We start from the raw sequence: 144,179 nt of genomic DNA, 5'->3' as shown, positions 1-144,179 counted from the left end.
ATGTGACCTTATTTAAAAGGTATAACTGGTTCACAGGAATGGTTGGACTAATGATAATAACTTTTAATTATTACATAACTGGCTTTAATTCCCACAGTCTAGTCTATAAATAAAGTGAATTTTAAAGCTTTATAAATAAATTATTGCAATAATTTGGTGTTGTATATTAATAACTATGTAATAATTTTATGTAAAATTATTGTTAACTTTATATTGTGATAAAAATGATTACAGAATGTCTAGAATGAAAGAAATTTGTTGGTTAATTTTATTTCAAAGCTAGTGGGAAATCATAGTCAAACCTAATTTTATGAGTTAATTATGAATATATAATAATTATATAATATAAACTGTTTATCACTTATTAATCTATTGGCATCATTTTTCTGAACAGGTATGTTTCAGATTATTACTCCTATACTGGTATTATTTGTCTTTCAATCATCTTAATGGCAAAACAATTATTTATTAATATCAAAATAATTACGAAATAATTGCATATTACTGAACAGATAAAACTTGACACTTTGAATTTATTCATATTATGTCTCAAGTAATGTAAGAGAGAACACTTGCATTTATAATAGAACTTCTCTTAGATTGTACCTGTAACCAACCAATTAATCAAATTATTACATTAATTGTTCCAGTCATTAATTGTTTTCTTTGACCTGAATGACCTAGTGTTTTCATTAATTATTTTCTTTCACCCAAGTTAAGCTAGTATTTTCACTAATTGTTTTCTATGACCGAGATCGGACTGTTGGGTACTTTTGTTGTTCGTACTGACACGGGTAGAAACATTGATTTGCCCGATGCTACCTGATTGTCTGACTGGAGACGATAATGAAGCAGCAATTAATTTGCCTCCAAATATAGATAAGAAATCTCATCAGTTTACAGAAACAAATTATGACAATAAATGACAATTCTGTCGAAGGTAGAAATGTGATTTTAATGATAATTGTAAATTACCTTCATATGAAGAATTCATATTATAGCACTGTGTAGGTTCCATTATCTATTCAGAGACTTAAGAGACTTTCATTTGAGAAACTTTTTAGCACTTTCGCATAACCTTATTTAGATCTGGTGGATTTACTTACAGTTGAGTTCACACTAAAGGTTACACAAAGTGCACTAGGAGTGCACTAGATGTGCACTACTAGTGCACTTCAAAGTGCACTAGTAGTGCACTACTAGTGCACTTCATAAGTGCACTTTTGTAGTGCACTAGACCTATAATATGTATTAAGCAGTTACCTTTTATTTCAATGAATAGCAATTTGACTTTTACAAAAAGATAGATAAATATAGATATCTGTATAATAGTTTTTCATAATAAATTTGAAGTTGTGAATATTGGATTTGTAAAATATGGCGTAAAATATTAGAACAATTATTTTTCAAAGTCATTAATTTTACTGATTTTGTACTTGTTAGAATAAGTGAATATAAATAATTATAACTTTAATGTTGATAAGTGTATATTAATAAACAAAATTAATTGATATTTAATATGATTCTATTTTATTATAATCTGGTAATGAAATATGAAACATTGAAATGCTAATTAAACAAAATTCAGTCAGTATAATTTTTGTTTGTTTGTTTTTTCTTTTTTTTGGGGGGGGGGGGGGGGCAAATTATACCAATTTGTTTTTTTTCATCTTAACTTATGGTTGTTTTAGTTAAAGATAATGATTTAAAGCATTAATAGCCTTTAGTACATTAAAGAATTAATATGTTTATAACTGGCCTAAATTTTGTCTTTTTTATCTCATTTATAATCTCTCTTACCTTCTCAAACTGAGAATTAACGAAAATTAATATAAATGATATATATTATTCTGAAAATAAATATTTATATATAATGGTGGTATGTATGAATTGTGGAGTAAGTTTTGATATGTGTGGATTAAATATTGATATGTACCTGGGGGACACTAGTATACTTTAACTGACATGGATCTTAACAAAAAGATTAGAAAATCTTTCAATTCCATTTTTGAGATGACACCATTTTTTTTCTCTTTTTTTTCATGCATTGTAACATAATTATGCAATATGATTATTTTTATAAGTTTATTAATATAAAATGCAAAAATTTTTAAGTTTTCTTTTTTTTTCTTTTTGTACTTGCGTGTATAAAAATTTATTTGCACCAACATCCATAGAATACAGAATTTACATTGCCTGCTTATATTTATCATCTGCCTTTTGTTATTTACCCTGAGGGGTTCTCTTATCAGCAGGGTACTATATTAAAACACCAATACACAGCATGCCTTTTTACACTTTAATTGTCTGTATATAATTGTTTTCTGCATCATGTATGTATTTAAATTTAAAAAAAGAAAGAAAAAAGATCTGCATTACAAGTGAATGGAAAGTTTCATCTAAGTATTTTATAATTTGTATTATAAACATTTTCTTTCAATATACTTATCTTCTAACTGTGCTAACTGACACGGCAAATTTGTCAATCTATAAAGAAAACATTAACATTTCCAGTTCAGCAACCTAAAAGATTTTCTGCATAATTTTAATGCAGAATTGCAAGAAATCCGTGGATTCAATTGACTAGTGGATCTTTTACGAATAGTGACACTGATATTCAGATCCTTTAAACCAATATTTTTATGAATAAGATTAGAAAATTCCACTTCAAAGACAATAATATCTATCATGCGTTTATGCCATAATGATTATTTTTTACATTTGATTATACAAAAATCATACTCATTTATCTATGTCTTACATGTGTTTTCTGGGGGAAAAAATCACGAAATTTTAAATAAATATTGCATAAATCTGCATTTTTGTTATTTACCCTGAGGCCCTCTTATCAGCAGGAGGCCAGTAGAATGAAAACAGTCGCTCTCAGAAAAATACCAATACACAGCATGACTTGAGACTTACCTCTGGTATAAAAGCATTCCCTTTATACATTAAATATTTAATATAGAAATCTTGAATAAAGTTATAAATTTTATTTATTTCATTGAAAAAAATTAATTATTTTTATTATATCTTTAAAAAGTATGCAAGCATTTCATGGCTGAAAAACATAATATCACAGTGTATAGATTGTTTTAAAATCAATGAATTAATATTCTCTTTCAATCTTGAACATGAGGAATTGCCTCTTAAGTTATATATTATTATGCAGAATGGCAAGAAATGTGGACAAATGGAATATAGAAAATTCCGCTTTAGAGACAATAATATCTAATATGCATTTATGATGTTATGATTTTTTTTGTATTTTTTGTATATTTATGTGTAGATGCACATTGATGAGTTCTACCTGCCTTGCCCAATTTTACAGGAAAGGTCAAATGTCAAGGTCACTGGGAGTTGTTACAACAAAACATAAAACTGGCCATTAAATCAAAGTGCACTGACCCTATAGGGATTTAATTTTGTATGTTTTTGCACATTGACATGCTGCTATACCCATTTTAATGTCACAAGGTTAAAGGTGAAGGTCACTGGAGGACCTAAAGAACAAAACATAAAACTCGCCATTAAATTAAAGTGGAATGACCATAAAATAAGAGCTTCAAATTGTGTATGTTACAAGATACACAATTATGAGTTCTACCTGAATAATAAATCAGATTAGACTCGAAAATAATTCATTATAGAATATCTAATAATTGATGTGTAAGCAGTATATCAGCTCAGATCAATTAGATCCTTATATTATTTGGTACTTTTCTTATATTCTCGACCAATGAGAATGACTTAATTTTAATGTAAAAATGTCTGTGACTGATATACAAATAAAAATGAATTGGGTCAACGATTTGGCTCTTTAAATCATTTTTTTTTTCTTGTTAGCTTAATAACAATTATATGAACAGTCTGTTGTATGATAGATGTATAGATAGAGTGTTTTTAGTTTTATTTAATGTTCTGGGAGTAATTAAGGCACCTTACCTAATCCTAATTTACCTCCAGGATTTATATCACTATAAAGTAATAATATAGGCAATTAGTCAAGTTTTATGAGGGTTTTGTTATTAAAGCATTTATAATCAAACTTCTCAAAGTATAACTTCTGGTGTATATCTAATACACATTCAAAATACATCAAACATGGGGGGTAGGTAAAAGTTTTCTGGTGAGATTTGACATTCCATATCTGCTAAGTTAGAGATTTTCCATGTAAAGTTTGTAGAGACAGTATTATTTATGTTATCATTAGGGAATTGTAAATCATAGAGTAATCTGGTAATACAAAATTACAAATTTATCTGGGTTATTGTTCAGGAACAGACATAATGTATATAGTGCCTTCCTATCTGATAAATCTCTGGCTTCCATAACATTGGCAGAATTAATTAAACTTTGTTATGTAACAGAGAAAAATGAGGTAACACTTTAACCTGAAAAAAGAGCCCTATTGTAAAGTAATATTTACATGGGTGCAAGTTTTCCGGCATGTGCCGGAAGTTCCGGTTTTTCACGTGCCGGAGGGATCATTTTTGCAAATCACGTAAATCCGTTCAGATATTTGGAGGGGTATCATGGTGCGGGTCTACTCTTTCAAACTGAGAAGTACCACCGATTAGAAGTTCATAATCGAGAACGCTATATAACATGCGGATGCTCACGGTTGTTCTCGAAGCGTCAATAGTAAACTTTCGCGGAAACTGCCGATAGTTTCCGAAGATATACGAGATGTTTACGAAAACATGTATTATTAACCCCGGCATGCAATTTTATCCGTGAATTTATTACAACGATTTAGATTGGCACGCTAATTATAATCATCCAATGAAAAAGCGGCTTCGTTACCGATTCGGCTACAGAGTAATATGTAAACAGAAAGTAATTGTACAATTTGTTAGTCAAAATGGAGTTTCTACACGAAGGATTTAATACAAAAGATATCGAGAAGACCTTAAAAAATAAATGGAGATTGGAATGGTTGTTTGTATGTGATCGAAACGGGGATAACTACGGAAAATGGCTGGAAAAGCCAGACGTTCCCAGCGCAGCTTTCTGCACTGTATGTAGAAAATACATCAAGTATGGATCCAGCCTGAAAAAAAGAATTAAATGCACGCAGACGATCCAAACCATATGAAAAACAAACTTACTGTGAAACATAACCAGGCTTGTTTTAATTATCTTTTTTGAAAACAATTTATTGTTTGTATGGAATCAGGGTCAGCTCAGCCCTAATTAAAACGTAAACTCGGTACAAATCAACTCAATTTTCAATTTATTTATATATTGGTTTGTTTTATCACTCTTTACTGTTGGAACCACAATATTAAATAGTGGAACCAATATATGAATGCACATTTCTTTTTGTGTTGAAATGTTTTTGTTATATATATATAATTAAGAAAAAGAGAGAGAAAAGAAGAAAATAATTATGTGAGCAATATTTTAGTGAAAATACTATACTACAGTATGTATGTTATCTGGCATGTAATCATTCAAGGGAATTGCATTTTAGGCCTTCAAATGTGCTATAATGCAGGAGCTTCCGGGGGCCTCCGGCCCCCTGGACCCCTGGCCAGGCGTTGCCCTGGACCCACCGGGGGCCCTTGCGGCCCCCTGGCCCCCAAACAAAAAGTTCAGGTTTTTCAAAATTTTTAACTTGCACCCATGTATTTAGTATTTTTTACAAAGAAAAAGTGTTTTAAAATTGGTAGGTAAAAATTAAGTTCCAATACTGAAATAATTTTGATTTCTAAAGAACACATCAGTTCTGTGGATGTTTTTAAGTCTATTCAAGTAAGTTTGAAGGGTTTCAATATCAAAATATAAAACTTGATCTGCCATTGATAGTCAATGTAAAATCATAAAAGAGCCTGACGTGCCAGATTGTGCAGATGTGCAGGCTGACATGTAAGGTGGCAAGGCAGTTGAATCACTTTGGTTCCAGAAGGTTCTAATACTGTAAAGGTCATACTGTATAACAACATTCATGCTTCAGTACTAAGGAGAAAGATTTTGAGTGCCCCTCCATGTAATATTTCATGAACAGGAATCCTAGTAGAACCCAGCAACATTCTTAAAGCGAGCTGGATAGCTTCCTCACATGAAAAAATCCAAAGTCCCTGAAAGAAATCGAACCCTAAGAATTCTAAACTTAAGTTTAGGGCCTCTGCTGCTTTTATATAGCACTTTATTAGGCAAGAACAGAATGATCCCTTGTCAAAGAATCTAAAAACTACATCATATATCCATAGACTTCAGACAAACTTTATCTCATAAAAACAAATTTCAATTAATGTTTGAAGTTTTTATAATGTAGTCGACAGTGAATGTTTATGTCATGAAAAACTTCTGACTCTTAATAATAAAGCCAGACACTGTGTGAAGCAGAGAGAATTTATTGTTAAATAATTTCTTTCTTTCAAAATTACAATTTCCTAGATGAAGTTTACTAATGACTGTTTATTGAGGGTTTCACATTTTGCAGCCAATTAAAGTTCTAAAAGCAGAAGACTTAGTGTGTAATAAATTTGAACATATTTATTAAATTTGAAAAAAACATAAGGAGCCTGATTATGCAATGGGGGTATGCAATGGGATGTCTATGACTAGTTATCTTATGCATAATATATAATTTATAATGTATAATAAATAATTTTTCAAACATGGCAGTCACTGTGACAGCTTTACCTACAGATTTTGCGCTAAATTTGATAATATTAAAACTTCAGTGCCTATAATGTAGAAATTTTGGTGATAAAATTTTGTAAAAAAATGTCTGTTATATTTTCATATATTATAAGAGCTTCACTGAGGTCAAAAGCCTAAAAACACAAAATGTGAATTTTTTTTACAAAGATCAAGTGAAGAACTTAAAGGGAGACACAGGCAAAATTTTCATTTCTTAGTTTTGAATTTTTCATTCATTATTCTGTAAATGCCATCAAAATAAATAGATTAGACAGTCAAAGGAACAAAAGTTTTCTCCATATAAAGAATAAAATGGTGGTTTCCTAACTTGACCCGCGTGGGTCAGGTTAGAGCGCTTGGGTTTTACAATAGTTGTCACAGTGAACTCTGGAAATGTTAAAGAACATTTCAAATGAATGATTTAGGCTTGTTTCAGTCATATAATATCCACAGTATCTGTTATTGTACATTCAAGGGTTGGTTCAAGTCACCTGACTTGTTTTAAAACTATTTGGTGATTCTATTGGCGTCTAAATTTTGTTCAACATATATAGATATATTCACGCTTCAAACCCAAAATATATAGAATTTAAACAGAAATTCATGCTGAAACTTCAAGAAAAGTCATATTAGCGTGATTTGAGTACATAAGATCATTTTAATATTTTTGTCATTATTTTGCCTGAATATCCCTTTAAGTTAGGAAAATAAAGAATTATACTTACAATTAAATTGAAAATCAATTGTAAGTGCCATTCCTAGCCCAATTTGAGCAAAAAAGAGTCATACTCTATACTTAAATTGGTTTAAATTTATTATCCCCCGCCGAAAAATTTCGGCGGAGGATATAGTAATAGTCTCCGTCCGTCCGACCTTCCGTCCTTCCGTCCGTCCGTCCGTCCTTCCGTCCGACATTTTTGTCCGGAGCATATCTCTAAAAGTATTTGAGTTATCAACTTGAAACTTCATAGGTGGATAGACCTCATTGAGGAGGAGTGCAGTGCACAAGAATGATAACTCTACCTTGCATGATTTTTGAGTTATTGCCCTTTGTTATTTTTCAAAATTGATTTTTGTCCAGAGCATAACTCCAAAAGCCTATGAGATATTAACATGAAACTTCATAGGTGCATAGATCTCACTCAGGAGGTGTGCAGTGCACAAGAATGATAACTCTACCTTTCATAATTTTTGAGTTATTGCCCTTTGTTATTTTTCATACCTAATTTTTCACCTGAGTGGAGCATAACTCAAAAAGTGTTTGAGATATCAACATGAAATGTCATAGGTGGATAGATCTTATTGAGGAGGTATGTTGTGCGCAAGAATGATAACTCTTCCCTATACAATTTTTGAGTTATTGCCCTTTGTTTTTTTTTTCATGCTATTTTGTCCAGAGCTTATCTCAAAAAGTATTTGAGGTATCAACTTGAAACTTCATATGTGGATGGATCTCATTAAGGAGGAGTGCAGTGCTTAAGAATGATAACTCTACCCTGCATTATTTTTGAGTTATTGCCCTTTGTTATTTTTCAAAATTAATTTTTGTCCAGAGCATAACTCAAAAAGCCTTTGAGATATCAAAATGAAACTTCATAGGTGCATAGATCTCACTCAGGAGGTGTGCACTGCAGCAGAATGATAACTCTACCTTTTATAATTTTTGAGTTATTGCCCTTTGTTCTTTTCATACTTAATTTTTTTTCAATTCAATTTTTTTCTCAAAAAGTATTTGAGGTATAAACTTGAAACTTCATAGGTGGATAGATTTTACTGAGGAGGGATGCAGCACACAAGAATGATAACCTACCCTGCATTATTTTTCGGTAATTGCCCTTTGTTATTTTCAGCCATCAGTATTCACATAGGTTTCAAATCTGTAATCACTATAGCCATCCGTTTTCATTACCAAAAGACCTCTTAAAATGGAATTATTCCGCTCTACTACATATACATTCTTCCAATGAGCAAACACATTCGGCGGGGGATGGCCATGTTGACATGGCTCTTGTTTTAGTTTGATTGTGTTGGAAGCTTTCAGCTGAGTCTCAAATTCATTCCTCTGTGGAACCAACCAGTACTAGGCAATGAATGTAAAGTTTCTTGCCGAAGAAATCAAAGGCTTGCCCCTAACAGTGTTTGAACCCACGCTGTCAGCAATCCTTAGATTTCTTAAATCTGGGGCGACTTAACCCCAATTTAATTGATTCATTTGCAATAATTCATTTCATAATTTTGCCATTTAGGAAATAAATTTATTGTTACATTAATTGATTTATATATGAGCAAGACAAGTTACTCTGTATTGGATTTCAGACTACAGGGATAATTAATCTAGATTTGAAATGGTATGAGACAGGGAACAATTTTCCCGAGCCTTCCTGTGGTCAGATATTAAGTGTGTCTCGGACATGTTTGGAGATTTTCTAGGAAATTTATTAGTAAACACTGCATGTTAATCATCTGTTTTAAGGAAAGTTTCCTGTCTGACTTCCTTTTTCTCAGTAATAATATTATTTATAGACATTATATATCATGGCTCATAGGCTGGATGATGATTTATCTTTCCTACCTATAATTTTATATTGATAAAGGTTTGTGATATGTATTACAATGGGTAAATTTAACCCTTAACATTCTGTACAAAATCAAAATCCATGCTGACTTTTAATGGTCTGCACTGTTCGCTATTCAGTCAGACTGAGTACATATTTTGAAAAAACCTTAAAATTGTTAAATGGTCAGGTCAACGATTGAAAAATAATTATTTGACCAGTTCATATAGGATACTTAGGGTGGTAAGTGTTAAGGCCTTACCCTCAACCTGCGTGAACCGGAAGTAATTTTGTGTGTGCCGGTCCAGTATATACATGTATATAGAGCCAGGTTGAACGTCAATTCTGTGCCGTCTAACCATCATCTTATCATCGCAATGAGCAAATCTACATTTAACCCTTACTATGCTAAATGTTTTGAATAGCCATGTCTTTCAATGTGGACAAAAGCTTTTATCATTTTAAGAGATAATTTTACAAATATGAACCGACTGAACACCGAACAGAGCAGACCATGACCTGACTGCATGGACATGCTGTGCTGGCTTATCTTAGTCTGCCATGGTCACATGGGTGAAAATCTGTTGCCTGAACTGGAAGATGTTTAAGTCCATTATACATGTATAGATTTTGCTTGGTTAAAGTTAATAACTTACACAACAGCAAGATGCTCTTCATGTTTTAGAATAATGTATGGAAAATTGACAAAATTACAATTTACGAAGCCTTTTATTTCATTTAATATCAAATATCTACATAAATAGTTTTGAACTTACTCAGACACTATGTTTTGAATAATTTGTATCAAATATTTGCTGGTATTGTTTTAATAATTTATTTAGCTATGATAGCAGTTCATCATGAAAACTCATTGTTGTAAATTATGTTAATTTACATGTAGTATTTATTATACATGGAATATTTGATTACATCAGAGATGGAGATAATTCAGCTGAACAGATGTTGTGAATAGATATTAGTAACAAACTAATTTGTACCAAACAAAGAGTAACATAACTTTAGGACTGCCGAGTGCATGGCGGCCATTTAAAACATAAATATATTGTTGAACAGTCTGCATGGGTGGCCATTTAATGCATTTATCCTGTTGATTGAACATTTATTCAGGACACTGCCATTAATTAATGAAGTCTATAATATGCCACCAGTGTAGTCTCATAGACCTTAAATCAGCCTTCAGCTTTTCTAAAGGTCAAATATGTTATTATTAGATAGATCGTTTTATATAGTGAATTATTGTCCAATCAAAAGAATTCAGGCGAAGAATGAAATTTTTCATCAATAATGTACATAAACAATAATTTTACTTCTAATCAGCCGCTTGGCTCTCTATATGTAAATTATTAAAGCGGACACGATCTTCTATTTAAAGTAACAAACATCAATTCCATGTATGTTATAAATAGCTCTCGGGACACTGTTTTGAAGAAGACTTAATAGTGATATGATGCAAGATTAATTATTATGCCCCCCTTCGAAGAAGAGGGGGTATATTGTTTTGCTAATGTCGGTCTGTCTGTCTGTCTGTCTGTCGGTCCGTCCGTCGGTCTGTCGGTCTGTCCGTCTGTCCGTCGGTAGACCACATGGTTTCCGCTGATTATCTTGAAAAGTATTTATCACAAAGTCTTCATATTTCACATAGTGATTGGTCATCACTAGTAGATGACCCCTATTGATTTTGGGGTCACTAGGTCAAAGGTCAAGGTCACAGGGGCCTTAAATGTCAAAATGGTTTCCGCTGATTATCTTGAAAAGTATGTATCACAAGTCTTCATATTTCACACAGTGATTGGTCATAACTATTAGATGACCCCTATTGATTTTGGGGTCACTAGGTCAAAGGTCAAGGTCACAGGGGCTTTAAATGTCAAAATGGTTTCCGCTGATTATCTTGAAAAGTATGTATCACAAAGTCTTCATATTTCACATAGTGATTGGTCATCACTAGTAGATGACCTCTATTGATTTTGGGGTCACTAGGTCAAAGGTTAAGGTCACAAGGGCCTTAAATGTCAAAATGGTTTCCGCTGATTATCTTGAAAAGTATGTATCATAAAGTCTTCATATTTCACACAGTGATTGGTAATCACTAGTAGATGACCCCTTTTGATTTTGGGGTCACTAGGTCAAATGTCAAGGTCACAGGGACCTTAAAATGTCAAAATGGTATCCGCTGATTATCTTGAAAAGTATTCATCACAAAGTCTTCATATTTCACATAGTGATTGGTCATAACTAGTAGATGACCCCTATTTATTTTGGAGTCACTAGGTCAAAGGTCAAGGTCACAGGGGCCTTAAATCTCAAAAGGGTTTCCGCTGACTATCTTGAAAAGTATTCATCACAAAGTCTTCATATTTCACCTAGTTATTGGTCATAAGAAGTGGATGATCTCCATTGATTTAGGGGTCATTAGGTCAAAGGTCAATGTCACATGGGCCTTAAATGTCAAAATGGTTTCCGTTGATTTTTCCATAATTGAACACTTCCATGTACCCATTTTTGGCAAGTTTATGTAATAAAATTATCAATTATGTCAGTCAATGGCTAGAAAGGGGGGTATATGTGTCGTTCGACATTCTTGTTAAAATACTTAGTTTGAAACAACACAGAATTGTTTTTTCCAACCAAAAAAAAAAGCTGAAGGCCGCTTTAAGGTCATGCAGTAAGCACGTCAGTGCATCCTTTAAGATCTTGAAAATTTAAATACCTTCTCAAGTGACTGACAGAGGCCTTACTCTGATGTTAAAGTTTAATCAGTTTTAGTTATAGCAAGGTAATTTGTGGTTAAGGCATGTTTTATAGGAAGATTCTCAATTAATTAAAGCTGCATGCTTCCAGATAAGCCATACTATTTCAAGAAACTCAAAAGTGTTTTCAGATTTTAAGAAAAGTGAAAATATGCACAATTAAAGAAATAACATGTTTTATGCCATAAACAACGAATTTTATAGTATCACCAAGGACAATTTTTCATATTCTGACCTATGTCTGGCCATATTTGTAGATTTTGCAATGTGTAAATTAATTACTTTCTTTGTTTAGTTTACAATATTTTACATTTAATACATTCAAAAAATCTTCATGAAAATTAGCATGAATCTAAAGGCATACTGCTTTAATTGAGTTCTCAATTTGATTAACAAACTTGTTGTAATGCATGCTTTAATTCTTGTGATCGTATTTCTTTTTAATGTAAACATGTATTAAAAAGTAATTAAATATTGATTAGTGATAATTGATATATTAAATTGATATTTTTTATATGTTAAATGACCGTTATGGCATGGTGATAAATAGTTTGCAGGCGTACGTTTATAAAGGAATCAACTAAGCCGCTTAGAGCATGGAAAACAATCAGCGACAGGTCCTTAAAATACGCCTGTCATAATTCAATGAAATATTGATTAAAGATTATTTAATTGGCCTAAAGTTAAAATGTCAGTGGCATTGATTTTTTTAATGAATGAAATATTTAAAATTTACTAACAACAACAACATTCAAATATTTGGACTTAAAAAAAAAAAGAAAAGAAATTCTGAATTTATTTTGGCTTAGATTTTAATTAAAGGTAATGCATGCTTCTTTTGTTTTTAGATTGTTTATCAAGTTAGAATGTTCATTTCAAATGTTAAGAATTTTAAGTATATTAAATTCATTGTCTCATTTTTCTAGAGGAGGGTAAAACATTAATTTGCTTGTTTGTTTATTGGAATGTACATAACTTGTATATTTTATAAGAAAAAAAATCACATAGAGAAACTATAAAGTTGAAACTTATAATACAACTTTGAAAATTTAAGCTTAATTCGAGCAGTTATGATTACGCATAGTCATTGTTGTCATCGCGTGAAAACTTTAATGTAGCCCAATATTCAAACATTTTATAATTTAGTTAACATGAAGCTTGGAATACTTGCTTATCATGACAAGGTGCAGCTGCTAGACAAGGGGAATAATTCTGAAAACTATTATTGTTAGAGTTATGCCTCTTTTTAATTTATTTTTTTTGTCAAAAACGGTTATTGAAAGTTAGTTGCCCTATTAACAGACGAGCGTAAACACCGCATGCATGACTCTTTTTCAAATTTAACTTCAATTGACCTAGCTCCTTGAACTCTCTTAAAGACAATATAACTGAGCTAAAGTTTAAATACTCCATTGCTCAATTAAAGTTGAAAACTTTAAGGCAGAATGTTTCTATGTTTTTAGTACAGGATATTGAATTTTAATTATTTTCATCTGAACCAATATAAATCATCGTTTACCAGTTGCATATCTAGCAGTAGTAAGTCCTCCCGGAGGGGTGATCACATTCTTAGAAAATTAAAATCTCCTTGTTTTCTTTCATCTGACAGTTCACATTATTCAGTAATATGATGTCTTTTATTCAAATTTCAACCTAGAATATTGAAGTTTGACTTTTGAAGAAATAAATGTTGAAAGATTTTAGAAAATGATTGATTATTTGTAACTTGATGAAATTTTTGATATGACCTTAACAGTTGCTTAGAGGACAACCTCAGCCTCCTTCCCCCCCCCCCATTCCATCCCACTCCCACCACATATGTGCACTAAAAGAAACAAATAAAATAAATAAATTTTAGAAACTATTAGTAAACTGTTCTTTGTAAAATACATATTTAAATCTGTATTTTGAACTGTTCATTGGTGACAGATTCAGAAAAGTCTGGCTGGCTGTACATGCAGGATGGCTGGAGAATCATCGTAGATGTGCAGGCTGGCCTGGTTCTAAAATCAGCTGTTATAGGCTGATACCATGGATGTAAGGCTGTAGCCTGGCTTTAAAATACGTATGACTGTAAGGCTGTGCCTGGCTGGGATGTTAGGCTGTGGCCTGGCTTTAAAATCCACATGGATGTAAGGCTGTGCCTTGCTTTAAAATCTGTAAGGCTTAACAGGTTGGCCTTACTACATTTTTAAAAAAAATTTGTATGCCAATGGCAAACTTTTTATGCCAGTACCTAAGCTAACATACTTGCTTCTTGTAATAGAATTCTTTAAAAAAATGAAAACAGTTTTAACAATAAATTTGTATGTTTCTCATAATTATTATATTATATAATATCTTTTTGAGATATACATGTATTTGATTTTTGATGACAATTCTAATAACTTTAATTTATATAATATAATAACTTTAATTTTAAAAGAAAGTTGAATATCAAAGAAATGACAGATCATTGTAAATTGCTCCTGATGGTATTATATAATGATTATTCTGAATCGAGAAACTTTAATGTTTTTGCACAATATAATAAGCATTAGAATGAAAGGAGAACAGTTCTGTGATTGTGTGGAATGGATTTTAATATAAAGAGTGGAATGCCAAAATGATTGATAGATTGTCATGTAAGTGCAGTCACTCGTTAACTCCGTATATGATTTTATAGGAGTTAACACATTATTGCATTAAGGTGACGACTGATATTGTATAACTGAAATAGCTAATGCACAATCTTTTTTTAGCAAAATATTTAAGATCGAAGAAAAGATTACAGAGGTTTGTGGGAATTGTTTTTATGCTTGATCTGGTTGACAGTGACCCATTCTTAGGGATTTAACTCACTTGTAACGGTGTTGGAGAAGTACTTCTATGTAAAGGTCAGGAATTTGCATAAATATATATACAAACAGAGGGAATGACGTCCCGGAAAAATGTGCCGCAATTCATAGTTTTATTTCGCAATATGTAGTTCTATTTTCGTACCCTGCGGTCTTTTTTCGTTCTTCTCTTTGACTCCAGAAAAGTGGGTATAAAAACATCTGTTGAAAACTTTGAAAGATTGTAAAAACTGTTGGTTGTGAAATTTCACACTCTTATCTTAAATACACTGTTGTTATAACTGGTGTTATTATAACACGTCAATCAATACTCTGTGGTGTGGTGATTTCATTTTCTTTGTAATAAATGACCGTCAGAATGAAATATTTTGCGATTTTATCTCCAACTGCTGAGAGCAAAGTATTGTTTTACATTTTTGTGACTCATTGTCAACGGGGAAAATTGCTTTTTAGAAACTACGTTTACTATGGAAACACTCGTAAAAAAGCTAATGTAAAATCCATATTTCTGCAGATAGCATCGGTTACTTTTAACAATTAGCTAATTTATTGCCATTCTAATTGTCGCTGTTTAATTGTCCATTTCTATAAAATATTCAGTAACTTAGATATGCAAGATAAAAAGAATATCTAAGTTAACTTGTGTGGGGAAATGAAAAAAATGATTGAACAAACTTTCGAGCATCTGACAGACAAGAATTGTTATTCCCATATCAGAAGCTGAAACAGAATGATCGACAATGCGCGTAATTTCTAAATTGGTGATAATTACCGCTGCGATGGTGCAATCAGAGTGCATGCTGCTTTTTTTTGATGTTCAGTTTTAGTCTTGAACTTTTCATTTAAAAGAACAGTTAATATGCGTTATTTTAGCAATATAGAAAGGGACTATAAACTGTATCTTATGAAATATTTTTATAAAATTAATCAAAAGTAAAATCATATTGTCTCCATAATCTTTAATATTATGATCAAATTCTGAGAAAGTGTTGTAACAATATAATAGAATGTCTCGAAAGAGTTTTAACATAGAAATTGTCTCTATTATTTAAGACACATGAATATTGTACAAAAACAGAATAAAATGTTCCACAACAAAAAATAATATCCTGGTTTAAACCCGTTTTATCCATTTAGCAATGATTTCGTGCAAGCACCATTAAATTTTGCTTTTAATTTAAGGCAATTTACAACGGTAACCATATTTATTTCATACAAGCATTTTGGAAGTTTTTTTTTTCCAAAATTCAAACAACAATTATTGCAGCTGAGACATGTAGCTTTATTATACACTTTAAGCAGGTTTTATAATAATAGCCTTTGAGCCAGTTGTGTAATGGGCTGTTTGCCGATAAAATCGCAGACATTTGCCGTCATTCTGAGAAAATATTAAAATTGAACCTCTCAACTATTCTCATATGCGTTTCTGATTTTTTTGTTCTGTTCAGTTCTATTATATTTAATGCTAACTGAATTTTAAGTTAATTATAGAGCCTGTCAGTTATTGAATTCCTTGTTAATGACAGCATCTATGACAGCATCTATAACCTAATTATTCAATACTGACAGGGCTGTGAGGTTGGATTAATATGATCACTTTATTTTATAATATTAAGTCTCTAATCAATTTTATCACATTTTGAGAATAAAAACATCGCTTTTTTTGGTGATAACTGAGTGTCAATAAAAAATTTTGATCATAAATTTTATATGCGCTATTATTCTTTTTATTTGCCTATTAAATTCAATTTTGATCATAAATTAGAAATTTTATATGTGCTTTTGTTCTTTTTATTTGCATCTTAAATTCAGCTTTGTTTATAATGCATTAATGAATAGAATAATTGCCAGGCTTTTGACCAGTGGCTTTAAATTAAGGGTGTCCATCTAAGCATAAAATGAATTTTATCAGCATAAATGAATGACTTTTTAAGAGATTTTGACAATCAAAATTTAGCTTCATGCTAAAATTCATTTGAAACAGCTGGTGTATTTTTATAGGGCCCTTTATATCCGGAGGCAAGTTGGCTGATGACTGGAGTTACTTTCTGTTCCAGCAGTGTAAATATATATTATATTTTCACTATTGATTTCTTTGTATATTGTTGAGACAACTGTTCTTGCAATGGTAATTGATAAAAACAAATACAGAAGTGTGAAATTGATGCTTAAGAAAGTTTTATCAAAAGCAAATACTTGCGCAGAATGTCTGTAAATTGTGCAGCATTTGCAGAATTTCTTTGAAGCTGTATTTGATTAATGCTTATTTAATCTTTGCTGATGCTAGGGATATTATGGTTGAAGAAATATACATATTTCTTCCAGAAGAGTGGACAATTAATGTCTTGTTAACTGATAATTTTTTAGGAGAAAATTATAAAATCTTTCACAGTGAGTGAAGGGTATCTATTGCCTAGTGGTTAAGGTCATTTATTTCAAACCATTTGCCCCTCACTGCTGTGGGTTCGAATCCCTTCAGAGTCCGATTTTGGATTCTTTTAATGTGATTAAGTGATCCAGCTAGCTTACAGAACATTTTTGGTTTGAAGTCAACGACCTAAACCAATCGGCCACTGACGCTCTCTCTCTTGGTTGCTTTATGCCACCCCCCCCCCCATTTAAAAAGTACAGGTTTGGTTCTGTCCAATTGAGTTTTTGAACTAAAGAGTCTTACCTGGATCTCTCGCACTCCCAGAAGAAAGATGAAACAGAAAGCGGCCTAGAAATAATGGCACGTTGCTTGATAAATATATACACAGCAGAATTGATATATTGTAAATTTAATATTGAAATATAATTTGCAAAAAGGTTTAAATTTAGCAATTTAAAGACTAAAGTCTTGGGCATTCTTAGAATAATGTAAATCAAATACAAATGTAGTCAGTCAAATGAATGCCTTGGTCGCAGAACGGAATTTTCTAATAGTGACCTTGATGTCAACTCTGGTTAAAGGGGCAGTAAAAAAGACTTTACTGTTTTTGAAAAAGATTATGTGTCAACGACTTTGGTAAACTAGTGAATAATAGAATAACTTGTCACCTTAAATAGACATCTGGACAAATTTTACGAGCTAATTGTTTGGTTTAAGATCACGAAATAGATCTAAATATCATTGTAAAACAAAGATTTTGAAAACGTAATTTTGTTTTGTGAAGGATGATTGATGTTAAATGATTGTCGTAGGCGGTTTTCTGAAATATTCTGCGGAAAGTTAAATCCGCTGGGTATCGTAGACTATATCATTAGATCTGTCATCAATACTGCGTGCTGGATGTTTCTACTTGCTACTCGAGTTTAAAATGTCGAAATAAAGTAATCGTATTTACTTCCTCTGAATAATATATATAATATTATGCAGTTTTCAATGGTTTTAGTAAAAGCCGTATATTTGACTGTTAAGAATGGTGCACAACATTACGTCGAAAGACATTTGACAGAATACACCAATTAAAAGAATTGACAAAATTTAATTGTCATGAAAATACAACTATTTATAGAATGTACATTTGATAGAAAAGTATATTTTGTCGAAAAGATGTCAAAATGTTTCGAAAACACTTCAAAAATACAAAATTATAAATTCTGCCGTTCTTTGGAAATGAACTTCGGAAAACAAAAGTAGGCGGAAGTAAATTAGATGCGTTATTTATTCTAATTAATTCCAATATATGATGAAATTGTTCAATGTCCGTTTTCAGTGTTTGATATTCAGTATTGAAAGAAACCCAAACTTTCTATCATTTCCAATGAAAACAGGAAAATTTGGACCATAATCAATTTAGGATGGTACACAGGGGAGAAATTATTGTAGATTAGAACTTCCTTCACCCATCTTAAGTACCATGGAGCATGGCTTTCTCGATTAATTGGGCATGTTTAACTATATATAGTAATGTTTTCCACCTCACATTTCCACGACAATAAAAAAAGATTGTATTCGTCTTCTGTGTCTTGGTATATAGAGTTACGTATCCTAATTGAATAACCCTTTCCTCTAACACCGGCAGATTGAGAATAAACTTCATAATTTATTGTAGAGATTGAGTTTGTCTACCATACTGAAGTTAAACAAGTTCTTTGACATTTTTGTCTTAGAGAAATGATGGAAGAACTTGACACATTGAGATAGTGTATAGCGATGAGAATTGTTTCAGAATAATAATTAATTCACTTTTGACTAATATAGGTCATTAAATAAAACTTTTTGGCACATTTTTCCACATCAATTTTTTATGCCCCCACAATGTGGGTGCATATAGCGTTGCACTTGTCCGTCCGTCCGTCAGTCCGTCCGTCCGTCCGTACGTCCCGAAATCTTGTGAACGCAACTCCTCTTAAACCGGATGGCAGATTTTGCTTAAACTTACAGGGATGAACAACCTTAATATGTAGATGGTAGTAAAGGAAGGAATTTTTTATGCGACCAAATTTAACAGAATTATGGCCCTTTGTTGATTTTTTTACTAGATACTATATAGAAATTTTGTGAACGCAACTCCTCTTAAACCGGATGACAGATTTTGCTTAAACTTACAGGGATGAACAACCTTAATGTGTAGATGGTAGTAAAGGAAGGAATTTTTGCTGCGACCAAATTTAACAGAATTATGGCCCTTTGTTGATTTTTTCACTATATACTATGTAGAAATTTTCTGACCGCAACTCCTCTTAAACCGGATGGCAGATTTTGCTTAAACTTACAGGGATGAACAACCTTAAGGTGTAGATGGTAGTAAAGGAAGGAATTTTTGATGCAACCAAATTTTACAGAATTATGGCCCTTTGTTGATTTTTTCACTATATACTATGTAGAAATTTTGTGAACGCAACTCCTCTTAAACCGGGTGGCAGATTTTGCTTAAACTTACAGGGATAAACAATCTTAAGGTGTAGATGGTATTAAAGGAAGGAATTTTCGCTGCGACCAAATTTTACAGAATTATGGCCCTTTGTTGATTTTTTCACTATATAGAAATTTTGTGAATGCAACTCCTCTTAAACCAAATGGCAGATTTTGCTTAAACTTCCAGGGATGAACAACCTTAATGTGTAGATGGTTTTAAAGTAAGGAATTATTGCTGCGACCAAATTTAACAGAATTATGGCCCTTTGTTGATTTTTAGTTTTCAACTTGTGGCACATGTAGTCCAAAAAATATTTGACCTAGAGTCATAAGATTGACAGAACAGTGGCGTGTGGGGGCATCCGTGTCCTATGGACACATTTCTAGTTTAGCAATCATTTAATTCTGCTGGTGGCAATAGGTTTTACCCACTTGACACGAGTGTCAGTGTTTTTTGTTTTTTTTTTAATGCGTTTATGTAAACTCGCCGACGGAAAGCCCATATGGGCGACTGTACACTCAAGTCGGGCCATCCTAAACGTTCCGCCAAGATTTTTTCGACAATTTTTTTTTCAGCTTTATTGGTGGAGGAAGACCCCAGGTGCCCCTTCGGGCATTATTTCAGGCACAAGCGGGCACCTGGGTAGAACCACCGACCTTCCGTAAGCCAGCTGGATGGCAGTGTCAGTGTAGACCAAGCTAAGTCAGTACATCTGTATTGTCTGATGATGGTCTGCACTGTTCTCTTTATTCAGTCAATAATAATTATATGTTTTGAAATGTTCAATAAAATGAAAAATTCAGGTTTTGGCCAGATTGAAAAATGGACAAGTACAGTTAAAAGATTTAGGTTGGTACCAAGATCTAAAGGGCTGCGTATTGTATGATATACGTTAATGGAGTGTAACATTTTAAAAGTTGTTTCTTTTTTAATATAAATTTTTTTTTATCAGTTAAATGCGCTTATGATTATCTAAAAGTAAAATTTATAGTATATCACAAACATTAAGCGCATCTTAATGCTTAGATGTTTATATAACGAAAATGACGTCATGTCAAAATATATGCACAGCCGTGCCATTATAACATTTTTACAGAGTCGTTAAAGCAGCATAGGTATTTGATCAATTTTAAAGTGTATGTCACACACAAAAGTACTTTCTATTTCATATGGCATCTGATTTAGTTTATAAATAATATAATTGTTCAAATATATTCAGCTTCTGTCCTGGATTATATTATATATTCATAATATTTTTCATTTATAGACCTCTAACAATCATATTCCCTGTTGATTCTAATTCAATTTCTTACCATTGGTATAGACAACAATAAGATTCTCAGTATGCCTGTTCGGATCATATAAAGATTGCTCTGAGGAGAAATCTTGCCTTTGTCTTGAACTCTTTTAATCTTATTTCTTGTTTATCATTCCACTTGTTTACCAAGATCATCTCTAACAACTCAATTAGCACATATAATGAGGTTTCTAAAAGCTTGCAAATAGCCATAGCAGTATCTCTTTAGATATAACTTCATTAAGACATGTCCTTTTTCTACGAGTTCAATGAAAAACATCCTCTTATTTCCTAGAAGTTTAGAGCAAATGAGCAGTTATTGGATGTAAGGAGCAGCTATTTTCTCCAATATAATGGCCATAAAATAAATACCTCAATGGTCAGTTCTATGTCCAGTGTTAATTTGGTGTTTATGGATTCCACTATGGCCTGAGCATTTTGTCAGTGGAATGGCCATTTATAAATGCCTCTAGACCCATTCCAATTCATCCAGCACATTCAACAAGATATCTGTGTTAAATAGCCCTTTGTTAACATTTTTGTCAATGTCAGCACTTTTATTTACAGACATTTTATGTTATTTTGGCCTGGGATGACTAATTTGTGTTGTTTAAAGTTTTTGGCACCTCGATTAATGATAAGTCTAGGATTATAATGTAAAATGAAGACAAGAAGTCCAGTTTTTGGTGAAGTTATTCAAGTGTGCCAGCCTGTGACCAATCCTCTTCTGGCTGGCATCTGTATTTCCTCTAGCCTTTAAATGTCTGCCAAACAGGATATTAGCACAATAGATTCATCACAAAATTGTACAATGAATGTATTAATGCAGAATTTGTCAATGGTTCATATAAATAGAACCATAAACAGACCTATTTCATTGGTGAAAGGTCACACACCCATCTATAAGACATATCCATCTATAAGACACACACATTTATAAGACACACAAAGTCACACACACACACACACCCACATCTATAAGACACACCCATCTAAAAGACACATATAGAGGATATTGAATGAGAGTATGTTCAATACTGAATTTATTGCACGAGTTGAATAAAATTATAGTATGCGAGCCTCTGGCGAGCAAAATATTATTTTATTCAACAAGTGCAATAAATTCAGTAATGAACTTACACAAATTTAATATTCTATTTATCACATACCCAAAATAAAGACCGTTTAAAGTGAAATAAGAGTCAATTTTCATTTGTTAGTATAACGCTAACATTTAGCCCGTCTTTACACTATGTTTGTATAAGGCTAACGTTGTCACATCAAAATATATGCCAGCCGTGCAATACCTTATTTACGGAGTCTCAGAATCAGCACGGGTGTGTGATAAATATTTATAAGACACACAAACCTATAACACACACACATCTATAAGACACATGCGTCTTTATAAGACACACCCATTTACAAGTCGCACCCATCTATAGGACACACCCATCTATAAGACACGCACATTTATAAGACTCATCCATCTATAAGACGCACCCATTTATTAGTCACACCCATCTATAGGACACACCCATCTATAAGACACGCACATTTATAAGACTCATCCATCTATAAGACTTTGACATGGTCTTCACAGAGTCTATTTTCTGGTGAATATCTTTGATTTCGGCTTAATGTGAAATAAATAGTGTATTGTATGGTATAAAATTATCACAGCATTTCATGCAGTAACAAAATTGGAAATTCCTGTAGCAAAAATTTAACTGTAAGCTAAGTTAATTTGCGTTGGAGTCTGTTCGGTACATAATCTTTCATCAGTTTGATGTAAAATAACAATTCATTCTAAATGCAGTTAATTGGATTTTTATCTTCCTAATTGAATTTTTACTATGCCATTTTAATTTTCCCAATCATTGAATTTCTCTTTGATTTCATATTCATTTTAACACTTTTTTGGAGGAAATTGTTTTTATTCATTGATTAATTTATTTGTTTAGTTTCCTATACAACCGAGCTGCCAGAGCAACTGTTCCCAGGCAATTTGATAATATTTTTTTTATTTCTTAAATTGACACAAATTTCATATGGAGAGTTGCCCAACAAAAAATCACTATTCATTGAAAACAATCATTAAAATGATATAATGAAATCTGTGTTTTTTTTATGTTTTTTTATTTTTCTTCGAAAATTCAGGTTAACATTTGTTTTATTTTCATCGTATTGGTTGTAAAGATGAATGATAGTTTTTTTTCATCATCTTTAATTATGAACGACTTAAGCAGTTAATTGAGGTAGGACCTGGAGTAAGCGGAATTCAAGCCGGAATTCAAGCCGGATACAAATCTGTTTTACATGCACTAAGAGCACTTTCGGGAGTTCTGTAATTAAGTTTAATCTCAATTTTCCTCAAATGAATGGACTTCATTAATTGATAATTCATTTTACACAACTAGCAATCTGTTTTTTCCTGAGAAATTATTAGCACAGAAAGTGCTTGTTATGTAGGTGAGATAGTTTTACTTCAGTTTTCTGAATAAATCGACTATTTTAGATAGTTTTACTTCAGTTTTACCAATCATTCTGCCATTTTATACTATTTTGATGGTTTTTCAATTTTCTATCATCTCTGCGGCAGAATTGAAAGATTGTGTTTGATTACTGATATAGAGTTATATAGAAAGATATGTTTGTTTGTATTTCTGTTTTATGATTGTATTTATTGTATTTTCTGCTGTTTTATGTTTTGTTTACCATGTGAGATAAGAATTAAAAAGGAAATTAAATATTTTTTACATATTTGTATGAATAAAATATTTATAACTGATGAAAATAAAATTTCAGACAAGAACAAATTTATTATTGAGAGATTTATCAGCATAGTGTGTGAAAATGTTGATACTTTGAACCTTTGCATGCCAGTACAATTTTTTTTCTACCAAAATGTTTTGTCTGCAACAACTTCTTCACAACACCACTTGATCCTCACTGCAGCTGAGGTTCAGGGTAAGGAAGTATAATGCAGCTAGCTTAAGGAATGTTGGTGGTTACTTCTCAGGTGTCCATTTGTGCTTGAAATAAAGCATGGAATGGCACCTGAGGTCTTTCCCCACCAGTAAAGCTGGACAGTTGCCATATGACCTATATAATTAAACTGTGTTGGTGTGATGTAAAACCAGTAACCGAGATTTTTTTTTTTAAACAGCAGAATAAACCTTTGTCTCCCAAAGGGTGTTCCATGCAGATTTCCGATTAAACTGTATAATTATGCAAATTGATAATGTGTACGTATATTTATATTTTCAGACTGTTCAGACGAAATCAAGACCAAAGAAAGAATATCAAGTGCCAAAGAACCAGTAAGTGTCTATGTTTATATATGAAATCAAGTATATGTAATTATTTTGAGTATTTTGGCATACCCTATTGGAATTAAGAAATTAAGTGGTTACTGAGTCCTTTTAAAGACTGGTGATTTATGTTCAAAATTGAGAAATTATGGGTTTGATGGTTGCCTTTATTTGTTCCGAATATGAAAAAAATTGTTGTTTTTTTTGTTTAAAAAAAATAATAATAAAAAATAATAAAACAAAATAGTCTCATAAATAAATCATCTAATAATATACTTCAAACTATTGCTACATAAAATAGAAACTATTGTTTTATACAATAGATTGGACTATGGGGTACATTATTATGTGATTTATACACTTGGCTAAGGAAAGAAATGCTTGTGATCCATATGATGTCAGTAACCCAAACAATGTCATGAAAATAACTTCTCCGCCCCTAGAAAGTTTAAATTTCCTTTGCATCAGCATATTAGACTGGAATTAGATATCAGTTTCTCTTGCTTTTAATTGTATTACTATTACAATAATGCTTAATCTATCAGTTGTAATGCTTTTGAAGTTAACATTACTCGGGCCTATCTGGCTTCATGATTATATTGCTGTACATCTAAACATGCAGTACTTGTGTGTTTTTTACGAATATTGTATTACCGCATTTTAACATTTAAATGAATAATGTGAACATCTATAAATAATCAACAACTCAAGACCAATGTAAAGTGAAATTTGTGATAAAATTGACAATTTTTGCATATTCACTAGATAACAGTCTCTAAAAACAACAACTTACATTTGTTACATGCCTGTGAACAATCGGATGAAGAATTCTGTCTATTGTCAGTGTATTGCCAGACTGTAAGACAGGAAGTGAATTGAGTGATAAATATGCTGTAGATTATCTCCTTACCTCTGGTTGCTTCCTTAATTATTTGGATTCTATTGATTCTGATTATTGAGGTTCTTATAAAAATATATGCAATTTGACAGTTACTTCCCTTTGATAGATTGTCCCCATTTGTAAACTCAGATAAAAAATGCAGTTCCTCCCCTTTGATAGATTGCCCCCATTTGTAAACACAAATTTAAAAAATCCCATAAGAGTTATTCCTCTTTATATTTGTGTTTATACTTTTAACAATAATTTGGAAAATCAATCATAGAGATGTTTAAATTTGTAGGGATCATTAAATTTAAAGTTCAGTTTAAAATTTCCTTTTATTTTCATAAGACAATATCTGTTATTGTTCGGAGCAGACGATTGTTGTCATCTCTATCAACCAATATGTCTACCAATAATGAAAACTGATGTAATATATTCTACAGAAATTGGACATGATATGGCAATAACTGTTATATTATATCCTATCTATATAATAGAATACTGCTAGTGTCATGTCTTATCTTAGACAGACAGCAAAATAAATCTCAATTTTTTTATTTACATCAAGTTTTGAAAATTGATGAAATATGTGTGTTCAAGGAGATTAAAGGAATATTATCACTTTGAAATCCAGTGTTTACAATGTGGATTTACCCTATCCTGAATTTGAAAAATTGAGATTTTGAATTTCAAATAAAAAGTTTACCCTTAACCTATGTTTAATGGACCTGTCCACAACTATCCATTATCAATTTTAGAAGAAATGAATCATTGGAACTTCTACAGTACATGTTTTGTGTATATTACATTTAACTGATTCCCAGAAATAGCCTGGGTTACTAAAGGTAATGGGGAAATAGCCTGGGTTACTAAAGGTAATGGGAAAGTAGCCTGGGTTACTAAAGGTAATGGGAAAGTAGCCTGGGTTACTAAGAATAATGGGGAAATACCCTGAGTTACTAAGAATAATGGGGAAATTATAGAATAAGCTTGGGTTACTAAGAATAATGGAGAAATACCCTGAGTTACTAAGAATAATGGGGAAAAAGCATGGGTTACTAAGGTAAATGGGGGAAATAGCCTGGGTTCCTAAGGTAAATGAGGAAAAAACCTGTTTAACTAAGGATGAAAAGAAACAGCCTCCAGGTTTCTAAGGATAATGGGGAAATAGCCTAGGTTACTATTAAGGATAATCAATGTCCAGATAAAAATTTGAAGTCGGTCAGCAAATTATCTCAAGTCTTGTTCGATTAAATTTATTGATATGCATTCTGGTCTTGAATTCTGCTTATAGCAGAAATATGGAAGATGTTGAACCTTTCATTGTCTCTCCTGAACAAAATTACTCATTCAAATGATAAAAAATTAATGTGTAATTTTCTCCACATGAATTTTGTTTCAAGTGAGCTTTTATTTCCGTTTTTTTTTTTCACTTATAATATATATATGGATATTGTTCAGTAATGCAATGTTCAGCTAAATATACAAATATTTATTTTATCTTATCCGTATTATTTGACTTATACCATCCAAATTGAAATTATTAACAAAAGCAACATTAAACAAATGCTGCTTTATTTCTTGTTAGAAACATTTAGTAAGAATCTAAAAAAAATTGGTCTCTTGAAAAAGGCAAGAAAATTGTAAGAATCTCAGTTACATTTGAGTTATTTTCCTAGAATTTTGATCATGCAACCTGTTGTACTAGAATTGTCTTTAAAATACTCATCACATCGGAGATCAGATCTTAAAATCTTGACATTTCATTAACAGGGGTATATAATCTTCTCTTCAAGTCAGTGAGCTTTTATGTCTCTAAATAAAATGGTGAAACTTATTGGAATATTCCAAGCAACTTTAATATCAATGTTAGCTTATTTATAGAGTATGTGTATAATATATTATATGCTGGATTTTCTTGTTTTTCTAATTACTTGGTTCAAGAATCTTCTGTCTATTCAATTAATGACATAGATAATATTTTGCATAATTTCACACTTTGGGTTCCTTTCTACTTTGAGTTTAATAGCTTATAATTTAGACTTCCAGTATGAATACTGGGTTTTCTTGTTTTCCTAATTACTGGGTTCAAGAATTACCTGTCTATACAATTAATGACATAGATAATATTTTGCATAATTTCATACTTTGGGTTCCTTGTTACTTTGAGTTAAATAGCAGTCTTGTGGCTCTACAGGGAAGCAAATTGATGGATATTTCACTAGCATTTTCATCAGAAAACAGTTACCATGAATCCTGATAATAAATTATCATGTGAATAGTGATGATATGTAAGTCTGGCGGCATTTATTAATATTTTTTAAGGCTTATCAAAAAGTCCATGTACAGATTTTTTGAGTGTGGAAAGGGGGTGGGGATGTGTTAAGGGGAGGGGGATGATTTGGATTTTTATGACATAATAAATATAATTTAAAATTAAGATGCAAAAATCAAGCAAAAGTCATAATTTTACTCATGATCACAGCCAATTTCCCTCCTTTTCCCTGTTTAACCGTTTCTGGGCTATGCATTATAACCACTTGTCAAAATTTTGTGACACCGTCTGGTAAAAAAAATCCTAGATTTGTACCTGAAGCCTCTTGATAATATGCACTTGGTGCAATATTAAATACTAATGTATATTTAACAATGCTAGGTATTCCAGTATTCCAGTCTGGTTCTAGAAAATCAGATATTTCCGTAGACTGGTGTCGGATACATTCTCAAAGTGTGTTAATATCTACATCATTAAATCATACTTGAAATATTGACTGGTACTTAGGGAATTATCTTGCAAAACAGTTATTATTACGGAACTCTGTCTTAGCCTAAGTTTTTATTGAGAAATTATGAACCATAAATATTATTATTATAATCAGAAAATAAATTGTGAAGATAACTTATTGTTTATTAATTTAAAGACTAGCCATTTTTTTATTATTGAAAAAAAAAGTTAAAGCTGAAATTGGTTTTTCAATTTACCTTTTCATTTTACAAATTTGAAATTATAATGTTTTTAACAGTGTTAAATTTTTAAAACCTCAGTAGTAACAGTCGTAATTTTCATACAGCTTTTTCAGCGCCAACTGCCCAAAAAGGAAATATTTTCCCCTATTTCTATATATTAAATCTCTAACTTACTCAGGATATAAGCAAAAATGCTAATTTAAAATTGCCGGGTAGCTTTCAGCCTTGCAGCATTTATCATACATACAGATACATGTATGTCAAAACAAAATAATGCCATGTAAATACTGATGTTCTTTCAGTTTCATTGCATGGTTTACCTATTCACAAAAGTTGTAAAATTTATCATATCATATAGTTTGGTAGTTAGCATTATATTAGTACGGTTATCAGGTATTAGACAAGTTAAAATAATTATCTATATTTATATATTATCATACATAATACTGGAGACCTCCTGGTGTTTGTAGAACAGTTTTATCTATTTAGCCTGGTGGTCCAGCAGTGCTAACTAGGTAAACACCAAGGCGAGGTTAAAGTGGCACTGAGGTGGGATGCATGTTACAGATGGGGTTCACCCTCCTCATCTTTCATGAAAATTAGTGCGTAACAGAAATTATTACATGTGTGGCAAACAATTCAGCTTTTATTAAATATTTCCCTTTTTTCCAGGCAGGGTTTTAATTAAGAAACACTGACATTTATTAATAATTACAAGGTCATATAGCAATGTTGTAATGATATATTCCAAGACTCAGCAAAATGTGGGGTTGTTCTTATTCTGAGGTACAAATCAAACCTAAATTTCAGCTTAGTACAACTTGGTAAATATGCTAGTAATATCGCAATGCATTGGTCACTCTATTGTGAACATTATGTTACAATAAAAATTTAAGTTTGTGTGTACCCAAGTATTAGATCAGAAATTTGCCGAGTTTGAGTTCAGGATAATATCATTCTATTTCAAGCTTTTACTGATGGATCTGAGGACAACCCAAGGTGCCCCTATGTGTATTAGTTCAGTGACAATTAAGCAGGAACCCTTACCATTACTAATTGGACCAAAGACCATACATCAGTTTTAGGGAAAAGGCCAAAATTTATATTAGTACCGACTCTCTTAAATTGTTAACACTCTCAGTAGACCATCATTATCACGATGATAAAAGAAAATGAACGAAACTGATATAAAACTTAATTGAATTCTATTTTAAGCTTCAATATACATTTACATATATAGTTACATACTTAATATTGTATTGTTAATATAAAATTATTGAGCAATGCAATTAAACATGATTCCTTTAAATAAATATTATTGAATGAACAGAACAGTAACATGAAGGAAGTAATAACAGGCAGGTTTACCCAAGTTTCAATAAGAGTTAACCCATTACTACACTTAAAGGTGACGAAGTTATTCATTATTATTATATAGCACTAACTCACAAATGAAATACAGTATTTAATAAGATTTCAGACTAAGCCTTTGAAGCATCAAAATATGAATTATTTCTTCATGTAGATAATTAAATAGAAAAATAACTGAATGGAATAATAAGACTTATTCTTTTAAAGGAACTCTACAGAGGTACTAGATAGGCTAGTAAAAACATAAAATTTGAACTTTTTTTACGTAGATCAGCTGGGGCACATAATGCAGAAAGATATCATATGCAATGTTTAAGAAATAATATTATACTTGGAATGTAATTGAAAATCGTATTTTTGTGCTATTTTCGTTAGTAAAGGATCATCTTTCCATTTAGAATAATCATTCTGGAAAAGCAGAGATTGGAGTTCGCAAATGGTCTGATATTTATAAGCACACAGGTAATATTGGCAAATTGAACATTATAAAATCTCAAAATATTATTTCCAGCCCCATCAAAAACCCTTAGTGGAGTCCCTTTAAGATAGGGTCACTATAGTAGATTTCAGAATAATCTAGTAAATACCTTTAGAACACAAAAAAAGCCCTCCAAAAACACCCACACAAAACAACCACAACAGGTTGTTTTTGCCAGTGTTTGTGTGCAATATCCTAGCAGAGGCCAGGAAGATCTCATCTTTTACACTAGCAATAATTTTTCACATGGTAGGAGCTGCCAAATTGTTTTGACATTTCTTCCAACAAAGTTTCCCTGTTGTTTGGCAACCATTTCAAACATGTAATGAATGTTAAGATTGTTCAACTCGGAAAAAAAAACAGGGGAAAAAAAAACAACAACACTGCTAGAGACAATTGGAGGATGTTACAAAAAAGTTAACAAGTTGTTAATTGGCAAACAGTGCTCTGTGAAATTACAGTAATTACTCAGGGCAGCTAGAGGGGTGCATGTCAAAAAACAACAACAAAAAAACATGAATATTCCATTTTGTAATTAGATCATTAAAAAGTGTTAACAAAAATACCACATCCCTCCACCCCCCCCCACCAAAAAAAAAAAAAAAGAAGAAAAGCAACAACACAAATTTACTAATTCAGAATTGTTTGTATGTCAGTGACCAAGATGTCTGAAAGTGTCTAAAGTTGCAAAAAAATTGTTATTTTGAATTTTAAAATAGCCCCTGTGAAATGAATGCTTACAGTTCATGAATAATTCATGAAGTATTCATTCTAGTTCATGACTTAGATTCATGAATAGTTCATGGGATGTACATGAAGACAAAATGGCACAAATTCTTGAAAAGTTCAGAGGACACCTAGTTCTTGAACTGTCCCATGTTCTTGATCAGTTCATGACTCAATAAAACATGAACATTTCATGAATTGTTCTTGAACAAAATGCAATGAAATGCTCATGAACTGTTCACTTACAGTAAATTATGAACTGTTCATGAATTTTACCTCTACATGAACTTTTCTAGCACTTTTTCCAGTGCAAATTCATTGTGCCATTTTATCTTCACGAAAAGTACAAGAACAGTTCAAGAACTTCAGTTCATGAACAGTTCCTAAACTACATTTATATTATTTCACATTCATGAAAAATGCAAGAACAGAGCAGACAGATGATACCAATCAATTTGCAGACTAACAAGTCTAAACAATATGTACTCAACATAAGCTCTAAGTTATATTGTTCAAAAAGTAAACCACAAACATGTAAAACTGCTTGTAAAATTTAAAAACTACACATCTTTGTTTAACAAGAACTAAGAAATAGTTTCTTCAATACAGCTTGCTGATTTTCAAAAGTGCAAAAATCAAGAACTTGAAATTAGAACAGTTTCCAATGTTTCACTTATTTTTGTGATTTATTTCCTTCTGATGACCTTTTTGCAAAGTCTCTAGTTTTTTATTAAATACTTCTTTTGATACACCAGTTTTCCTCCTCACTAGTCTTTCAAGATTGCTGAGTTTCTAGGGTTCAAGTGGTGGTCTCGGGAATCCTTACACTTATTGGTCATCTTTCCAGTCCTAGAGTGGGTTCTAAGTTCCTCCACAGTGAAGATAGTCTTTGCTATTGTAACCAAGACTTCTTGAGTATCACTAAGATGTTCCACAGCTTATAATTCGGTGTCCTCCACTTTTGTATTCTGACTCTCTAAAGCAGTAATTGGCTCCTCCATGCGTTGAATCTTTCTACGCAGGCTTCTGCACTCATCCTCCCATCTAGTTTGGAATAAAACAACAAAAAAACAACAATATAACGTCTTGTGTTTGAAATGACAGTTTTTAAACATCACACAAATGTAACAAAAATGCGTTTCCATAGTACCCTTCAAACCTATTTTTTATACCCCGATATCAGGGTATATAAGTTTTTCATTAATATTTAAGAAGAAAATGCTAATTATGCGAATTTTAATACTAGTGAAATTAGACTGAATTAAAATTCTAGGAATTTTGCCATGCAAAAATATCTGGTTCTACTGTAGACAATTGTAAAATTGGGTCCTTGTAACCTCAACCGTGAGTATATTGCTTACCCGTCAGATCTAGCCTCAACCACACAACCCCAGCAGTTCCTGCATTTTCGATGCACTTTCACATTTGACACTGTCAGCAGGACCTATAATATTATATATAGAGAGAGAGATTAAATCCAACACACCCCAAAAAAAAAACAACAACAACAGAAAACGTAATTTCTGTTCCAATTAAAATTTTGGATGTATCTTATTTGCTTTAAAAAACAGTCAGTCATGTGTTATTTTCCTTGTTGATCATATTCCATTATAAAACTACATAAATAATGGTGATATAAAAATATTGTCTCTTTATGAAATTTTTTTTCTGATATAAAGGAAAATTGGCTAAGGTAGTGAACTGTCAGTATACCAGGGTGGTGAACTGTCTGGGGATAAAAAAGAATTGCTGCCATGCATTTTTCAAAAAACTATTTTAAACTAGATTATATCTTTTAGAAGGCATTAGCAAATAAGTTCCTGCAGGGAAGCAGAACCATGTTCAATCTTCAACGATGCTTTGTTTTTTATTCATTTTATATTGATCCTGTTCAACAATAAAGAAATAAATAAAAACGGGTCGCGAAAATATGTGACAAATGTCCGTTTACGCAATTTTTCCAGTAAGGTTGAAGTATCTAAACTGTAACTAAGAATGAGCTGGAAATACAATTTTTATTTCTATTGTTACAGTCGGCAAATTGTTACAAAATAATGCTTTTAGAAGTGAAGAAAGTTCATTAAAATAATTATAGACTGTTCATTTTTTTCTTGGAGGAGTCATAAACACGCCGGCTCTGTTTGAAAAAAATCAACGGGTGCATTTATGATAATACTCACAGTGAATTTCACCGATTGCAGCTTTGAAGGTCTTCTTCTGATAATTTGCGCTTGAGCAATTTCACTTTCCTCGTTGTATGTCTTTATTGGGGAGATGATATCAGATATGAGACAAAGTTTTTGCTGTCTTTGAATATTGAATATTGCGCGCTTAATAGACCTGTGTACTACGTAATAAACCTGTGTACTACGCGATAAACCTGTGTACTACGTCAGCAACATGTGCTTGATTCTCATAATTTCGTGTAATTCCGTTGTTTTTGCCGTCAATACAATGACCATACATGCCATAATCTTTAGACTCATTTCGAGACACTTTCATTTGAAGGTGGGGCATTGATCAGCAAATGTATTTTTTTTAAATTTACATAGTGGCATACAACCTATAGGCCCTATTACGGGTAATTACAACTTGCAAATTTAATGACACCATAAACAAAGTCAGAATGTCAATAATTATTAACAGTTTTTTTCTATCTTTAAAGTATTTAGGCATCGTAAATTCAATCAACCACAGAATAGAATAAAGATATGATAAGTAATGACAATTAGCCATGTCGTTTACCTGAAACATTCACTGAATCTTGTAGATTTTATCACCTCATATTTAGCGCGTATTTTTCACGGTGTTTGACCACTAATAAAATTTAATTTATAATGGCCAGTTGGCCAGTGTATGACACCTTCACTGGGGAAATTAATCTTTTATTTGATCAAAATTATTGCCGATAATTGTTATTTGGAAGGGGCACGTTGATATACCAATCAAAGGATAAGTGTCACCATTTCAAAGCTGTTCGGCCACTTAGGGGATAATCGTTCCTTATTAGCGTTCTAGATAAGTTTACAAAAACTTGACAATAAAATTATATAAAAAAGTAAAATTTCTTGCTTCAATGTAGATTATTTTAGATTTTTTAGCGGGACATAAATCATCTCCAAGACAGACACCTTATTTCCGGGATTGTCCCGGACACGGGACGTTATGGCATGTATGACAATGACTGAATAATTTCAATTAAAACATTGAGGCCTACAAATTTTATTTCACAAACCTATTATTTTTAGCCCAACAGGCACTTGAATTTCAAACAAAGCTACCATAGTTTCCAAAAAATTTGTGTTGCTACGTCAGTATAAGTATCCAATATATAGATAGATGAGTTGGTTGAGTAAAAAATGGGGAATTTTATTAAAGAAGTGACTGATTGAATTTCCATGGTCAAGCAATAAAAAAAAATACTGATGTCTTTATTTTATGCAAAAAAATGTTTTGGGCCTGTGCTAATCTACCATGCAGGTCTATATCTTTTCTTGACCAGTTATCATTCTATTTCTGTAGTTATTTAATAACAATTAAATCATGAACACAATCATGGTCTTCATCAAAAGTTCTTCAGAAATTCATTAACCAATGTATTTAGGTCATCAAGTGTTCTTGAGCAGTAATCATTTCTATTTCAGCAATTATTAAAGAACAAATCATGAACTCATGGTTTTCATCAAAAGTTCTTCAATAGTTTGTGACATTATTAAAGGACAAATCATGAACCCATGGTTTTCATCAAAAGTTCTTCAATAATTCATGATCCTAGGTTCATGAACCTTTAAAGAATTCGGTTTTGTTCTTTTTATGTCAATGAACAGTTCATGAACAAGCTTGAAGAACTGTTCATGAACATAAGTTCTTGAACAATCATTATAAACTGTGTAGGACCAGTTCATGAACTGTTCTTAAATGTATTGAAAAGTTCATGATTTCAAGAACACTATTTCACAGGGGAGACCACTTCCAAAATGCCTGTATGAAATAAATATGTTTATATAATTTTCTGAGGGGCAAAATGTTGCATGCAAAAAAAAACATTGCTATACTGTGAGTTTAAACCATTCTTAAAAAAGCAGCTGACTGCTTTGGATTCCAAATTTTTCTTTTAAAGGGTATGTATGAATATTTACATGCCCAGGGTCTTGCTCACGCCATGATACTATCATCATAATTATAGTCACTGTTCTCTAAAAGAAATGAAGCATAATTTAGATGAATATTGTGTTAAATGTACTGATTAAAGTCAGAGAACTTGTTACTGCCATGAATCAAGCAGCTTATTAACTTCAACTATTAACCAATCAAACGATCCGTATCAATTTAGTCAATAAGATCAAACTAAGCATGCACATGCTGTCAATATCCACAGAGAATAAATGAATGAACTTTGCATTGTTTAGTGAATCATTTTGATTGTTTTTATCAAGTTATTGGAATTATGTTCCAAATTGTTCCCCATATCATTCTTCAGATCAGTAATGTTGTATTGGAACAGTTCTATCATAATCAAATATTATATGAAAATGACCATGATTCATGAGTTTTTGTGAATCATGATTGTTAGATACTAAAATGTGGCATAAAGCTGTTAAAGGGACTCCACTGAGGTTTTATGACATGACAGAACTGGAAATATTTTCCTGACACTTATGTACCATGAAAGTCTTAAGCAATATCTTCTGCACCAATTTTCAAATCATTCCCTCATTTTGTTTTTCTAGAATAATCCTTTTTATTGTGCAATATGACCCATGCAACAATCAAATTGTGCTGAGAATTACACTAAGTATTGATTTTCAATTTAATTTTGAGTATACTTTTTATACTCCTTTGTAGACTTTTCCATTGTAAGGGCAGGCTTCATATAATCAATGTTAAAAAATTCAAATTTTATGTGTTTAAGCTTTCTGATCTCAGTGGAGCTCCTTTAAAGGGACTCGACTGAGGTTAAAAAACCTAAAATCATAACATTTGAATTTCTTACATAAATGAGTTGGGGCACTAAATTAAACAGAAATATATGCAAAGATAGTTAAGAAATACACTTTGAAATAAATTGAAAATCGTATTTTTATGCTTTTCTCAGCCCGATTTGAGTGAAAAGCGTTTAAATGCTTTTCATTTTGGGTCATTTTTTTACAATTTGAATAATTATTCTGGAAAAACGAAGTGAGCGAATTATCTGAAATTGTGCAAAAAGATTAGTGTTCTAAACCTACATCAAATGGAACATTTATCTGGAAAAAATATTTTCAGTCCCATCATGTCAAAAAACATCAGTGGATTTCCTTTAAGAAAAATGATTGCCTTTTAAGCCTGCTCGGGAACCGAAAGTGACTAAACTTTGCCAGGTCATCCTGCTCTTCTCTTTAAAGTCTCATCAGATTCTGTGTTGATGGCAGCTTAACTTTTGTATTTTAATATTGAATTCCCTTAAACTTTGAATGGAATGTTCTATTATTAAAGCAGGGCAAATCCAATATAAAAATTTACATGTTAATTTGTGTCACTATGATTAACCTGATGGATTTGCCCCGCTTTGAATTTGCCCTGCTTTGAATTTGCACATTCAAAGTTAAAGAATTTTAACATCAAAATATAAATATTGAACTAACTGTTTCATAAGATCATGGTCAAACATAATTGTAATACTATGCAATTCATTTTTCTGATAAAAATAATGAAGAACAAAGGAATTTTTTTATAAATATAGGGAAGCCGTGCATATAAATAGTACAACATCTCAATTTTTCAATTAAAATGGACCTTACAAACTCAATTTTCCAATTAAAATGGACGTTACAAACATGACCTTAACATGAAATGATTTTTTAAATTTTGACCTATCAATTTGTTATTTACATAATCACCAGACAAAGATCTGAAGTTACTTAAATAACACTGCTTACCTAATCTCTTTAAATCAGTGACTTACTGGTCTGAAAAAAGTGGCCAGCAATTGTATGGATAAGGTCAGTTTGTGGACACAAAATAAAGCAGATTTCAAACTAAGATAACTTGAGCAAAATGTTTTGTAAGATTTAGTAATGTGTTTGGTCATTAAGGATTTAGGCATAAGGAAAAGTGGATTATCACCTGAACCTTTGTACATGATCAGGTAAGTTTAATTGGAAGATATTCATCAAAAGTCTGCATTAAAAAATCTGCATTATTGACTTTGTAATTTAACTTTGTTTAATTTAAAAAATGATATAGTTTCATCAATTAATGTTTGTTAATTTGAAATAGATATGTAATTAAATTGAAACAAATTCATCAATAAATACATAATTATTTAATTGAAACAGATAATTAATGCATTGCAAAAATTTAAACAAATTCATTACTAGAAAATGAAATAGCTTTATCAATTTATATATGTTTATTTGAAACAGATACATTAAATTGAAACAAATTCATCGATACATGTTTTGAATTGAATTAGATTGAATTTCTTCAATACATTTCTTTTAAATTGAAACAGCTTTCATCAATATAATTGTATTTTAATATTGTAGAAATAATATTGTAGAAGTAATAGAAACATAAAATGTATTTAATTGGCATAACGTAATTCAAACAAATTTAAATACAGATAATTATCAACAATGAATTTACATTTTAGGAAAAGTCAAGGGCACTAAGGTCACCTTTAAATTAAAACAATCTTAAAAATTTATTGAAAAAGGATTTTATGTCAATTTTAAACCGTGCATGCCAATTTTCAGGAAAGTTTCAAGAATTTCCTTTTTGTGTCGCCTCTACAGAGTACTGGCGACATATAGGGATCACTTCTCTGACGTCTGTCCATCCATCTGTCTGTCTATCCATTAAAAATGTTATTATTTTATAAAACATACTTTTCAATGGTAAATGTATTCCTTTTTCTTATTGCATATTGAAACTGTTTCTGGACACGAGTCAAATATTACTATAATATAAAATAATTTATTGCTGTTTCTGATAATTATCTCTCATGTATACATCAATCACATGATTCCTTCATTTGTTGATTTATTACAAGGTCAGAGTTCAAGGTCAATTTATATTTAGTTGATCAGTATTCATTATGTTTACCTCAGTGTGAATATAGAGTGATTTATATGATAGGCTAAATTTTCTGAGATTATAAGAAAACTGATTTTTATTACAATGATTTTCTTTCCAGCAGACTGGGACAGAATTAGTTTTTGGAGGCAAATTAAATTAATATTTTAGAGAAACAAATAAAAACAAAACTGAGTAAATCACAGTTTATTAAAAAATCAAGAACATTACCAGTATAACAAAAATTCAGTTTGAGTTTATTTCATTTGAATATTTTTTTCTTATCTTTGAATGTTTTTTTTTTATAAGGATATTAAGGAGAAATTTTTTTTTTTTATTAGAGGGAAAAAGGGACAACCTTTGGCCCCAAAAAGTGGTTGAGAAAACTAATCTCTCGACCAAAAACCTAAAATATGAAAAAAGGGATAATAACTCAAAATCAAACCAAAATATAGGGCAATACCATTTTGGCAGAGTAAAAAAACCTAGGATAACAACCTTACATAAAAACAACAGATTATTATTTTCCAATAATTTTCTCAGAATTAATATATATTTTCAGAGAAAAACATTATTTAAGTTAAATGATTGTTAATAAGCTCAGGAAAGAAACCAATTCATTCTTTGGGGTTAATTATTTTAATGAGATCGGAAAATTTAGTTAAATGTGAAATAAAAGACATTGAATCATTGTCAATTTGCTGAAATAACAGAAAAAACTGTTTATGATTTAAATAGAACAAGTCCTTTAACTTCTGTTTTAATCATTATTAATTCATTTTTATGCTTCAATAAATATGAATTTCAGCATAATCCTCTATTTTATTATTACTGGTAAATTTATTTGAATTAAGTATATTCGAATTTTTAACAGCAACAAACTTTAATGTGAAAAAGAAAATGACATAAGTATAAGTTTTATTATCTTATTTAATTCTGCTTGTTTATAAGTTTTTTTTGTTTTTGTTTTTTTGATTTTGATTTTGTAATATAGTAAAAACAAAACAAAAAAAATCTTTTTTATTCAACAACAACAACAACAACAACAGAAAAATTATATGTGAAAAAGAAATGAACAAAAATGACATAAGTTAGTTTTTATCTTATTTTCTGCATGCTTATTACTTTTGTATTTTTTTGGAGGGTGAGAGGGGGTTTGTGTTGAGAAGAAGAATACCAGATGATGTTACTATGTTGTACTCTGGAATCAATCATAACTGCTAAAACTGCTGCTCAAATTTCTACCCATTCCATGCCAATGTCATATTATGTCTGCAAATTACCCACAAGACACAACAATAACTCAACTGAAATTGGAACCACAATTGACAAATTGGAACCCAACTGTCATATGGAACCCAAAGGGAGCAATGTGCAATTGCTCTTCCTTTTTTTTTTTCTTTTTTTTTTTTGGTTAGTGGAGCTATAACTTTCCATATTTGGAACAGACAGTTTATTGTCCGACCTTTACATCTCATTCTGATCAATTTCTTTCCTTTAGTTTCATGGTTATTTTTGAAATATAAGTGGAAATAACTTCTTTATGACAATGTTATGAGACCGCCATGTCACTTTTCATCAATACAACACAATATGCATGCTGATGCTATTAGTACACAAAATTGTTTTAAAAGTTTTGCAAAGTTTTATTTATTGTTTATATAATATAAGTTTATGTATAACTTCAAGCTGTTATTAAATCATTTTTCACAATTATTATACTAGTATGACACAGATGCTAGGACTATGGCAAGTTTACGATACTTTTGAACTTTAAAAAAAAATTTAATATTCTGTAACCAACCTGCCTTTAAATGTGATATATGGTTTATATTATAAAACCATATACAGAAGGTTTTATATAAACTAAACATTCAACCATAATTCAAATTTTAGATTATAAGATTTTAAATACACTAAAGTGTAATTATCCTGTCAATTCTGTTTTTTTAGTGAGTATATCAATTATGTAATGTTAAATTTTCATGCAAATTGTTTTAATTTTATACAAAGTAAGGTATTGTACATATTGATAAATATTATGTAATGTTAAATTTTCATACAAATTGTTTTAATGTCATACAAAGTTAAAAAGGTATTGTACATTTTGATAAATATTATTTTTTTAAGTCACTAATTCTTTAAAATCATTTTAGTTAATGATATTTTATAGGGCGAACAAAAATTTGACAAAAGAAACAGTGGGATAACAGATTGTCTTGTCTAAAGAATTTGACATATAATTCCATAAAAATGGCAGCCTTTTATATAGAATTGCAGCTGACAAATTACAGAGGTCTTATGCTCTATTTACTTGGTATTGGCAGTCAAAGACAATTATTGAAAACATTTCTACTTATACTTAGTAATCACTAAGGCTGCCTGATTGATACCTATAGGCAAACTTTTACTAGACATTCTGGTGCAGTACCAGACACTGCTGGGAATTATAGGTTCATTTGGGTAAATAATTTCTCTTTTCTGCAGATAAGACAGTTTCTGGGAATTAAGTGTTCTTTTGGGTAAATGACTTGAGATGGGGGAAGAAGTAATTTTTTGTTAGGAATGTCATTAATTTTGATGTATTTAATATCTAATATTGTCCCTGATCAGTGTACAAAGTTATGTGAGTTGCTTGAACTTCTCAATTTGTCTATAATCTGACCTGATCACTGCAATGAAAAATCTTGCAGATGGTTGACTCAGGACTATATCCACACTGTAAAATTAAGGAAGTGGCTAGCCGTACGGGCCCGTACGGCTAGCCAAAAGTTCTAGCCGTACGTGAGTCACGTACGACTAGCCTGGACACACTGTATTGGCTAGCCGTACGGCACTTTTCAAAATTATATGGAAGTCGAAAATGCATATGTTATTTTGTGTCTTTAAACGACGATTTTAATCAAATCTCCGCATTTTGTCCTAGTGTGTTCACTTTAATAAAGATGCTCCGCAATTTTGCAAAAAAAAATGAATACGAGTAAGCGTTGTATAATCTATCTTAATAAAATTAAGTGTCAAAGTTGCATGTTATAACGTCCTTAATTTTCATGCTTATGATTTGTATGAAAGATGAATTGTTAAATCTGTTAATTAAGCACATGGATCGAATAAATAATGATCGGAGGGGAATAAATAAATAAATAAATAAAAAGAATATTAAAAAAAAACGGTGAAAAGGAAAAATAATTTAATAATGCAAACTTTCCTTAATGATGGACGATGAACAAACTTCTATACCGTCGGTATTTGACGCAATTATCAGAGCCCGACAACAATTATTTTCGGTGGGTTTTTGGGTTTTTTTTTGTTTGTTTTTTATGCTCCCCGAAAAATTTCGGGGGAGCATATAGTCGGCGCCTTGTCCGTCTGTCCGTCCGTCCGTCAGTCCGTCCCTCCGTCTGTCCGTCCGTTGTGTTGTCCGGAGCATAACTTGAAAACCCTTGGAGATAATTTGTTGAAACTTCATACAGTGGTAGAGGGCATTGAGGGGGAGTGCAGTGTCAAAGAACCATAACTCTATTTTGCCCGGTTTTTGAATTATCTCCCCTTATAGAAAAGTCTTGTCCGGGGCATAACTCTAAAACTATAAGAGATATCAACATGAAACTTTGTAGGTGAATAGATCTAAATGGGTAGATGTGCAGTGCATAAGAACAATAACTCTTTTTGTCCTAATTTTGGAGTTATTGCCCTTTGTTAATTTTAACACTTTGAACTTTGTCCGGAACATATCTCTAAAACTATAAGAGATGTCAAGATGAAACATTGTAGGTAGATAGATCTCATTGAGTAGAGGTGCAGTGCAAAAGAACCATAACTCTGTTAAGCCTCATTTTTGAATTATCTCCCCTTTTAGAAAAATCTTGTCCAGGACATAGCTGTAAAACTATAAGAGATATCAACATGAAACTTTGTAGGTAGATATATCTCAATGGGTAGATGTGCAGTGCACAAGAATCATAACTCTTCCTTGTCTAATTCTGGAGTTATTGCCCTTTGTTTATTTTTTTTTGTCCGGGACATAACTCGGAAATCATAAGAGATATCATCAAGAAATTTTGTAGGTTGATAGATCACATTGATTAGAAGTGCAGTGCAAAGAACAGTAACTCTGCCTTGCCTAATTTTGGAATTATTGCACTTTGAACTTTTTCCAGGGACATAACTCTGAAACTACAAGAGGTGTACTTTCCTGTGTCCAAAACCTATTCGGGGAGCATCACCCGGCTCAAACCGGGCTCTTGTTTTTTCAATTTAAAAATTAAACTTAATGAAACAAAAAATGATTATTATCAAAAATTTTGTAAACTATTTCAATTGATGTTATTTAACTGCAACCAAACGCTATTTTTTCTCGACGTCTTGTGATGACAAAGTACGTACATTCTTTACTGTAGCCAACACGTCGATTAATCTCTAAAAAGTAAACATTCTTGACTAAAATCCTCGCTTAAAGTCATAATTAACATAAGCACTTTCGCCTTCCATATATTTTTGAAAAGTGCCGTACGGCTAGCCAATACAGTGTGTCCTGGCTAGTCGTACGTGACTCACGTACGGCTAGAACTTTTGGCTAGCCGTACGGGCCCGTACGGCTAGCCACTTCCTAAAATTAAAGGTGTGGGTTTTGTCCACTCTTTAAAATTCATGTGTGGGGTTTTGTCCACCCTATAAAATTTGAAGGTGTGAGGTTTTGACATGTGGGGTTTGTCTGTCTTCCTATGCAATTCATAATTGATTTAACAGTATTTTATCTGTGTGACTTAAATCCCAGTATTAGGACTATTTTCGCATATTTTGACCTCTCTTTGATAATTTATATCGATTATAAGTGCTGCTTGCAATATGTAAAATAATTTCTTTCTTCACTTCACAATAATTTACTTTTCAATACATTTTCAAAATTTCATGACAATAAGCATCGAATCTGGAGGTATGCTGTGTTTAGACAGTCATGTTCTTTAAATGTTAAACATGTTTCTCTCCTCCATGAATATAATATTTGAATAGAAAATCAAATTTTTGTCTAAGAAAAACAAGTTCCTTCCAATCAAAGAACTAATTGCATGTTGAAAGGCTTTTTGAAATGTCCATTGTTAAATATTCAGCGTATAACTGACAGATATTGTGTAAAATTGCAATAATTTTATGAATTAAAGCCAACGAAATCTCTAGAAATATTTTAACAGTCTGTATAACATTTGGATTTTATGAAATTAGACACCAAATGAATTTGTATGTTTACTGTCTGCTAACCATGCAAATAAAAGTGGCTAAATTGTATTGTATTATATTCCATTTCTAGACAGAAGATTAATAACTCACATAATAGACTCAGATTTCCAGAGGATGTGGTACCATTTGACAAAATGGTCTAGGACATTATTTGATGATTTATTTTGTTGATTCAATGAAAAATCTATTAGCTGCATTTGCAGCTCCCCCATCACAGAGTGTGACTCTCTATTTGCTTGTTTTTTTGTGGGATTTTCACAGTCAATGACCTCAACCAGTTGAGTTTTAAGTGCACCTCCTGGCAAATCCAAAATATGTTTTGAATCATGAATACTTGTGTTTTCCAGAAAAGCATGAGCTTGACAAAGGTCCTTTGAGCTACAGTTTGTTGTATTTTCGGAGAGCCTTATCCTATTATGTCAATTTCTTTCTTGTCTTCTCAAAGGCAACTCTATTGTCTTCTCAAAGATTAATGTTTTTGTTGTCTCCTGAAAAGACTTTCTTTGTGTTTTTTCTGAAATGATACCCTCTTTATTGTCTTCTCCAAGGCCACACTCTTTCTTGTCTTCTCCAAGGCCACTCTCTTTATTGTCTTCTCCAAGACCACTCTCTTTATTGTCTCCTCAAAGGCTACACTCTTTTATTGTCTTCTCAAGGCCACGTTCTTTATTGTCTTCTCCAAGGCCACTCTCTTTATTGTCTTCTCAAAGGCCACACTCTTTATTGTCTTTCTCCAAGGCCACTCTCTTTATTGTCTACTCTAAGGACACTCTCTTTATTGTCTTCTCCAAGGCCACTCTCTTTATTGTCTTCTCCAAGGCCACTCTCTTATTGTATTCTCCAAGGCCACACTCTTTATTGTCTTCTCCAAGCCCACTCTCTTGATTGTCTTCTCCAAGGCCACTCTCTTTATTGTCTTCTCAAAGGCCACACTCTTTATTGTCTTCTCCAAGGCCACTCTCATATTGTCTACTCCAAGGACACTCTCTTTATTGTCTTCTCCAAGGCCACTCTCTTATTGTATTCTCCAAGGCCACACTCTTTATTGTCTTCTCCAAGGCCACTCTCTTTATTGTCTTCTCCAAGGCCACACACTTTATTGTCTTCTCCAAGGCCACTCTCTTTATTGTCTTCTCAAAGGCCACACTCTTTATTGTCTTCTCCAAGGCCACTCTCATATTGTCTACTCCAAGGCCACTCTCTTTATTGTCTTCTCCAAGGCCACTCTCTTTATTGTCTTCTCCAAGGCCACTCTCTTTATTGTCTTCTCCAAGGCCACTCTCTTATTGTATTCTCCAAGGCCACACTCTTTATTTTCTTCTCCAAGGCCACTCTCTTTATTGTCTTCTCCAAGGCCACTCTCTTTATTGTCTTCTCAAGGCCAAACTCTTTATTGTCTTCTCCAAGGCCACTCTCTTATTGTATTCTCCAAGGCCACACTCTTTATTTTCTTCTCCAAGGCCACTCTCTTTATTGTCTTGTCCAAGGCCAAACTCTTTATTGTCTTCTCCAAGGCCAAACTCTTTATTGTCTTCTCCAAGGCCAAACTCTTTATTGTCTTCTCCAAGGCCACTCTCTTTATTGTCTTGTCCAAGGCCACACTCTTCATTGTCTTCTCAAAGGCCACACTCTTTATTGTCTTCTCCAAGGCCACTCTCTTTGTTGTCTACTCAAAGGGCACTTTGATATAATTCTTGAAGAAATTCTGATATTTGGAGTGTTATTCTGTTTTAAACAGTCATACAGCAACCAGGGATGCTAAGTGATACTATCTTACAACATAAACTGAGCTTCAAGCAGATTGTTTATACATACTAAATATAGAAATATCTGATTGTAATTGAAACTGCATTTAGATCCGCAGATTGACTACTGCATTATTGAAATATAATATTTCATGATATAACAGTAGATTAAGGATTGTGCAGCATTAATAATTCAACATTTATAGATGACACCCAAGCATATTTGTGAAATGTTGCATATTACGAATTCCCTAAAGTTGGTAAATCTCTTGGTATCATTGTTCGTTCATGTCATTGTTAAAAGCTGAACTGGATTATATTGTATGAACTATCACTTTATTGTATGAATTATTTGTCATGGTAACACACTGTTATTGAATTTCAAAGAAATTTGTTTGTTTGATTCATAGCTATAATAATGCGTAGAATGAAATATGGCATGATTTTGAAAGCTAAATTTTACATGATGTTTACTATTATAAAGTTGTTATACCCTCGAAACGAAGTTATGGGGGGGGGGGTATTAGGAGTCACTCAGTGGTCGGTCCAGCCGTCGGTTGCATTTTCCTTATCCGGAGCATAACCTGAAGACTAATGGTTGGAATTCAATACAACTTCATACAATGGTCAAGCACATTGAGAGGAAGTGCAGTGCACAAGAACCATAACTCCGTCTTCACTAATTAAGTTATTGTTCTTTGTTACTTTTCCTTGTCCGGAGCATAACTTGAAAACTACTGGTTGGAATTCAATATAACTTCATAAAATGGTCAAGCACATTAAGAAGAAGTGCAGTGCTTAAGAACCATAACTCCATCTTGACTAATTACAGAGTTGCCCGAGATCAATTGACACTGATGCTTTAACTTGCGATAAGTACATGTAATTGTTATAATAAGAAATTTGAAATGTCGAAACACCACTGCCAAAATATTCTGAGAGGTAAAGTGATCAAACGCTGTAACATATTTCAAAGTAAACTACCAAAGAATGTAAAACAAATTTTCACTAATGACAACTACTTATGAGAAGTCAGTCAATTTTGAAGAGATTTTAAGTTTTATGAAAGTGAAAAAAAAGACGAATTAAGCCTAGAGAAATGAGCTGGAAGCACCTGTTGTAAATATTTAAACCAATCACCTGTAATGATTTATTTTCATGTCTGAAAGTGTTTTTTGTAGACAATGATAAACAGTAGGAAATCTGCATTACGAACTGTAAACAAATGTTGGGAACATAAAAAAACACAGTCACATAGTTTTACACATGTGCAAGAAATTGTTCGATGCAAGTTAATAAGTGACAGAATAGTTTATTTTGTTAAGTGAAACAACTGTTTTGTGAAAATGTGTTAAATAATTTAGTGAATTAAGTGTTTTGGTAAAATAGGTTGTTAGTTATATGAATTCTGTTAATTGATGTGATATAGTTACTATACTTGATCTCACATTTTGGTTTATACTGAATTTATTTTATTTCAACAGTAAGCTTAAAGCTGTATGATTGACACACTCTGGAATCCATTCCTAGAACCAACCAGTACTGAGCAACAAGTGTAAAGTTTCTAGCTTAAGGAAAGAATGGCTTGTCCCTGAAAGGTTTTAAACCCATGCAGATAAGCAAGTTTGACATGTTAACCACTCAGCCATGCTGCCACTTTCTCAAATCTGAAAGTAAACCATCTAAAACAAGCATTTCAGTTCGGTTTTTATCCAGAAAAGAAAGTCAACTTCTATGGAATTTTAATCAGTCATCTTTACATTAATGCCCTGAGGCAACTCTGGTACTGCCGGCATGGCATATGAAAACATTTATCATGATTTGTGTTGGTCTGTAAGAGACACAAGACATTAATTTACTAGGAAATACAAGTTGTTAAACTGACAACCATCACATTAATGTTGAGTGAGCATTTGACAAATCATGAACAGTCCCAAGTTTTTCACACCTGATACAGGAGCAACAGATGAATGAGAACATTAAAACAATATTTAAAATACTAAGGGAATTATAGCTTTAATTTAAAATGATTAAAACACTCATATGGCATTTTGTATGAGAGTTCTTAAAACATTGACCAGACAAAATATCTTCATTAGACTTGTCTGTATTTCAGTTTGGACTAAATCATTTTCATCATTTTTAGGGAAAATTTCAAAATATGTATGCTAACTGAGTAGTCAACAGCAGAGACCATGGCATGCATTATACCAGACAGCATATATGTGCCAGCTGATCTTGGTCTGCACTGGTAGCAATATGGGTAGAATACCAACAGGCTTACATTAGTGTATATTAGTGTATGATAAACTATCAAATAGATAGGGGAATAAATATACAAAATAGAATAACCATAAGGCAATATATCAATAATGTCGAAACGAAATGAAAGGGAATTCAAATACACAGGTACATATCATTAAAGTGTTGATTAGAGGTATACAAATAAATAAATGTTTGACTTGTTTTCTTGCGTTTTTTTTAAACAAATAAACACTTCCTTTGTATAATAATTCCCTGATGTTGTTTTTCAGTTTCAGTAAGAAATCTGTCGACAGTTTTTGAGTTGATAAAACTTTGGAAAAACTGTCGAAAGATTTCGAGTTGATAAACCCTGGTTTATGAAGGATTTGTTTTGAGTTGATAAAACTTGGTTATGAGGGATATTGGAAAGCTGGTATATATAGATTAAAGCTAATCAAATCTTGGCAGTGATTTTCATAGGTGAAAAAAATCAAAGAACTTGTTTATTTGTGTAGGATAGGTTTTTTGTCAAATATTTCAAGGTGTTAAATGAATTATGTTGCCATAATTACTTATGATGGCATTCAGATGTGAGATGAATGTTTGTGGCTGATATTTTGGGTGTTACCTCACAATTTAAACATGAATCGATTATTGGATTCTAAAAATACAAGTGGCGAAAATAGTGAAAACTTTATGCCAGCAGTAACTTATAATAATAGAGCCCGGCAAGCATGCTTTAAATAAAAGTTGAAACTTTTAATTTGGGTGTCCGTCCAAAAGATTGAGCCAAAAATATTGCTGCAAGAAAGACAGTCACTAAAACACACATCTATGAAAAAATAATGAAATGCCTTTAAGATAGTAAATGCCTAACCTGTTGACGACTCAACTGATTCAGATACCCATGTGACCTGAGTGCGAACCAAGATCAGGCGTACCCCTGATAATGGACTGCACAGTCTTCACTGTTTGCTTTTCAGTTGTTACTTTGAATTTTTCCCTAAAATTGGTAAAATTTATTCTATCCCAATTGAATGACTGACAAGTTCATTTAACTCATTCAGAGTGTGGTAAGGGTGAAATTAGGTTGAATGGACAATGTAGAAAGAAATTTGACAAGTAACTTTTTAGCAAAAAAAATATTAAAATTTCAAATTTTACAATCTCTAAAACTTAAAAGAAAAAGAGAATCAGTGTAAAGTTATATGACATTTTACTAAGTTATGATTCAATAAAATTTAGACCAGATTGTGTCTGAGTTTTTTGGTGTTTTTTACATAGATTATAAACTCTGATCATCAGTCAGTAATATCACCTAAATAAATAAATATCTATGAGGTAAAAACCATATTGCAAAAATTATAACTTTTATTTTTTTACGATAAAAAATTTACCACCTGCTAATACTTCTTTGGTGTTTTTATATTTAGTTATACCTGTTAAAAGCATTATTGAGTTTCCATCATGTTGGCTTTGTAAATATTTTTATAACTGATTTCTTACTGCTTTCGGTTGAGGGGGGGGGGGGGGTTGGAGATATGTATATATTATTTTGATATCAATGGTTCTATATGAGAGATGATGATTTTTTCAGATGTAAAATAATGATTTGAACATCTCCTCTGTTTGTTCAACATTTTATTTTTGTGGTACTAATGACATTAGAAGTGTTTGTACTCGATAATTACACTCTCGTTGAAGTAGAGGGTTACTCCTCCAGGCATGCCATTTTTATCTTATTTCCTTCAATGAACTCCGATAGTTTATTCCATTTGTAAATTTTTCACAATAAATATTTCAACGAAATCAAAATCAAAAAGGAATGGCTTTTATAAATCAGGTGCAGTTATTAATAAGGCATTAGTTTCATATTAATGATTCATCGTTTTATCATGATATAATTCATTGTCTGATTTATATTGATGTATAAACCCTTAAACCTGCTAAATTTGTGTTAATGAATTTCCCATGCTTTGAATTTGAAACAGTCCATTGGAAATTTAAGGTACCGATCATTTCCACTTATAAGACGTATTTTTGAGACTTAAATGTCAAATATAGAGTGGGTAGTGTGTCTTATACAGGTATAAATCAAGTACTACAGAAATATTTCAATTTCAATATAATAAAAAAGAGAAACTCAGTTCTTATAATAGAGCCTTGTCAAGTCAGCACAGATGTGTATATATATATTACTGGTGGAGGAATACCTCAGGTGCCCCTCTATGCACTATTTAAGGCTGGCTGGAACAGGTTATTATTCAAACCCAACCTTAGTAAAAGGGCTATTATGGTTATATGTTTATTAATCAATCTTGTGTCTATTTATCATTTCAGGTCGTAAATTCCAAAGAAATCCTACATAGTCAGAATGTCTCCGGACAAACAGATGAAAGCCTTATCAAGTCAAGTACCTCAGTGACAATGACTAGACTGCAAGCTTCTGGGCATACTCCATGGATCGTGTACAGTTTGGTAGTGATTGCTGTGTGCTGCACACTGGGTATGGTTGTGATATATGGGGCAGCAGGATTCAAACATAGCAGAAATGATTTACCAGTCCTCAAGTTGACCTTTCCTGGCGATAAACATATAAGTAAGTATGATGTAATGATAAAATTCAAAAAATGCAGTGCATGTATTATGCCAGCATGAAAAACACAATTTGAATGTGTAAGAAATAATTATCATGACTGGTGTTTTTTAGAAACAATTATTTGTGATTGCAAGAAAACACTGACTCTAATTTGAGCTTGTACAAAAACAACAGCATATCTTGTGCTTTCAAGAAAACATGATTTGTGCTTGCATTGTGAAAAGGAAATTTTAGCTTTGCAAGAAAACATAATATTTGTTCTTGACGGAAAATATGATTTATATGTCTTAGGAAAGATAATTTATACTTGTTAGAAAACATAATTATTTTGTTCTTGTAGGACATGTAAGAAATTTTTTTTTTGGTAAGAAAACATAATATTTATGCATGTATATTATAATTCTTCTCAATATATTTGTGAAATATGTAAAACACTTAAAAACGGGTCTCAAAATATTTGTTTGTTTTGTGAGGTCATTGCACATCGTCTCTGAATCTTAATCTTACATTTTGTAATGTATTCAATTACATCTCATCAAACAAACATTTATCTATGAACTTATATCCAACTTGGCCAGTAAATTCCTGGACTTTCTTGAATCAGGGAAGATCTAGCATATATAAAATATAATTTTCTTCAGCGATATGACACCTGGTGTCAGTAAGTGTCAAAGAACATTTTCTTGACATCTGTTTCTTGATGCTTTAATTTGTTAATAATTTGCGACCAAATTGGATAGTTGTATGTTACGTCTGCTATTGTCAGATGCCGTCTGCTTTGGAGAAATGAGGCAAGGGATTATGGGATAGTGACTGAATGATGTTGAATGTCTACTAAACTATATTAAAGATGTCGCATGGATCGTATTTACTCTATTTATTGATGATTTGGTTTCCGCTCATCCTGTTACAGGACATAAAGTATGACATTAAGATGTCTGTTAGGTGTAAATCTCCCTTCCATGAAGTGTAATGTCTCTCAAATAACATCCTGTTCTCGAAATTTAAAAGCCGAGGGTCGCATTTGTCATGTTCCTTAAAGAAAAAAAAAATTAATGAATGTAATGTTGAGACTATTTTTCGAGTAATTTCTTCACTTCTTCTCCCCAGACACCAGGTCTGTCATGGTATTGTCTGATTGAATACTTCAGAGATATTTGAGAGATTTTAATGCTTTAAGTTAACAGCACAGTTTTGTAAATATTTCATTCCTTCAGCATTGAAATAAATCCTAGTTTTATTCCAGGCAGTTTGTCACTATTATTAATGGGGTACTTTCATTTAATAGCTGGCAAAGTTCATTGTTTTGTGAAGTAAATAATTCTTGAATGATTTGAAAATTGCATTTGATTCTGTTACTTGATCCTAATGCTAGTTGTAGATTTTGTTCAATATATAATTTTCTTAAATTACCTGTCAGGAATTGTTGAGCCCATTTACTGAGAAAATTTTCCCTCTGTATAAAAAATAAAAATAATTCGATAATATTGAAATTAAATGATGTTGAATTCGTATCCCTTGGCTTGTGTTCCAAACCAAACAGGACATGATGATGAATGAAGTGGAAAACATACTTTACTGTTTAAAAAACACAATAAGACTGATTAAGAACAAATTTGTTCCCTACGTAATATTAATAAGCAATCTGAAGGGGGCGTATTATTTTGTTAATAAATCATTATTGTTCTGTAATTTGTGAAATACTTGAAGAAACTCGAATATATTCTTACATATGTAAGATATTTATATCTACTTCAAGATGGTTGCAGTAAATCAAAGATAAACATTTTATGATGTCATTAGAATCTGATGATATAACCCACGTGGGTAAAGATGTAAGATGGGTGGTAATTGTTATAATAAAGAATTCTGCTGAGAAAATAGTATCAAATACCAATGCGAATTATTTTGATCAGATATTTACACTTAACTTTTAAATGATGATATGTAAGTGCATTCATTTTATATTGCATTTTAGTTTATTAATTTGACAATTTATTTGGGTATATTTTCTTCTAAGAGGTTTTCAAGTTTAAATCTTTATAAAGGCAGGCAGTACAGGATCTTATTCTTTGTGAAATCTCCTTATCCCGGTAACTGCAGTTTTAAGGAACTCAAATCATAAGTAATTAAGAGCCGCAATTTTCATAGAACAAATACAGGTTAACTAACTAAAAAAATGACAAGAATAAATGTGTATAATAATACTGGTTTACCAGCGATTGATTTGATAGAACAAATTTTTGTTAATTTTCTGGGGAAAAAAAAACAATTTAATTTTCATACTAATTCTAAGAATAATACTCTTGGTCAGCCTGCAGTTACATTCATAGATCTAATTCTGGTTAATGTTTTTAAAAAGAGCAATTTCTTTAATAAAATCGATAATTCTTAGCTAAAATATAATTGATGTAGATACTCTGGTACTCTCTTGCCCACCTCAATAAATAGTAAAATAGTTTGGTCTTTGAATGAACACATTTTAGTCAATTGTATGCAACAATGTAACATAAAACAGAATCTGTTCTTTTCTTGAACTCAGTGGCATAAATTGAAGTATGTGCACCACCCTTGGAGTATGTTTGTATAATTTATCTAATGGTTTCCAAGCCATTGTTTATTCTAGACTTTATTAGCACTTGCCTCACCATTTCCTTGTATTGTTTATTCAATTCGTTATAGCTCTAAGTCTGTACTTTCATAATTGGCACATTAAATGAGAATGATTTTATCTTTTGGATGGAAAGAAAGGGAAATAAAACTGTATAATTGACTCAATAATTACACATTGTATTGTGAATAAAGCAAGCATTGTTAAAGAAGGGGGAATGTACTTATAAATACCTGCAGTCACTGCTAGAATTGTAGGTAAGCTTTTCATGAATAACTTGTTTTGTCCTGTTGTGCTGTTCAAGCGGTTCATCGCTTTAAGGTCTTTGCATGCAGTTGAAGAAATTTTAAGTCTTCATTGGTGAACAAGTTAGCTGGATTTCTATGGTGATGTTAATGAAGCAGATTGCATTGGATTTTTATGCCACCGCAGCATATAGCGATTCACCTGTGTGTGTGTGTGTGTTTGTTTGTTTGTTTGTGTGTGTGTGTGTTATATAGATTATATAGTGAACTTAAAAAATCTTCTTGTGAAAAACCACTAGTCCAATTTCAACCAAACTTGGCAGGATTGATCCTTGGGTGAAGGGCTTCCAAAGTTGTTCAAAGAATTTAATTCCATGCAGAAATCTGGTTGCCATGGCAACCAAAAGGAATTATAAGAATAAATTTAAAAAATCTTCTTGTAAAGACCCAAAAGGCCTAGAGCTTAGATATTTTGCATAAGGCATTGTCTGGTAGACTTCTACCAAGATTGTTCAAATTATAGCCCTGGGGTCAAAATCAGCCCCGCCCCGGGGGTCATTGATTTTCACTATATGTACATATAGTAAAAACTTAAAATACCTTTTTAGCTCACCTGAGCTTGCTCAGGGTGAGCTTTTAGGATCGGTGAATGTCCGTCGTCCGTCCGGCCGTCCACAATTGCTTGTGAACACTCTAGCGGTCGCATTTTTGCCTCAATCATCATCAAACTTGGTCAGGATGCTTATCTAGTTGAAAGCTCGGATGAGTTCGAACATGGGTCATCTCGGATGAAAAACTAGGTCACAAGAGCTAAAAATAGAAAAACCTTGTGAACACTCTAGAGGTCACATTTTTGACCCAATCATCATCAAACTTGGTCAGGATGTTTGTCTAGGTGATAGCTCGGATGAGTTCGAACATGGGTCATCTCGGATGAAAAAGTAGGTCACAGGAGCTATAAATAGAAAAACCTTGTGAACACTCTAGTGGTCACATTTTTGAACCAATCATCATCAAACTTGGTCAGAATGCTTGTCTAGTCAATTGCTTGGATGAGTTCGAACATGGGTCATCTCTGATGAAAAACTAGGTCACAGGAGCTAAAAATAGAAAAACCTTGTGAACACTCTAGTGGTCACATTTTTGACCCAATCATCATCAAACTTTGTCAGGATGCTTGTTTAGATAATAGCTCAGATGAGTTCGAATATGGGTCATCTCGGATGAAAAACTAGGTCACCGGAGCTATAAATAGAAAAACCTTGTTAACACTTTAGCGGTCACATTTTTGCATCAATCATCATCAAACTTGATCAAGATGCTTGTCTAGGTGATAGCTCGGATGAGTTCGAACATGGGTCATCTCGGATGAAAAACTAGGTCACAGGAGCTAAAAATAGAAAAACCTTGTTAACACTCTAGTGGTCACAATTTTGACTCAATTGTCATCAAACTTGGTCAGGAAACTTGAATAGGTCATTGCTTGGAATAAATCTAACATGGGACATCTCGGATGAAAAACTAGGTCACATGAGCTAAAAATAGAAAAATCTTGTTAACACTCTAGTGGCTACTGTTGTGATCCAAATATTCTGTTAATTGGTCTGAAAGTTTTTTTTGATGATTTCTAAGTCAAGATCAAACATGGGTCATCTTGGATGAAAAACTAGGTCACACCGCCCAAATATGGAAAAACCTTGTTAACATTCTAGTGGTCACATTTTCGACTCGATTATCATCAAACTTGGTCAGGATGCTTGTCTAGGTAATTTCTTGGATTAGTTCGAAATCGCATGTGAAACTAGGTCACCGGAGCTAAAAATAGAAAAATCTTGTTAACACTCTAGTTGCTACTGTTTTGATCCAAGTATCCTGGAAATTGGTCTGAAAGTTTGTTTTGATGATTTCTAGGTCAAGTTTGAATATGTGTCACCTGGGTAAAAAACTAGGTCGCACTGCTCAAATATGGATAATCCTTGTTAACACTGTAGTGGTCACATTTTTGACTCACCTGTCATGAGACTTGGTCAGAATGCTTGTCTAGGTAATTGTTTGGATGAGTTTGATAATTCAGGTGAGCGATCTATGGCCATCATGGCCCTCTTGTTGTAAAGACCCAAAGGCCTAGAGCTTAGATATTTTGCATAAGGCATTGTCTGGTAGACCTCTACCAATAGTGTTCAAATTATAGCCATGGGGTCAAAATCAGCCCTGCCCCGGGGGTCATGGATTTTCACTATATGTACATATAGTAAAAATTTAAAATACCTTCTTGTAAAGACCCAAAAGGCCTAGAGCTTAGATATTTTGCATAAGGCATTGTCTGATAGACCTCTACCCAGATTGTTCAAATTATAGCCCTGGGGTCAAAATCGGCCCGGCCCCGGGGGTCATTGATTTTCCTCATATTTACATAGTAAAAACTTATAGTAAAAACTTTAAAAAAAATTCTTCTAGCAATTGACAAATGCTAGAGGTTAGATACTTTGCATGAAACATTGTGAAGTGAACCTCTAGCAAGAATGTTCAAATAATAGCCCTGGGGTCAAAATTGCCCCCGCCCGGGGGTCATTGATTTTCAATATATACATATAGTAAAAAATCAAAAAAATCTTATGTCTGAAGGTACAAGGCTTAGAGCTTTAATATTTGTTAAATGATATCATCTATAGGTACTCTACCAAAGTTGTTCAACTTTTGCCTCTAGTGTCAAAATTAAAAGTGAACTTTGATATCAGCTGACCTAGATTTTGACAAAGTGTATTACATGTTGTCATGAAATTTTAGGCTGTGTGAAATATGACCTTCACCACCAAATTCACTAGACTCAAGTGCATTGATATATTCCTACTCTGATCTTTTATTGAGTTAACAATAGATTTAACCACTAATCTGATAATAAGAATTAGATATGCATTATGACAATCTTCCTGAAAATCTGTTCCTACACTACTATTTAGTGTTGTATTATTGCGGTGGCATAGCATTTTTCTCAAATGCAATCTTGTTTAAATTGAAAAGCAGATTGCATAGACTTAAACTTAAATTGGAGCGTGTTGGCTGATCGAAAAATATTTTCAGTCACTCGTCCTGCTTGTAAATCCATTATGTGCAGGCAACATTTTTCTAGTCACGTCCTGCATCAAGGTCTCTTAAATTCCACTCACAATTACAAGCGGATGGATGGAATTTCCAATCTCGTCTTAGGGCCTCATATTGAGCCCATGGGCACAATTTTTCTCTTAAGTTTTGTCTGAAATTTCAGGATTTTCATCGGTCATTGTACATTTTGCATGCCCTGACCAATCAAATACAACTTACCCGAGTTCTGTGTTTGAGCTGAGAAAATTGCTTTACATAATTTTGACCCTGGCTGCATAATCGTAAGGCTTTGTCAGTAAGACATGTATTGTGCCAAGTTTCATTTCATTTCTTACAGAGTTTTTAAGAAAATTCAGCTTCAAAGGGCCTCTATTATCAGTACCAATCAAACAAATTTCATAATGCAGTGTTTGTTAAAAGTTACTTAAAATTGCTGTACAACCTCTGCTTAGCAACACCCTTTGGAAGCCAGCCGTGATTTTGGTTGTTGCTGAAAGGTTTTGCTGTAGTGAGAAGTTGAGTTTATTGTTTAACTTTAAGCACAATGGATACCTGAATAGTTGTTTTAAAGAGGTTATTGCTTTATAAAAGGCTAATCTGCAGACATTTCTCTGTACTTTGACCTCGGCATGCGCAAATTATATTTTTCTCACCACTTCCAGATAGGATCAAATGTTTGAAAGACAGACCATGTTTTTTTCTGTTTCTAATAATCTGAATATTAAATGCTAAGAAAAGCTATTATCATTTATTCAGTTGTCAAATATTCATATTAGATTTACTTTAACTCCAGTATTTGAGACATTGGGCTGAATAAGGTGGAAATTAATGTCAACTTGTTCTCTTACCAAAGAATTGTTCACACATATTGTAAAAGAATGATTACATTGATGAAAGCAGTTTTTTTTATATTTTTTTCTTAGAAAATCAATTGAATATGAGAAAATTCTTTGATCGAATAGAAATTGCATGGTGGTGCTGATGGTGGTTAATGATGATGATTTTGAAGGAGATGATTGTTAAGAAAAAGATGATGATGATGATGATTGTTAAAAAACTATGATGATGATTTTAAGAAGATAAGGGTAGTTTGATGAATCATGATCATGATAACTTTCAAGTAATAAAAATTGTGATGCTGATGATGATGATGATAGTGATGAAGATGATATCATGATGATGATGATACTGGGGAAATTCATGGTATTGATGATGATTGTGCATAATAGATTGTGATGCTATGACAATGATGTTGTTGTTAATGATGTCAATTTATTATGCATGTTATTCAGATAACGACAAAAAACTCCAACAACATCAAAAATATACATGTATAATTAATTTTGGATAAAGCAAAGATATTTAAATGTTTTATGCATGGAGCAGGTCAATATTGCAACAGTACAATGTTAACATGCAAACATATAGACTTAATGTTCATTAAAATTGTAGTGAACAAGAAAATTTATTTGCACAATAGCCATTATACTGTCTGGCGAAAAGATATATATTAGTCTGCAATAATGAAAACAAATCTAGAAGTTTGTAAACAAAATATTATGAAATGAAGATAATTTTTTTTTAATGAAGTCAAAAGACATTGAATTTCACTGGGTTAGGAGAAGATGAAGCTTGGACAAGACTTGATTTGGGACCTTCTTCTGTACTGTCCTAGGGGTTTTATAAACTGGGCTACTAGTCTGACTTCTTTACACATTTCTTCTCCAATAGACTTACTTGGAAATTAAGAATATCTGGGTTTTTCCCAGTTAGTCCGTAAGTACAAACAAACTTTTACAGTTTCAGCTTTAAAAATAAGCTTAACAGGTTGATGGGTAGTGCACTGTGATGCTGTAACGGTAAAAGTTTGTTTGTATTTGGAAAAACCCACATTTCCCGATTTCGGGATAACGCCTATGAGTTAACAGTTCTATAATTACTATGAATGAAACATTTATTGTATTAATTGAAGTGTTGAAAATGATTATTATATTTTTCATTTGATTTTATTTAAGACATGACTTCTGAAATTCTCAGTCTATGAAATCATGTTTCCATCAATAGATTTACGTAGAAAAAAGATCTATTGCCATTGCTAAGGTTGTCTGGGAGTGCAAAAAAAAGAAAGAAAATAAAGAATGATTAATTGAAAGTAAATGTCCCATTTGTCTCAAAACATCACTCAAAACATGGTATCTAAATGTATCTGGGTGGAACTGATGAGGGGAAATGAACATTTTTAACTTGTTTTTGCTTTTCTTTTCTTTTTTTTGTCTGTAAAAATAAGGAGAGAAATTGAATCAAATGTTTGTGTAGAATGATCTTTACATTTATTTGAGTTATTTATTGGATCACTATTGGATACTTAAATCTTGGGTTGCTGATAGCAACTAAATTTACTAGTATTATCTGAGTGCAGATCAAGCTGAGCTGGCACATCTGTGCTGTCTGATCTTGGCTTTATGTACATATGCATGTACTTAGTTATTGCCCCAATATTATTGTCACGTTAGCGTGACGCGCCTTTTTATATGTTATTGCATTGACGTCATTATATGAGTTGACTTCTGGTAATAAGAAAATAAACAAACGTTACATCTCTTGATTATTTAGTGTTTACACAACACTTGGTCTGCACTGCTCTCTTATTGTCCCCCGCCTTTTCGAAGAAAAAAGGGGGATATAGAAATAGGCTCCGTCCGTCCGTCCATCCGTCCGTCCGTCACACTTTCGTGTCCGGTCCATAACTTTGTCATTTATGAAAGGAATTTGAAATAACTTGGCACAAATGTTTATTATAATAAGACGATGTGTCATGCGCAACAACCAGACCCCTACCTCCAGGGTCAAGGTCACACTTGCTCATTCAAGGTCAACATTGCCTATTTGAGGGAATATGTCGTGTCCGGTCCATAACTTTCTTATCTATGAAGGGATTTTGTAAATACTTGCCATAATTGTTCACAATAATCAGACGATGTGTCATGCGCAACAACCAGACCCGTACCTTCAGGGTCAAGGTCGTACTTGCTCATTCAAGGTTAACATTGTCTATTTGAGGGTATATGTCGTGTCCGGTCCATAACTTTCTTATCTATGAAGGGATTTTGTAAATACTTGCCATAATTGTTCACAATAATCAGACGATGTGTCATGTGCAAAAACCAGTCACCGACCTTCAAGGTCAAGGTCACACTTGGAGGTCAAATATTAACATAGTTTGCTACAGGGTATATTTCGTGTCCGGTCCATAACTTTGTCATTTATCAAAGGAATTTGAGATAACTTGGCACAAATGTTTGTTATAATAAGACGATGTGTCATGCGCAACAACCAGACCCATCCCTTCGAGTCAAGGTCGTACTTGCTCATTCAAGGTCAACATTTCCTATTTGAGGGTATATGTCGTGTCCGGTCCATAACTTTCTTATCTATGAAGGACTTTTGTAAATACTTGCCATAATTGTTCACAATAATCAGATGATGTGTCATGCGCAAAAACCGGTCACCTACCTCCAAGGTCAAGGTCACACTTGGAGGTCAAATATTAACATAGTCTGTTACAGGGTATATTTTGTGTCAGGTCTATAACTTTTTCATAGATCAAAGGATTTTGAAAATACTTCGCACAAATAGTCACTATAATAAGAGGATGTGTCATGCGCAACACCTGCATCCCTACCTCCAAGGTCAAGGTCACACTTAGAGGTCAAAAATTAACATAGTCTGTTATAGGGTATATTTTGTGTTGAATCTAGAACTTCTTCATAGTTCAAGGGATTTTGGAATAACTTGGCACAAATAGTCACAATAATAAGCCGTTATGTCAGGTACAACACCTGCACCCCTACCTCTTAAGGTCAAGGTCACACTTAGAGGTCAAAGGTTAACAGAGTCTGTTATTTGGTATATTTTTTGTCCTGTCCATAACTTCTTCATAGATTAAGGGATTTTGAAAATACTTGGCACAAATAGTCACAATGATTAGATGATATGTCATGCGTAACATCTGTGTCCCTACCTCCAAGGTCAAGGTCACACTTAGAGGTCAAAGATTTACATAGTCTGTTATAAGGTATATTTTGTGTCCAATCTATAACTTCTTCATAGTTCAAGGGATTTTGAAAATACTTGGCACAAATAGTCTCAATAATAAGACGTTGTGTCATGCACAACACCTGCTCCCCTACCTCCAAGGTCAAGGTCACACTTAGAGGTCAAAGCTTAACATGATAGATTTTTAAATTCCGTGTTCCATTTTATTTTTTTAACAAATTTATTGTTACATTTGCAGATCTAGTATTGATCATAATTTTGGACTGAATGTCCTGAGATCCATACCTCAATCTTTTGAAATAGCACAATTTTATGCTTCATATAAAACTCCCGGGGCGGGGGGCGTTGGTAACTCTGTTACAAATTCTTGTTAAATAATTAAGGCAGTAATTATTTCTGAAATATTTCCCTTCAAAGGATAAATGGTTTCATCCAAATTTGAAGATGATTGACAAGTCTATTTAAGACATTTAGCAGGATAAGGTTGAAGCTAATTGGGGAAAAAAAACAACAAAAAAAACAATCCTTATGGATAAGTTTCATTTTTATGTATCTGTAATCTTTATCTTCAGGACACATACGATCATACTCAGAAGAGCCCAGTATTAGAGACGTCAGCATGAACAAAGAGAACAAAGGTTCAGGTCTTCTCACAAGGCTACAACTCTTAGGTAAGTTTGATAGCATAAAAATTATCCTCCAATCACCAAAGCAAAAGAAGGAGCATTCTTTGGAACTGTTGCAAGGATTTATTTCCAGCAAGTACCCATGGCATAAATATTTGCCTCAAACATTAAGACGACTTTTATTCTTTCAGAAACTTAGAATAAGAGCTTAAGTACAATTTACTGATACCTGAGTCTATCTAATTCATACTTGGAGAGTTTAAGCACTTAAAGTCAATCCTTCGCACAGTGGTCTACTTAAAATTATATAGATATTTAAATCATACTTCATTTATGAAAGTCATGCTAAATGACTGTTTCCACTTATTAAAAAAGGGGAAGAAAAGGGAAACAATGATGACATGTGCATAAATGATGATTATTTGATATTGATGTGATGATGATGATTATATGTCTGAGAACAATGAAGATGAAGATTGTTGTTGTAGTTGATGATGATGATAACAATAATAAAGATGATGATGACAATGTCATTATTATGGTGTTTATGATGGTCTGGTAATGATGATGATGATACTTATGATACTGATGATGATGATAATGATGATGATGGTGGTGGTCTGGTATTATGATGATGATACTGATGGTGATAATAAGAATGTGGTGATGTAAAGACGATGATGATGATAGGGACCATCGATCATGATGATGACAAAAATTGTGCATAGAGACTGCACTAGAATCCTTTTTTTTTTTGCCTAATTGACTTATACCAAAGTCCTTTTCACGAGTACATCTATATAAATATTGACTTATTGATATATACTGGCAATATTTTGTTCAGTATTGCTAGTGTGGGGGTTGTTAGATTTTTTATGCGGAAACTAATGATGTTCATTACTGTTTTAAGATGCTTTTGGGATACATTTAACAGCCATCATATTATGAACCATTTTCCTTATTAGGAGTTTTATTCAGGTTTTTAACCAGGTTTTCCGAAGGAAAAAACTGGTTATTAGATTGAGGTATGTCGGCGGGCGGACGGGCGTAAACAATTTCTTCTGTGCGCAACTCCTCCTACATTTCTCAACGGATTTTGACCAAACTTTCACAGAAGCTTTGTCATCAAGTGCCCTGGCGCATATTGTCGGGGTTTTGCGATTAGATAATATTTGACCTAATTATGGCCCTTTGTTTTTTTTCCTTATATAGAATATATAGTGAACAATTTCTTCTGTGCGCAACTCCTACATTTCTCAACGGATTTTGACCAAACTTTCACAGAAGCTTTGTCATCAAGTGCCCTGGCGCATATTGTCGGGGTTTTTGCGATTAGATAATATTTGACCTAATTATGGCCCTTTGTTTTTTTTTCCTTATATAGAATATATAGTGAACAATTTCTTCTGTGCGCAACTCCTCCTACATTTCTCAACGGATTTTGACCAAACTTTCTCAGAAGCTTTGTCATCAAGTGCCCTGACACATATTGTCAGGGTTTTTTGCAATTGGTATATATTTGGACCTAATTATGGCCCTTTGTTTTTTTTCATTATAGAGAAATATAGTGAACAATTTCTTTCTGTGCGCAACTCCTCCTACATTTCTCAACGGATTTTGACCAAACTTTTCTTAGAAGCTTTGTTATTCAAGTGCCTGGCACATATTGTCGGGGTTTTGTGATTGGATAATATTTTACCGAATTATGGCCCTTTGTGTATTTTTTCCTTATACAGAATATAATAGTGAACAATTTCTACAGTGAAGCACTTCTCCTACATTTCTCAACGGATTTTGACCAAACTTTCACAGAAGCTTTGTCATCAAGTGCCATACAGCACATATTGTCGGGTTTTGTGATTAGATAATTTTTTACCTAATTATGGCCCTTTGTTTTTTTTTCCTTATACAGAATATATATAGTGAACACTTCTTCTCTGCGCAATTCTGTGCGCAAACTCCCTACAATTCTCTAGGGATTTTGACAAAACTCTCGCAGAAGCTTTGTCATCAACTCTTTGCTGCATCGTTGTCAGGGTTATGAGATTTGATAATGTTTGACCTAATTATGGCCATTTATTTTTTCCCTTATATAGAAATATATTGTTTTTGTTCCATATATAGAATATAAAGTGAACAAATTCTTATTTTGCACACCTCTTCCTACAAACTATTTTGACAAACTTTCACAGAAGCTTTCTCATCAAGAGTCCTTGTGCATATCATCGGGGTTTTGTGATTTTGGGTGTGCGGGCGGGCGTTCACTTTAAAACAAATGCCCCTGCATGACGAAGCTTCTGTGAAATATTTTGCTGAAAACCTGGTTGCATCGCATTGCGATGTTCCTTGTTTACTTATTATGGTTCTAATTAGGAAAATTCCTATCTTTTTAGGCTTCGTTGGCAATCATGCATGTGTTTAAATATTATTTAAAAGATAGATTGAAGACTTTGGTTAAAAGAGGTCTTTTTGGCAGCGTGGTGTAAGGTTGCTGACTTGAAATCACTGTACATTGCCCTACTTTTGGTTTCATTACACTAAAGACTTTGTATTCTTGCATGTGTGAGTCAGCCCCAAATAAACCCTAAATAAAAAAATAAATGAAACAGACTGAATTTAAATAAACAAGCCCGGGGGTTAAATCTTTGGAAAGTTTTAGTAAAAATTTCCTAAGAAATTGATTCTTTGATATCCCCCTAAAGGAAAAAGGGCAAAATCCTTTTGTATCTCTTATAAACATTTGCCCGAAAAAACCAGCTCACATTTTCCATATTTTCTTCCCTAAATTTTTTAAAATCTTGACCCCCGGGGTCCAACTGATTGCCTTTTATATATTTTTGTTCAGCAGAGCAGTAGAGTAAAAATCTAGCATTTTCGGAGAATAACTAGCATTTCTGGAGTATATTGCATTTTACGGAGAAAATATAGCATTTAAGGGAGAAATATTGCATTTAAGGTAGAAATACAGCATTTTTGGAGAAATATAGAAATAAAGCAATTTTTTGGTGGAAAAATAGCATGGGGTATATAGCATTTTTTGGGAAAATAAACCATTTTTAGGAGGGAAATAAAGCATATTTATAGGAAAATATATGATATGTTTGGGAGAATATGACATTTTTGGGGGGGAATATAGCATTATAATTTTGTGGGGATCATATTGAAATTTAGGGAAAATATTGGTTTTTTTTTGGGCCAGGGGAAATATTTTTAAGCGCCTACCTTCAGTTGTAAAATAAATGGATTACCACATCATATTGTTTCTCAAGTAAGTAGCTGACAGAATAAAAGAAAATTGATAAAAGGCTGCCATACAATAAAAGTTGTGTTACTTGAACTTCTGATGATTATTAGTTATGGAATAAAATGGAAAACAAACTTTGCAATCTCAAGAAGAAAAATGCTGGTAAAATATTTATTCTTATCTCTTTAATTAAAAACCAATTAAGCAGGCATTAAGCTTGATTATTCCTATAATTGAAAGCGATAATAAATCAATCACAGCTTATGATGGAGTAGTGCTCCCTTTCCCCAGTTACATAATAAACCGTAATTCTAGATGATATTGTAAAAAACATAAAAAAGAAATTTCTCTGATTATCCAAGCAGGCTATTGAGACAATTTCCCTCGCAGAAAAATTACGAATGAAAAAGCTTTTATGTCCATCGGTTCTTGATATTTTTTATGAATGGGTCGGAAACGGTTGTGACAGTTTTATAATAGATTGAATTCGACCTGTTATTATTTGCCAATCATGGTAGGTCAATTTCCTGTTATAATGGGGAAAAATTCCAGAGACTTAAAAAAAAAACACGGAAAATAAACTAACTCCAAGTTCATTTTAGATTGTTAGGGAGAAAAATGCCTGAACCGATCTTTATTTTATGCAAATAATAATCTACAGTAAAAAAGAAGAGACGGTTTTCTATGCGAACAATTATAATGTTACAGCTAGTGCACAATTGGCACCTAAAATGTTATTGCAGAACAATACACACTGCACTTAAATTTTTAAAACCCCAAATTATTAAAATGCTGCTTTAAAATTTTTAAACACTAAGTCCCTTGCCCGCAGAATTGGGATCTTAATGGGAAAATCAGAAAAATTTTTTTTCACTACAAATTCCCCCAATCATAAAAAACCCCCCTTTTTTTTTATAAGGTTTTTCGGGAATTCAAACTATTAATTTTAAGAAATGCAATGGAGTCACAGAGTGAAAACATTAATGTTATAATTGAATTTTTGATGAATTCTGGTTTCAAGGAATGAGATTAGAGTGAGACTAAAAATAATGAGCACCAACAACATATGATAATTAGGTTATTAACCCGAAAGATGCTTTTAAAGATTAAAAAAAAAAAACCCGAATTTAAATCATTTACTTTTGTAACTGTTTTTTAAGCATTTAAACAAAAAATTTTCTTGGGTTTAGGGAAGTGACTGTTTTGACTGAAGGTTTTAAAGGGAAAATTGGGCTAATAGAGAAGTGATGTATCTTAAACTTAACATTGCTGTATTTTTTAAACCCCCTTTAAAAATGATGTAATTCATGCTTGGAAAAAAAAACAAAAACAAAAAAACATCACAAGAAACAAAAAATAACCAAAATATATTGGAAGAGAACATCACATTGTCGAAATAGAATGTCAGTAACTGTTGTATGTTAAGTGATATTTGAAGTTAAAATTACCATTTTTAGTAAATCCCCTTTAATGGAAAACTCGACTTTGACTAGTTCTATGTTTTTATCATCTGTAATTATTTCATTAGCGGTAGTCCAGTCTGATTGATCTGAAAACTTCTCTTTAAATAGCGAAATGTTCAATTCTCTGAGAAAATAGCAGTTGGTTGTATAATGAAGACCGATCTGGTATCGGAGAGACGCTACTCTTTCATTAAGATGAAAATTTTCTCTGAGATTTCATCATATAAGTATCAATATGTCAGAAATAATAATAGGTGATTAAAACGTTTATATTTTGTATTGTGACATTCATAATGATAGAGCTGTAGAGTACAGACTAACCCTCAGTAGGTAATTACGAACAATATTCCGTAATGATGCCCGACTTAATTATAATGGTTTAGTAAAGAATTAATTGGGAGAGTTTATTGACAGATTTCCCCTAGTTAGGTCAGGGTGGTTTATACTCTAACATTGGCTTTCAATGATTTCTATGGAAGTTTTCAGTCAATATGTTAGTTAACTTAATTTAAGGTATATCTCATTAACAAGAGCTGTCACAGGAGACAGCGAAGCTCGACTAATGAAATACTGGACGCAGTAAGGAGGACAAAACTATGAAAGGAAAATCAATTATGTATAATTATGTATTAAGTTATAGTAAAAAAATAATATTTGTTAACATAAATTCCAAGATCAAGGGGAATAATGCTAGAAATAGTCATGCTAGAGTTATGGACCTTGTCACACAACATTTGTGTAATGATAAGAAACATATATTTGAAGTTTGAAGCAGATACCTTAAAAAGAAAAGAAGCTATTATATTTCTTAAAGAAAATCCTAAGTTCAAAGAGAGATAAATCTGTAAATATTGCATCAAGAATTATGAACAATGTCACAATAAATGTAATTGTTGATAAGGAATAAGTATTTGAAATTTGAGGTAGATACCTTTAAAAAATAAAAAAGTTTATAATAAAAAATAACATTTTTCTAGTAAAAAAAATCTAAGTTTATGGGGAGATAATTCTTGTAATATTGGTGCTAGAGTTATGAACCTTGTCACATAAGATGTGGATGATGATAACGTAAACATATTTGAAGTATGAAGTTGATCCCTTTAGAAATATAATATAAATAACAGTAAAAAAAATATTTTTTATGGAAAATTCTAAGTTCAAAGGGAGATAAATCTGAAAATATTGGTGCTAGAGTTATGAACCTTGTCACATAAGATGGGGATGATGATAACGTAAATACATTTGAAGTATGAGGTTGATCCCTTAAGAAATAAAGAAGAAACAGTAAGAAATAGTACTTTTTGAGGAAAATTCTAAGTTCAAGGGGAGATAAATCTGAAACTATTGGTGCTAGAGTTATGAAACCTTGTCACATAAGATGGGGATGATGATAAGGTACATATATTTGAAGTATGAGGTTGATCCCTTAAGAAATAAGGAAGTAACAGTAAAAAATAGTATTTTTTAAGGAAAATTCTAAGTTCAAGGGGAGATAAATCTGAAAATATTGGTGCTAGAGTTATGAACCTTGTCACATATGATGTGGTTGATGATAAGGAAGATATATTTGTAGTTTGAAGTTGATACCTTAAGAAATGACAAAGTTATAGTGAAAAATATTTTACTGCACCAAAACTTTAATCTAAAATCTGGACGCGGACGCGGACGCCGACGCCGGGGCGAGTAGGACAGCTCTCCATATACTTCGTATAGTCGAGCTAAAAATGATGCTAAGCCAACATTATAATTAGAGACACTGAAAAATAAAACAAGTCTATATAGGTAATACTGGGGAATAATGCACGATTTTACTTGCATTAACATGTGCAGAAGCACGAGGGCATATTAAGAGTTTGAGTGTGCAGGACGAGGGTCGTAATAAGTCTACGGGCTTCAGCAGATGTTAATACATTAAAAAACCAAAGTTTTATAAAAGATGATACTTTTACATGTCAATGACATTTTGCATTTAACATATCTCATTGTCATTGATTTTTCCTTCACTTCATATCCTATTCCATTAGCCAAGTTTTTGAAAATGGAGTTTTTAATTGAATTAGTCAACCTATTCTGATATTCATTTATTGTCAATGATGTTTTTTTATTTGCATTAAGAAATATTTTTTTCCCTAAATTTCTCCAATCCTCGATATTTTCTGATTAAGAAAAAAAACTTTTGCCAATTTTTCATGAAAAAAAAAGACAAACAAAAAATCAGATAGGGGATAAAAGTGTTTAATAATGGTGTGTTAATAATTTATTTTCAGATTTGTCTCCAGATTGCCGCAGTAACCTGACTGCATGTCAGGCCCATGCTCTGTGTGACACAGACAGCCCAGGGGGCGACTTCAGATGTAGGTGTAGGCGGGGCTACTTCCTGAAGGACCTGTCCTGTATACGTAAGTAATAAGTAAAATAAATAATAATAACTATTATACAATACATTTCCTATTACCTTCTCAAGTATTTAATCATCTTTTCAGTGCTCAGCATTATCTCAAGTCCTTAACTTTTTATATATTTATTGCACAATATGTCAGTGTTTTGAACTATGGTTATTTGAAGGATCTTGCGAAGTTATTGTAAATTAAGTAAAATCAGGAATTATTATTTTTTGATATTTTCACGTATTGAATATTTATGTAAAATTAAATCTTCGCTAAGTATCTAAGCATGATATAAACATATAAACATAAACTGAAACAAGAAATTTTCTATTATTAATTTTAATCTCGCAGATTAGTCTGAAAATGTTGATTTTGTGAAATTTAGGCCTCTCTAAAATTCTTGATTTTACGGTACGTTGGTAACGTATGACTAAAGCATTAAAGAGAAGTATGATATATTTGAGATTTTATACAGTAAGCACTTGAGACAATGAATGATAAATGCTCAGTGCACTTAACTTTTTTGTCAGGTTATCATTACAACACTCTTTACTTCTTTAAAGTTTGCACCGTATTGTTAGTGTTATTATAGGAAAGACAATGCAAAATTAGCTACACAGGAAAAGTGAAAGGCATATAATTATATCTTCTTTAAGTAATCTGGATTTGTAAGGGGAGCAGGGGAAGTACTACAGAGTTGTAGGGGAGGGACATCTGTGGTGAAGTGGTTCAGGTCCAAAGTCCTGAATTGGCTATGGATTTGAATCCTGTCAGGGTCTTTGGATTCTTCCATGTGAGGAAGCTATCCAGCTAGCTAACCAGTTGTCTGTGGTTCTGCTTAGGTGCCTGTTTGTGCCACAGATAATGCACTTATATAGGGGCACCTGAGCTCTTTCTCTAGCAGTAAAGCTTGAAAGTCACCATATGACCTTAACCATGTTTGTGCACAAAAAATAAAATAATGAAATAACCATAAATAAAAAACATCAGTCTGTATGGAGAGCAATCTGGAGTTGTCAGGGAGCATGTGAGAGCAAATTTGAGCCGTGTGCACATTCACAAGACTTAAATAAGTTATCTTTGAAAAATTATGTTTAAACTTAATTCAACTAAGCACTATATAAAATTCAGTAGGGTAACAGATTAACAAGTCTGATTGATTCAATCATGGAATGAGAGTGGATAAATTGGGAACTGAAACATTTACAATCATAATACATTACTTTGTCTGGTCCATTTAGTTCGTGACATGAGTTATACAAAGTTGAGATAATACCAGAAAGAGTGGAACATTATGCTAAACAAGTAGCAACAAGAAAAAGATAATGACAGGGGGGAAAATCGTCTGTTGAATTGATACGTTTTTATCTCAGTTTGTGTATAAAAAACAAGAGATTTTCTGATAATTGAAAAAATGTTTTTCTATGGAAAAAAAATTATAAGGTGTTAGAGTACGAAAGCAGTTGAGCGCTGATTAAATTCACAATAATGTGCCATTCTCTATGTTCAAGTGTGAAAACAACATTTTTTTATTAAAAGAAATACTCAGATGTAGCCTATTTTAGGATGAATAATTTGAAAATTGTTAGAGTCTGAAAAGTTCATTTTAATATTTTCACAATTCAGAAATAATTACAATACGAAAGACATAATCCTTAAACTGCAAATATTGAGACACATTTTTTTTTTAATTTACAAAAACAGTAAATATTGTATGAATTTTTTCCCATATCTGTTTAGATTTACCATTCTCATTTGGAAGAATAGGGAAGGCAATTGTACTCAGCCAGGCATCAACGTTTGTGTCACACTTTGGTCAAGTTTTTGCATGCAAGTTGATATCTCTAAAACTTGGGTGAAACTTCACACACATATTTGAGAAATTAAGAGCATAAAAGGAGGCCAATATCCAAGGCTTATAACTCTTAACATGGATTTTGACAGAATGATAGCCCTTTTTGAACTTATTATCTTGGCCTATTGTTTTATTATCTGAGAATAGTGGGGCATATTGTCTTAAAAAACAGCTCTTGTATATTTCAAAACTACAAGTCCATGACTGTACAAAGTATAATTTATTTTCTTTTAATTTTATTTAGGGAAACGAAGAAGAGCAGTAACTATTGTAATGGTAAAATATAATATGTTAGGGTTTGTTTTTAGCTCACCTGTCACAAAGTGACAGGGTGAGCTTTTGTGATCGCTTTTCGTCCGGCGTCCGTCCGTCGTTCCTCTGTCGTCCGTCCGTAAACTTTTGCTTTAAATGACATCTCCTCATAAACCACTGAGCCAATTTCATCCAAACTTCACAGGAATGTTCCTTTGGTGGTCACCTTTAAAAATTGTTCAAAGAATTTAATTCCATGCAGAACTCTGGTTGCCATGGCAACCAAAAGAAAAAACTTTAAATATCTTCTTTTAAAAAACCATAAGAGCTAGAGCTTAGATATTTGGCATGAAACATCTTCTAGTGAGTGTCTACCAAGTTTGTTCAAATAAAAGCCCTGGGGTCAAAATTGGCCCCGCCGAGGGGGGGGGGGTCATTGATTTTCCCTATATGCATATAGTAAAAACATAAAAAATCTTCTTTTAAAGAACCCAAAGAGCTAGAGCTAAGATATTTAGCATGAAACATGTTCTAATGGGTGTCTACCAAGTTTGTTCAAATAAAAGCCCTGGGGTCAAAATTGGCCCCGCCCCTGGGGGTCATTGATTTTCCCTATATGCATATAGTAAAAACTTAAAAAATCTTCTTTTAAAGAACCATAAGAGCTAGAGCTAAGATATTTGGCATGAAACATCTTCTAGTGAATGTCTACCAAGTTTGTTCAAATAAAAGCCCTGGGGTCAAAATTGGCCCCGCCTTAGGGGGTCATTGATTTTCCCTATATGCATATAGTAAAAACTTAAAAATCTTCTTTTAAAGAACCCAAAGAGCTAGAGCTAAGATATTAAGCATGAAACATCTTCTAGTGAGTGTCTACCAAGTTTGTTCAAATTAAAGCCCTGGGGTCAAAATTGGCCCAGCCCCGGGGGTCATTGATTTTCCCTATATGCGTATAGTAAAAACTTAAAAAATCTTCTTTTAAAGAACCATAAGAGCTAGAGCTTAGATATTTGGCATGAAACATCTTCTAGTGAATGTCTACCAAGTTTGTTCAAATAAAAGCCCTGGGGTCAAAATTGACCCCGCCCCAGGGGGTCATAGATTTTCCCTATATGCATATAGTAAAAACTTAAAAAATCTTCTTTTAAAGAACCCAAAGAGCTAGAGGTAAGATATTTAGCATGAGATATCTTCTAATGAGTGTCTACCAAGTTTGTTCAAATAAAAGCCCTGGGGTCAAAATTGGCACCGCCCCAGGGGGTCATTGATTTTCCCTATATGCGTATAGTAAAAACTTAAAAAATCTTCTTTTAAAGAACCATAAGAGCTAGAGCTTAGATATTTGGCATGAAACATCTTCTAGTGAATGTCTACCAAGTTTGTTCAAATAAAAGCCCTGGGGTCAAAATTGACCCCGCCCCAGGGGGGGGAGGGGGGGGGTCATTGATTTTCCTTATATGTGTATAGCAAAAACTTAAAAATCTTCTTTGGAAAAACCCAAATAGCTAGAGTTTAGATATTAAGCATGAAACATCTTTAAGTAAATATCTACAAAGTTTGTTAAAATAAACGCCCGGGGGTCAAAACTGGCCCTGCCCCAGGGGTGTCATTGTTTTTAACTATATGTGTATAGTAAAAACTTTAAAAATCTTCTTTTAAAAAAGCCAATGAGCTAGAACTTAGATGTTTAGCATGAAACATCTTCTTATGGGTGTCTACCAAGCCTGTTCAAATAAACAAATAAAAGCCCTTGGGTAAAAATTGGCCCGGGGGTGGGGGGGGCCTATATACAGGTGAGCGACCTCAGGGCCATCATGGCCCTCTTGTTTGTTGTTGTTTTTTTTTCCATGTTTTTTTTTAATTTTTTTTTAAAAATTTTCACATTGCAGCTTGTCAGACATCTTGTAAAGAAGGACATTTTATGGAGAAACAGTGTAGTGCCAATGGTGATGTTATTTGTAGAGGTAAGTAACATTTTAATTTGATTATGATACTTTGGCCTAATAATGCAAAATTGAATTGTATACCACTCTGAAACTTCTGTGTTTGATTGGGCCAGTCTTTGCTCTGAATTTGAATAGACCAATGGTAGAGCTTTAAATTTAGACTGGTCACCAATTTTATTTTAACACTTTAAACTCACATTATTTTCATTTTTGTTTAATACCCTAGTGGTGTTTGTTTTCTTTCTCAAAAATAACAATTTTGCCTGATCTATAATTATCAGTTCAGCCCAACTTGTACAGTATTTCTTTAAATTTACACGTATTCGTAATTATGTAAAATAAACTAAGAAAAAAACCAAATACAATTTAAAACAATAGAATAAACAAATTAAAATTTTCTTCGTGATTTTAAAAAAGTCTTTTATCCCTTTTTAATGCCGACTAAACATAAAACTTATAAAATGCATACTGGTACAATGTACCTGGTATTTCATTGCCTATTTATATATGCCACAAGTCTATTACACATAATAGTACATAATATAATTATATTTTCGAAAGAAAATGAAATTAATCTCAGACCTATAGACAACCACGACCTTTCAAAGGGTTTAGTAATTTATTCAGTGCCAGCGCTTGATTGATTTGTGATAACAATGTAAAGATGTAATCTCAGGGAGCTATAAGTAAAATCTTATAATTAAACTTACACCCTGGTCAATAAGATTATTTGTTTCACGTCTGCTAGTGTAATATACTGCAAAGGTTAACTATAGATTGCAAACACAAAATAAAGAAACAATGCTTGTCTAGGATGTGTATCATGTCTCCTTTTGTTTCCAATCCCCTTATTTTTATTAGGCAAAAAAAAGAAAAAAGTTTCCAATCTCCCCTGTCTCATTTGGCCAAAAGAATAACTTTGTTTCCAATCCCTATGTCTCATTAGGCAAAAAATATATTTGTTTCCAATCCCCCTGTCTGATTAGGCCGCGTCCACCAATAAAGAAAGTATTGGGAGGTGGAAATTTCATGTATTACGGAAAATGATATATTTTAACTTTGTTTTATATTCTGTAAAGATTGAGGGCAAAAAAAAAAGTAATAGTTATTAAAAAAAGCTGAAGTGTCAGCAGATTAAAATGGGATATGTGTAGGGGGGACATGAGAATCTGAGACCTGAAGAAAAAGTTTTTTTGGCCTTAAAAACAATTCTGAAATTGACAAATGATCTGACAATTGTTCAGAGATAGATCCATCAATATTTTTACTGTAACTAGGATCTATATGAACAGATATACTGTCAAATTATCTAGAAATATTGTAGAGATTCTAGAGCAAGCCCTGACCGTTGTATCAAGATTTGGGGTGAAACTTTTTGATGTGATTTGTAAAATTTCACCATTTTAATATTTGATCTGAATAGTCCTTTTGATACATGTGAAGATAATTGGTGCAAAACTTTAGCTGGGTTTTCTTGTGTTTTCACCAGTGCTAGAAAATGTCATGTTTTAGCTAGAGATGAGACACATGCTTAAAAATGATGTCATTCCAAGGTCATTTATACATAAGTTTCCATGTTTATGATGATGTCTTTCCCCCATTTTTAATTACAATTTGAATTATTATGCTTCTTAAAGTGCAAAATAAGAATTTTTCATAATTTTATTGATTTATTAATTTATAATTATGTTATATGCAATAAAATCAGAGGCTATCGTCACAGATGTTAATATACTGTTTTTGGCTAGTTGAAACTCCACCAAGCCTTGTTGCTGATGAAGTAAACAGTTACTTGCCAGCTTACTGATCCAGTCAATACTGGCAGCCAGTTAGACTGTTTTACTTGCTAATTTCTGATACCTGTCTAATAAACAATACTGGTAATTTTTTTTGGATATTTTATCATTTTATTTCTTTTTTCTTTTTCCAGAATGTACACAGTGTGTTGGGAGCTCATATGAGGTTGCTGTCTGTACCTCAACACAAGATACCATCTGTATAGGTATATAATAATATGTTATACAAAATTAAGCTATGTAATGTCCCCACTTAAAGGGAGGGTATCAAAAATTTATAGTTTTGCCTTTGCTAGCCCATCATGCAGCCCATCTGTATATTAACAAAGTGGAATGTAGGGGCATATAACTGTTTCCTATGGGTGCATTGCTACTTTTTAGCAGTTTGGGAAAATGACCATACCCCACCCACTGGATTGAGATTTTTAGAGGCATTTTGCTAAAAAAAAAGGGAAATAGATTGTGAACTTGGTTGACCAGTTATCATAACATTGTCCTGATTTGTAGATGAATAAAAAAAAGTTCACACAATCTTCAACAAGAACCAACTGTTTTGATGTTGAATTTCTTATAAAAAATGGGAAAAAAAGATACTTCTTGCATTTGGGAATAGAACCCAATATCTGTTATAAAATCAGCAAAAACCAGTGATACAAAAAAAGGCCTTTCTTTGAAATATTTCATAGAATTTTAATGATTTTATGCAGGTGTTTGTAATTTTCCAGCAGTAATACAAGGATGGTCAAATTTTGGTCTTTTCCACCAGTCTTTAAGTCTTAAGTTTTCAATTTTCCAGTACGGAATTGACAAAAAGTTTAAGAGTATGTGCATTATATAAAGTTAATAAACGAAGTTGTTTCTCACTTACATCTAATAAATGTAATCCGCACCTGAACATTACAACAAATTATTCTTAAAAAAATTCAAATGTGATCAAATTTTATTTTTTCGTTGCAGACACTAGCACAGTATTCTCTATTTCCAGTACAGAATTGACAAAAAAATTAAAAAGATAATGTGTGCTGAAGTAACCAAAGTTGTTTTTCACTTGCATCTAACACGCACCTGATCATCACAAATTATTCTTAAGAAAAAAAATTAAATTGATCAAATTTTATTTTTTCATTGCAGACGTCACATTTCCTTTGAAGCAGTTTCAGTCAAATGCTCTTCCTGTTGAAGGTAAGTTAAGCACATGTACATGTATATGTTCATATTTGACAGTTTTGTTGCTGCACCTGTAATTTATTGGGTCTCCTAAACCAGATGGTAAAGTTAAATGACAGGACAATAGTTCTGTAATGTTCCAGAAGCGAACTTTGACAGTAGTTCAAAATGTGTAATAAACTTCTTTGTCAAAAGCAGTGGGAAACAATAAAAAATGTTCTTCCCAGAAAATGTTTCAAGATTTAAAGAATAATTTCTAATCCTAAAGTCTGATAAAATGTTAATGACAAATATTTGTTATATACTTGTATATATAGCATTTAATGCTTCAGTCAATGAGTATGAGAAAAAAAAAATGGATACATGTTTGCAAGTACTACATAGAAAGTTTTGCAGATATTTACCTGTCCGTCTGGTTTATAACAGACAGTTTTACATCACTAAATAGTCACACCCACAAATACTCGCTGCCGCGGCAGCGAATGTTGCCCCTTTAATAGGGAAAGCATCATATTTGTAATCCAGCTGTGATTGGTTCGATCCTTGGGCGGGCGCAAATTTTCCCCTAACAATTTATTAGGCAATTAAGTTAATGGTCTTGTTTTTACCACTGATTTAGAATCATGTGGGATTATATAGGTAGTTGGGAGATAGTAAGTAATTACGGTTGTTATGCAAAGAATCTGGTTAGATGGACTTTCACCAAGATAAATGTATATAAGAAATTTTTTTAAAATCATATAAAAACCAGATCAACAAAATCAAATAATTGTTGTTTTTCCAATTGGGGTTTTTAAATCAGAGATTTCAACAATTTTACACCATTGTTCCCGCTCAATTTGGTGAAAGTTTTTGTGAGAATTGAAATGACTTTCTGCAAATACAAAATGTAAAGTAAATTAAGACCAGTGACAATTTACACACAAAGTTGTAAACTGTCTGCTTCAAAGTTCCAAAATTTTTTTTTGTTTGTGCCTGTGTGTAAAAATGGTGTTTTATGACCGTCTGCTGTTTTATTGTACATATATATACATAATTGATAGTTTGGGAACACAGAAAAGTACAAGATTTATGTCACTTCAGGGTGCATTTTTTATGACAAGTAGATAAAACAGTATATTCTAACAGGCTCCGAGTGAGAATTAGGACACCATAATACACAATAAACTTGTTTTGGACCTGTTATTTTGTGTCATGTTTTTGTTACTTTTTTAGCTCACCTGTCACTTTGTGACAGGGTGAGCTTTTGTGATCGCTTTTCGTCCGGCGTCCGTCCGTCCGTCGTCCGTCCGTCGTCCGTCCGTCCGTAAACTTTTGCTTTAAATGACATCTCCTCATAAACCACTGAGCCAATTTCATCCAAACTTCACAGGAATGTTCCTTTGGTGGTCACCTTTAAAAATTGTTCAAAGAATTTAATTCCATGCAGAACTCTGGTTGCCATGGCAACCAAAAGAAAAATCTTTAAATATCTTCTTTTAAACAACCCTAAGAGCTAGAGCTTAGATATTTAGCATGAAACATCTTCTAGTGAGTGTCTACAAAGTTTGTTCAAATAAAAGCCCTGGGGTCAAAATTGGCCCCGCCCCAGGGGGTCATTGATTTTCCCTATATGCATATAGTAAAAACTTAAAAAATCTTCTTTTAAAGAACCCAAAGAGCTAGAGCTAAGATATTTGGCATGAAACATCTTTAGTGAGTGTCTACCAAGTTTGTTCAAATAAAAGCCCTGGGGTCAAAATTGGCCCCGCCCGGGGGGTCATTGATTTTCCCTATATGCATATAGTAAAAACTTAAAAAATCTTCTTTTAAAAGAACCGTAAGAGCTAGAGCTTAGATATTAAGCATGAAACATCTTCTAGTGAATGTCTACCAAGTTTGTTCAAATAAAAGCCTGGGGTCAAAATTGGCCCCGCCCCAGGGGGTCATTGATTTCCCTATATGCATATAGTAAAAACTTAAAAAATCTTCTTTTAAAGAACCCAAAGAGCTAGAGCTAAGATATTAAGCATGAAACATCTTCTAGTGAGTGTCTACCAAGTTTGTTCAAATTAAAGCCCTGTGGTCAAAATTGGCCCCACCCCGGGGGGTCATTGATTTTCCCTACATGCATATAGTAAAAACTTAAAAAATCTTCTTTTAAAGAACCATAAGAGCTAGAGCTAAGATATTTAGCATGAAAACATCTTCTAATGAGTGTCTACCAAGTTTGTTCAAATAAAAGCCCTGTGGTCAAAATTGGCCCCGCCCCAGGGGGTCATTGATTTTCCCTATATGCATATAGTAAAAACTTAAAAAATCTTCTTTTAAAGAACTCAAAGAGCTAGAGCTAAGATATTTAGCATGAAACATGTTCTAATGGGTGTCTACCAAGTATGTTCAAATAAAAGCCCTGGGGTCAAAACTGGCCCCGCCCGGGGGGGGGCTCATTGATTTTCCTTATATGTGTATAGCAAAAACTTAAAAATCTTCTTTGAAAAAACCCAAATAGCTAGAGTTTAGATATTAAGCATGAAACATCTTTAAGTAAATATCTACAAAGTTTGTTCAAATAAAAGCGCGTGGGTCAAAACTGGCCCTGCCCCAGGGGTGTCATTGTTTTTAACTATATGTGTATAGTAAAAACTTTAAAAATCTTCTTTTAAAAAACCCAATGAGCTAGAACTTAGATGTTTAGCATGAAACATCTTCTTATGGGTGTCTACCAAGTCTGTTCAAATAAACAAATAAAAAGCCCTTGGGTAAAAATTGGCCCGGGGGTTGGGGGGGCCTATATACAGGTGAGCGACCTCAGGGCCATCATGGCCCTCTTGTTTTATTGCCCATGGTAAATGTTAATGTTGTCTTTGATTGTTTATGGCTGTGCATATTTCTGGCTTTAATGATAGGTACTTAAATTTACTACAGCACCTCTAAACTATGTTACATTAAAGTTTATTACATTGAAAAAGAGTCACAAAATGTCGGTCATATGTACAATTCACTCCTGTTTGTCGTAATAAGTTTTTCCAGGGTAAACACGCAGGGCTTGTATATATTATCTGTTATAAAGATTTGTGACAGGTTATATAATGACCATAAATAGTTGTAAGCTTATATTGTCCAAGCAACTAAACAAGGCTTATATAGCAAAAGTCTATGGCGTTTTTTGACTCTTCTTTTGCGAGCCTGTTCTTTGTTTGATGGTGAAAGCAGTCAAAAATTCTGCCAATGGCATGGATTTGTTCTTATATACAAAACGGCTCTTGTTATAAGCGCCACCTCTTGAGTAAGTCACAATAGGTCAAACAATCCTCCATGGACTTTGGATGTTTTGACCTTGACCTACTATAGTGTCTTCTTTATGATGAGTACACCTGGGGAAGGATCTGGGGATTTATAGCAAACAAAGGTTTTAGTTACATGGTCATATAACCTGTCTTGGTTATCCATGAAAATGCTTCAACATTATACGATTATATTGATATCAGTAATATAGATGTGAAAATTGTCGGGTGAAAATGGATCTAAGACAAATAATAAATTAATGCAGTAGTATGGCAACACTTTGAGATTTAAATTGAGATTTGTGAATGTTTAAGGGGTATAAAGCTCTATCTTGTGAAAATTTTATAGAGGATATTTGTTAAGTTCAGTGTATATAAGATCGGAATATATTTCACCGAGTGAGCACCAAAAGGTATATTTCACGAGTGGCGCAGCCACGAGTGAAATGTGAACTTTTGGTGTTTACGAGGTGAAATATATTTCGATCTTACACTAAACTAAACAAATTTTCTTTTAATTACATGCAATCAAATGTTAAAAAGGACATTTTTACCTAATAATCAATGAATAGCGCGCCAAATAATTATACAACATGACGTCATTTACGACATCACGTTATAAAGTTGGTTTCCAGTTCTGTGTACACTGGTATTTCACTGAAACATATATTTCTATTAACCATCGAAAAGCATGTAATAAAATAAGATTTATTAACGGTTAAATCGTATTGTGTCCATGATTTTAAGATTGATTCTCAAAAGAGTTGTAACATAGAATGACTCAGTTTTTACACTCATGAAAATTGTATGTAAACAAAATAAAATATTTTTGATGTTTCAGATCTGGTGAGTTGGAATGTGACACTGTCAAAAAATGTGTTTCTTGAAAGACTACAGTCAATTAAGAAACTGGAGACCACTTTGTACTTGTCCAGCAATAAACAAGCTCTACAGTTTGTGTGGAGGAGACCAAATTCAGGTAATATTCATAGAGTACCTAATACTTTCATTAGACTTGTCATTTTTGGAACCTTGATGAACGAAATTTTTATACAAAAACTGGTAGTTTAAATAAAATTGAAGTAAGGCAATCAGTGCATGGACGTGATGTTGTCGCGATATTTAATAATATTTACATTATTTCTAAACCAGTCTGACATATCATTTTACAATATCCTATAATTGACCAACATATCGTTTAACAATATTCCTAAATCAGTCTGACATAGCATTTAACAGTACTACTTAACCAGTCTGACATTTCATTTAACAATATTTCTAATCCAGTCTGCCATATCATTTTACAATATTCCCTTACCAGTCTAACATAATATTTTACAATTATTCCTAAACCAGTCCGACACATCATTTTACAATACTCCAAAACCAGTCTAAGTTCTTTTCATTTAACATTATTCCTGAACCAGTCTGGCATATCATTTAACATTACTCCTAAACCAGTCTGACATATAATTTTACAATATTCCCTTACCAGTCTAACATATTATTTAACAATATTCCTAAACCAGTCTGACATATCATTTTACAATACTCCAAAACCAGTCTGACATATTTAATAATATTCCTGAACCAGTCTGACATATCATTTTACAATATTCCAAAACCAGTCTGACATATCATTTAATAATATTCTGAACCAATCTGTCTTATCATTATACCCCCAAAAACGAAGTTTGGGGGGGTATATAGGAGTCACCCTGTGGTCGGTCGGTCGGTTGGTCGGTCGGGCGGTCGGTCGGTCCAGACGTCCGTTGCATTTTCCTTGTCCGGAGCATAACTTGAAAACTAATGGTTGGAATTCAATATAACTACATACAATGGTCAAGCACATTGGGAGGAAGTGCAGTGCACAAGAATCATAACTCTATCTTGACTAATTACAGAGTTATTGCCCTTTGTTACTTTTCCTTGTCCGGGGCATAACTTGAAAACTACTGGTTGGAATTCAAAACAACTTCATACAATTGTCAAACACAATAAGGGGAAGTGCAGTGCACAAGAACCATAACTCTATCTAAAGTAATTACAGAGTTATTGCCCTTTGTTGCTTTTCCATTGCTTTTTTTTTTGACTGTTGCATTTTCCTTGTCCGGAGCATATCTTGAAAACTAATGGTTGGAATTCAATATAACTACATACAATGGTCAAGCACATTGAGAGGAAGTGCAGTGCGTAAGAAACATAACTCTATCTTGACTAATTACAGAGTTATTGCCCTTTGTTACTTTTCCTTGTCCGTGGCATAACTTGAAAACTACTGCTTGGAATTCAAAACAACTTCATACAATTGTCAAACACAATAAGGGAAAGTGCAGGGCACAAGAACCATAACTCTATCTAAAGTAATTACAGAGTTATTGCCCTTTGTTGCTTTTCAAATGCCTTCTTTTTTTTGTCCGAAGCATAACTTGAAGACTAATGGTTGGAATTCAATATAACTACATACAATGGTTAAGCACATTGAGAGGAAGTGCAGTGCATAAGAACCATAACTCTATCTAAAGTAATTACAGAGTGATTGCCCTTTATTACTTTTCCATTGCTTTCTTTTGTCCGGACCATAACTTGAAGACAAATTGTTGGAATTCATTATAACTTCATACAATGGTCCAGCATATTGAGAGGAAGTGCAGTGCACAAGAACCATAACTCCATTTTGACTTATTACAGAGTTACTGCCCTTTGTTTCTTTTCCTTGTCCAGAGCATGACTTTAAGCACTGGTTGGAATTCAAAACAACTTCATACAATGGTCAAGCACAATAAGGGGAAGTGCAGTGCACAAGAACCATAACTCCATCTTGACTAAGTACAGAGTTATTGCCCTTTGTTACTTTTCCTTTGCTTTCTTTTGTCTGGACCATAACTTGAAGACTTATTGTTGGAATTCATTATAACTTCATACAATGGTCAAGCACATTGAGAGGAAGTGCAGTGCATAAGAACCATAACTCCATCTTGACTAATTACAGAGTTACTGCCCTTTGTTACTTTTCCTTGTCCAGAGCATGACTTGAAAACTACTGGTTGGAATTCAAAACAACTTCATACAATGGTCAAGCACAATAAGGGAAAGTGCAGTGCACAAGAACCATAACTCCATCTTGACTAGTTATAGAGTTATTGCCCTTTGTTACTTTTCCTTGTCCAGAGCATAATTTGAAAACTACTGTTTGGAATTCAGTACAACTTCATACAGTTGTCAAGGACATTCAAAGGAAGTGCAGTGCACAAGAGCCATAAATCCATTTTGACAAAATACAGAGTTACTGCCCTTTGATACTTTTCCTTGTCCGGAGCATAACTTAAAACGTACAGGTTGGAATTCAAAACAACTTCATACAATGGTCAAGCACAATAAGAGGAAGTGCAGTGCACAAGAACTATGACTCTATCTTAAGTATTTATAGAGTTATTGCCCTTTGTTCTTTTTCTTTGTCTTTCTGGACTTATTACAGAGTAATTCAATTAAACTTCATCAATGGCCAACCACATTGAAAGGAAATGCAACATACATGAACCACAATTATCTTTAATTGCCCACAACCATAACTCTATGTTTCAATTCTTTTACAAGGTATTCTGTTACTAGTAACATCCTCATTTCCGAAGCAGACTTGTGGGGGTATTAATCACATTTAGTGATAGTTCTAGTTTAACAATATTCTGAAACCAGTCTGACATCATTTAACAATATTCCCTTACCAGTCGAACATCATTGGTAATAATCCTAAGCCAGTTTGAATTAACATTTTCAATGTTCCTAAACCAGTCTGACCTCATTTGATTCACCATATTCCTAAACAGTTTAGTAAACCAGTCTTACAAACTCTTCCAAAATATTATATGGTATTTATAAATCAGGCTGATGATTGATATACAAGTAAAACAATGTGTTTATATGGTACAGGTTTGGAGATTCATGTGAAGGCATCTGATGTGTACCTTATACCAGAATATGTTGATGTAGACCATAAGGATCATGATGATGAGGAATTTGTCATGAAAGCCAATACTTTTCCAGAGGACATCAAAAACTTACTAAGATCAATTAGAAGAAGCCATTGCAGGTACTTCAGCCAGTTTGATTATTGATGTGTTTGGGTTTGAATGCCCCCGTTTCACGAGGGTGTGGGGGACAAAGATTTGCCCATGTCTGTCCATCCCACTGCCACTTTAACAGTGAAATGTAAGGGCATGTCATGTAAAGGGGATATACTCCATGCTGTTGTCTGGTTGTCAGTTTGTCAGAGACATAACTTAAAAACTATTGGAGGTATCATCTTGAAACTTTTGGGTGCCCTGCTGGTGTGGCTAGACTGTGTGTATGGGGGTGGGGGAGGCTCCCTGCTGGTGTGGCTAGACTGTGTGTATGGGGGTGGGGGAGGCTGCCTTTTATAATGTTGCCTTGCCATGTTGGTCTTTGTTCTCATTTGAGCCGTGCCATGACAAAACCAACATAATGGGTTTGCGACCAGCGTGGATCCTGACCAGCCTGCGCATCCGCGCAGTCTGATCAGGATCCATGCTGTTCGCTATCAGTTTCTCTACTTGAAATAGGGTTGGTAAGCGAACAGCATGGATCCTGATCAGACTTTGCTGGTCGCAAACGCATTATGTTGGTTTTGTCATGGCACGGCTCATTTCTTTTGCAAATATCTAGACAAAGTGCAGTGATTTGGTACTTACTGTTCCTCGAAATTGTTCATACTTTATTTTTGTCTGGTGCAAAAACTGTCCTTGTGTATTAAGTACATTTAAACTGTACATTGAAGAGATCTCATGTAGGCAAAGTGACCATAACCTTTTTTTTTTCTTCATAATTTTTTATTTATTGTTCTTTGTAAGTTTTTCATAATTAATTTTTTTCTAGAGCATTTTACATGTAACTCACAAAGTGTTGGAAGATTTCAGCACAGCTGCCTCGTACATTATAATGATTGAAATTAGGCAACATGTTGCATTGGAAAAATGATACCTCTGTTCTACATAATATTACAAGCTTGCACATCTGTTTATCTTCTGCCGTCTTTGTAAAGCAACAATTTTAATGGCTATTTTATTATTCATATTCTCAGTACGAAATCATGTCAGAGCTTACAATACATAATAGCTTGTCACTAAGTTATTTCCAAGTAAAACTTGATTTTTATGCATTTAATAATAATTTTGTTCATCATGTTTTCACAATATGCTTTAGTCCCCTCACTCAGCTTGAAAGTGAGTGCATGATCCAGGGATGGCAGGTTCAATCCTCAGGCAGGGCAAAATTTATTCTGTGACAATTGTTATAGGGTTTGTAAGTGAACAGAATGGATCCTGATCACACTGGTAAGTTATCCAGGAAAGTCGATAAGGTGGATCGACTGCCCACATTATGACCAAATAATTTGTTAAAATTGGTATAAAACCAGATAAACAAACAAACAAATATAACATGTTTTACCAACTTTATTTCAGGCACCCTTTAACAGAGGAGTATGAACTTAAATTAGACATTGCTAAGAATATTGCCACCCCTGCCAGGGAGTTTCCGTGTGATTCTAGAAAAAAAAGCCCAAAATGCCCTGACGGTTATAAAGATGGTGACATCTATGTTTTTCAGAGACTTGATAGACTGTGTCCTAAGGTTAGTACAGATTTAGAAATATTGTGGCCAAAACTTTGAGGTTTTTTTTGTGACAATAATTTTAAAAACCGCAATCCTATTCAGGTAGATTTTTGTCCTAAATGATATTTTCTTGAAATTTTTTTAGCTCACCTGAGCATGCTCAGGGTGAGCTTTTAGGATCGATGATTGTCCGTCGACCGTCGTCCGTTCACATTTAGTTGTTAACACTCTAGCGGTCACATTTTTGCCTCAATCATCATCAAACTTGGTCAGGATGCTTATCTAGTTGATAGCTCAGATGAGTTCGAACATGGGTCATCTCGAATGAGAAACTAGGTCACAAGGGCTAAAAATAGAAAAACCTTGTTAACACTCTAGAGGTCACATTTTTGCCTCAATCATCATCAAACTTGGTCAGGATATTTGTCTAGGTGATAGCTCGGATGAGTTCGAACATGGGTCATCTCGGATAAAAAAGTAGGTCACCGGAGCTAAAAATAGAAAAACCTTGTTAACACTCTAGCGGTCACATTTTTGAATCAATCATCATCAAACTTGGTCAGGATGCTTATCTACTTGATAGCTCGGATGAGTTCGAACATGGGTCATCTCGGATGAAAAAGTAGGTCACCTGAGCTAAAAATAGAAAAACCTTGTTAACACTCTAGCGGTCACATTTTTGCATCAATCATCATCAAACTTGGTCAAGATGCTTGTCTAGGTGATAGCTCGGATGAGTTCGAACATGGGTCATCTCGGATGAAAAAGTAGGTCACCGGAGCTAAAAATAGAAAAACCTTGTTAACACTCTAGCGGTCACATTTTTGCATCAATCATCATCAAACTTGGTCAGGATGCTTATCTAGTTGATAGCTCGGATGAGTTCGAACATGGGTCATCTCGGATGAAAAAGTAGGTCACCGGAGCTAAAAATAGAAAAACCTTGTTAACACTCTAGCGGTCACATTTTTGCATCAATCATCATCAAACTTGGTCAAGATGCTTGTCTAGGTGATAGCTCGGATGAGTTCGAACATGGGTCATCTCGGATGAAAAGTAGGTCACCGGAGCTAAAAATAGAAAAACCTTGTTAACACTCTAGCGGTCACATTTTTGCATCAGTCATCATCAAACTTGGTCAAGATGCTTGTCTAGGTGAAAGCTCGGATGAGTTCGAACATGGGTCATCTCGGATGAAAAACTAGGTCACCGGAGCTAAAAATAGAAAAACCATGTTAACACTCTAGAGGTCACAATTTTGCCTCAATCATCATCAACCTTGGTCAGGATATTTGTCTACAGTACTGGACACGCGAAACCCGCACAATTCGCGTATTCGCGGCGAACTCTCATGCTTTATAACGCGAGCGAATTCGCGGCAACTTGAGACAATCGCCGCGAATTCAACTCGCGGCGATTTTGCCGTGAACATTTGCCGCGATTCGCGGGGAATAATACATGTTCATTTGTATAATAAATGTAGATCTATTTATAAGTGTAGTTTGTGAACTTGAAACCAGATATACATGTACAAGTACGAAAATTAATTAGTAGATCTACATGAAGTTGTATCAAGAAAATCTTGTAATTTGCTAAAATGCCCTTTCTCTATTTATCTTTGATGCCAACAGCAAATATAAATAACCACGGCGAAATCAAATAACACCGTTAAAAACTTTCCGTGAATGGCGGAATCATGACCTCAATGTATAAATGCGACGCAGTACAAGTATGCGGCTCCATCTGCAGGTAAATAGTGTGAATGTACACGTGTAAAACTATTTTTAGGGGGGGGGGTACATATTGATTTTAAAGTAGAGATATAAATATAATATATGTGTAAAAAGATATTTAGTTACATAAAAAGATACATAATTGATACGACATTAACTTGTTCATTTCTAAATGTAGTGGATCACCGGGACATTTCGTTCTCTCGGGTGATCATTACTCAATTTATTACACGTTTGTAAAAAATAACACACGCAAGATCTGTCTGCTATAATTTCTGAATGGCGGATATTTCCACCCCTGTTTTAAAAATGTTAAAATATTTAATTGTTAGTTACCGAAAATTATCGCCGATTGTTGAAATTCCATAGCGCTAAAAGACACAAAAACACTCGCGCAAAAAGAAGCATCCATAAATAAAAGGAATATAATGTTTCCATTGTTAAATAATAAATACAAAATTTACACACGAAATGACCTCTGACAAATGACTGGTCGGCTCTTCTGAAGAATCTGTGAATCTTTGATGTTTACACACCTGTAGTTGTTGCCGAATCATCAAAGAAATGCCGACACTCAATCGACTTCCACCTCTTTTTTATATATCAGAAAAAAACTGTCATTTCTTTTTGTCAAGGAATGATTACACATGTTTAATTATTGCTCAAGTAAAAAAAATGTTGGATATTGATTGTGTCAATTATTGACATATTATTAATCGTAAGTGCATTTTGATTGTGATATTTTATTTACATTTTAATGATCTTGAAGATATTGTGCAATACTTGTGTCTGCTATCAAAACAATAATGCATATGAAAGGATATTTTTTTCGGTCAATTTTATGACCACGCTTCTACCAGAAATGTTTTATTGCATGGGCTTAAAGTATTTAATCAGTGTCGTCAGTCATAAACAAACGAACATGTACCCCAAAGCACATTAAAATTACCACATGGTAAACTAGTGACCATATAAATGCTTTACAAATATTCATTAATTTGAAAAAAAAAATTTAATCCCGTTTCCACACCTTAATTTGATACGTGCTATTATTAGTTAATTCAACTTAATTACCGCGCGCATGCAGTACTGCGTGACGTAAGGTTATTATCCTTCCCTGGTTGGTCGCTATTTATGTAAATACTTTAAATAGTAACACCCTAATTTTATGCACAGAATGCCCTCATGAATGATCACTCGTTACTTTACATATTAAATGTATGATTAAACTCCGATTTTATTTTTGTTTTCGAGGGAATATTTTGGGTCAAATGCCCTGGCTGATTTGGCGGGAATAAAAAAAAATCTGATTTGCATCTTGCTACTCATCACCTACTCATGCACCTGGCATTTTTTACTCGTGAAATTGAAGGTAAAGAATGTCAATTTAAGTGATAAAACTTTTACAATTTTCAACAATCATAATTAGCGTATTAGAAGTAATAATTAGTTACACCTGTGAATCGGTGCTAAATGTCGCTTTGCATTGTTCTAAAAATAGAATATGTGCGAAAGTAAACAATGGATTTTAATTACATTTGTATTATTATCAAAATAACAATTGGACAATTTGTTATCGTGCGTTCTTTGATGTAGTACCAATTACCTTTTGTAATTTCAATCTCGTTTTATTGTTTACAAATTATTTATTAATACAATTATTGCTGAAGATTCGCCGTAAATTACGGCGATACATCGCGGCGATTTTTCGTGACCCGCCACGAAATTCGGCGAACTTGCACGCGGCGATGTTTTACCGCGAAGTGTCCCGTCGCGACATAGACTACACTCGCGGCATAACGCGACTTTTGCGGGTTTCGCGTGTCCAGTACTGTAGGTGATAGCTCAGATGAGTTTGAACATGGGTCATCTCGGATGAAAAAGTAGGTCACCGGAGCTAAAAATAGAAAAACCTTGTTAACACTCTAGCGGTCACATTTTTGCATCAATCATCATCAAACTTGATCAAGATGCTTGTCTAGGTGATAGCTCGGATGAGTTCAAACATGGGACATCTCGGATGAAAAACTAGGTCACCGGAGCTAAAAATAGAAAAATCTTGTTAACACTCTAGTGGCTACTGTTGTGATCCAAATATTCTGTTAATTGGTCTGAAAGTTTGTTTTGATGATTTCTAAGTCAAGATTGAACATGGGTCATCTTGGATGAAAAACGAGGTCACACCGCCCAAATATGGAAAAACCTTGTTAACATTCTAGTGGTCACATTTTTCGACTCAATTATCATCAAACTTGGTCAGGATGCTTGTCTAGGTAATAGCTTGGATGAGTTCAAAATCGCATGTGAAAACCTGTGACTTTTTTTCATGAATGTTAAAACATCATTGCTGGACTCGATGATCCTTTCTGTAATTTTTGCCTGAGGAAATTATTTCTCTGAAGGTGACTGCTAAGTATGCTTATACTTGGCATTTGGGTTATAAATTAATTAATTAAATACAATAGATTTTGTCTATTAAATTTCTGTTATTAATGTTTCTTCAACCAGCATCTTATTGATTTCTTATCAGGTGTTGAACTTTTATTTCAGGTTGACACAAGCAGAAGTCAGCCTTTTGGATATTTATCAAACAATATTCTTTGTTCTGGGAACACAGAAATGTTGAAATCAATCTTCAATATGGAGGTAGATGATCCGACCTTTCTTAACTTCCCGAGTGAAGAGTGCAAAAAAAGTGAAGAGAATTGTGGAAGATGTTTGTCAAGGGATGCTTGTGACAGGGGTTTGTATTATAGTCATTTTTTTCACCTAGTAAACATAGTTTGGGCAGGGGGCCTATATTGTATAATTGATATTTTCATGAAGCCAAAATTTTGCAAAAGAACATTTCAGACTAATTGGTGAGTTTTTACTTTATGTTCTGTTAAATTTGTATGAATCACTATGTGAGTTCCAATGCTTCCATTATCACTGTAACATGTCCTTAGGTGTTGGTATAAATAATGTTTAACAAAAGTTCAAGTTTAAACTTGGATAAGTCTATTTGTTAAAATCTTATAGTCTTCATGTTTTGAAAGATATCAATAATTCAGTTCAGAATGTGAGGCATCCGTGGCCGGGTGGTTAATGCTGTTGACTTCAACCCACTTGCCTTTCATCACTGTGGGTTTGAATCCCGCAGGGACTTCAGATTCTTTCATGTGAGAAAGCTATTCAGCTGGCTTACAGTATGTTGGTGGTTCTACTCAGGTGCCCGCTTGATCATGCCTGAAATAATGAACAGAATGGCATCTCTGAGGTCTTCCTCTACCAATAAAGCTGGAAAGTCGCCATAATTATGACCTCTTCTGTTTTGGTACAATGTAAAACCCAACCAATTCTTAATGCTTGCATTTTCCAAAGATAAAACCTATCTGAAGCGTAGATGGTGCTATGTTATAGTAGTAATTAGGGAATTTTTGCTTGTATTTTTCAGGTTCAAATTTAACCGACTGTTGTAACATTGGCTGCCATCAGTTAACAGACTGTAAAAGATATTTCTCGGCTCAGTGCCCAAACGCACCTATAGAATGTGCAAGGGGTGAGGTCATTTTATATTATCATAGGCTTTTTATGAATATTTTCCATTCATATAATAAGCAATTTCATTCCCACTACAATAAGAAGAAGAATGTTTTTATGATATATCATTTAATCCTAGGGGAAAATACATTTTAAAGTTTTTATAAAATAATGTTTTCACATTTTAAGGTTTCCATATTATAAGGTTTTCACATTTCACATGATACTGTTTTCACATTTTAAGGTTTTCACATGTTCAGGTTTTCTCATTTAAAATGATAAGGTTTCAACTTTTTTAGCGTTTTTTCTTTACAAAGTATTTTTATTTTAAGGTTATCTACAATGATTCGCACATTTAAAGGTTTTCACAGTAGAAGGTTTTTTACATTTAAAGGTTTTCACATTATAAGGGTTTCACATTTTAAGGTTTTTCACATCTTAAAGTTTTCACATTTCACATATTTTCACATTTTAAGGTTTTGCATAAAATTTCAGTTTAAAATTTTTTTACATCATAACATTTTCACTTTTTTTACTAAAAGGTTATAAGGTTTTCACATTTTAAGGTTTTTACATTACAAGACTTGTTTGTTACTGACCTTGCAATCACTTTGGTTAAGATTCAGATTCCAAAGTTAGATAGACAGATTGATACTTTTATATCCTCCAATATTTGAAGAGCTGATTGTATTTGAAGAGCTGGAAACAAAAGAATGAATTGCATATTTTATTTATACCTGATCTGTCCTGTCAGTATTGGGAAAGTTGTTTACATACTACACAAATTTTTATCCTTAGACTTTGTTAAAACAATGCTATAACTTTTCACATATCAAGTAAAGAAAATATTTAAAGCATTTGTGCATAACAAAGATTTTCATATTTATTCAGGGGACATAACCAAGTTCGGTATCATGCCAAGATATCCTAGCCTCATGAGTCAGTTTTCCTGCCATCTGCGCCACAGTCCGCCACAATACCTCTACCAACTTTCGTACGAGGTGAAAATACCCAGCATGCAAGATTTTAGTCTCGGAACTCGTAAGAAGAACATACTGTACAGGGACTTCTTGGACCAAAATAGTACAGATTTAGTGGATTACCTTATAATGAGGCACCATACAGGTACGTTTTTATTTTATGTAGGTTGACTTTTAAAATAATACTCGGGCTAGTCGGCTCATCGTGTAATAGCAAAATGAGGGACTTTTGTAACACCAATGCAAAACCATATCACCATGCACATGCATTTAGGTTTGCCTTTCTAATAAGCGGCATATAAAATAATTTAAGTGCCATAAGGATAAAGATTATACTTTTGAATATCACTTCTTCTCAAGGAAATTAACAAACAAGCCACACAACCACGAACATTCAGTTTTTATTTAAAACATATTGCAGATGTTTTGGCTAGATGCCTTCATCAGTGCAAAACATAATAAAATTACCAAAAGCGATGTCAAAACAGAACACGTGTTAAAAGCGCAAAAAAGTTTTGGTGTTTATACTTTAACCAATGTAAGATTTCATAAAATAACATTGCCTCATGAAAGCATTACCTTGGCAACAATCACACAGAGGGTGTTGCCCAGGAGAGGTTGTACTGTATTTCAGTAGATCGTAGACATGAGGAAAGTTGTTTTAGTGAAACTATTATTCATTTGTTGTAAGAGTTCACTTCTTAAGACGTTCTGTATGGTTTTTATGAAAGTATGATGATATTACTTTGATATTTCATCAAAGGATACCGATTTCAAGATATCAAGTGAAGAATTTTTCTTATTAAAATTTTTCTTTAAAAATTTGTCAAATTTGTTTTCAACTTTTTATGAAAATTTTTGTTTCTTGATTAATAGAATACATAATTATGATGGTTAGAAAATTTATGCTATATTTTGTTTACTTTTGTTTGTTTGGTTGCGTTTTAAGCTGATTTTTAACAAATTGTTTTGTTTACAGAAACCAAATATGATGATGAAGTGATTCTTACGGGCAGATTTAGAAATCGCGACCCAAATAACGTCGAGGAGTATACCTTACATAAACTGAAAACCCCGCACACTTTTGATCGTTACCCTGGCTACAACCTTATACATCGAGGTCGGAATAAGTTTCACACAAGAATTCAGTTCGAAACTCCGTTTTTGTACTCAACTGACAATTGGAGGGAGTACAACTGTTCTTTTAACGTGTCGAAGATTTATCCAGCTCAGCCTATATACGAGAATTATGGGAGATTAGTTAAACCTGTTGATATCAAGAAGAGGGACGGGAAGTTTAATTACCAGATTCTATCGGAATCCACTACACCACACACAAGATTTTATATTCAAGGTATTACCATATTATTTTGATTATGAAATCATCATATTTAACTGCATGTTCCTATTATTAAAGGCACATTATACCTCAGAAACAAATAAAATTAGAAATGGCAAACATGAAATTGAAAAAAAAAAAAATAATGGTTTAGAGAAATGATAGATGTTTGTTACCTGTAAAAAAAGTACTGTATCTATATTTTGCTACTTTTATGTTTCATTATTTGACAAATGAGCCCTGTCACGTCACAACCAACATATTGCGTTTGCGACCAGCATGGATCCAGACCAGCCTACACATCCCCGCAGTCTGATCAGGATCCATGCTGTTCGCTTACCAACTGTATTACAAGTAGAGAAACTGATAGCGAACAGCATGGATCCTGATCAGACTGTGCGGATGCGCAGGCTGGTCTGGATCCATGCTGGTCGCAAACGCACTATGTTTGTTTTGTCTTGACGCGGCTCAAATGTCAAATAATGAACCATTAAAGTAGCAAAATATAGATACAGTAGTAATTTGACTTTTATACAAAATAGTAATTCACTATCACTGTACTTATTGCCAAAAAGCAACAGATGAAAGATGGTTTGATAATTGGCCAATGATACTTTACAATAAAAGCACATCAAAAAAATTAAAAAGCTTTTGAAAAATAAAAATTAAAGCATATCTGAGGCATAATGGGCCTTTAAAGCTGAACGTTGCAAGATTCATGATTTTTTTCCAGAAATTTTACAAATTTGGCGTTACCAGCTATAGACAACACATGTATAATTTAAAAGAAATAAAATTAAATTAAATTAAAAAAAATATCTATATAGAATTCTGTACCTAAATATCTATATAGAATTCTGTACCTATCAGTGAAAGTTTTAGGGTCTTTTCTGATGGTCGCCACCATTTTTGTATTGCCTCTACGGAGTAGTGGCGACATATAAGGATCACTTCTCCGTCGTCTGTCCGTCTGTCACAAAACTTTCCGGTTCAATGATTTTTGTCAGAGTTATGGCCCTTTAATAATTTTTATTTGTAAAGTTTGTCCGGACTTTTCGTCTTATACCACTAAAGCAATTTCAATGAAACTTTACAGGATTGATCTGTAGCTCAAGTCCTTGCGCATATTGCACGGGTTTTCCGGTTGAATGATTTTTGGCCGAGTTATGGCCTTTTGATAAATAGTGTTTTTTTCTGTGTGTTGCCAGATACACAAAAGCTTGTCCGGACTACTCCTCATAAACTACTTGTGCAATTTTATCCAAACTTTACAGGAATGATCAGTACCAAGTCTAGTTGTGCACTGTCTGTCCGTCTGTCATAAAACTTGTCCCAACATGAAATTGGCCATCATGAGGCGACACATGTGATCACTGATCGCTTTTGTTAATATTACACAATGATAAATAAAAAATGAAATAATTTTCTTCTGACTTTTGACTTCATAGGCTTTGTCTACTGTCATATTAGATTTTTTGTTAGACACTTTCTGTATTGTAAATAAATCAAATCTGTGTGAAAAGCATCTTGTTTACTTCTTGCAATCAAAGTATATTTGTTTATTTATTGCAGAGGATACATCCATCTTGTCCTACTATCGGGACACATACCAATCAGTTAGAATCAATCCATGGGACTTACAGGGATCCATGAGCTGGGATCCAGACACTTATCAATGGAATATAACTCTAACAGGTCTGAATTGAGGTTTTATACATGCTTACTTCCCTTTGTATTATGAGTATTACAGAGTATAGCTAAACTGCACAAATATCTATATGCATACATGCCATAATTTTTGGACAGCTTTCCGGGACACTTTTCACCGCGGCAATAATGGATGTGTAGGCAGTTGTGGAAAAGGGGGGGGGGGGGGTGTCAATCGTATAACTTTATTATATTTGGACGACTTTCTCCTGAATTTTAATGATAAACAGTTAATTTACTAGTTTTAGAAGTAGTCTTTTAGGTCGACATATTTATCATTTCATAGTATTTCATTATTTCATTTATCATTCCCTAAAAGCTGAATGGGCGCAGCCATGTTGTTCACCCGTTATATCTTAAAGTCGTGATAATTACTATATGTCACGTAATGCAATTCTTCCAGTCATAAAAACAAACACTGCAAGGTGATTTATTTGACACCTTTAACTTTTTATTTGATAGATATATTTACATTGTTTGTAATAATTAGACTTTCGGCAAGTTAGCAATTGATCTAAAAATTAATGATTATCGGGGATTAACGATAATTGTTAAGGGCCGTAAACCATTAATTAACCCGGCCATTAAACGCTGCCGAATTCAACAGAGAACGTTAATTGCCGATGCATGAAGAAAGGTATTGCCGAGGGGAATCGACAGTCGATAATTGGGGGGCTGTATATTGTAAACTTGTAAGTGTCAATGTTCCTGTGTATTATTGGTGCCAGGTCAGAATATGTTTTACGATCAAGAGGTGAAATGTGCGAGATTTGATTTAAGAAAATTTATGAACATGTTGCAAAATATCCTGGTTTTAATTTTTTTCCGGGATCAAATCGATGCCCGGGACATCTCCGGGACAGACATCCGATTTCCGGGACAATCCCGGGCATCCGGGACGTTATGGCATGTATGTCTATATGTGACATATTTTCCTTTCCTGTCAGAGATCTTCTATTTATATCACTTATAATGTTAGATTAGTGTTACATTAATTAACAACTACAGGGCGGTCATCATGAAGCAAGATCACTTGGTAACTAGAAAGTTTGGGTTGTTGCTCTAGGGATATTAAATTTATGCATATATCCCTAATCCATACATGCCATAACGTCCCGGATGCCCGGGACAGTCCCGGAAATAAGGTGTCTGTCCCGGAGGTGTCCCGTAAATGATTTATGTCCCGGTAAAAAAAAATCTAAAATAATCTACTGTGAAGCAAGAAATTTTACATTTTTATTTAATTTTATGGTCAAGTTTTTATAAGCTAGTCTAGAACGCTAATGATGATCGATTATCCCCTAACAGCATTGCAATGGTGACACTAATCCTTTGATTGGTATATATACGTGCCCCTTCCAACAAATAATTTTGATCAATTAAAAGATTAATTGTTTACCCCATGTGGCTTCCTATGCGAAAGTGTCATACATTGTAATTAAAAACTGGCCAGTATAAATTTAATCTGCCTGGAGGCAGTTATTAGTGGTCAAACACCGTGAAAATTACCGCTAAATTTGAGGTGATAAAATCTACAAGATTCAGCAAATGTTTCATGTAAACGACATGGCTAATTGTCATAACTTAACATAGCTTTATTCTATTCTGTGACTGATTGAATTAACGATGCCTAAATACTTGAAAAAGATAGAAAAACTATTAATGATTCTTTTGTTTATGGTGTCATTAAATTTGCAAGTTGTACCGGTAATATAGGTTGAATGCCACTATGTAAATTTATAAAAAAATACGATTGCTGATCAAAGCCCCACCTCCAAAAGAAAAGTGTCCCGGAAATGAGTGTAAAAATTATGGCATGTATGCCCTAATCTGTCTTACTGTTATTATCATATTAGCAGATTACAAAAAGTAATTCACCACAACATGTTTGTTAAGAAAAGAGCACATGTCAATGTTTGTGGTTATATCTATTGTTATTCAAATTAAAGTTCAGACTTGGGATCTATCAATTTTGGAGCTTTACTTTAAGAAGAATTGTTGTTGTTGTTATGAAGAGGTTCTTGCTCTACAGAGGGGCCTCTCTGCAGAGGTTTAATGTTTGTTAGTCTGAGGTGCATAAAAGGTTTAGATATTTGATTATTATAGCTTATTATTGTATCACATGAACCAAATTTTTGACCTTTGTATTCTATATTTGCAGGTTCTTTAACAGCATGCCCTGGAATCTTCACGCTAGAAATCTACACGGCTAATATGGCCACGCGACTTGTTGTGTACGACATGGTTATAAACTGTCCGCAGGAATTCTCAGCAAGTTTTGAAATTAAAAGGAACTCTGTAGATTTTGTTGACATTTTTGTCGCTGTGCTTAACGATTCGGTCTCAAGTTACAGGACAGTTCTTTCATCTGTCCAAGGACCACAATATTTTAAGGCTGCGGCTGCTAAGGCAGTTGCTATGGAGACTGGAGAAACGCCACCATGGCCTCCGATGGTGATTATAGTAGCAGTATGCTTCTGTGCCTCAGTTGTACTGATAATGCTGTATTTATACTGTGATAAAAAGAAGTCCAAGTTCATTCCGACCGATATAACGGTACCGAAACCGGACTTAGGACCTCAAATTACGCTCTTACAGAGTATTGACAAAGTAAACAAGGAGCAAGGACTAACAATTCACACAAAGTTTATTATGATGACACTTGTTGTGTTATATGTCATATATGCACTAATGTTCTCTTTCACGGCATTGTTCGCCTTGTTTCACGTGATACAAGGTCCGAATCTAGGTCAAGTGACTCTTACTACAAATACAAGCGAGCAAGTGCAGTTTCAAATGCAGAGAACATTAGATACTATAATTGAATATGAAAATAAAGAACTGGACCGTTTGTTGAGATTAACTGAACAGCGAATTACTGCTTGTAGTAATCATATGAAATCCTCGCTACGTACTGACGTACCTAGTGGAAATCATGAACTTCGTCGAGTATTGTTAACTTTATTCCGTAATAATGGAACAGTAGATAAGAAACTGTCAGAGTATTTTCACAACAGACAGTCTTTCTATCAAAATGAGATTAGTAAATTTTTAGATGAATTTAACCGAACACTTGATACAAAGTTACACAAACTTCAAATATCATATTTGTCGTATTTAAAATCAGTAGCAGAAAACCCGTGGTTTACGGTCCCGAAGGAAATTTTTATGCAGCAGCAGATATTAAGCGGACGCCCGATTAGAAAGATTACTGATGATTTACCAGGGTTTCTAACTTGGCTGGAAATTGATAAAGTACAAGAATTGTTTGAAATGAAGGACATGATTATGACCAGGTAACTTTCATGTTTCGTTTCTTTTTATTTTTTTACCCTATACTGCACTACTTTGTATATAATAGACTTCCCCTACGTCAAAATTACAGCTGTCCATTGTTATACATGTATATTCTGAAAAGGTTTCATTGAATAAGGAATTACATGGTATTTGTATATTTAGTCAAAAAAGAGAAAAAAAATTGTATTAAACAGAAAGTAGAAGTATTTTTTCTATAAACATAGGATTTATCTTATTCACCATGTATGAAATTTATTATAATTCTCTGGTACTACCGCCACTCATGAGCTACTTATTTTTATACCACTTGATAAAATTAAATCCTGCATGTCTAGGTGTAAAATTTGTTCAGGTGTAACACTTGTTCAGGTGTAACACTTGTTCAGGTGTAATGCTTGTTCAGGTGTAATATGTGTTTAATTCAGGTGTAACACTCATTTGTTTGTCTTGGTAAGAGGAATGGATGATATCAATTAACCCGGCCACTACTGGGATGTGACAGGATAATGTCAATTTGACTGAAGATAAACAGATTAAGCTTTATTTCTTTCACTTTTTTTCAGGCTTTTGAAGATGATGCCAAGTGTGGACTTTACCCACTTGGTGAACAAAACAGAGAACTTTGATCCAGCATCAGTTAACGTTGATTTCAAACCATCAGAAAACACGTTTAAATTTTCATATAACAACCCTGACTACATATCGAGCTGGAACTTTGACGACGACTTGGCAGCATTTCCGACTGTAAAACCTTCCCCCAAAAGAAATAAACTCCATATTTCCAATATTAAAGGAATAATTTATCCAGTATTCATTTGTGCATTTTTACTGTTAGATAGTCTTCTGCTTATTTACCGCTTTTCATGGATGGTGAAAAGTTTGAAAATGTTCAAGACTGGTTTAGAGGAGAGAATTCCGTACGATTCAATGACGCGCAAGATATATTTTATATTGACGGGGAAGGAGGTGCCCCGGCCTGAAGACAGTCTCGACCATCCATATGATTACTATATGCATAATAAGGAAAATATATGGGGAGATAATACTGAACTATATTTCATGTATTGTACTGGTACGACAAAAGCCAAAGAGGAAATTTTAAGGGAAATTTGGCATCACAAACAACAGCGTAATCCGAAACAAGAGGAAAAACCCAGTGATAAAAACTGCTTACTTAGTTACTTTATAAGTTGTATGAAATCTTTGTATAGATTACTTATTTCTCCCGTTTTCTGGAGAATGGTATTCATATGTGGATTTGTGTTAATTTTATTCCTTGTTGCCAAGGCAACCAATGACCTTGTTACTCTAGAGTCAGCCATGTTTTTATTGGACACTGGGGCGATGTTGCCCATTCTGGAACGTCAGAATGACATAACAAACACTGTTATATCGGAGTATGGCTCTTACCTCAATGACTTTCTAGTTGGTTACAAGGAGAAGTTAGATGGCGAGGTACAGACTATTAACAGTTTACTCCTCAATGTTGCAGAACGACAAGTAAGTTTTCTTTATTTTTTCTTCTCTTTCTTTCTTAAAGTGGCCTACAGCTTTTCATCATTTGTTGTTTCAAACTAAGTTTATCAGTAATTTTATCTTGGAAAAGTGCATCATATCACTGTAAAGTCTTCTTTTTCTTCTTAAGCATAAGTGACGTTGGTTTCTAAAAATAGAAGACCAAGGAAACAAATTGTCCGTTCTACTAATTTACATATAGAGACCAGACTGGTAGATTAGAGGTATCGGGGGCTTTCTTTATTGTTTTTGTATTATGGCTAAATTCATTTTCCACCTTATTATACGCCCGTTTGAAAAACGGGACGTATTATGGGAACGCCCCTGGCGGGCAGGCGGGTGGCGTCCAATTTTGTCCGGAGCATATCTCCTACATGTATGGAGGAATTTTAATGAAACTTCATAGAAATGTTCACCACTATGAGGAGCAGTGTCGCGCACATGAACCAGGTCTATCGGTCAAGGTCACACTTAGAGCTCATTGAAAAATGCTTGTCCGGAGCAAAACTTCCACATGTATAGAGGGATTTCAATATTACTTGGCACAAATGTTCACCATTGTGAGGCGGAGTGTCGCGCGCAAGATTCAGGTCCTTGCAGCCAAGGTCAAGGTCACACATAGAGGTCAAAGTTCAGATAAAAATATGAAGATGTGTATATGGACCATTTAGTCATCATTTATTGAGGGATTGTAACACAAATGGTCATTATCAAGACTATGGCTGTGATACATATAATTTAGGTCAATATATACAAGGTCAAGGTCACTAAAGATGATGAAATATCCAGATTTTGTCCGTAGCATATCTCCTTGACGCATGGAGGGATTTTAATGAAATTTCATAGAAATGTTCACCATTATGAGAAGCCATGTCACGCACATGAACTAGGTCAAAGGTCAAGGTCACACTTAGAGCTCATTGAAAAACGCTTGTCCGGAGCAAAACTTCCACATGCATAGAGGGATTTCAATATAACTTGGCACAAATGTTCACCATTGTTAGGCGGAGTGGTCGCGCACAAAATTCAGGTCCCTGCGGCCAAGGTCAAGGTCACACATAGAGGTCAAAGTTTAGATAAAAATATGAAGATGTGTATAGGGACGATTTAATCATCATTTATTGAGGGATTGTAACACAAATGGTCATTATCATGACTACAGCTGTGACACATGTACTTTAGGTCAATATATGCAAGGTCAAGGTCACTAAAGATGGTGAAATATCCAGATTTTGTCTGGAGCATATCTCCTACATGTATGGAAGAATTTTTATAATACTTTATGGAAATGTTCACCACCATGATATGTATTGCTCCATGCATGATCCAGGTCTCCAGGTCAAAGGTCAAGGTCACACTTAGAGCTCATTGAAAAACGCTTGTCCGGAGCAAAACTTCTACATTCATAGGGGGATTTCAATATAACTTGGCACAAATGTTCACCATTGTGAGGCGGAGTGTCGTACGCAAAATTCAGATCCCTGCGACCAAAGTCAAGGTTACACATAGAGGTCAAAGTTCAGATAAAAATTTGAAGATGTGTATAGGGACCATTTAGTCATCATTTATTGATGGATTGTAGCACAAATGGTAACATTCATGACTACAGGTGTGACACATTTAATTTAGGTTAATATTTGCAAGGTCAAGGTCACTGGAGATGATTAAATATCCAGATGTTGTCCGGAGCATATTTTCTACATGCAGGGAGGAATTTTAATGTTACTTTATAGAATTGTAGTGCCCTGCACATGAACCAAGTCTCTAGGTCAAAGGTGAAGGTCACAGTTAGAGCTCATAGAAAAACGCTTGTCTGGAGCAAAACTTCTACATGCATAGAGGGATTTCAATATAATTTGGCACAAATGTTCATCATTGTGAGGCTGAGTGCCGTGCATAAAATTCAGGTCCCTGCGACCAAAGTCAAGGTCACACATCCTGTGCATATCTTCCCTACTGATTTGTTTTAAGGTTCATTTAACAACACAGTGCCAAGAAGAAAAACTTGCTTGCTAGATAACACTTATCCATAATGCCCCCATCTCCATCTAAAACAATTTATCTAAAAATAACATACATTGTACAAAATATTTAGAAAAGCTGAAGGCCTCTTTATAAAGTTTACTTCTGGTTTTTAGCTTGTCTGTTTCGAAGAAAAAACATATAACGATCCCTACGATGTCATCATCAGTGTTGTTGTAGTCATGCAAAACTCTAATGTAGCCCATTATTCAAACATTTTTAAAGTTACATGTACATGTATATCAATATGAAATCCTTGCAAATTATAACAAGGTGCAGTTGTTAGGCAAGGGGCATAATTCTGAAAGATATATTTGTAGAGTTATGCCTCTTAGTTTCTAATTTTAACTTAGAATTTTTTACAAATGAACGTTTGCACTGCATATGGTGCTATTGTTATAATATTACATTTTACTGCTTGTAATTCATTCTTGAAAGGGGATTTTTTAAGTACAGATTTCTAAATTAAGAAAGAGTAGATTGGCGCAAATTTTGAATCCAAGTTGAATCCATTATGTTTTAAGCTAAACTTTTATGATTTAAATCGTTTTCAAGTATTTTTTTTTATCATTCTATGTATTTTATCAAGAAAGTTATAAAAGATTGATGTATGTATATCTTAAATAATAAGTAGTATAATTTTAACTTGTTTTTTTTTTTTTGCAGAATATGCTGCTGAATACAATGATCTCAGATATGTGCAATTTAGCGGGACTTGACGCTTGCACCGACGGAACAAATCTAGTCACAATGTCCTTAACCTCGTGTAATTTCTTGCCAATACATTCTAAAATGTTTGAAGGTAAGTTCTTTCTAGCAATTGTAATTATTTCATATTTTTAAATCTTTAATTCATGAACATTCTTTCCTCTTTGTCAGTACTGTAAAATAAGATATTTTTGTGAGGGCCAAATTTCAAAATTTCACAAACTCAGCATTTCCAAGATATTGGCAAGGTTAAGTTTTTACTAAAATCTTTGTTCAGGGAGGGATTTTTAGAAGATTACCAGACTGTTACTTGAGGTACTGTTTTAATTTATTGTCACCGTCAATATATCACCACTTATGTACAGTGGATACATCTCTGTTTGATGTATGACGCATAAATTTGAGCGTATCAGTGATAATTAATTTATGATTTACTTATTTTTTTCAATTTTTTTTTTTTTCAATTTTTTTTTCAGGTTTTCAAAAGTCAGTGCTTCTAGAATATATTCAGAAGGAGTTGTCCCCCTTGGTCCTGAATCTGCGAAGTATTTTATTTAGTTCCATGTACTTACTTCTCACGTGCGCAGCTGCAATGTTACTGTGTCAGATAACTGCACGTGTAATCTATATCCATTTGAAAAACTCGCGGCACGTGAAAATTACCAAAATTTATCAGTTGCCAAGCAGCGTTAACGACCAGTGGCAGGACACCCATTCTTTGCGAGAGAAGGAAATGTATAACAGTCAATCTGTGATTGCAGAGAGTTGCGAGAGCGGTGTTTATGATATGACAAATTAGATGAATTAAAATTTAATGTTCCATAGTTGTATTGTTCAAGGTGATAATTGTAAATTCAGAGTGATGTAGTAAGCATGGTGATAATTCTTAATCGAGCTTGAAAAAAAAGAGCAAAGAATCTGGTGATAAAATTGAATTGAAATAAATGATACACTGTGTTTGATTTGGGTGATAATGTTAAACTGAAGTAATGGTACATTGTGTTTGATTTGGGTGATAAATTTGAATTGAAATTATGATACACTGTGTTTGATTTGGGTGATAATTTTGAACTGGAAAAATGGTACACTGTGTTTGATTTGGGTGATAATTTTGAATTGAAATTATGATAGAAATTATGATGCACTGTGTATGAATTTGGTGAATTTTTTTATATGAAATTTGGTGATAATTTTGAAATGATGCTAAAACAATGGTACAGTATGTAACAATTATTTTAGTAAAGCTTTTGTGAAGTGTTAAAATATTACAGAGTCAGTTAATCAAATTTTTTAGACTTAAGTGAATCATTTAATATCATTTAATACATTCGTACATGATTCAAATAGTTTTCTCATTCATATAAATAAAATGTAAGCCTTTGAGTATTATATGCATACATTATATTGTTAAGAAAGGGAACATTTACCATATTTTTGCCATTTAACGCCCCAGAGAGTTTGTATTTTTTCAAAATGGATGAGCTAATTAGAACTTAAAAGTTTGCTTTAAAATATGTTTATGAAAGATACAATTCAATTATAAAAATTATTAATCATTCATTATTATGATATAATATATATATCTGGATTATGTTTTTGATATTACATTACTGGAATGTCAATAATGGTTATTTTTTTAAATGAAATTACAAAAATGTATTTGGACTGATATTTTATTACAGATTACTAATTATAGATTACTAAATCTATAATGTAAGATTTTTTTTCTTCTTCAAATTGTGGGTAGGGGCACTGTTTAGAGAGGGTGGGGGTATTAATTGGAAACAATATGGTATATAATGGGTTTTGCTCTGTTTCAAATTTGGAACGGTTAAATCAAAATGTAAGGGATCCACATAACAAAATTGAAAAATTCATGTAGCTACCAACTGAAAGATTGAAAGATCCTGACCAGACTGCACAAATGGTTTTGTCCATATTATTTAAGTCCATCCTAGATATTTAGCATGTTAAAAGTTCAACAAGTCACACAAGCCAAATTAGTTTATTTGTTTTAGTTGATGACAATTTTTGTTTTTTGAATATTGTTCTAAATTTTCATGTAAAAAAAGTATAAATCTGAAGGCATGCTGATTTAATTATTTAAATTTTCAGACGTTGATTTTGTCAACATAAAATATCACTTATATCATGTTGGTTTGATCTTACATATTCATTATAATGATCTACTGTATCTTGTGAAATAAAATTTATGAAAATAAGCTTTGTTATTTTGTTGTTAGGGTGAAAATTCCTTTTTTCTGTCTTGACGCACTCTGTCTATCATGAACTTGCAATTTTTAGCATTGTAATGTAATAATATTATTGACCGTAGTTAAACTGTACGGACAGACAGACGGACGTCCAGGCGAAATGAAAAAAGGGACCATTTCTTTTATCTTGTTTTGTTTAACAGAGGCCTCTTATTCTATTGTTACAGTTACGGAATTATAATAATAATAATAACAAGCAATTATCATAGTATTGCAAGCAATCCATAAGTCCCCTACCGGTTAGAACCCCAGCAACATTATTTGCAACAATATTTACAGAAAATTCCTTAGGATCCATGCGTTATTTATTGTTTTTGAAGATGAAAACTTGTGTATATATTCACATGTTCACTCACTATACACCCTTGGATGGGCATAATGTCACTTTAAGCCAATGCTTATGAGGGCATGAGAGATGTTGTACTTGAAATTGTCTGTCATGTATAAATTTTATACAACAAAGTCTGCAATTTTCAACTACATGTATTTATTTTTTGCTTTCATAGTTCTCAAAAGATATTTCAAGGGTTTTGCTTGACTGGGGGTGGGGAGGGGGTGCTGGGATGAAGGGAGGGAGAATTCAACAAGGGCGCTGCAATAAAATAATTGAATTAGGGAAGAGGCAATTAAATCTATTAAATTTTCTGAAACATATATGAGCCGAGTCACGACAAAACCAACATAATGGGTTTGCGACCAGCATGGATCCAGACCAGCCTGCGCATCCGCGCAGTCTGATCAGGATCCATGCTGTTGGCTATCAGTTTCTCTACTTGCTATAGGGTTTGTAAGCGAACAGCATGGATCTTGGTGTGGATCCATGCTGGTCGCAAACCCATTATGTTGGTTTTGTCATGACGCGGCTCATATATTAATCAACCTTATTGTGTTATCGACTCTAACCCCTCGACTACGGAGGCGGTTTATTGTACAAAGTGAATAACTGAGCAGGACCAACATTTCTGTGTATATTGTTATGCACCAGGTTGTAAGTCCGTCTGTAAGCAACTTCGTGTCTGGTCTGTATCTAGAACTGGTGGAAGAAAATTGAACTGGGAGTCACTTAATTTATATAGACTTCTGAAGAAGAAAAATACCATTTAATTCTTACTGACTGTAAAATTACAATGCTAAGAGACAACATATTTAGCATGTAACATTAACCTTGTTGACCTTTACAAAACTAATATTAATCATGCCCCTTTAGGTTAATATTGACCCGCCTGGGGTCATTTGATTTATATTAACTTATATAATGGAAAACACATTTATATCTAAGGTGCAACTTCAAGCCCAAAGATTAGATATTTAGCATGTAGCATTAATTTGTAGATTTCTACAAGTTATTATTAATCCCTCGAAAATTGGCCCTGCCACGGGAGTCACTTGCTTAATGAAGACTTTAAAGGTGTAGGAAACACATTTTTTGGAGATAATTATACCTCTATAAAACAATTATAGCATTGCCTAGTAGACCTCTATAAAAAAATTATGAATCATGCATCTAGGGTAAAAAAAAAATGATCCCACCAGTGACCTTTGAGATCATGTAGTATATTATGGTTAATTAAGATAAAACATTTTTCAGACAAGTTTCTTGATTGGGTCTCTTACATAATGTTGTTGTTTTAAAAATTATATAATATCAATAAGTGTTTCTAAAAATAGAAGCAGGCATTGATCCAAGTTCTGGCACCATTGTTGTGGTGTTGAAAAATTACAAAAGCTTTTTGCTTTCTGTAAATAGAATGTGTTTACTTATAACCAAACATTTACTTTTTGATGTTCTTAGTTTGCTCAGGAGTACTCTTTAATAGGGATAAATCTAACCGTCATGATGACACCACCCTTTAAATGCAAAGATAAATAAAACACAAATGTATCAACCAAATCTTTAATGAACTAAGTTTTTATTTACACTTATCTAAAAGCTAAACAAGTTTACAATAATCACTTTAATATAAACTGTTTTTATATAACCAAAATATGAATATAAGAATAAACTACTTGAATAGAAGATTTAAACAAGTTGAAATGTAATAACTGAAAATATGAAAAATAACCTTAATATGATTTTGTATTATTAAACTAATAAATCTGAACAATAGCAAGCCCTGTTTTAATCTTTATCAACAAAAATAGAGATCAGCAATTCAAGATGGCAGCCACTTAACACAAAGATATTAATTAATCTTAATTAATTCTGTAAAAAGAAATTACATTGTACTAAAATTACTTACAAATCTTATCAAAAATGTTTCAGTGAATTTAGACAATCTCTAAGGTTTACTTAATGCCAAAGTGCCTAAAATAAATTCAATAATTAATTACTTAACCTTAGAGAGACTTAAGATATGTTACTTCTTCAAAAAATAGCAGCAGAATGTTTTGAAACTCCCTGAGGCGCTTTGTTAAAATGAACATCTAAACCCCTGAGGGAGCTAACATAACACTGTATGTAACAACTTATCTGACTGAAGATGAGTACCACTTTGTTTTGGTTTGCACTTGTTACAATGACCTAAGAAAGAAATATATTAAGAAATTTTACTACGTTAGACCTAGTATGTATAAATTTTTAGAATTATTAAATAGTGATAATAAGATTATTTTACGTAACCTTGCTTGTTATATACGAGAAGCATTGGCTATGAGAATATCAGTTACACATCGTTGAATTCACGGTTAATCCTCTGTGTAACATAGCGTAGATAAATAAGTATTGATTGCATAATGTCTAACTTTAAATATAGATTACATTTTGCTTTGATAATATTTTGATATGTTTTGTATTAACGGAATTATAAATTAAGCAATAAAAACATATGCTTTGCTAACATTTGACTATGATATTATTATGTAATGTGACTTATACTTAAATATATTTAATTGTTTGTATTGTGTAGACGATGTATTTTGTACAAGTCTGAAAATAAAGTTTCTGTTCTGTTCTGTTCTGTACAAACAGCCAACATAATTTACTTACAAATGTTTTAGGTTTATCAGTCCTTTACATAACTATTCTAAAAATACATTTTAGATTATGATACATGTAAACAATATTAACATTTTCTACAAATTTTAAATATGATAATAATGACTATATAAGTATTACAAAGTAATTAAAAGAAATCAAAATACTACTAAGAAACTAAACATATTTTATACATAATTATGTAAATGTTAAATCTACATCTTGTACTTCACTAAGTTTAAAGGCCAGTGTGTGTAAAAGTAGAACCATTCTCTATACAATGTATATTGTTTATAAAAAGCCTTAGGCCATGCTTAAGTAGACGATATGATGTATTCAAGACCTTTGTAATTTTGTCAAAGTTGAAAGTGGCAGCATTTCCAATCTGACTTAAGTTATTTATTGCATGTACGCGTAACATTTATTGATCTAAATTCAGTAATGTATGACAGAAATACCTAAAACATACATACAAAAACTATAGAAATGATAACACTGGCTACTAAAATCCCATGTTGCGGTGGGCATGTGCCTCAAATGAACACATATCTTGTTCAACTTTATTTACTGCCAAAGTCTACCTTAAATACTTGTAAACCGTTTTTGCGTTTTGAATTATTAGAAATTGCAAGTGTACTTTTGTTTTTTGAGAAACAGATCATGTAAGGCCAAATATTGTCGATTTTAAAAGACGTTATGATACACCCATCAGGCGAAATCTGTACAATGCTTTGTGTAAGTCTACTACACAAAAAGATACAATCAAATGGCCCTACTGCCACACCGCGTGGTTCTTTTATTTTGTCGTCTTTGACAGTTACATTTTTCCTTGTTGCAATGTCATATATGGTGACCGTATTTTTGTGTCTTTGACTAAAAACAAGTTTGTTACTATCCCTGAGAAATGTACAAAAACAATCATTGAATCCATATTCCTTTCTAGGAAGATTTATATCTTCCACTACTCCTGCCAGAGATACAATACAAGCAGGCTTTGTAGCGTTAAAAGTTCCTACAAGAAAGTGCCCATCATCAATCATACATATTGTATAGCATGGCAAGTCTATTTCGAAGTTCCTAACTTGCGATATCTTATTTGTTATACTGATATGAAGAACAATTATCATTTTGAATCTTCCCACTGTAACTGCCACTTCATCCTCAGATATAACAACAATACACTGTGGATGAAATTCGAATTTATATGAACCTAAGACGACCAACTTCTCACTAAGTACCAGTAGTTTCTTGTTCTGATTATCTACGACAATCAATCTCCCATCAGGCAAATAATCAAGACCAGAATATAATGGGATCCTTTCGTCATCTGCACTAGTGATTTTGATTTGGTCACAGGGATACAAATGAACTGGTCTGGTTTCTGGAACATTCACATGAAATGAACGGTGATGTAGAATTGGATTTGGAACATTAAAATGTCCAAGTTGAAAAGAAACAAAGGATATATCTTTTAAAGATTTGAATGTATTTGTAAATTGCTCCATGTGGTATTGTGCAATTACTTTCTGACATGCTGTTCCACATTTTGTCATATTGATCAGTCGTACTTTCGCTTTGTTAATTCTATCATTAAAAACTTCGCACGACATCCTTTTGTTAGATATTTCCTTCTTTGTCATTCTTTTCATGGTAGCAGCCGTCTCTTTCACTTTCTGTGCTTCATCATCGAACGCTTTTAACAATGTATTTCTTCGTTCTTCTATCACTGAATCAATATTTTCTGCATCCCTATCAACCTCGGATTCCACTGAAGACAGCCATGCAATAAGTAGACTTGATTCATTTTGCAGCCGTGGAATTTCCATCCCTGGATTAAATTTTGGCTGCGAAGCAATATTAGAAATGGCTGTGATTGTTTCACAGCCTTGGTGTTTCTCTTTACTGCAATCTTCGCAACACAGTTCATTGTGTGACTCACAAATGTATGCCAGATTTCTTTTATGTTCGTGGCATACATCATAACCTTTAGCATCTATTTTGATTGGGCTCCTCTTGAATATCCTCGAGCGTCTGTGCGTAGGTGCATCAACATGAATGCTTTGGCTGCATTCTAAACACAGAAACTGGGTGCAATCTTCACAAAAGAACTTAGAGGTTTTTTTGTTATCATCATGAATACATTGTTCACAATAGGGCAATGTATCATGGAATTTCAAGTGTGTAACATCATCTGAGGTGTATCCTGGCAAAAGAACAAAATAATGGACATTTTTCATACATACTTGAGTCATTTTGTTTAATTTCAATAAAGTAAATGCAAAGAAGGCCTAAGTTTTGTAAAAATACAATTCTAACCGTTTTGTGTTGAAAAGCAACAATCATAGCTATTTAAGGAAACTCAATGAGTGGTCTTGAAGCGTTCAATAATATAAATATAGCATAACAGTTGTCAGGTAACATTTAGATTGGAATGATTAAATTTGTAATGGAATAACAAGGGAGGTAACAATGGTCTATAAATATGCGAAGGGAGGTAACAATGGTTATATATATACAGTCAGGGTAAGTATATGTAGTTATTTACAAAGAAATAGCTGATTGCGTATGAGCTTATGACTAAAATACGACAGTGAAAAAGGAAGGTGTCTGAAATACAAATAAGGCAAACAAATTGAGATGAAATCATCATAATGATTATTTTTGAAAATATTATTCATCTTTGAAAATAAACGTCTACAGACTGCAATTTTAATGTAAAATTCAATTTAAACGCTATATATAGTATTTCTAAACTTACTTTCGCTCACTTTTGTCATAAAATGTCATTTTCGTATTTTAGTCATACCCAGGGTAGATAACTGGTCATTTTAGCAAGGGGAAGAAAGTGCAGTCAGTTTCAATTGTGCTAAAGGGATAAGTATTACTAGCGACATTGTATACTAGTTTAAAAAAACACAAGGGTCATAAGTGATGACATGTGTCGCCTCATGATAGCCAATCGCATGTTGCAGCTACGTGTAGCAGCAGACACAAAAATCATTAACAGGGAAAAAAACACATTTTTAATCAAGGGTAATAACTCAGCTGAAAATCATTCAAGCAAAAAACTTGTGTATTATGCACAAGTAATTGACCTACCAATCAATTCTGTAAAGTTTCATTGAAAATACATAAATGGTATAAGAGGAGTAGTCCGGACAAACTTTATTAACACCCTTGTCATTCAAGGGCCATAACTGGGCCAAAATCATTCAAGCGGAAAACCAGTGTACTATGCACAAGAACTTGACCTTCCAATCAATCCTGTCAATTTTCATTGAAATTGCATAAGTGGTATAAGATGAGTAAACCGGACAAACTTTAAAAAATAAAAGTAAATAAAGGGCCATACTCTGAAAGAAAAATCATTGAAAAAAGCCGAGTTGGTACCTAGACTTAGTATTGATCTTTCCTGTAAAGTTTGGATGAAATTGCACCAGTAGTTTTTTGAGAAATAGACCGGACAAGCTTTTGTGTATCTGGCAACACACAAAAATACCTTTTTTTATTAAAGGGCCATAACTCAGTCAAAAATCATTGAACCAGAAAACCCGTGCAATATGTGCAAGGACTTGAGCTACAGATTAATCCTGTAAAACTCATTAAAATTGCATTTGTGGTATGAGACGAATAGTCCGGACAAACTTTAAAACTAAAAATTATTAATAGGCCAGTCATAATAGAAATTATGGTAAAACTAATTCCTTCAGAAATGTTTTCACGATTAAATAAAAGATAAACATTATCTACATTTTGAGAAAAAAGTCCTCAAAAAATCTCCTTGCAGAATCCTGAAAAATCGATCATAAAGATTTAGTAAAAATCAATATTTAAATGTGTCTCTTAAATTACACCATACTTTAATTTTATACACGTTCGGTGACGTCACGTTTATTATATTTTCGTTGAAAGATCTGAAGTTACTTCAATTCCAGCATTCCTAGTGCAAAGGTGAGTAATTTTAGTCATTTTTATATTCTTCTGTATAAATTAGGGAAAAATATGTCAGTAGATAGATTTAATTGACCACCAATCAATCGATTATGCAGATGACAAAATGTGTCATATAATTTCGCGATTTTAAACTCAATTTTGAATAAAGTAATCATTAAAAGAGAGTTTATCTTTTTCTCACTGTTCTACATTGTTTCCTTTTGTACAATTATCTAAAATGACACAGAATTAACCACACATCTTACTGAGTATTTAAAAAAATGTGTATGCACAAGTTTTGTATTTTTTTCTTTCTACGGAAGCGTGTTGTGACCAAAAATCACGAAAATCTAGGGATATTTTTAAAATGTTAAATTTGACTTATTTCAAAGAGTTGGCATGTTTTTTGAATTGTGGAAATCATAATTAAAACAAATAATATGTTAACTTGATGTAAACAAACGTATTTTGTAATACATTTTAATGCATTTTTAAGCGAAATGATAATATTCAAGCATGTTATATGTTATATTACACCCAATAGGGTGTAATCAAGCTAAAACTATTACCTATTAATGAGGAAGTTGGATAGACACATGACTTCTACACAAGGGGTAATGGGATGCGAGAGAAAAATGGCTTTTTACGTAGATATATCTTATTGAATGAATGAAAACCAAACAATTGTGTGTCTTTCAGGTTTGTAAATACAACAGAAATTGATATATCAACACAAATTTACATCATTGTTTTACAGCATGATATTATAATAAATGCACATACAAAAGAGTTTGCTCATACCAACATTTTCTCAGGCGTTTCCCTGTTATATCATATTATATCATTTCAATACTATTTCTTTTTAATATCTTTTTGATAATGATTTATGGACTTTATATATCTTATTTTCAGAGGAAGGGCTAAACATAGTATGGGATGGTTGATTGCAGAAGACAATATTTAGCGAGAGTCCAGCCTTTTATATTTTGGCGAACATAAATCAATACGTTAATTGAATGTGGCAAGAATTTTCCATATATCCAAGTTCGGAGAGGTTAAATGAGTTATTTTTGAAAAGATCCAGCATTTTTGAAAAGCAATTTACAGGTAAATCAAAGAAAAACCCTCTATATCTTTAATACACAGTTGGTGTACCAGATTCAATTTTGTGTGCTACTGCATATATAACTTTTCTTAAGGGAATTCAGTTTTCTTACATTCTCGGAATTACTAAGATCAGAGATTTGTTTGTTTGTTTTTATGTCACATCAACACTTTACAGGTCATATAATAACTTTCAAGCTTTACTGGTGAAGGAAAAAGTGTGACATAGGTATTGTTTTTAGCGCATAGAACCACCAATATTCTATAAGTCAGTTTGGGATAGCTATGTCAGATAATAGATTCCAAAACCCCGGCAGGACTCGAACCTACATCCTACATCGTTAACACCGTAAGAAGCAAGTGTTTTGAAGTCAGTGACCTTAATCACTCGACCAAAACTTCCAATTTAGTTATCTGTATGACAGTATAGGTGCCGTTTTGTTCAGTATTTCCTACTTATATGGCACATTATATTGTTTCACAGTCCGCGCTTCTTTCAGCCGATAGGCAATTTACACGCTTTAAATTTGTTATAACAATATAACATGAAACCTATTTTCTGAAGAAGAAAGCTGAGGCACGTTTTTGCTGAGATTTATGTATGAATTATTTGTAGATAATTCAACATAAAAATATAAATCTAAAAGCACAATCCTATCTTCCTTTATAGTACCTCGTTTTCAGTTTGACATACAATTGTTTTATTTTAAAAGCAGAATGCAAAGTTCGCATTTTTATTTATCATACTATGTTGTAACATTTATTTTACAGATGCGAAACAATGTGTCTCTGTGAAAAGGGTATAGGCTAAAGGTTTCAACAGCACCGGCCGAAAAGTGGAGAATTGAACAAGGGCAGGGCAATATGTATATATACATGTGTAGCGTTGTCAGACTATATGGATAGTCGGGCCTCGTTGACGCAAATGATGAAATAACATTGTGTTTTTTCAGTGTCTTAACATTCAGAAGATTCATTTTATTTTAAAATGTCTTTTTACAATAATTTTTTTTACAAAACTTCCATGGTTAAGTAAGTGCAATTTAGCATTGGTAAGATATTTACTTGAAGGATTGATTTTCAGAACAGAAATGCAAATACAATGTATATAAATAATAATTATTTGTGTAAAATGTATTGCAATTTTGAATTATAATATGAATTTAGATAGATTCATACAACTTTATTCTTGGTAGAGCTAACTTGTAAGAATATTTAATGGAATCTGACTAAAAGTAAAAAAAAAAAAATTATCATTAGTGGGTGGGGTAATGTTTTATACCAGTCTAAATGATGATGTATAGATTATGCAGTGTTGCGACTTTTTGAATGTAATCAACATTGGTTGAAATGTTTTGGATTAAATAAAGCATGTTTGTGTATTAATGTGTTACTTTGTTAATTACCATATTTGCGTAGAATATCTGGGTTATTTAATTTCACAGATTATTCTAATTGAAAACACATGATTTCAAAACATGACATTTTTAGCATTTTATACTTCGAATTTTTTTGAGGACTTTTTTCTTGTAGCAACACATATATAGTAGATAACAAATATGCAAATATCTTTTCTGAAGGAATTTGTTTGAGGTTGGGTCTTATTTTTGGCTAAAATGCCTAGCCTATAAAGTGCCTTAACTCGGACAAAAATCATTGACTGGAGAATGCTGACGATATGTATAACTAGACTATATACTGATAATTCATGTTAAGTTTGGATGAAATTGCACCTGTAGTTTATGAGGAGTAGTGCGCACAAGTTTTGTGACAGACAGAGAGACGGACAGACAGATGACGGAGAAGTGATTCATATATGTCGCCACGACTCCGTAGAGGCGAACAAAAAAACCTCATATGGACCACAAAAATGTGTCTTCATTAGAATATGTGAATGCTTATACATATAAACATAAACATCCATAAAGCTTAAAGAAGAGTAAAACAAGGAATTGGAATGGCCAGACTTCATTATAATTAAAGGGCCATAACTCCGAAAAAAATCATTGAACCATAAACAGCCGATGATATGCAACCTAGACTTAGTATTGATCATTCCTGTAAAGTTTGGATGAAATTGCACCAGTAGTTTTTGAGAAGTAGTCCGGACAAGCTTTTGTGTATCTGGAAACACACAAAACACCATTTTTTTTATTAAAGGGCCATAATTCAGCAGCCAGAAAACCTGTGCAATATGTGCAAGGACTTGAGCTAAAGATCAATCCTGTAAAATTCATTGATATTGCTTTTGTGGTATAAGACGAATAGTCCGGACAATCTTTAAAAATAAAAATTATTAAAGGGCCCTAACTCGGACAAAAATCATTGAACCGGAAAATGCTGACGATATGCATAACTAGACATGATACTAATAATGCCTGTAAAGTTTGGATAAAATTGCACTACTAGTTTATGAGGAGTAGTCCGCACAAGTTTTGTGACTGACGGACAGACAGACAGACAACGGAGAAGTGATCCCTATATGTTGCTACGACTCCGTAGAGGCCTCACAAAAACCATCAAAATGCGCCTTCGTTAAAATATGTGAATGCTTATACATATAATGCTTAAACATCCATAAAGCTTAACGATCCATATGTGAAGGGTTAAACAAAGAATTGGAATGGTCAGACTTCATATTTTGAACTTATTTTTTGCTTGCTGTTTGAAAGACAGTATATGTACTGAACATCGAAAGTACCAAAGTACAGTTTCTTACCAGTGTGTAGTTTCTGTAACTCGGTTGAAAAATGTTCTCCCAAATCTGTAATACAAACACTAATAAAGCAAATGTGGGACAATTATTCTTGTTAAGTATCAGTAATAATATGACTATATATGTTCTCATTAACATAATCAATTTAATCGAGTCTGCAATTTTCGTATAATATTGCAGTTGTTTTCATTGCTCCCACTTTTTCAAGATTCTGTTCTAAATCTGTTATATGCCAATAAACTATGTATTCAGATATACATGTACATGTAGGAAGACCCCTTTTCAAATTTTGCTTAAAGTTTTGTAATAAGTTATATCGATTGGTTCTCTTTGTACAATACCACATGCTTTTGTTGCCATTCATAGTGTTATGTGAGTATTACAGCTTTATATTACATGATGTACTTCCGAATGAAAGGTTCTTTTAAAATAATCATTTGGCAAATATTACAGATATTAGATATCACTTTTATATTGTTTTCTTTACCTGACAGTGAACTTTGAAGCCTACTCTCCGATGCTTTAATTTCTTGTACAATGTCTTCTGACTGTTCTTCCAACATTCCTTCAAAATCTTGTAATAATTCATCCTCAGTCCTCAATTGTTTAGCATATTTCAAAGCTGTTGATTCATCAAGTGGTTCCTTGATGAATTTCTGTATCAACTTGGAGCATTCAGTCTGTATCTTCGCATCAAGACCTAATGACAACTTTGTCAAGGCATCTTCCAGATCAGTTTTAATGGTGGTAAAATCCGTTTCCTCAAGGGCGGCTGTTGAATTGTGCGACAGTGTATTTCTCGTATTCTTTATTTCTCTTACATATTGTTTTTCTGTTGTTGAAACCATCAACACATCTAATATAATGACAGTTAACAGGGAGATGTCAATATCTTTGACGTGAGGCTTTGCGCTTTTAGGGAACAGTATTAGATATTGAGACCTAAGGAGCTTCCTCTTCAGTTCTGGTTCTTTAGGTTTGAGGAGAACGTCTAGTCCAACACCAGCCAGCTCTCTCTCTGTTATCCCTCTACAGACCAACATCCCACACTGCACCAGAAGTAACAGAAGCCGGATATAATATTCAGTTTGTACATTCATCTTCTGAAATGTCAATAGATGGATTCGTACATTGCAAAGTTATGTGACCGCTTTTATCAAATGTATTCGGAAGAAATTTAAGAACTTCATCGAATACCTTTGAAAATTAAAACAATACTTCAATGAAAAGGTCCGTTTTGCTTTTCTATAATTGTAAAATGAATGCTCGTTATACATAAGGAAGACAACACTCTCCCCCATTTTTATGACACGGACAAAAGCCGCCTTAAGATTTGGCCCTCAAATATGATTATAGGTATCAATGTATAAGAAAAAAACCAACAACAAATATTTACGTATTATCTAATTAAATAATACATATAAACATTTTTTTTCTTTTACTTTAAGGAGTTAAAATTTGTTGCTTCTTCCTAAATCGCTCGCAACGGTCTGTAAATATAATTTATTAGGCGGTAAATAAACTACTGATTATCGCCTATAGCTTTGTATGTACATGTATGTGTTTGTGGGATCCCATAGTTTTGCATGTACACTCCGACGAATGTTTCTAAACATAGATCTAAATGGGACAATGATAACGGTAACAAATATTTTATTTAAAGTAGTTTATCACAGTTATATAATAATATAATATATAAGTCAGGGTCTTTCAAATAGAAGACCTTTTACAAACTGCTTATAACTAATATAACTTTTAATTTAAGTTTTATACCTTTAATGTAGTCTAAATCCTATAAATACTATTACACTGCCTCATACGGCTTCCTGACTTTAAGGCGAGGTTGAGTTATGTCAAGGGCGTACAGAGGGAAACATGAGATAAACAAAATGCAGTGTTAACACCTAATGCATTACCTCCACTTTGAAGAGTACTCAAATAGGCTAGAACTACTGTCAAATGCATTGAAACTGAGGGGCGCGGGTTCAAGCCCCAGAAGAGGCAACTTTTTTTTCTGTCTTTTTTTTCTTTGAACATTATTTGTGTCTCTCAGATCACTCTTTTGATAAGAAAAAAGTGTTATTATTTTTGGTATTTATTGGCTAAATTGTGCCAAATTTATTATCAAATATGGTACCTCATATTTTCAAAGTCTAATAAAATAAAAACTAGACGGTAAAAGTACTTTATATTTGACAGGTGCATTCAATATACTTTTAAGAAAATTTATGCAAACTTTGAAAACAGCCCCTGATTTCAGTAAATTTTAGGGATATTTTGAATAAGGCCCTCCAAGTAGAAAAATGATCAAACAACTACTTAAAATGGGTGGGGTAGGGTAACATTTATATACATATTTCAAACATTTTGAGTAGAAACAATAATTTTGCTGGGTCATTTGTTAGCTGAATGCTATTATTTGTTTCTTAAATATTTTCTATAGGAAAAAAATATTTCATAATGATTATATAATAGAATAATTAGAGTTTCTCATTTCTGAAAAAGAGCCCTTCTAATAGCCAAGTTTTACTTTAGAAAAATCTCTATGACTCGTAAACCATACGGTAAACTTTGTTTAAATTTTGCATTCTTGTGTCTTTTAAGGTATATAACTGACCTATGTTGTCAATTTTATAGTTCCTTATAGTGCCCATTAGGGGGCTAATACCTTCTAGTATTCGGGTGTTCAAATTATAGCATAAAAGCAATAGGTAGGAAACAAATATTTAGAATAAAGTTGTTGTCATAATTTTGTTTGCTTTAAAAAAATACCAATACATACAAATCAATAATAGTACAAGTAGTAAGAAATAATAACAGACAGAACAGAACATAACGACAAAACTGTTCTGTTCTTATAAAATCAGAATGTACACGAGTTATGAGCAATCTAGTTATGACTACTCTATAAATTAAATGATTATCTTGGTACGTGGTTACATAAACTATATTTTATGGAATTAAATAACTCTACTGCTTTAAACCAGTAATGTTCTGTGCACCGAGAAAGAAATGTGGTTTCACCCTTTCAAAATAGTTGAAGATATATATTTTCAGGTATCTAAATGTTGTTATATATATTTGAAGCATCAAATCCAGCTTTAAACTGTTTAGTGTGGTAGTTTGATTTACTGATTTGATGTTTTAAAACAGAGTTCATGTTTCGTAGATGTATTTGATTGACATGTTTCAAAAACAAATACAGATGTGGTTATCTTAAAGCTTTTGAAAATATGTTTACGATATTTTTCGAAAGCCAAACTATTTCATTTTTATTTCAATATCAGCACAACGAACTAGAGAATTTGGCAGTAAATGAAATGCAAACATATTCAACAATAAATTGCACTCTTTATAAATGTATAGAAAGAATTTATGTAGGCCATTTTTACGAATTGTTATATCATAGTATTATTAATTTGAAATTATCTTTTCCGTAGGTTCTGTCCCGTATATTAATAGCTCGTTTCATTTTTACGGCCTTGATTGTACTAACGTAAATATTTAAATCGACCCTGATTCCCCGATGTTTTGCTGTAAGAAGTTGATTAAGCAATCGGTTTAATGGTGGTTTAGGTGGATTGTTAATTTGCCGAATACTGTGACATTTTAAATACAGAAACTTTCGTCTGCAGTTTTAACATGAGGTGTAATGAATTTGTTGATTGGAATGTAAATACACTGTTGGGTCAGACAAGGATTTTGAAGCAATTCAACAAAATAGTAGATTGATCAATTAACAATAACTCTTAAGTTATCACCAATGTCAAGTAGCTGTTATATCTTAGACTGGCATGAGCTCATACCTGTCTAAAATTCATGTAACAGTCTTCCATTATACATGTATTGATAAATAATGTTTCATTATATCAACATGCCATGCCAATAATACCTAGTCTGTATAGAAAATGACCTGTGTTGAGGAATGATTTGTGTAAGGTATCTGTAATGAGCGAGCTTCTCATTTGCTGCATTGCAGCAACAAATGTACTTATATAACACTGGAATTTCAATTTTTGTAAATAAGTTAGAAGCCGCCTTTAAGGAATAGCCGATTAATTTTAGTCACGTGGAGACGACTCATCTTTTTGGGATAAATGATTGTTAAAAAACGCCTCTGTAAATATGCTGAAATAATACTAAATGCAAAATAATTAAAAATAACCTTTTTCTTTTGCAAATATTAACAGAAAAAATAACATTGTAAACAGTCAAATGATGACAAAATATTTCCAACTACAGAAAGTAACTATTTTTAATCACTTTAAAAGTATAGACTCAATGATCAATTTTTACAAGATCGGTATAGTACTATTGATACATCTTCTTAGTGCTTATAGTGTATCGCACATATAATAATACTTTTTGTTTTGAAAAAAAATTTATCTAGATGTACTTCCATTTGACATAGGCAAATATTGATGTTAATTTAGAACAATGAATTACCTATTACCAATTGAAAAAGGCAGACATTTGGCCATTGATCATAATAATAGACTTTGTTCCTTATTGGCCATTGATCATAATAATAGACTTTGTTCCTTATGTATTTATTAAACAAGTTTACTAAAAAAGTATCAATAAGTGTATATTTCACAGGAAACGAATTCAAAAAGGAGACAGTAAATGCTTGTTGTTTGTTTTGCATTATATACTCCAACTTAACTTATTTTTGGCCATATTCCTGCGTCGAATCATCTTTTTTAGTATAACTAACTAGCAAATAATTGTAAATACCACATTCCCCGCAAGTGACAGGCTACTGATACAACATAATTTCTTGCATATCAGACTGGCGTTTCCGTGAGTTTTACCCATGCCGGAAATTTCATCTGACATGAGGGGTTCCAGATGAGTCGCGTGCTGTACAATGGCACGGTTAGGATGACGTCATTTTACCGTTATGAATGAAGTTGTAATTCATACGCTGTTGTAAGAAAGTAGTTACGGTTGTAATGATATAAATTTTCATTGAAAATAAAGATAAATAATTTAAAATATAATGGAATATGGTAGAATATGCAAGAAAAAATATCTGACATATGTTTGCGGTTCGGATCGGAATATCCGTCCCTCGGTCACCCGCCCATGGGCGGGTCACCTCGGGACGGATATTCCGATCCGAACCGCAAAATATGACAGATATTATTATTCTGAATAAGCGATGAGAGACATATGACTACAGGACTCAATGGCTGAGATCAATTGTCACGCAGAAATTTCGCTTTCGATCGAGTTTCGAACCAACGACCCCTTTTTACTTCTCCGTACCCTCCCTATATTTTTATTTATTCATACCCTCCCTATTGAGTTGTGTTGGCTGACGAAAACGCACTTTAACGTGAAATGACAATAATTGTAGAAAATGATGAAGGGAACCAATTTGGACGAGGAAGACTGGTACTGGTTATACTATAATGACGAATATACAGGTCTTCGCAACACGCCGCTCATTTCCCAGAATTCATCGAACTCCCTAACGCCATCATTAAAGTCTGTTCACCAAATATCCAGGGGAATGATTATTCCTGCAGGAAATAGAGATGTCATATAAAATAGATATAAAATCTCAATTTATCCATACGTGTAATTTCGAAGAGATGTGAGCGCTTGGTTTTTGTAAGAATTAACCGGCTGAAAGGCAGGTAAAACGAAATAAAGGATTAAATTTTTAGTATCCCGTTCTTTTGGGTGATCAAAAGAAATTATTATCTATATAATAATAAATAAATATTCAAACAGATCATTATATTACATTTTATAGACATCGTCATGGTAGCCATTAGGGCAACAAATTATTATTTTTATTCTGACAATGTTTTCTGATATTTTCACTGGTACACTGTAACGAAAATTCTATTCTATTCTTTTCTACATCATACTGCTTTAAAATCGTTTTCGATCACTCTAAGCAGGTATACATTGTATACATTTAAGAAACAGCTTTAAGATACAAGGGAATCCGGGAACCAGTCCCTAGCTCTTATTGAATAGACCCCTTGGTTCTTTTACATGCCCAGTGTATAGCACTGATACATGCGAGGATTACCTGGATTTCTTACCAGTACACCTCTAGGTAGGTGGGAAACACTGAAAGTGTCTCTGAAAAATCCCAAGGGTGTAACCCAGGATCGAACCCGGGACCTCAGGAGTGATAGTCAGTGGTTTAACCAACTGAGCTATCGCGCCACCTGTTTTAAATAATGATAGGGTTTAAGAAAATAACACTTATAGACAGTTGTTTTTCCATATATTAAGATAATGGTGCATGGTGTTTATAAAGTTTTAAATTATCAATTATTGTTACGCATCTTACATGGCCTGATGAATATATATAACAATAAGTTACAGCTCAAAGTAAGTGGATTTACGCCAATGGAAGAATAAGAAAAAAGCAAAACGTAACAAGGAGAAAATGCTTAAGAGTAAAAATGCAAAATTACAAAGAAATGACAAATAATGTTGTCGTCCTTTGATTCGCCTTGAAAAAACAAAATGCGACAACACAAAGATATAACATGCAAGTTTGACATTTGCGTGGCAGGAAAGGCGAAAATACGACATTGGGGGTAAATAAGGCTTAAAAATGTATTTTATTGTTTTCAATGTCCACCTCAAAAACTTGCAACGTATTGTTATCTACATAATTATTTGAAATGGCAAGTCTTCTTTTGTCTTGAGAAAAGCATATTCGGTAAGGGTTTATGATGTTTATCTTATGAGATGCTACAACTCTTCCATCTGGAGAAATCTGAACAATGCTGTGTGTTTCCCTACTGCATACAAAGATATAACCAAATGGTCCTATTGCAACACCTGTTGGCTTTTTTATCTGGTCGTCCTTTACACTTACGTCAGTTTTTGTTGCAATATCATATATGATGACACTATGATTGTACTTGTCAGTGATAACAAGTTTGCTACCACATCTAATGTATGTACAAAAAGTAGCATCGAGTTTACTAGTATATTCCTTATTTTGAAAGGTGAGATTGAACTCTGTCTCTTCACCTGTAATGGATACAATACAAGCAGGTTTTGCAGCATTAAATGTTCCTGTTACCATGTGCCCATCATCCATTATACACAACGAGCTACAGTTTGATTTCAAATTAAATGTCTTAAGAATGTTTATTTCGTTTGATTTACTGACACGTAGGATGGATATACTTTGGCCAAATGATACTGCCACTTTCTCTTCAGATATACCAACAACACAGAGTGGCCTATCTAGGAAACCGTCAAATGATGCCAAGTTCTCAAGTTTCTCATTAAACACAAGAAGTTCTCTATTTTCAATGTCGACAACAACAAGTCTGCCATCAGACAAATAATCAAGACCAGTATAAAGTGGAGTACTTCCCTTACTTGTTTCATTTGTGATATCGAGTTTATAGATTGGATTTAGTCGTACCGGCCCTGTTTCTGGTTTATGATGGCAACACGAGTGATTTGATGCAGGCTGTTGATGAGTTTGATCTACAAGATAAATGTTAAGAAGATAAATGTAAAGAAATACTAGTAACATAACTATTTTTATAAAAAATTACTCAGTTCATTTTCATTCTCAAAATATTGTGCTTCAATTTGTAAATATGAAAAAATCATTTAGAAATAATTTTGCGGTACCATTTCTATATCTAAATAAAATAGCAGCATATCCCAAAGATTTATAGAATTTTAAGACGATCAAGATGGTCTTATATAATATAACAGGCAAGCTAGCCTAAAATAATTGTGTACCCAGAAATGACATTTGTGTTAAAGACTAAAGGCTTTGAATATAGTAAATTTGGTCCTAATGCAAAGCGTCAATACGTTGTCGATGCTTATTTATTTCTTAACTTTTGATCTTGTTTGATACAATTGTAAAACTTTGTCTGATTACCTGGTGGGTGGAGTTCATATTGATTATATTAAAGTGTGTTGTGTCCTTCACTTTTAATGCCTCATTAGCAAACTTTTTGTGTGTATTTTATCAATATCAATTAATGATTTGTTAACATGCTCAGACATTATATAGTTTATTAGAAGTTTATGTCGACAAGACGGACGCGAGTCTTTATAGAGGTATATGTACCAAGTGTCCTGTGAAGTTACTAAGTACATAGCATTTTGTGTCTCAGAACGCATGTTATCGTTTAAGAAATAATTGTACGCAGGAAATGTCAACTTAGTCAATGTCATTCAATTATTTGATTGAAACTGAGATTTCTTTTGGTAACAATTTATTTTAATTTTTAGGTAACTTAACCCATGATAGAGACTCTATAGGGTTATAGACTGGCAGAAAACTAACAAGCTGTATTGGATTTTATAGATAATATCACAATGCATCTAATCATCAAGAGAGGGAATACAAGAAATTCCGCCTGCGACTTCCATGTGAGGAAGCTATCCAGCTAGTTTACAGACCGTAGGTGTCCTTTTATGCGTGAAATAATGCACGTACGTCCACCTAAAGTCTTTCTCACTAGTAAGTCGCTCACTTAAGTCGTCGTATGACCTTTTCCGTGTTGCTGCGACGCAAAACCCAAGCATGAAAAAGTTACAAACGTCATGTGTTTAAAATATCATTCTCTATGGTTTTTCGATGTAAAAACATGAAGTATATTCTCAGACGTTCTTTGAGAAGGTTATTATAAGGACAAAACATTATTTTACCACTCTGCAGTTTCTGGAACTCTGTTGATAAATGTTTCTTCATGTCTGTAAATGAAAATTTTACTTGAATATAGAAATTAATGTACATATTTTCATGTATACATTAAGCATTTACACACAACATGGAGGGACGGAATGCAATTCACATTTTCGGAACATTTAGTCTGGTGTCTTACAAACAAATACTTTAACATTTTGATTTTAAAAGTTAGGATAAATCGATCATTTTCAAATCCCATGCAAGTATTTGTCTCATTAAAACAATTAATGCTCCCTCTGTGACGTCAGTAAAACAACCAATCCCGATCATTCCGACCCGATCTTCTCTCGACAAACATCTGCAGTTTGTACAAGAGTTCAGTTTACGATCGCCACACAAACATAAAATACCCCAGTTAAGAGCACAAATATTTTCTATACGATACTCTATCAGAAACTCGATCATATTTACTTGCCTCGATTGACAGTTAATCGACTTCAGGTCGACAGAAATTCTCAACCGACCGAGGTAGATTTCAGAATCATTTTCAATCAGATCATAATTATGTTGACAAATTAATCGCATGCATATTAAGCGATTGGTTTCTTGATCCCTATTTTGCCGGGATAAATACTTGAACAGGAATTAAGTCAGAGAGCAATTAAGCTATACCATCTCTTCCACTATTTTTGCTTTTATAAGACCGTTTGACCGAGTTGGTCGAATTCAAACAAGCTATATGAACCCAAATGTTTAATGTGATGGATAATTGATAAGTAAGTAACAGGCGTGGTATATCTGCTGCAATAGATGCTTTATTAGCTCAAAGCTCGATAGATATTCCGACAGAATTAGCTTCTTCGTATTTTTTTCCTGTCTTTTAACAGGTAAGATGCAAAAAACTAAACAAAAGATCAAAAAGATAATTCAAATGTTTCTAACATCGGTTTAACCTTAGAACAAAGTGGTTATTTAATATCTTCTCTGATTTTTTGTCTTTCTTTTGTCATTTGTAAAAGTTTCAATTACATGTCGTTTCCTATATTTGTGATTATCTTAATTGCTGCAGATTAGAGTACATGTACTTATATACTACCTGACATTTCGCCTTTCATTCTTTTTTCTGCTGCCTTAATTTCTTGTACAACATCTTCTAATTTTCGTTCTAATATTTCTTTAATATATTGTATCAACCCATCGTTGGTCATCAATTCTTTAACATATTTCAATACATCTGATTCATCCAGTGGATCCTTTGTGAATTTCCGTATTAATTGCGAGCATTCTTCCTGTAATTTTACATCAAGGCCTGAGGACAATTTTACAAAAGCATCTTCCAGATCAGTTTTGATCGTGTTATAATCTTCTTCTTCAAGGGCAGCTGATACATTGTGCGACAAGTTGTTCCTTGTTTCCTTAATGACTCTTACACACTGTATTTCTGTTGTTGAAAGCGTAAAAATATCTAGCAAAACGACAGTTAACAGTGATAGATCAAAATCTTTGACGTCAGGTTTTCCACTTTTAGGGAACAACATAAGATATTGAGATTTCAGAAGCTTCTTTCTTAGCTTGCCTCATGTGGTTGGAGAATCACATCTAGTTCAATACCAGCGAGCTCTCTATCTGTCACACTTCTACAGACCAACATTCCGTATTGTACAAGAAGCAACAGAAGCCGAATGTAATATTCAGTTTGTAAATTCATTTTCTGAAAATAAATAAAATAATACAATATGAAAATGTCTACGAATGATACCTAGACACTGTTATAGCGACATTCAGTTTTAGTTTTGGAGTAAGAATACGGATGACTTAGTGATTTGCTAGAAAACTGTAGCACATGTTCAACACTTCGGAGGCAGTCATTATGTTTCGAATTGGCCAGGGTCAAATTTACAAATAAGAGACCATTTTGTAATTGAATTAATACATTTTGGGGAGTACCTGTCAGATTCGAATGTTTGATCCATACTGCTAGCTCGGAAATCAGTTCTTCAATTCAAAGGGTATGCAGAAGACATAAAATAGTGGAAAAAATTACTACATGTCTCCCCGTTTGGATTTTATTTTCAGATTGTGAATTGTTTAAGACGATAGAAACAATTTAAATAGTGTCTGATCTAATTTTTTTGATTTTGATACAGTTTTCATAGTTTTCAAATAGGCGTAATTCACTTTTTGTGACATTAATTTTCGCGAAAAAAAAAAAACAAACAAAAACAATGAAAAACACAAGGCTATGTGGCCGAAAACTAGAAGGTGGACTTGTATTTTTAACATGTTTGCTTTGAGATACATATGTATATGTTAATTATGAAAAATGCATTTATTTCAGGTGTGTGATTACAGACTTGTGTGTTAGGTTTTGATTGTGGCCCAGTCAAGTTTTTGCCGAGAAGCTTTGAAAACTGTGTATTTTCCCCCTTGAAACTTAAAGCTTGAGAGGCATCTGCTTTCAAGTATTATGTCGGAGACCATAGAGACTTGGACGTTTTGGACTTTAAATTTCGAAAATTTCCTTATCCACATGTTTAACGAAATGTTTATCTTCATCTGTTTATGATAGTTTTTATGGTGGTGGTGGGGGAGGGGCAGTGAATGGCATGATATTGTTGTTGTTTTTGTTGTTTTGTGATAGAATGTCAGATGATATACTAAAAAGATAAAATGTTAGCATCTTCCAGCGAACAACATTTAGATATTTAGTTTCGTCGATAAAAAAATCAGCAGTAACTTTGTTCATGGAAATGGCCATCCAATTTATTTGGTTCGTATTCGATGAATTGAACATACTCCTGAGTTACGCTATTAAGTTTGCTACATCTTTCCGTCCGTTTTTAGGGTATCCCGTTAGAGGCAGTTAAAATATCGTCTATTAAGATTTCAGATTTACTAAACCTGTTGTTTTATTTCGACTATTTGAAAAAATAGGGAGATCTAAAGCAATCACTCAGGCGTCGGTGTCGGCGTCGAACGAGATTTAACTTTCTTCTTCGAAGAATTCACTATAATCACTGGTACTGTAAGTAAAATTCAACGTTGAGTGGCGCCAAAAGTTTCATGCGAGAATGTAAAATCTTGCTACTTTTTCATAAAATACAGAAGGGGGCAAAAGCCATTTAGAAAAAAAAACCATCTTGCATGTCAATAGATGTCCTTTAACTTGCCCAAGCAGGACACAGTATATTTCAGCTGTACTAAATACACGTGGAATACAAGTACAAATGTTGCTGTAATGCAGCAATTGAGAAGATCCGCGCAAAAAAAATGCGCTCATTACAGATACCTTACCAAATCATTCCTGCGCACAGGTCATTTTCTTTTTATATTAAGTGCTATTATACATTATTCAGGATGTTTTGTAAATCATTTAAATTTGCATAATTACAAAATGTATACTTATCATGTATATTAATTGCATTTTCTTTGGAACATACAAAACAGTTATGTTTTTTTTTATTATTATAATTGTAGCAAAAATACAAACAGTATATAGGCATTAATATAGTAGTATAACATGCATTTTTTCATGTCAAATTAAAACAAAAATGGTTACTATTAATAGGTGGGACTTCAGATACAGTAGTTTTATATTTCAAGTCAAAGATAAATACTGAAAGTAGAACACACACTGGAATGAAAATTTGGGATAAATTTCAAAAATGCCGAATTCTAGAATTTTTTTTGTGATACGCGTTAACAAAAATAAGGGTCATAATTAAAAATCATGTTTATATGGTGAAACATTATTTATCAACGGAAGACTGGACCGTATGGGGAAATTTACCAAATTCACGTTCATGCGAGTCAAAGATATAATTTAAACTACATGTACTTGACATTGATGATAAATAAAGAGCTTTGTTAATTGATTTAATGGGAGATCAATCTACTATTTTGTTGAATTGCTTCCAAATCCTCGTCCTATCAATAAACCCATAACACCTTATGTAAAAGCTGCAGACGAAAGTTTCTGTTGTTAAAATGTCACAGTATTCGGCAAATCAACATTCCACCCAAGCCACCATAAAACCGATTGCCTTCAAACAAAATTGAATCAAAAATTAATTTATCGGAAAAAAACTACGGAAAACTACATTTATAAACAGATTTGATTTTCGGACATTGGGAAACCAATATATGACTTTACATAATAGAAATCGGAAGGAATTCTTGCCTCCGAATTTGTTTTTAGCTGTAAATCGAAGGGATTAAATGATAACAAGAAAAACATTACATACATTCGAATGTAATATAGGTACGATTGCATACTTACTCTTGTGAAAACTTTTTATGCTTACTGCACATAAGGTGTTATATAAAATGAACAAACATGTCATCAGATATTTTATATTTTTAAACGTTTTCATGGAATGTAATAAATGTATCATAATATTAAAGTTTCATGCCTTCTGGTGAGGAAAGTGTTTTCAAGAAAAGAGCAATGCATAACGACCAATTAACTGCTTTATAAACATTAACACAAAATTACACATCTTCCATTGAACAGACCATATGAAAATCTTGCAAACCGACAGAAATAGAAATATAAACAATAAAACCGTGTAGAACCACCGACGAATCAGTATAGATAGATCTAAAACAAAGTGCAGTACACATACAACAAGCTCTAATCCAATCTAATTAAAATCGGCTCCTAACTAACGCTACATGCAAGAAATAATTAAGTAGGTCTAAACATTAGTAGGTTTGTCCCTTCTCTAGTTTATCAATCACAAAAGGTCAAATAGAACCTCTTAACTTTCTCCGAAATGCCTAATGATGACAGAGTCCATCTTGGCGTTTAAATGTTGAATCTTTTCATAAGCGTGAAGTGATTGCTTCATAAAAACATCTCCAAAAGGAGGGACACAACATTTATCGCTCGCCAGTTTGAAAGTACGCGCTATATAACTTTTTATACTAAGGGGACCTACCGCTATGCTCAAGTTCAAAACATTTACACTAAGGAGTTAACTTACGAATATTATTCACTCTATAAAGTCATAATAGTTTAAAAGATCTGAAACTTACTATACTTAAATACTTCGAAGAGCTATATTTATATTAGAATCAATTATATGATTGGAGGTAAATAAATTTTGGAATCATGCCTTAAACGCTCAAACATCACCCTCGTCCATACCCTTTAGTTTTCTTACCGTTTTTTGTACATTTGAATTTTTGTTTTCCTGAATCAATGTTAAGCAAGTGCGTAAGTGCGTAACGCTCTACCTGTACGCCCCTGAATGAAAAACAACTAAAAGGAGATACACCCGATTGATCGCGCTCACGTGACTACCGACAACGAGCACAATACCAATATGTCGGCCATATATTTGTCTGCTGCGTAGTATCGAAATCGAAACAAGAATTTAAATGTGATCCGTTTAAATATATTGATTGCAACATCAACATTGTGAAATGGTAAGCAGTATTTAATTATATGAATATCATTTAATCTATTTACATTTTATATCGTAAGTGTTATGTAATATCAAAATTTAAACAATTTGAAAACGAAAGTAGATTGTTTATTTAGCAGTATAGCGATGTCCATTGATGTAGCATTTTTATGTTATCATCGATTATTTTACAATTTTACATTTATATTTAAAAAGGAGTTTTAATGATTTGAATTGAACATTTCAAAGCGAAAGTAGTAGATCTAATCCTCATAAACAAGTGAATAACCTATATTTAAACTCAAGTACATGTGTATGCATTAGATAAAATATGTACACAACCTCAATATGATTAAACACACATGCAACTTAAAAATGTTTCATGGGTGTCAGTATTTATAAGACGGATAATATTTTGCTTGTGAATGCTATTTTACATCTGAAATGAAAGTAAGTTAAATACTTCCGTAATTCGACATATTTGTATAAAATACTCAATAACTGATTTTAATTTCATTTCATCATTTATTTGTTGAAAATGTTTTTTTAAATTTCTAGTCTGCAATTGATAATTAAATTTACAGAGTTTTCATTCTCGCATCTGGTTGATTAGTCACTGAGAATAAAACTCTCAAAAATGCATATACTGAAACTAGCTCTACTAAAATCTCCCAGACTGATTCACAGTCTAGCCCCAACAGATTTATAGCAATTAATAATAGCCTCATTTCTCATATTAAATCAAACCTAAACCAGGTGCATTGCTAAAACTACATCGTAACACTATTATTATTATTATTATGTCCTGATTGAGCAATTAAAATCTTAATCTAATTATCTTGAAATATTGATTTGCCATACGTGCGTATAAGCATTGTAATATTTACTATACATGTATGTGAAGAGTGTTTTCGTTATGTAACTTGACAGTTCGTAATGTAAGTTATAGCTTACTTATAAGTTTGTCTGTTTCCATTATAAATTATTAGGTGAAATGCGAAAGGAAGAAATGAAGTAAGTCCATGTCACTACGAATTTAATATGGAGAGAGGACGTCATGAAAACTATACAAGGATTATATCCCTTCTTATGGAAGGTGGAACATTTATTGCACGAGAACTTTTGAAAAGAGAGACGAAGAAAAAGGAGGGTAATTTGAAGGATTTTCTGAAGGACCACGCAGAACAACTGAAACGAAGGTTTACCCAGGAACAAATGAATGATATAGGATTAGCTTTTACAGAGGACTGGAATGTAGTTTTGCTAACAGGTATGTCATTTAAAATGACTTAACAATTAAATCTATGTAACTTAGGATGCAACCTAAGAAATGTATATGAAATATTTACGTTTACAGATAACGGATAACAAAGAGTCTATGTAAGTATGTGGTCACCACATGCCCTGAAGCGTTTGTTTTATGTATTGAATATGCTTTGAGCACAATAAACGACCGAGGTTTGTTTTTTCCGGCGACAAGATAAGAGATTTAAGACTTTTAAATGCTTGTAATTATGTTTTAGGAAGTATTAAGTTGGAAACTATACATAACATTAAATTTGCTGTTATACCTATTTTATTTATTAGAAATTTACATTTTATTTAGAAATTTGTCATTTAAAACAATAAATCTACTCAAAAATATAACCCAATTTTAAATGAATATATACATGATAGAAATATATGAATCGATTGATAAATGTGTGAAATATTCGCGGAAAGTATCCCTTATAGGGACACGTCACTTGTTTAGATCATTATGTGAATAACATTCAAATAAGAGCTAGATAACAATCATTATTCATAATTATAATGAAAGAAATACAAAGTTAAAATGATTTATATCTCTTGTCCCACATGAAATACTGTACTATAGTTGTCCATAACAATAAACATTCCAACTGCATCTTATAGAGCAAGATATTGGTTTTAATGAAATGACTTCTAGATATACATGCTAATACATCCAATATGCTAGATTGAAAATAGAAAAAGTAATTACTAGACTTGACTATGCTAAGATTAGGTCTTAAATTCTGATATATCGTGATTTTAAGATGGTGGCCTGATAGCATGCTAACTTTTTTTCTATAGGCGTTATATTAGAATTATTCCGCACGACCTTGACCCCAAGAGAAAAGCGGGAACTGTTGGTGATACGGAATGTCCGAGAAGAGTTGTTGGCACATGTAGAGGATGTCTCTCTAGATGAAGAAACTTTCGAGGATCTAAGAGACCAGCTAGAAGAAGCTTTAGATACTTTATCACAAGGCCTGGATTCTGCTCTTGTTGTGAAATGTCAGGAAATCGTCAGCAGGTATATGTTTTCATTTTTCAAAACAAGTTGTTTGCTTATCAATTTATTTAAAGTTCTTTTTGCGATCCGATGAGAAACTTTATTTTTATGAATTTGCAAGATATTTGGTACCTTAATCTGTTAATAATCAAATAAACGATTTTGGTTTTCCATGATTCAATCTTCAATAGCTGTAACTGATTAGTGATTACCTTATTACTGTGCAATTTTGGTATTTTTTACTTTGCAATATTGGTATGATCTTAAGATTAGTATTTACCTTTTTGATATTTTATTTTACCAAATTTGACATGGAAATCATGTATTTGGTTAATCTAAATTGCTAAAAATAAGTAACATAATGTTTAAAGAACAAACCCTTCTTCCCAATGATAACAAATTATATCCTATTACAGATATGTAGATGAACCGATTCATATGCCATCCACACTTGATCGTCTGCACGAAATGTGTGAGGCAGATGATGCCTTCGAAAACGTTGCTCAGCGGTTGAAGGAGGAGACTAAATCTATAGTTGATGATATAATTGGTATCGTAAGAAAGGCGGAAGATAACGGCAGAGAAATGAAGGAACCCAAAGGTAGAATAAAAGAAAACAATGAAAAAACATTTGTTCTGCCTAATTTAATTGATTTGATACATTTGATTATAAGAAATGTGGTAATTTCTCAACGTGAAAAATTATTTTTGCTGCCATATGTAAGCAGAATGATAGATCTCTTCACTGGAGCCTCATCGTTAATATTGATTATATTTAAAATTGACCTCTTTTCATAAAATTTGCTTTCTTTTGACAAAGCATTTATTTAAGTGAATAATGAAATAATTTATTCATTATTACTATATACCTTTCTGTTCTGCATTGTTTTGTAACTTAGAGCATGCCAACTATCTTTCTTCTCAACATTTAAGTCATTGAGTTCGTAATCCAGCCTCATAGCAGGAATAAGGAGTTGTTGGAGAGCGTCGAAACAGCGCTTGATGATGTGTCCGAACATTTTACAAGTACAGAAGAAGATGGTCAAAGTGAATTTCATAAAGTGAAGAAAGCTCTTGAAGAAATATTTGAAGAAGTGAAAACGATTTGCAAAGTTTTCGCTAAATATGAAAAAGGAAAAGGCGCAATCTTTCGAATAGAATGTAAAAGTTATCGTATTCTGTTGGATGTCATTGGCTATTTTGAAAGTTTACAATGTTTAGAACGTCTTGAAGTCGTAGCATCTGTCCTGAGGAAACATTTTGGCACTGAAAACAGACTGTCCCTTACTTGCAATTTCGACGATGAGAACATGAAAAGTCTCTTTGAAGCTATAAGTATGTATCACAAAGTCTTGTTTTCGTATGTGATAATATTAAGCAGAATTCAATTAAAGCGTTTTGGATAATTGCTTTGTATATTTAATAAGAAAAAAAAGATTTGTTTTTTTGAAGAAGACTTAACGTCGAGAGCTAAAGAAAAGCGTTTGTTTCATTGAACTGATTATGTATATTTAACTTGTAAAAGTAAATTGGTTTCTATTTCAGTGTTGATCTAAAATAATTATTTCAATCTTTAAATATGTATACGACAAAAACATCAAATCGTCCTGAAAATGTAAATTATATTACATGTATAAAAGAAATTGTATGTCTTTACAAACTCGGATTAAAAACGCGTTTTTTTTCTCGTATTACAACTAACAGTTAATGTTCACAGAAACAGAAAACATTGAATACTCAAGGTCCATACGCCTGTCTATGCGGGTGAACGACTTACAAGGACTAGTCAACATTTGGGACGTATTTAATGGTGGTGGAGCACAAAACCAATTCAACCAAATTGCCGAGTTATTATCCGAATATGTCGGATCTAAAATATCAATCACAGCTTCAGTTGATGTTCCGAAATTTAAAGAAGCTCTTGAAGAAGCTAGTAAGATATTAACGAACGATTATATTAGCTTTAAAACACATATTCGCATTTCTTTATATATATTTGCTTTTAAAAATCTAAATTTGAGAGGAATATTTCAAGTTCATTGTTTTTAGTTGTTATTGTTTTTCTCACATCTTCCTTTAATCAGCATTTATAGTCTAAATAACGATGATTCATATTTGACGCGTTCATTTAATATTTGTCTCCCAAATTTTCATACTAGTAAGTGTCTCTTTATAAATTTCATCGTTAAATTTCGAATTTAAGAGATGGAATTGTGATCAAGCAATTGTTGGTAAAATTAGATATTTTACACATTTAATTGTATTGTGTTTATCATGCCAAGTTTTTGTTCTGTAAATGTTATTGCTTTCCTTTTGTATTTACGTTATCTTAATCAGATAAAAAAGTACTTGCTCATTCTACTATATGTTAATATGTACTGTATATAAATTGTTTTAATGTATTATTTTAGTTAAACAGACATCTCCAGGGATAGAAGACCAAAATATAAATCAAGAAGGTACATGCACTTGATTTGAGCCGCGTCACGACAAAACCAACATAGTGCGTTTGCGATCAGCATGAATCCAGACCAGCCTGCGCATCCGCGCAGTCTGATCAAGATCCATGCTGTTCGCTTACCAACTCTATTACAAGAAGAGAAACTGGTAGCGAACAACATTGATCCTGATCAGACTGCGCGGATGTGCAGGCTGGTCTGGATCCATGCTGGTCGCAAACGCACTATACTGATTTTGTCGTGACGCGGCTGATTTTACGTTTTCACTTCGATCTTCGATTCCAAAAGTTCAATTACAAAGTCATATTTCATTTTTGGACGCCCTTTTTTAAAAAGTTTAGAATTTTTCCAGAAAGTATGCACTGTACTACTTGAAATAAGTTAAAACAATACAGAAAAAGGAAAAATGCTGGATAATAACTGAGCCGAGTCTTGCCTACTGAAATATTTAGATATATCTAATAAATGTTCTTGAGGGTTTCAACATATTTCAGTGGTATTAGCATTATCGTTATGTTATCGTTTATAATTGTATCATTTTTTCCCCAATATGTTTGAAATGCAGATGAACAAGAAACAAACCACGGGACACAAGAATCTGGGGACAAAGTTGAAGATACTTCTAATGCAGCTAATACAGAAAGGGCGACAGGTAGGTATTTGTTAGCATTATAATTCAGATTTTGATAAGCATATCATAACAAATGATGGTTCAAAACATAGTTTTCAATAAGTAAAGTTTATTTCTCAAAGATCAAATTTGTAGATTAGCTACTGATTTTTAAATGTCAAGGTAAAATGTTGGTAGACATGTCCAATGTGTCAAATAGTGTATATGCGAGAGGACACTCATAAGTTTTCAAGCTGCACGCCTCCAGATGAGCCAAAATATTTCAAGAAATTCAATATTGAGAAAAATGTTCTAAAACTTTGTGAAAGGTAAAAACATTTAAGATCCAAGTTATATTTTACATGTTATGTGCGGTTTAAGACTGTTTTTGCAGTATGTTATCACCATATTTCTACTGCGTTACTTACGTAGTAAGGGCATATAGTTTTTGCATATGTTGAACACTTTTTGGTTATTTTCTTGGATTGTAAGTGCCGATTGTTATAAGTAAACTACTACTTTTGTTCACATCACAATATTTAACTTTCAAATACATTTCTAAAATTTTCATGAAAATTAACATGAATTTGGAGGCGTGCTGCTTTCAGAGTTTTCTCCAATATCACAAAATGTATTGTGTAAATATTGTTCATCATACATAATGTAAATATATCGAATAAATATGTTTAAACCAAATAGTGTATACTTAATGCTCAAAGATAATGGTAAAAATGTGGGATGTTTTTTTCCTACAAAGTACCGAGAAGAGGAGGTGTGGAAATTGTTGCTGTGCAACCAGGAACAAGGAAGACTACTCTATTTGATGAAACCATATCTGAAGGCGTAAGAGATGAAATAACGGAAATGGGTTTTGATACAAGAGGTTAGTTAATTATGGTCTTACTGCATGTTTATACAATAATATTATAATACTACTGTTAATATCAACATCAAACATAAGTTACGACGACTGTGAAAATATTATAATACCAATGCATCTCCAATTGTCAGTACGAACATATCAGTACAAATATATAAGCATAAGAATAACATCATAGTCATATTGACAAATAAATGTAGCAAAATCTGCATTATGTAAAAGCAAATAATTCAAATTGAAACCCTATTTCAAAAAGTTAACATGTTTATCAGAACAATAGCCACTTATATACACGTGAACATTACAAAATATTTTAAGTTAATCCATTGCCGTTTTGCTTTATGCACGCATACATTTTTAGAGAACTTGTCCTTTGAGATTTTCTGAAATTTTGTATCTTTTGGTTTTTCTTTTGTTGTAGATATCAGACAGTCTGGAGATGATATTGAGTCGTCAAGGGTTGAAGAAATAGAAGAAATTGTAGCTGGTGCTAACATAGATAAAACTGAAGCAGAAAAGCAATTAGAGGAACCGAATTTAGAGGGTTATAAAAGTGTGTTTAGATGAAAATTTACTACAATTATTAGAAGCCATATTAATATGAAAAAATGTTTTCGAATAATGTCCATCACATTATTATCTCTTTTAAAGAGAAACGGTCTTCATCATTTAGATAAGTACTTTGATTCACTATCTGAAACAATTCTCTGATTTGTATTTACAATTATATTTGTGGTTTATGGGCAGTTGTATAATGTCAGTATGATAAATAAATATAATTTGTTATTCAATTACTTTTATTTCCAACGTTTGTTTTGCAATCAGATTTTTAGTATTTCAAATATTTCAGCTAAAGAAGCCAACGAAAAGCCACAAGGCTTGGTAGAAGAGATTCCACTCTCTGATAACGTTACTGCTAACCTAGCAAGAAATGTTAGTCCTATTACAGCAGAAACTGACGTAACGCAGAATATACCAAGCGAAATGATACATGTCACTGGTATGTTCAATGGCTATTTCATACTTAATATTGGCTCTTGAAAAGTTATTTCCCTTGAATCAAACTTCTCGTGACTATTTAGTATTGTTATTGAGATGACTACCGTCAAAAAGAATAGCTGCACTTATATCATTGATAAATATTGTTTTAATGTTTGATACATTTTGATGTTTCACACATGAGCTATTAAATAAAATGTAAAAAATAAAACTTAATCAATATACAAACGGATCAAACGGATAAACAGGCTACATATTAAGCTGCTTGTTTTCCCCTAAAGACATCTCCAAATATTTGCATAGATACTAAGGAACATTCTTTTTCATTTAAATTTTAATCATTTTTATTTTTATCAATTTTATTTTTTCGGACTGTAATATTTTTAGATTGCGCGATAGCAGACAACTTTTACAGTAATATTATGTGTATGACGTCTAGATTTGGTGAATCGTCTGATTCCGCACAAAACAGGACACATTTGGTAAGCAGCACTTTATCTTTCTTTAAATCAATAGACTGTAGTCTATAAAGCATCAGTTAGTAGTAGTTGTTTTTATTACAGATCCATATTTTTAACGTATTATTAGGAAAGTAGACGTCACCTTTACTTCTTTCGATGATAACAAAACAACGATCTCTCAGTATTCTTATATCTTTTCTGTAATATGAAAGAGTTCTGAACATTCCGTTTTTTTGTAAGAAACAAAATGCTGTGACATAGCATGATGTCATGTGAACCATAGTTGTAATTTAATAAAGTCTTAAGATATGTTATCAAATGAGTCATGCATGATATATTATATATGTATGTCTTTTGTCAGGATTCAACCCTCTGTACCACTGTGCCTGTTTCTGAAGGAGAGCCTTCTGAACCGGCTCAGCAAGGTAAATCCAGACTCATATTTCTCTACTTTTCTCTACTTTTATGGTTCATGTCTTCTGACGCTTTATTTGTGATATGCCTGATCTTATCTTCAGTAATGTAATGTGTGAGAATTGTTTTAATGTATTTATGTGATTGTATCCACATAAGATGTATCGTTTTAAATGTTATAAATGTATATGTTATGAGCTGGTGGCTTCATCAATAAATTCTGTTCTGATCCCCTTCCAAAACTCCATTTTGTTCCGTTCCGTAATCTTTTAATTGAGTGTCAGAAACATGTTTCATTAAAGGGTCAATGATACTTGCCGTATCAATACGACGGCGAATGTTTCAAAATTCAAAACCTCACTATTTTCATTTGTAATTCTGCTTAAGCACGTGCTTGGGGACGTAGACAGTGGCTTGCATTTATCACTACCGTCCATGTACAGGCCAAGCCAAACCCAGTCTGCAAATTATTCAGTTTATTTCGTTTTGGGCGTTCTTTGGGGATTCTGTTTCTTTCAACTTAATAGTTGATACTTGATAGTCTTGATAAAAAACTTTTTAAGTTGACACCAGTTCTGCATTAACAACCATATTTAAGATTGTTTTCACAATCCATCCATAATTTTATGGAGTTAACGTTTTATTCCAGTTGATATATGAAATGTAAATGTAGGTTTTAATTTTTGACACGACGTGCATTTAGATACTGTTTAAAGCTTTTACGATTATTAACATTCAAAATGTGTCTCAATAATAATAAGAGCGCGATTCTGTATTCCAATTTAATCCTTATGGAATATTTTCAAATTATATGACTTTTAAACATGATTTTTGGTTAAATTCATAAAATTCACTTTCTATTTCCAGATAAGCTGGTTTCTAGAATGAAGTATGAGTTTGAACATTCTGTTCTCTTGTCAACAGTATTAGAGAAATTTGGTTTAAATCAAGAGGTTTTTGAATCCCAACAGGAAATGATACAAATATCAGAAAGTATTATGAACCAGATGGCAAAGCTATCAAAGAGACGCGTGAATGTCATCCATTTTGGTAGTGAAGCTGAAGGTACAAAAGTCAAGTGTGAACACCTAGATACCATGGTCATTCTTGATGAGTATACCGTGATACAAAACGCGTTTTCCTTAGAGCAACCAAGTACAATCAGGACTATCATTCTTGCTGAAAATACAAGGCCTGGTTTCATGCACTTACCATTGACAGATGAAATGTTTAAAGATATATCAGATGAAAGTTCTCTAATCTGTGCGGCTGAATCGCTGAATAGACGCAAGGAATCAACAGCCAATGTACATTGCGGATTTGGTGCTGCTACCGTGTTTGCATTACGGATGCCTTCCTGGCCTATTGAATTGAAAAGATCATTGCAACAGCGTGCCATTGCATGGGCATTCGATACCTCTGGCGAACATTTACTGAGTAAGCCTCTGTTAATGGTACCTCATGATAGTACTGATTACCGTGATGAGAAAATGGAATGGCGTGTATCTACAGCATATGTGGAAAGGTTTCTTATGAACTCATTGAATATCCACCAGAAAAGAGTATTTTTTCTTTTCCGGACAATCATAAGGAACTTTTTAAATCCCCATATTTCAGGATCATTGACCTCATATATGATAAAGAATATTTTCTTTCACATGGTTTCCAATACTTGGCCGGATCTCTGGAATACTGCAACACTTATCATATGCCTGGTCGGATGTCTTACCAAAACTCGTCAATTTCTTCGTGCAGACTTCTTACCACATTTCTTTATCCTGAAAGAAAATCTTATAGCTGGTGCATTGAATCCTGAAGATAGATGTCGTGCTGATGAAATACTTCTTCGGATTTGTAGTAATCCATACGAAAGCATTTCTAGTATAACAGAGGGTAATCTATTAAATATAAATGCAGAAGGTTCGGAAAAGCAAACTCAAATACCGGCAAACAGAGGGGAAAGGAAACAAATGCACTTGTTGATCAATTATGAAAGTTGTGCACAGATAGCTGTATATAAAGATTTCCTGTTGGAATGGATTGTTAAGAGAAGTTCAAATGAAACCTCTGCAGTAGAAAACCACTACAGAATTTTGAACTTTTTGGAAACACACATTTCAGGAATCGAGCATGTGACAAACAGTCTTGTAGCAAATGTTGCCTACCAATACATTTCAACAAGTCTTGCTTCTCATTTAGTATGTCTGGCTTTGAAGACTGAAAACACGGTTGAGAGAGACTGGTATCTATGTGCTGCGACTATATACTTCCAAAGAGGAATGCAGTCTGATGCATTGTCAAGTAAAATGAAATTCATAACATCTTTAATTGCATTGAACCACTTGACAAGTGCTAGGAAGATGATGTTAGAGATCGAAATATCTGACAGAATGAACTCGCAAGCGGTATGTCCATGCATACTTTTGCATTCCAGTGGCGTCGGTCATAATTCTCCCCGGATGAGTAGGAAAGGGAAAATAATGGAACACGTTTGTACCTGTGTAACATTCCTACACACAGAATCTCTGATCACGCCACTTGCGATGAGATACGAGATGTATAGGTCGGCAACTGCTTCCTTTGTAACAAATGCAAACTCAATGCCGCCTTACCGGAAATGGGCTGCCGTAGACGCAAAGGTATATTTTGGGTTCCTCAACACAGTATTATATAGTACCATCGAATATATAGGTGTTTATCTTGGTTCTCCTGATGTCTATCATATGGAAATTGTCTTAAATTTCCTTGGTCTGTGGTCAGAATACATCGAGGACTACAGTTTAGCAGCTGCATATTACAAGGAGTCGTTACGTCACATACCTGCGCAAAATGCTGCGCAGTGGTATATTTGTCTGCTGCTATTTAAACAGTGGATAAAGATACATCCAGCTAGGACAACAGTAAATTAAGAGTTAAACAGTCACATACCTATGTTATATAATACATATGGGCCCAGTTCAAAGATGTCAATCTTATGCAAAGTATACTTTATTTTTGTTGTAAAGCACATGCTATTTATTTTCTTGAACCATGTAATTGCTTTTTATTTCTCAGTTGAAATATTTTTATATATCGAGAGTCGCTTTTGTTTAAGTACTTTTTTCAGTCGAAAAAGTTTAAAAGAGCATGGGACTACTGTGATACTAATTTACACATTGAAGAGTCCTTTTGTATTTTGTAGCGATATTTTACGTTTTCTTTCCTCATAATATAATATAACACAGATTACAATAATGGATTCATACTAAAAGAGTATTTTCCCTTGTTTGATATAAAATGAGGTTATAACGTATAACGGCCGAAAGCAGATTTAGATTATAAAAGATAATAAGAACAATTTGATGTTGTCTGTTAAATTGTTTTTTCTATATAAGCATTTCACACTTTCATTTGCGGATGTGTTTCGTATGAAAAAATGTTTCTAAAATTGATTACAGTGTGCATTAATAAGTCATTATGTGAAAGAGATATCTTTGTAGCTTTGTAGTTCGTCCAATTCGATGATGTTTGTTACAAGGGGCAACTTGTTTTTGGACTATACGAATAATTAGAATTTACGTATAATAGGAACTCTTTATGGATATTGTGTGTATACTTAAATTTTGCATAAAATTGCATAGTTTATTCTATCACTTTGTGCGTTTGTTTATAAAATGTGCGCAATCCGATAGAGTCACAAACGCATGTTATCTAGTTAGATAATTTTGACATTTTTCTCGACTGTACAAATAAAATAACTTGGATTTTTTAATATCACATATCCATTAATAACAGGTCCCCTGCAGCAGCGATCGATTATTAAAAATGTAACAGACTGTTTTGTACATGAAAGGTACTCAGTACGTCTGACAAAAATGCTCAGATAGGCTCCGGGTGGCATGATATATATAACTCTAATTCACAGAAGATCAACGGGATATAACAAGGTGTTATTTTCTGTATTAATTTAATACAATTGAAATATGCTGCAAGTAATATTACTAGAATTCCATGAAACAGTTATGCCCCATATATAATGGCAAGAAGTTTGGCAAGATGTCTTGAACATGCTTATAGAAGCTTATCGTCCGCTTTGTGTTTTCGCTTAGGGATCATTCAGAAAAGATTCAGGAAAGATGACCACCAAAATAGAGAAAATAAGTATCCCTTAAGAAAGCCCAAAACGGCAAAAATTGAAAATGTAGCAGACTCGGTTTGATTATGCCTGTTCATGGACGGTACTGTCAAGTGCAAACTACCGTCCACGCCCCCTAGCACCGGCTTAAGCAGAATTCAACATTTAAACATGAAATGGTAAAATTTTGACCAAAGTCCAATATAGTCCCAAAATATACATTGTTTTAGGGACATGACAAAACAGTGCTATTAATGGGATAAAATGTCCTTGTAGATAACTGATAGCTATATTTTTGAATGATTATGCTTAGGGAACCCCTAAACTGGATTCAAAATCAATGAATTTGGGTCAAATAACAATGACAGATATAGTTCATTTGATTGATGATCTTCAGACAAGTAAATGGCATTTTTGTATGTATTCATTAATAAGATTACTGTAGCATACAGAGGAAATACGTATCAGGGGCTGCTTGAGATAAAAGTGAAGGATATGTTATCAAAAAACAACTGTAGCACATTTCATAATTTTACAAGTGGTGAAAGGGGCGTCCGTGGCCGAGTGGTTAAGGTCGTTGACTTCAAACAACTTGCCCTTCACCGTTGTGGGATCGAATCCCGACAGGGACTTTGGATTCTTTCATGTGAGGAAGCTATCCAGCTAGCTTACGGAACGTCCGTGGTTCTACTCACGTGCCCGTTCGTGCCTGAAATAATGCACGGAAGGGCACTTGAGGTCTTCCTCCACCAGTAAAGCTGGAACGTCGCGATATGACTTAAACTGTGTCGATGTGACGTTAAACCCAATAAAACAAACAAACAAACAAGAGGTGAAGAATTCGCTGTTGAATCATAATAGTACAAAATGTGCTTTTTGCTTATGGTTATCAGATGTTCACATATTAGTGCAAATCATTAAACTTCTTCTTATATAAAGGTTGTCTAGGTAACTACAACTTAACAAGTTTTCTAAGTACACCGTTTGTTTTTATTAGATTTTATCTGAGAGCGTTAAAGACATAAAATAAAAGCGGACCATCCAGGACATTGATGCAAATAGTTTGTTTTTTTCAAGATCGGAAGATTTTTACGATTTTGTACATTTTAATCACAAATTTATTTGTCCAGCTAGTTACATTTGCAGCTTTCATTTGTTTTCCCTGATACTTTTATTTCCAAAAATAGACATGATGTTCAGCAATGTTTATTTCTTATAGACGCAAAATGAACAATTTCATGATTTATCTTCTTATAGAATAGAATCAACTTATTACCGGATTTTTAACTTGGTTTATTTTAAGATTTTCATCTCAGGAGATTCTAATTCAAACTCGAAAAATGGTCAATATTAATGTTAAGTATCCAAATATATGTTTTACAGTGAGACCCTTTCAATCTCATGAAGATAGTGTTACAAAAACGCCTTGATCTTTTATCAATTATTAATGTTACTCTTAATGTTTTCCTAGTCTTAGTGAAAATCCGATCGAGTTCACTCAAAATAAAATTGATATATTCAACATTGAAAACATATGAAACACAGTTACACACTCATCGCCATGTTAACATATCTACGGATGTTTTGATACTGAAAATTTAACACATTCCTGTTCTGTTTCAATTGAGGCTACGGGCGTGGACGGTAGCTTGCATTCTCCGATGCCGTCAATGAAAGACTCAATCATACTGGGCCTGCAACGTATTTAATCCTGTCGTTTTGGACGTTCTTTGGTGCTTTCTCTTTTTCACCATGAATATTTCATTTTATAGATCATTTAACAGATAATGTATCGGTTGTATTGGCGGATAGTCGCCGGAAGTATCAGCTTAATTGTTATATTTCCTTATTCAAAAGCAATATCAGTGTTGTAAGAAAAAGTGAATATTTCTGAACATTTGGGTTCATAAATTCGTCCCGACAGGGACTTTGAATTCTTTCATGTGAGGAAGCTATCCAACTAGCTTAAGGAACGCCGGTTGTTCTACTCAGGTACCCGTTCGTGCCTGAAGTAATGCACGGAGGGGCACCTGAGGTCTTCCTCTATCAGTAAAGCTGGAACGTCGCCATATGACCTATAATGTGTCGGTGTGACATAAAACCCAATAAAACAATCATAAATTCGTTTACTCAGGTTAATCTTATGAAGCAAGTTTAATTGATATGTACACACGCTGTAGTGGTTCATAGCTCTATTATTCATTTGACAGCTTCTCATATAAAGCTACTCTCTATTTAACGAATTTTAATTTTGGATATTTATATAAATAATATGACTGCAGACTTGAACGGTGATATTACGATCACCTTATAAATTCCTAATGCAAAAGAGACAATTATAATGAACAAAATAAGAACAAAATGATTTAATCACAGTTAGATTTTATTGAACATGTAATTGTAGTAAGTAATGACATGTAAGTACAAAAAAATGGAAAATCATTTTAGAAAAAGTTTTAAAGGCACATTATGCCTCAGAGACAAATAAACGTTTACTTCTTTAGCAAGGGCAAACATGAATTTGATAATGTTGAAATAATGGTTTAGAGAATATTAGATAATTGTTACCTGACGAAAAGGCCATAAAATGTGAAACAATTTGTCACAAAAGTAGCAAAATGTAATCAAAGTAGTATTTTGATTTCCGTACAAAATACTAAATCACTATAATAGTACTTATTGCCAACAAGCAACCGATGAAAAAAAGATGGTTGAGATAATTGTCCAAAGTGTAACTTTGTGGATAAAATAAAAATGCACCAACATTAAAAAGCTTTAAAATTTGTGAAATAAAAATACAAGCAAAAGCATTATTGGGCTTTTAAGCAATGTTTACACGATAACAAGTCTAGATGTCATGCTTAGGCTGACAATCAGCTTCTCCTGTATTGTTTGATTCCTCCAGAGCATGCTTCAGAGCTTATTTCTTCGGAACATTTTCCAGATTTTGTTGCCTGCACTCGACTGTATTTGTTTCAGGAACATGGATTGGTGTCTTTTCTTGCCTGTATATGTTTCAAATAAAACTGTACTTTGAATGTCGTCTTATTCCACCTAAATGTGTTCCAGATGCATGGAATCTCGTCTGATTCCGCCTGAATTTTTTCCAGATACAGTCAATGTTGCCCGATCTTTGTTGACTTTGTTCCAGATATATAACTATATAGTTTATGCTGTGTCTGATATTTGGTTTTAGTTTTATAAGTTTGAAGTTTGCATGAAAATGTTTAGTTATTAATACATCACACATGTTTATGCTGAAATAAAGCTATGACTGTACATAAAAATGTATCATATAAAACAATTTTTAATAATTTGTAACATTGTGCAATTATCAAAATTTCAAGGATTTAATTTCGCCACGATCTTGAAATAAACATTCAACTTAAATATATAATATGTTTAAAAAGATGCATTTTTATTGAAAAAAGGTATGATCTAATCCGCAAATCATATCGAAGAAAATTGTGCAAGATACCTGCACATTTTCACTAATTGAATTATCACATTATATGTAGTAATATGAAAAATGATTTTGTTTGTAGAATACCTAGAATAGAAAACTATTGTAATAAAAGTTAGATGTAATACTATATGTAAAGTAAAAACGTGACATAAATTAATAAGTTAATGACATAAATAGTAGGTATTAAAGGCGCACAAAATGATGTTAGTCAAACGTCCATTGCATTTATCACAAATTATTCTAATTCTGATATTATTATAGGGAAGAAAATAATTATGTTAGTATATGATTTTTAAAAAAACCCTGAAATAATTATAAGCGGTTCTTTGGACAGTTTAATTATGCTGATATATCTTTGTACCTGTAGAACCAAATAGATAAGAAGCTAATAGTTTTGGTAATGTTTCGATTTTTTTAGCAAGTTGTTAAATATACTTAACATCGATGCAAATAAGTAAATATTGGTTGCAGTTACAATATAAGAATATTGAACACTATTTTAAACACTTATTAATAGGCAATGCAATGTCACCTATGCTCATCATTTATATAGCAAATAATGCAAATATATTTGGAATGTTGGATGAATAATTAAATGGATGACTAACATATCTATCTTTAAATGCAACGTTGGTATTTAAATTGCCTTTCACTTCCCTTCCACGTGAGGGCTACTTCAAATGATATTAGACAGTATACTTTTGAATTTAGCCAAAGACAATTTAATAAGACATTATAAAAGTGTTTAAACAAATCAAAACAAGATGCCCTAAAGTAGACAAGGCATGGAAACATGGAATAAAGATTACAAAATGCATGCTCCCTTAGCTATCAATAAAGGTCCTTACTTATAATTTTTCATCGCTGTACAGCGCAATATCTTTCTCCCCATATAGCTTTTTATTTTCTATAGTTTCAATCACATCATTGAAAATAGAATATATATTGTTCAGCCTTTCTGATTCGTCTTCTTGCATGTTTTTCCAAATTTGCTCTCCATGTACATCCGTTACTTCATTGTCCGTCCCAATTTTTGTTTTTACCTGCATTTGCCAGCTGTCACCATTTTTTCTTACACGATATCCCCCAGCTGTTCCACTTGTAACTACAATTATTGAAACCGATAAAAATTAAAATGCAATAATTAAACATTTTTCAATTTATTTTCACTTTAAATAAAAGGTGTATATTAAGTAAAGACTAATATTTTGTACAAAAAAGCATTCATAACTCGTTTCTATTAACTATTATTTTGATATAAACACATTTCTTTTTCACTTCTGACATAATTATATTTTAATGTTACTTAGATTGCTGTATTAATTGTAGGAACGAATATTGTTAAGTACAAATAAAATATGCTACATTAAAGTTAATTTCAA

The 144,179-nt window shown here is 32.9% G+C and overlaps 4 protein-coding genes across 6 annotated transcripts in view; 2 read left to right on the top strand and 2 right to left on the bottom strand.

Moving 5' to 3' along the window:
• Positions 1 to 24,127: 24,127 nt before the first annotated feature.
• LOC132746878 (uncharacterized) lies at positions 24,128 to 102,268 on the top strand. The gene is made up of 19 exons (XM_060736156.1): positions 24,128 to 24,278; positions 49,318 to 49,576; positions 60,163 to 60,261; positions 67,191 to 67,322; positions 71,307 to 71,381; positions 73,294 to 73,365; positions 74,291 to 74,341; positions 78,434 to 78,571; positions 81,523 to 81,682; positions 83,073 to 83,241; positions 87,507 to 87,699; positions 88,393 to 88,497; positions 89,370 to 89,603; positions 90,438 to 90,812; positions 92,370 to 92,492; positions 94,666 to 95,800; positions 96,365 to 97,301; positions 100,005 to 100,140; positions 100,523 to 102,268. Exons 2-19 carry the CDS (start codon positions 49,405 to 49,407, stop codon positions 100,843 to 100,845), a joined length of 4,629 nt encoding a protein of 1,542 aa, XP_060592139.1. The 5' UTR covers positions 24,128 to 24,278; positions 49,318 to 49,404; the 3' UTR covers positions 100,846 to 102,268.
• Positions 102,269 to 104,178: 1,910 nt separating this feature from the next.
• Positions 104,179 to 114,911, bottom strand: LOC132746877 (uncharacterized). Its single transcript, XM_060736155.1, has 4 exons — positions 114,820 to 114,911; positions 113,534 to 114,149; positions 113,050 to 113,094; positions 104,179 to 107,496 (listed from the first exon to the last, which is right to left on the bottom strand). Exons 2-4 carry the CDS (start codon positions 114,144 to 114,146, stop codon positions 105,854 to 105,856), a joined length of 2,301 nt encoding a protein of 766 aa, XP_060592138.1. The 5' UTR covers positions 114,147 to 114,149; positions 114,820 to 114,911; the 3' UTR covers positions 104,179 to 105,853.
• A 12,073-nt stretch (positions 114,912 to 126,984) lies between these two features.
• Positions 126,985 to 138,685, top strand: LOC132746875 (uncharacterized). Its single transcript, XM_060736150.1, has 14 exons — positions 126,985 to 127,120; positions 128,088 to 128,368; positions 129,193 to 129,415; positions 129,811 to 129,995; positions 130,328 to 130,729; positions 131,112 to 131,327; positions 131,806 to 131,853; positions 132,419 to 132,505; positions 133,221 to 133,346; positions 133,765 to 133,896; positions 134,194 to 134,343; positions 134,730 to 134,824; positions 135,165 to 135,228; positions 136,085 to 138,685. Exons 2-14 carry the CDS (start codon positions 128,140 to 128,142, stop codon positions 138,124 to 138,126), a joined length of 3,999 nt encoding a protein of 1,332 aa, XP_060592133.1. The 5' UTR covers positions 126,985 to 127,120; positions 128,088 to 128,139; the 3' UTR covers positions 138,127 to 138,685.
• Positions 138,686 to 141,696: 3,011 nt separating this feature from the next.
• LOC132746876 (uncharacterized) overlaps positions 141,697 to 144,179 on the bottom strand; it is an 11,100-nt gene continuing 8,617 nt past the window's right edge. For all 3 annotated transcript variants that reach the window (XM_060736154.1, XM_060736151.1, XM_060736153.1), the window contains exon 5: positions 141,697 to 143,902. In XM_060736154.1, coding sequence (XP_060592137.1) covers positions 143,646 to 143,902 — 257 coding nt within the window. In that variant the 3' untranslated portion in view covers positions 141,697 to 143,645. The remainder of the gene's footprint in view (positions 143,903 to 144,179) is intronic.

The sequence above is a fragment of the Ruditapes philippinarum genome, unplaced genomic scaffold, assembly GCF_026571515.1.
Source record: "Ruditapes philippinarum isolate M1 unplaced genomic scaffold, ASM2657151v2 ctg3539_1_1_1_1, whole genome shotgun sequence".
Lineage (NCBI taxonomy): Eukaryota > Metazoa > Mollusca > Bivalvia > Venerida > Veneridae > Ruditapes > Ruditapes philippinarum.
The sequence above is the reverse complement of the archived record's forward strand: the minus strand, read 5'-3'. Positions and strand labels throughout refer to the sequence as shown.

Bases quoted from the DNA above. Each gene is read 5' to 3' on its own strand.
- LOC132746875 (XM_060736150.1), top strand. From the start codon at position 128,140: ATGGAGAGAGGACGTCATGAAAACTATACAAGGATTATATCCCTTCTT. The intron at 128,369-129,192 runs GTATGTCATTTA...TTTTTTCTATAG, and splicing joins GAATGTAGTTTTGCTAACAG to GCGTTATATTAGAATTATTC. The intron at 135,229-136,084 runs GTAAATCCAGAC...TTCTATTTCCAG, and splicing joins TTCTGAACCGGCTCAGCAAG to ATAAGCTGGTTTCTAGAATG.
- LOC132746878 (XM_060736156.1), top strand. From the start codon at position 49,405: ATGACTAGACTGCAAGCTTCTGGGCATACTCCATGGATCGTGTACAGT. The intron at 83,242-87,506 runs GTTAGTACAGAT...CTTTTATTTCAG, and splicing joins TTGATAGACTGTGTCCTAAG to GTTGACACAAGCAGAAGTCA. The intron at 90,813-92,369 runs GTATTACCATAT...TATTTATTGCAG, and splicing joins CACAAGATTTTATATTCAAG to AGGATACATCCATCTTGTCC.
- LOC132746877 (XM_060736155.1), bottom strand. From the start codon at position 114,146: ATGAATGTACAAACTGAATATTATATCCGGCTTCTGTTACTTCTGGTG. The intron at 113,095-113,533 runs GTAAAGAAAACA...TTTGTATTACAG, and splicing joins GCTTCAAAGTTCACTGTCAG to ATTTGGGAGAACATTTTTCA. The intron at 107,497-113,049 runs GTAAGAAACTGT...TTCTTTTGCCAG, and splicing joins GTTACAGAAACTACACACTG to GATACACCTCAGATGATGTT.